This window comes from Danio aesculapii, chromosome 23 (assembly GCF_903798145.1).
Source record: "Danio aesculapii chromosome 23, fDanAes4.1, whole genome shotgun sequence".
In the NCBI taxonomy this organism is placed as follows: domain Eukaryota; kingdom Metazoa; phylum Chordata; class Actinopteri; order Cypriniformes; family Danionidae; genus Danio; species Danio aesculapii.
This window is the reverse complement of record NC_079457.1, coordinates 39,373,576-39,517,754: the sequence shown is the minus strand read 5'-3', so window position 1 is coordinate 39,517,754 and position 144,179 is coordinate 39,373,576. Positions and strand designations below refer to the sequence as shown.

The window sequence follows — 144,179 nt, the reverse complement described above, 5'->3', positions numbered from 1 at the left end:
CACTTCATTAATAGTAAAAGGAAAAGAGTGTGAAAGAAGCAATGAAAATAGTACAACAATTTTGTAAAGGATCGGGAAGTAAAGTAAATGAAGACAAAACGGTTTATATGAAGTTTGGAAAGGAAACAGATTTAGCAGATTGCACCAATTTTAAAGAAGTAGAATAAATTAAGATTTTAGGGGTTTATACCTGAATTTTATAGAGAAATTTTAAGTGCGTGGGGGAACTTTTTAACAAAAGTGCAATATAATCCACATGGAAGGGAAAACATTTTAAACCAACCTATTTTCTTGAACAACAACATTTTAAGTCAAGGGAAGGTTTTATTTTTTAAGAAATGGATAGAAGTTGGGATTTTAAAAGTAAGGGACATTTTATATGAATTTAAAGAAGGCTTTTTAACTGAACAATATGTTATAGACACAATGGAGGAGGCGAAAGAGGAATACAACAGAAGGGAAATTGAGAAAAATCTTGACATAATTAAACAGGCAATTCCGAAAGAATGGATACGAAGCATAGATCATTTGAAAAAGGAAAAGAAACAAATGAAGTGTATGTGAAAATAGGAGAAAAAATACACAATTTTAAAGAATGTACTGTGAAAAATATTTATATTTTTTTTTAGAAAGAAACTTTTTAAAGAACCAACAGCAAACAAATACTGGATGGAAAAATACAATGTAAAAGCAAATGAAATATGGGGAACCATGAAAGGAAGGTATGTAGAAACAAAAGTCGAATGTCTAGAATTTTTGATAAGGCACAAAGCAATATTTTCAGATGTCATTTTAAACAAGACAGGGATGTGAACAAAGTGGAATGTGTAAAGTATGTCAAAAAGAAGAAGAGGGTTTTTTTACACGTTTTTATATTGTCAAGAATTGTAAAGTTTTTTAAAAGATTGTAAAGTTTTAATTAAAGGACTACTTGGAGACTGGGATGAAAATGAAACAGAATGGAGCAGAGTATTGATGTTGGGATGGAATAAGAAAAATGAAAATAAGAAAATTGTCAACCTATGTATCATGCTGATGAAGAATGTAATGTGGGAAAGGAGAATTGTGGCAAAAAAAGAGAAAATTGTGATGGATGTATGGGCCATTTTAAAGAGGAAAACACAAGGATATGTGGAAAAACTGTATATATATTATAAAAACGAGAACAATTTAGGTGAACTGCACAAAATTTTGACGGACAAAGCATGTAAAGTTTTTCAAGAAATGAACTGGAATTTACCACAGTTTTAATGTTTTGATTCCAAATGATATTTTAATGTGTATTGCATTATGCTTTACCGTGTGAAATTGTAATTGAAATTATTTTAATGAAAAAAAAAAAAAAAAAAAGGCAATGCCAAATTAGACAAACTTGCAGTTTATTTACGAGCAAACCCGGAGCGAAACTATTTTCATTATAATTATAGTCAGGTGGTGCTTGAGATGTTTATTCTGAATCACAAACTGAATCACAAAATAACTCCTTACTTCAAATTAAACAATAAATCATACAAAACTTATTCCAATAGATCAAATATGACACATGAAGGCCTAATAACAATAACAATAATAATATTAATAATGTAATCGTATAATTTAAAAACTTGAAAAAGCTATAATAATAATAATAATAATAATAATAATAATAATAGTGATTTCTTTAATTTCTGTATAGAAGTTAAATAAAAAATGTGTTTTGTAAGGTTTGATTTGTTGAGATAAAAGCTGTAAAATGAGTGAGTCCGGCAGCGTTCACTGTGCTCTGTGTCTCCATAATCTGACAGCGGAATAATGTAACGTCAACTAGCAGTCACCGCTGTTTATAATAATCCAAGTCATATGGCACCCTCATCCCCCGAGAAATAAAGACACTGAGTGGTTGACTTTATATATATTTCCAATATTTAAATATATATTTTAAATATATACATCTAAAATATTCATTATAAATACATTTAAATATTTTAATTAATTTTCAATTAATACCAAATTGTTCATATTTATATACATAAAGAATTGTGTTTAACACACATAAAGAATAACAAACAAACTTGCGCGAATGACAAACTTTACCATTCTAAATTAATAAACTTGCATAAAGTAAATCTTATCTCAAAGCTTTTACTGATGCCCTTTTTCTCCCCATCGCCCACATTGCCCATGCCTAAATCCGCCACTGGCTAGCAGTCACCGCTGTTTGTAATAATCCAAGGCATTGCTGTGAAATATTAGTGCCGTTAGTAGGAGAAAGAGAAGCACGAAGAAGAGTTGTATAAATATTGCTGATCGTCCAACACAACAGATTGTAGAGGATATGAATGATCGAAAAATGAAAGTAAATGAAAGCTGGTGAAGTTGTAGGCAGAGATCGAATAAAAGCCTCCACCCGCACGCCAGGGAAACACGTCCATCTCCCATTGTGGTGTACGAGCTTCGGGGGATCGTATGGGAGCGCGGAGTATGCGCAGAGCGCCTGTCACCAACCAGATCATCCGTATTCACACAAGGAGATCTGGGGGACACCGGTGCCCCACCCGAGCCACTCTAAGCTCCTCCCAACTCATCCAATTAAGACTTGAAAATCAATAGAGTTACTTCTTCTGGACGGTGGCATTTTTTAAATTGCCACTAATTACTGCCTACACAGTAGAAACACAGGTTTAAGAACAACATGGGGTTGTTTTTATGGTTGAAATGGTTGTTAATTAGCATTTATACTCCTTAAATAGCTAATTGTACGCATTTCCCACAATGCATTGCGGCAATTAAAACACGATGTGTTATTCTGCGTTCAAAATCAGGATTTTCTCTACTTTCTTTATGGAAATAATGTGGAGGATACAGAACAATGCATTAGGGTCTGAAGTGTGACTCTTGGGTCGGAGGGGCAGCGTTTGACCAGCGTTTGACCCTCCGTTTGGCTAAGAGATACTTTTGCCCACCCGCGAGAACTGCACGAGTGGATTTCTGCAAAGCCGAGCCACTAATATACTTCGGTAAAATGTCAAAGTGACTGTTTTCAATTTAATTTTACTGCATTGATAATGTCATTTTATTAAAATATAATACTTTAGTTAAATATACTTAAGCATTCATTCAGTTGCTCAAACAGCGAGTTGAAGATGACATGACAGGTCAATGGAGGTTTACTGGAAATAAAGTGAACACAGAGGAACAGGTAGGCTCTATAAGTCCACATTAACTTAACAATTAAGACTGCGTTAAGTAGCACTTAACATGATTACATTGAAAAAAAATTAAAAAATGAAAGCCCTGTTTGGGTCACAACGCCACAACTCCTTCACGCGGTCTGAGGTAAAATCCTGAGATGTTTCTGTACTTTCAGCTTAACTTTATTTTTACATTTAACCGTCTAACTCGACAAACAGCACTATAACAATCACTTTATAATGATTTACTACTGCAGTACAGTCTTTCAGAAAGGAGGTTAAGTGAAAACAAACAGTCAACAGAGGAGGTTTACCATGAAATTTTACCATGGTAACTTACTCTATGAACCTAACCTGATCCGGAGTGTTTTCTTTAGTAAACCCAGAGTTCTTTCACCCTCCTCCTACTTTTTAAAGCGAAATATAATTAAATGATACATTAAAATGAATTTAAATCATTAAATCTGTGATGCACGCGGCAGAAATGCTTTTCTTACTGAGTATTTCATTGTATTTCAAGTACAAATATTTATAAATCCTTAAATTAAGGTGGAATTTCTTGATCAGAAAATGATATTAGATCATATTTTTGTGATTGGGGCATGGCAATAAAAATATTCTTAATGCATTCAAAAACGAGAATGTTTGCAATGTCTGCCCTCAAATGTCAAGTTTAATCACACATGACTGTAGGCTGCAGTGGTTTAAGAAGTAAGCTTGGTAATCTTGACTTTTAATACAATTGTTCGAGTCCTGTTCTTCTCACTTTTCCTGTCTCAGATCACAGTAGAATTTATTTTCAATATAAATGAAGTAAATGTTGCAAAAGGGGAATTGCCTAATGAGTGTTTGATAAAGATAAAAGTATTATTGTAATAAATATAGTCATTTACACTCTCTGCTGTTAATGTACTGTACTGAGATGCAAATATGTGTTCACCAGTTATAGTTATTATAATTGACACTTATTGCCAATATCTGCTACTTTTACATGCTGTAGAATATATCTATGTGATACCATAAAAATGAGTTTAATTAATCATAATACTCATCATGGCATTAGTCGTGGCAGATTCACTAAAAGTTAACCTAATCAGTGATGACTGAATTAACTCTATTCAGTAACTCAACTCAGAGTTCAATTTTAAACTCAAAGCTGGTTGATCATCCTTTTTCAACGGGACCCCTGGTACTCTTGTTTAGTACTGAAATATTGGTTTAAACAGTGGTGTTTTCTCTGTTCATATAACATTATTACAGTACCCTTTAGATACAACCGTAACATATTATTCAAGCCATCTCCAAGGATTCAGGATCGAGAGATCATCTATCATGAACTGTGTGTTTCCTGGCAAGCAGTATGAACCAAGTCTAAATATTTTAGTGTTACTAAAATGATTTAAATCTGATTTATATGTTTCAGGCCTCCCGGTTGTCCTGGATGTGAAGAAATGTTGGAAATCTCTTTGTCATTAGCTATGTTTCCCTCCACCTAAAATGATGCTTCTTTTGGATTAATCGTGTACAAAATGTTTAATGGAAACACCAAGATGAGCATGCACATTTTCAAAAGGCAGTCACATACGTGATATGATAAACTTTTATCCAATATAAAAAAGTGTCCATAAACTATGATTGAACCACATTTATCAAATGAATTCCTGCAAAAAGCCATGACATGTTTATTGCGTTTGGTCTTCTGAGGTGCAGGTCATTTATTCTAGAAGAAAAAAGGCCCACTGTGGCCTCTCCTACAGCACCAAACTACATTTTACTCTTTTTATATTTGGCACAAGTTCATGAGGAAGTGACGATTCTGTTCTCTTTGACTCATTGGATAAAAACGTTGCTTCATTTGCAACTGTTTTATGTGACATGCCAGTTTTGCGCATAGATCTAATTTGCATTTTTGGATGGAAACATAGCTATTGTTGAAAGATTTAAGGAACAGTATCCAGTCATACAAGCAGCCCTCCTCCAGAGAAGACACAGGTAATGTACAGAGTTGAACTGGGTTACTGATCGAACGCATTTAGAACAGTGGTCTTTCAGTTCTGGTCCTTAGATGCACAGCTGTGTTCATTCTGTCACCTTTATTCTAACTAAATTTAGTTAATAGAGCTCTTTTCTAATGAAAGTTTTGTAAGAGAGATGTGAAAATGTTGTGCTTTGTGTTTTCATCACTGATACACTCGATAGAATCATTAATGTTAAGTAAATGTAAATTGTACAGTACAGTGCTCAGCATAGACAAGTACACCCCTCATAGCTTATTTTTGTATAAATATTTTCTACTGGGTGCTTTACCATATATATATATATATATATATATATATATATATATATATATATATATATATATATATATATATATATATATATATATATATATTTATTTATTTATTTATTTATTTTATTTTTTATTTATTTATTTTTTTGTGTGTGCATATACATTAGATTAGAACTAAGCAGGCAGGCAACGGTAAAACTTGTACAAAGCATGATGGTAATCTAAAGAACCTAGATAGAAACCGGCGAATGGTCTGGACAGACAGCAAAACATCATCAACAAACAAAACACAAGTCAAAAACACTGTAAGGTAAAACTAGTCAAAACATAGGAAGATAATGCTTAGAATTGTTCACAGAAAAACAAGACTGCACTGGATGAGTGTGTGTAAGTTTTTTTTATATAGTCCCAGTAATTAGTTCAACGAGCTTCAGCTGTGTGTGTGCACAATCAGTGGTAATTTGAAACTGATATGTGTGAGATACATGATTGGAATTGTAGTTTGGCAGTATATGGAAATAATCTCCAGCGAAGGCAACACTCCAGGTGGGCGATCACAACAACAGTCCAAAAATTAGAGAAACAAAAAACTATATAAAATTGAGTTAATTTTGTAGTTTGTAATTTTATTTTGCATAACTTCTTTGAATTTAAACATATTATCTTTCTATTCCTAAAGATGTTCGGTGACCAAACTCTTATTTTAATGGATATACCTGTTTAATAAAACTCTTTTGTTTAAATGCACAAATAATGATTTTCTTTATTCACTGAGAAATGGATAAAAAATAAAAAATTTCAAAATGGTGTGTACTCATTTACGGTGAACACTGTATATGTTACTGTGGGAATTATGTTATTTATTTACTTATCAGAGGAAACTCGTTGAGATTTATTTGAAGGAAAACTGAGCTTGTTTGCTGGATGACTGCTGTTTCAGTGAAACACATTTACAAGAAAAATTCATCTTCCGTAACCCAAAATATGCAGTGGCTCACAGGCTTCCAAATGTACAAACTTGCACAGTTAATGTAAACATGACGAATGAAGGACAAGAATGAATTTTCTAACTTACTGTACATAATAATGTTGTATTAACTTTATATCAAACAGGCAATGTTTTGATGAAGCTTGAGGAGTTCATCAGCCTGATGGTCTTTCTGGATCTTGCTGTTTTTCTCAGATGAGCCTTTCTTCAGCTGGTTTGGTAAGACAGATCTTTCTGTACAGGCCCTACATTACTTGTGTCACATTTCTTTCTTTCCCCTTTCCATCGAGTGAGTCTAAGTATTTCTAACTCAGTCACACCAAACGTGTCTTTGCTTTTTAAAAAAACATGAGACGCAATGCTTCGTGATGGTTAAAAAAAACATCCAGACATCCAGGGTATCCAGACACAGACTCAGAGCGACCGTAAACAGAAACTAGAATGGTTGTCTCGCTTCCAAGCTCTTCTGATTGGTCCACTGCTCTTGAACTGACAGTAGCTACGTTTCCATCCAAATCGGTTGACGGAAATGCCAAGATGCGCATAAATGTTAAAAATGTGCATAAAAAAACATGTGCGCATAACTGAGTTTCTACTTTTTATTCGATAAGAAAAGATGCGCATAAACTACGATGGAAACACTTTTACCGAACAAATTCCAGCATGCGCATTAAAAAAGGTCATGTGACTGTTATAATAGATCATGTGATGCTAAAAATGTGTGTGAATGGACAAACCATCAGGCTGAGCATATTGTAAAACATCTGAAATGTTGTTTTGGTCATTCTAAAACGCTGTAACCATTTCAGTATTCGTGTTAATATATTATTAATTACCTCCAGAATCAAGAGCGTCTGTGCTCCGCGTTTGACACCTTCAAACGCCACCACGCTTCCTGTGTTTCAGCATTGCCTTCTGAGGTCATTTATTAAATGAAGAAAAGCTTCACGCAGCTTCTCTTACCGCAGTAATATCTGTTTTTACTGTTGATATTTAGCACCAGTTAACCAGGAAGTGACGATTTTGGTCGATTTGACTCGTTGGATGGAATCGCTGCTTTATTCGCACGTCTTTTATGCGATATTCCAGTTTTGCGCATAAAGTTAATTCACATTTTTGGATGGAAACATAGCTAGTGATGAGTTGCACTGCTTGTATAAGGTCAAGTTCTTTTAGTCTTGCGTAGTTCTCGGCCAGATTTCAGTCAGTTGATGAGATTGCGCATGCTGAAGTGACTTGTTTTTTGGTTGCTGTGGCCTTTTTGCTTGTGTTTGGAGCTCCATCACGTGGATTCGTAATTTCCATTTTTATCTAAAAATACATCCCCATTCCTTACTATTTTTTTTGTTTTACAGAGGGTGAACGCACCCTTCGCACCATTTAACAAATAAACAGGGACAGGTTTTATGATGGTTTAAGTTAAACATGCTGTATGGAAGTTTTTGACTCTTCTAAAGCTTAAAAATACCATAATATGCTTGCAGATATTTAAGAATCATGCTAAGTGAATGTTTTGGTTCTGAAAAACAATGCTGAAGTCAGATATTCTGCTTTGAAAATGTGAGTTACATGCCAGAACATCTGTCTTTGTTTATTTAACCCACCCAATGCCAGTTTAGCCAATTATATTTCAGCACCCAGGGTTGCTTTGTTGTGATTCTTTCAGTCATGAAGGCTCTCAAAGTATACATCCGTGACCGAAAATGCGACCGCCGGTGGACAGTAGCAGACTCTGAAATGAGATGCAGATTCAGAGTTCCACATTTATCGGATATCGGGTTTAATACTGCATATTTTTGCTGGATCGGGTATCGGCCAGCTTGGTACCGATCCAAATCCTATCTTGCGCGTTCGCTATATTTTGTGTAATTTATAAGCCAATAAAAGCCAGGAAGGTAGCCTATTAAAAGGCACTAGAAAGTTGTCATGTAGGCCTACTATATCCTAAATGTTTTGAAACCATTCTATAGTTTTATTTGAAGTACAGATGAATATTCAAGTGGTTAAATTCATGGTTAGTTCAGCACTTCCTGCCACTGCACCTGTCAATCATTTTCTGTTGATTCACAATTCAAGCTGCGGGTTGCGTTCAAGACAACTCGAAAAACTTTCTCCAAGACTAATTGTTCCTGTTAATATAAGTAATTGATGGAGAAATGCATTTAGATTTGCATTAAATGGGTTAATTTTGACCTGCAACATGGAGATCATTGCTGTTTTTAAATCATGTTGTGTCTGTTAGACCAGCAGATCGCATTTACAACACTGGAGTAGAGAGGGTCATTACACACAAAGTAGGCCTACCTGAAACTTTAAATGAGAAAAGGCTCAATAATACATTGGACAGATCTTCAACGCACTGATTTCTCCCCTTTGTGCTGCTGTTTTGGAAATGTCTGTATACCGGAGGGCTGCACGCTGTGTCAGTGATGCAAGTTTCTGTTCTCTCATCCTTCCGACTAAGTTTATTCTTCCGAGGGAAAAAAACTTTAAGAGGTGCGAATAGTTTGTAAAGCCTGGCTCATTGTGGTCAAAGTAGATTTGATTTTAGAGTTGATTAAATTAATAGGCAAAAAGTGAAAGTGACGGCCCAGCACATATGAATTGTCATTTACAGAAAATTATTTAGCCTAATATAGACTACTCTGAAACTGTGAATATTTCACTGTAATTTTATATATATTAATATTTTATTTAACAGACCTGTTTGTCAGTTTGTGCGCTGAAGCATAGGCCTATAAGCGGACCTTGTTTTGAACACCTCAAATATTCTTGTTTATTTTGTAGATAACTGACCAACAAAAATGCATTAAAAAGAAAATTTTTCAAACAAAACATTTTCAGTTTCTCAGTCTCACTCGTGGCGAGTTTAGTCGAGGGAATGTTTAATAAGTAAAACGCATCAGACGGTTAGTTTAGTCTGCGTCAAACCTGCAGGAAAATATCAGGCTTTCCTTAAAGGCTGGCTACTTTACCAATGATTAGGGTAGCCTATTACAGATATTAAAGAAAAATCTAAATATTAAAAAGGAAACATAAGCTTGACCACAACAGATCATATCAATGTCATATGAATGCTCAAATAATGTAGCCCATAGTTTAAAGCAAGCATCATGTTTAGTTAGATTGTGCCATCTGTCTTATACAGTAGGCCTATAGGTCTGTTAATTTTACCAAAGCAGATAAATTATTTGAGTTTTATCACCAGAACTATAGTAACTGTATTATGTTAATAAAAAAAAAATCTGTAAAGTATCGAGATCGGATCTGTATAGGTCGATACTCAGAATTTTGGTATCCAGATCGGATCAGTTCCAAAAAAAATGGTATCGGTGCATCCCTATTAATTAGCAAATAATATAAATATTATGAATGTAAACATTAGGAGAGCAGGTTCCAATGTAGCACCGTGTCCAAACAACACGCTATGTGATGAGATTGGCAGTTGTAAGCAATTTGACTGTTTACACCAGACGAAACATGACAGAAATTAAAAAACAGCCATTCAGAAGCACAAAATGGCGCACTTACTGCACTCCGACTGAATCACTGATATGTGTTGTTGATATGTGTTGGCTTGTAGTCACAGTTCTAAAGTTCAATTTCAAATGATTTATTTTATTTTGAAGATCTGAGGTGAACTCTCTGCTGCTGCTTTCAGTAATACGGCAATAAATGTTATGTAAAATGGCATTCAAACTAGGGATGTCCAGATCCGATCACATGATCGTAAATCAGACCCGATCACACGGTTTCAGACTCAATCGGAATCTTACGTTACCTCCCGATCAGGACTCGAACACATGTATGCAGATGATTCGGACAATTTGGTATCAGTTTAGTAATAGATCATAACCGGTTACTATGTATTGACGTCATTTATCTCATATGTGCTATGTTGCAGTAGAATACTTTGGCGAGGGAGACCGTGAGTAAATTAAACTCATAAACTCTGCACAATTCACTGTGAGTGTTTGCTGCCCATGGAAAAAATGAAAGTGAACTCCGTTTGTCTCTCTCTCTCTCACTGTGGCCCCTTTGACCTGCTGGCGTGCTGTTTCCTCTCCTCTCTGCTGTTACTGCGATACTTGTGGATTCAGACACAAGCGTGTCTGCATAGTGAGTTTTCTCCACCGCGTCTATCATGGATCAGCTGCAATCGCCGCATTCGTTTATCAGTGTTACTCAGCTGTGAACAATGCCAGAGCGTTAGAGCCAATCACAGCACTTCCTGTTGAGTGTGTGACCAATCATAGGCATTTAACTCGCTTGACAATGCACAAAAAGCAAGGGGATAATATTGACATTTTGTTTATTTGCTCATGTTTTTCTGTGAATGTTCTGTTTGCTATTGGTAAAATTCCAGCAAAGTAGAACACGGAAGCAGCTTGAAGCCGAAAGCTGCAGTTCTGCAGGTATTATAAAGTTGATGAGGATAACATTGCCATAGCAAACTGAGAGATACATAAACTTGTGATTGCCTGCCGGGTATTTTAAGTTGAGGTGCTATTTGTTTTTATATTAGATTTTTTTTTTTATTTACTGTTGCACTAAAGTCCAAAAGTGAAGGATTGATGTATTAGTTGATTGTTCAAGCTACCTCACAGAAGTGCTCTGTTTGTTATATCGCATAAGGTTTCGGTATCGGCAGACAATCAAAATCAAATGACTCATTATTATTATTATTACATTATTATTATTAATATGAATAAAGCACATGAGCTGTACCTGAGGTGATCATTGTCAGTTTTCTGTTGTTCAGCAGCAAGAAATGAAGCCGTTTCTAAAATATAAATTTCAGGTGTTGGTTAGAACAAGCTCTTTTTATTATAGCAAATATTGCTTCTATCGCATGCCGTTGCTTTTATTTAGAATATGATTTAAATCAGCCTTTGTTGGTGTCATCAATCTGGCAACCTGCACTATCTGCCTAGGTCAACCACTGGGCGTCAAACTTACATACTGTACCTTTAACTAGGCCCGGCGCCAAGATGGCATAAATGGGGGGCATTTAAATGCCATACGGGGGCGCTAGACCTGGTGAATGATTTGGCCCCTGTTGTTCCTTTCATTTTATTTATTCACTTATTATTAATTACTTTGCATTACTGACTTGATGATGTTATATTTATTATAGTAATATTCACAGTTTCGCTATTAGGCTACTGATTTTATCAATGAAAGTTATGCAATGCTGTTACATAATCACTTACAGATCATGGCTTCAATGCCAAATAAGTGGTTTAAGTTATATTATTTTCGCAGTTTATTTTAAATAAAAATATAATTCATTACTTTTTTTAGTTTTAGGTAAAGACGTATATCGAACTATGCAGAGCCATTGTTGACTCTTAATGAGATCCAAGACCTGTGAAGAGGTGATTTCAACTATCCGAGAACTTTGACGACAACACAAACAGTTAATACAGAAACACTTCATTAAACATGTAACATGGACATTACCTATATGCTATATAACTACAGGTTAACTATGCCTATATATAATAACTTTAACTGTTAAAAGTTATTAGTTACTTGTTAATTAATATTATTAGTAATTAAAAAAGTTATAGAAACTAATACCTTAACCATTCTGAATTTGATTAATGCAGCAATGTGCGCTTTTTGTAACTTCTTTGAAACTAAAACAATATATTGTGAAAAGCGTTATACAAATAAACCTGAATTGAATTGAACTTGCTTTTTCTCCACAGTGGAGCACAATTTAAACTGCTGCTAATTATTACCAACATAGAAGAAACAAGGCTCTAAAAACAACTTTAATTAGTTTAAACATTTGTTTATTTCTATTTACACTCGTTTTAAAAGCCAAAGTGGTCGCATTTCCCACAATGCATTGAGGTGATGAAAATACAAAGGGAAATGCAGCATTTCAGGCCTGTCTACACAAAGTATTTTCTTCACTGCATTTTTTTCCAAAGTTTAACTGTGTGTCCACACGAAAACGCAGTGTCAGGTGACTGAAACCAAAACTCCGGCATGAAGATTTTCTGAAACTCTGGGTACAGTTTGGTCGTGTGGACACTACAACAACCTAATGATGGCAGCGTGCATGCTATTCTCTCTTTTCTGATTTACAATAATTATTGTTTCAAAGTATTGTTGGTTGCATTATTGCATTATTGCAAATGAAGTTAAAGTTACAATCAGATATAAATTATTACATATCATCATAGTTAACCTGCAGTTATATTTATATATATATATATATATAATGAAGTGTATTTGTGTATTAAGTTTATATGTTGTCCATGAAGTCCTCGAATGTTGTGCAATTAGAATGTAGATGCTACAAATTCAGGTGACGCGGTGGCGCAGTGGGTAGCACGAATCACAGCACATTATCTTAGCTAACCAATCAGTGCCTAATGAGGGCGGGCTTTTGGAGGAACTAGGAAATATGGCATTCGTTTTCATGTAAGCCAAGTAGCAGTATATAATCAAAATATATGAAAAAAATTACGTGTTTTTTTACAAATTAAGCATGAGCACACATTGCTTTGCATCTTATAAACACAACCAAGCCTTAAAAATACACTCTTGACCACCCCTATTAAGTGCTTTTTTCTTAAAACTAAAATTATCAGATCAGATTATTTCACAACATTTAAACATAATAGGCTAATTAGGCTTAAACTGAGACAGATTTATTCATCATTCAGAAATAAATGAAAGGAACTCAAAATATGCATGAATTGACATAACCCCCAATACGACACCAAAAAAAAGCAATTAAATCCAATTTTAAGTACATGATCCTGATTGTTTGAACTTTTGACTGCATTTTCTGCAGTTATGCGCACATATTTCACACACATCTGCAAAAAATGTGACTGAATTCCACATTCAAACAAATGAAAGACTAAAACTAGGTCATTAACAGTTTTAGAAACTGAATAATAATAATTTGAAGGACACATTTTTATGAAGTTTTGAAAAAGCAAAAACCTTAACTCAAATGAATAAAGTAAGCTAATTAAAAGACAATAATATAAATATAAGTTGGACAGATCATTTTGAAAAAAAAATTATTTGAAATTTTTTTAACAAAAAAAAATTCACTTCACTATAGATAAAATATTTGTACCCATCATCAAAAGGCAATTTATGTGCTATAAAATTAAAATAATGAAAAATTTATTTACAAATTTTTGGTAAACCTTTGAGGTAAAATACATTTTTAAAAAGCTGTAATTTGTTACTTAAAATAAATTCAAAAGTGAATTAGTAATAGGAAATAAAAATACTCACTCACTCACCTTCCTTCAGCTTAATCTCTGCTATACCAGCGGAATGAACCGCAGATTTGTTATATGTATAACTGGTGCGTGCTATTCCTGCCACAACCCTCAGTGCTGGGAACAACCTGTACTGTACTTCTAATTCATTTGTTTGCCAAACAGTGTGAATACTGTTTATCCAGCCTGTAATTGTAAAAATTAATTAATACTATTATTTATAATCACACCTCATAAAAACAGCAGAAACACTTTGATTGACATTCTCTCTTTGTACATGTCATCCGTGGGGAAAGCCCCGCCCATTAATGACGATCTCTCCCTCATTACCATAAACAGCCCTGAGTGAGAAGCAGCTGTCTGTCATTAGAGTTTTGAATCTGCCGCTATGCCGACACTTAGGCGTTTATAGCTCCACCCTCTGAAAAAGGGCTGGGAGCACAATCTCATTTGAATTTAAAGTGAGTCATCAAAAAGGCACATTTAAAAAAGCGGTATAAAAGGGGCATAATACAAAAGGGGCATAATAGATCCCCTTTAAAGACGGTAATATAGGTATTAATAATATGTACACAGCACAGCTTGCATGCCAAATGCATTTCAGTCTAAGGAATATGTTTAAATGCATTTCACTCTGAAATAAAGCCTGTATTCCTGTTCATGTGTTAGAGACTAAAAATCTATTGACCATGATGGATCCCTTCAGTTCGCTGATGGTGCTTTGTGATGTAAGAAGTGTGTTGTGAATGTAGAGATACTAAACTAACCACTGATTAAAATCAGTATGTGTATTGTACTTGTGATGACAGATAAATGTTTTATTTCTTAGGACACATTAGTATATTCATTTGTTTTGGTGAATCTTAATGTGTTTTGTTATTGTTAAGTAAGATTAATCTAAAACTAATGAAAATAAACCTTTGGTAATTGAATTAATAAAACACAAATAATAAAACACAAATAAAACTTTTTTATGATTTAATATTAATATTATGGTTCTTCTGAGTGTGCCAGTTTAGGTTCAGTTTAAAACACAATACAGATTTTTTTATTATAATGTGTTAAAAAGTGTCATGTTGGGGGCGTGTCCACAGTTCGCTGATTTAGGGGTGTGTTGCTTCACATGTAAATTAGTTTCGGCTTCCCGCCAACGTAACAAGGGGGCGGGGCCATGAGCTCACCCGCTCTGCGTTTGCAACAGAGTCTGACTGGCAGACTGAGAGGAGCAGGAGTGAGAGGATCCGCATTCAGTCGTACATGTACGACTCGGACAAAGACCAAGCAGAGAGTACAAAATCATATGTGTCTTTGTACAGTTTTACAGCCAACTGTGTGCTAGTTTCAAGTGCCGAGCTTGTACACAGAAACTAATAACCACGCACACTGAATTAACTTTGACTGAGGCACCGGATGCGCCGCTCAAAGCCGCGACACGGCACACCAGACACTCTCTGTGGCGCGGCAGATACATGAAGTGTCCCGAATCGTCGTGCCACGCATTTTTGAATTCTAAACATAGGTTTCTATCAGGGTACACACAACGGCATCTAGCTGTCGACTTGAGTGTACCCTGGTAGAAACCTATGTTTAGAATTCTAAAACGCATGCTAGTTAAGATCACAGGGAGCTTCTGGGATTGCGAGAAATGCAAATGGCTGAAGTATAAGGTAGACTCAATGAGAAGTACACGTTTGCAAACCTACCTAAAGATACAACCAATAATTCCGATTAGAGCGATAATGTGGACAATATTGCTCTTGTGTTGAGCCCAATGAGCCTTGCATCTAAAAATAGAGCTAGGGTGTTCCTTTAGTGATATCTTCGACTCACGCTGAAAATGGCGGACGTGAATCAACAACACATGATGACGCGCCTGTTAATCAATATTGGTGGGCGGGGGCACCGCCGTCCTACGTAAAGTTGCGGTCGATCTGAAAACGGCTCTTATTGGTCCACCATTTTTTATGTTGTTAAATTGAAAAAAAGCACTGGGTGTGCTTATATCACCCCAATATGACGGTCTATACACTATACCTACACATATGTCTGTCCAAACAGCTTGAAAAGTAGATTTTTTACCATAGGAGCCCTTTAAAATAATTACTATAATTATGACTGAAGTAAAAGTTAATACTAATATTTCATTGAATGAACTGAAAAAAGTGCATTGTTAAAATAAAAACAACAGAATAAAACATTTCAATATAAAAATATCACTTGAATTATGTAACGTCACAAGCAAAACCTTATTAATATTTTTATTAAAGTAATACTGTACAATTGAAACTAATAAAAAATAAAGCAATAGATTATATAAACATATTTAAAAAAATAATAACAAGAATAAATGTCTTAATTGAAACTGATTGGTTAATGGTGCCGTTTAGTTTTAAAAATTTCCATCAAACTATAGACCTACACTCACTTATTTCATATAATTAAAGCACTGTGGTTATCATTATACTTTGTGCTCATTTATCAAGTGATAAAGATTTCCAGAGAGGGTGTCAGGATTAATATTATGTACCTAAGACCTTGATTAGCTTGTTCAGATGAGTTTGATTAAGGGGTCCGAGCTAAACTCTGCAGGACACCAGCTCTCCAGGAACAAGTTTGGTGACCCCTGTTCTAGATAGATGGAATTGATAGATGGAAGTTTCTAAAAGAAGAGGACAGATTCAATGCTCTTTGCAGCTCAAGTCTTCAAGCTTCCTCCTTAGTACTACGTTTGATCTCTTCTTCAATGGCGGGAAGTTCTTTGGCTGAGAACATCTGTAGCTCTCCTGCATTTCTCTGTTTCTCCTCCTTTTCCAACCATCTGTAGTTGTAATAGTTCATGATGAAGAGGAAGACACCTCCCGCCAGCATCATCATGCCACAAGCAAAGTACATGTATTTATAATCCATAAAGATGTCAACCAGTAAACCTAAGAAAGAGATCTGTGAATGAACTTTGAGCTTTTCACAATACTTCTTGTTATTGTTAATAAAAGTCCTGAACATTATAACAGAGAGAGGTGGACCAATTTTTGGACTCACCAGATATTGGTGGCCCCAGCAGGACGGGCCCACACTCAATAATCGTAGCAAGTCCAACTGCACTGGAGAACCTTTGAGCTCCAACCAAATCCATGAGTACCTCAAACAAAAGAGCGCAAACCATGCCAAAAGCTAGGCCAAATAACACAGCGTAAACCACCAGGCCTATGTAACCTGGTAAAAGTGGGCACATTAAATGGCACAAACCATTATATGTCACAGCAAAACTGAAGAAATACTGGATCTTGGGCCTGATCCATCTGGTGTTGGCGACCAAACCAGTTCCTGGGCGTGCAAACATGTCTACAAGAGCAAATATAGAGAGCAGGAATGCTGCAGAGTACTCGTCTACTCCCTGATGCTTGGCATATGGTGCCAAGAAGACCACAGGGGCAAAAAATCCAAAAAACATGAGCACATTCCCTACAAGATAGATGAGGAAGCCTCTGTGCTTGAAGAGGGAGATGTCTATGAATTGGCTGAGCTTTGAGAAGCAGCCCGAGGGTTTGGACTCGTCTTGTCTAGTTCTGATGTTGTTGTCTTCAGTGGTATTGCTCGCTGGGGTTTTGATGGGTCTCATTAGAGATCCAGCTATGCAGCAGTTGAGCAGCACTCCTCCGAGTATGAAGAAGCTTCCTCGCCATCCAAACTGGTCAAAGAGAAACTGGTTGACTGGAGCCAGGGTGGACAGGAAGACTGGGCTGCCCGCCATTGCTATGCCATTTGCCATTGGCCTTTTTACAAGGAAGTACTTGCCAATTATTGTAAGAGCTGGCTGCAGGTTAAAAGCCAAGCCAAAGCCTGTAAAACAAAAGCAGTTTTATGTGCAGTAGTTAACATTTGACAAGAATAGATATCTTGATGGCATATTGCTCTAGTAAAAGTTCATTACTTGAGTAAAGGTTTAAAAAGGTATTTTCAAAAACTGCACAAAATATCCAGTCTCACTTTATATTAGGTAGCTTTAACTTCTGGGCAAAGCGAGGCTTCATAAAACACTGAAAGAGTCGAAGCAAATGTATCGAAGCTTCGAAATCCCACTCTACAGTGACACCTACAGTAGTGGTCATTCATGTATTGCTCTGGAACAGCTTCAGCAAAGAAACAGTTAGGCAAATTGAGGTTGAGGTTTCAAATCATTTAGGCTCAATCCCCTTCCTCTTGGCCCTTAAAACCGAGTGTTAAGGGCAAGGGCTTCAAAATTTACCCGTAAGAATTGGGACACCACTAAAACACCTGCACATGTCATCATATGTCATCGCGATCTCTTGCTTCAGAGAGATCAGAGATCAGACTGTCTGAGATCAGACGACCGCGATTGCTGTAGTTATTACAGTTGTGTTATTTTTTGGTATTTATCTTCAAGAAATCACTGAAGGCATATATGATGTTATTAAAACGATCCAATGTGGCAATAAGATCGTAACTGTACTGTGCATGTACACAGTCGCCATATTCATCTATGTAAACACACCAAAACAACATTAACTAAGGCTTAAATCTGAAAGTGTACAGTGTTTAAAACTATTGATTCATCTATAAAAGAGTCGACTCATAGTGCTTCAAACGAGTCGTCTTGATAACGAGTCATTAGATGTTTCGTGATGACGCGGCTACGAAACACAAGTAGTTGCACGCACAAACCCGGGAGATTTGAAACCTGCGGCCCCGCCCACTAACACAGAAAAAAGGCCCCACACACACACAGAGACGCACACAGACACCGGTCGAATGAAGTCACGCTGTGCAGATGGATATTATTGACAGTCTAATTAAAGATGAAACCTCAGCAATATAGCCCAGCCTTGAGCAGATCGAGTGCTTCTGGAAATTACATGCTTCAAGACAAGACAAGACTTCATCGGTTTGTAAAAGGAAGGATCAGCAAAGACTGTCAGAACATGGATCAGTGCATCATGAATCAGTTTCTTCCCCGTGTAAGTACGTGCGATTGTTGCCTCGTTTACTCTAGCTTGCAAATTATGTATTTAGTTGTGTTTTGTTACTTGTAACCGTGTGTACTGTATCAGGTTAACTCTTTATTTTCTCATATCGCGTGTAAAACCACGTTGAAAACACGACACGTGCTGCTTTGTTTACGGATCGCCAGCTCTTCCAACACACATGCAACGGTCAAGTTTCAAAATATTTCAGCTCAGATTCAAGGGAGCTGTCTAAATTGCACTCAGCAAGCTGAACTGGTGCTCTAGTCTAGGCGAACGGTGAGTGTGTGTGTGTGTGTGTGTGTGTGTGTGTGTGTGTGTTGCGCAGGGCCGGTTCAGCAAGCTGAACTGCCGCTCTAGGTTAAGGACGATCACGCCGCCCTCAACCCGAAAGTGAAAACGAAAGTGACCCGTTAGACCCGTTTTTTTAAGTCCATCGTCTGTATTTACATTCACCAACTGGCAGCCAAAATCCACACCTTACACTATGAAGCATGTATGCACTGTGACTACTTTTATATTGTTGATTAGCTGCTGGGCATTTCACTCTGTCTCGCGCTGAAGGCTGTCAGTTTCGACCAATCACAACAGGCTGTCATCGGTCCAATCAGCGCAGATTAGCTTCGCGCTGAGGACGGGTTTGGGTACAAATGAATCGCTGAACGAATCATATGGGAGTCGCTGGGATAATTAGGTAAAAATAAATGCAGATTATAAGACCATGAAAGTGTTTTTTGACCTTGCATGCATATTAGACTGTTGTTGGAGACCCTTAAAACCTAAATATGACCCTATTTCATGTATAATATGGGCTCTTTAACATTATAGCAGACACTGTAAACAGCTCATTCCCAGTCACTAGTCTATTCTGACAGGGTATTCGAGAGTCATCGAGTGTCAGAATGTTGTTGGACTGCTATTCCAGAGTTATTATTAGGGATTATAGATAACAAAATTTTGCATTTTTTTATTTTTTATTTTAAGGATGACAGTAGAACACGAACGCGGTTATGAATGTGTTAAAACGTGTTTGTTTGTTGTAAAAATTCGTAATAATGACAAAAAAATACTCATTTGTGGATCTTCTTCCGTGTGTAGTTGTGGCTGGTGTATTCTGGGAAATTTTCTTACCCCTTGGTTTCAAGTGTGGTCCTGAAAAATCTTTGTTCGAAGGGGTATCTACCTCTTGCCCTTAGCCCTACGCCTTCAAGCTAAAGAGAATTGGGACACCCCTACCCCTTCACGGGCACGCGCAAAACGAGGGGTAAGGGGAAGGGCTAAGGGGTAGAATTGGGATTGGGCCTTAGTGAAGCGGTGAGAGCTCATGACTAGCATACAGAGATAATGGGTTAGAATCCAGGGTTGTGCAGCTGTACATGTTAGTTTTAAACGCTCTTTTCTTGCAACATGTTTTGTTTTAACATTGGTCTGTCATCCGAATGAACACTTTGTAAATAAATGTGTCTTGTTTTGGTTTTAAAACAGTAACATTATTAAAATACATCAATTCACAATTTCAGACTAATTGTCCAAGTCAAGATTTGAACTCGGGCCATTTGCCACACAATAACTTTGATCCACTAGGCTACATGAGACAGAGTTTTTCTGGCACTGTCAGTCAAGCGTAGTTTCGCCAAGTCTCGAAACACTTCTAAAATTGACCGATGCTTTGAATCTCTTTAGTCACATAACCTGGTGTTTCGAAACACCTTAGTCACGTGACCTTTGTGTTTTAAATCACCTTAGTCACATGACCTGGGTGTTTCAGATCATGCTTCAGTGGAGAGTTTCTAAACACTTGCGCTTCTGGATCTCGACACTGTGTCGAAGCGTCAGTTTAATGTCAGCCATCCCTACCCTTCAGAGGGCGATATATCCTGTTTGGAATGCACTGTGTGATTTCTAAATAGACAATTATGTGCAGATGTATGCAGGCTAAGTTTTATAAAATCTCTGTTTATTTGCATTACACTCTTCAATTTCTAGAGAATGTTCATTTTCAGTAGGCATGTACTTGCATATGTGTGATGTGGCCATGTCAGTATGGACCAAAATGGCTGCGGAGTGAATCAATGCCTCCCTTTTTATGCCTATAGTTTAAAGTTATGTGTCTAAGTAAAATGTTAATTTTATTTTTTTAAATAACAGAAACTGTGGCATGCTTTCAGACATATCTATATTCAAATTAGACATCACAATACATGCATTTTAACTTCAAAAGGATTAAGCAATCAACATTTGTTGGATTAATGTAAAATATTAAGGCAGCTTTGAAGGCAAAAATAGGGTTCAAACCTGATACTAATAAAGTAGCCAGAGAGTGTATTTAAGAAAATGCAGTTCTGTCTTGGCTTACAAAATATCATGGTTTACTTGTTACTAAACAAAAAATATATATTTTAGTGATTTAATTCAAAAAATAGTTCCGTAGAACAATTTCTTCATGAATTGAACAGTTTTGTATCTTGGATTGGATCCCATGAATGGCATGTTTTTCTGAACTGTAGAACAAAAAGACCAGAGATTCAACACCGCTTGAATTATCACTGAATATTCTTTGACCAAACAGACGGCTTTGACCTTCAGTTTGTAATAATCAAACACGCACACAGGGGAGGAACCACAGCACACTGAGATAGACCAATGAGAATCTAGCATGTTTTTAGGAGAACCTTGTGACATGGGAATAGATTGTGATCAATCTGAATAATGAAATATTGAATTGAGTACCTCCAATGACTCCAACGCATAAATACAAATGCAAAATGCTGGAGCCAAAAGAAGCCGTTACCATAGCAACCCCAACCATAAGCCCACCAACAATCACCACAGGGCGGCTCCCATAGCGGTTAACCAAAATACTGCTCACAGGTCCTATAAGGAGAGAGAGCAAGAGAGAGAAAATGCATAGCCCTTATTATGTGTCATGAACTCATTAAACGTTGACCTGTAAATAAAACCTTGGAATGAGATCATGCAAAATACCAAACTACACTACAATAACCCGTCAGAGGTCATTGTGAAACCATGAGGACAAAGTAATCTTTGATTTTGGTTCCTCTTGTTATTTGGTTACTCTAGCAAACTTTGATCTCTACTTGAACGTGGGAGTACCTGGAAAGCAAAGCAGTGGCAACACTTTCCAAAGATTATGTGCACTCACACTCAAAAATGAAATAATCCAATTTGAAAATAATGTTTCAGTAAAATGTTAATATTTGTTGTATTTTTTTTAAAGGCATGGTTAAATCCCTTTCTGAATTTTAACTTAATTTGTAATCTAGAGCTTTTTCCCCCAGGAAATTACAATTGGTAATAATTACAGTTTATTAATAGTAATTTAGTTTACATAATAATTTTCTTTGTGATTGAAAAAGTAGGAGTAGTAAAATTGTTCTGAAGTTAAAACTATTGTGTTGTCTAAAATTTAAATAATCATTTTTGGGGAAAATGGCAGTTTTTTTGTTATTCTGGGCTGGATAATTATGAATTCATGCTTTAAACCAGTGTTTCCCAAAATGGTGAAAATCATATATGTTATTAAACTATTAGAATTACCATACTTTATTCAGAACCTACAGAAGGTAAAAATAGTATTTAATCGTAACATAAAAAAACAACATGCAAAAAAAGCTATTAGCCTTTCGGTTCTTTTTTTGTATTGGATTGCGACCCCTAGGGTTATTACGCTGGATAACTTACACAGCAATAGTGTTCGTTTCAGTAAATTGATTATACGGCACAATGTTATACTTTGACACCTTTACGGCACTTATGTACATTAAAAAAAAAACATGACTGAACATGGAGTCCAATCTCCAAGTGGCAGTCTCCAAAATAAACCAAGAATAATCTTGTGCTGTAAACATTGTGCCCACCATTCTCATTAAGTGAGGTTACTATTAAATGAAACAAATGAATAATGACCTACAGTTGAAGTCAGAATTATTTGCCCCCCCCCCCCTTTGATTTTTATTTAATTTTATTTTTTTAATATTTCTCAAATGATGTTTAACAGAGCAAGGAAATTCTTCTGGAGAAAGTCTTATTTGTTTTATTTCACCTAGAATAAAAACAGTTTCTAAGTTTAAAAAAAACATTTAAGGTCAATATTATTAGCCCCTTTAAGCTATATATTTTCTCAATAGTCAACAGAACAAACCATCATTATACAATAACTTGCCTAATTATCCTAACCTGCCTAGTTAACCTAATTAATCTAGTTAAGCCATAAATGTCACTTTAAGCTGTATAGAAGTGTCGGTACACAATGTTATGTACTGTCATCATGCAAAGATAAAATAAATCAGTTATTAGTTATTATTGCATCACATACCACCCCACTTTTCCAGTTGTACGCATTTGTTTACAGGGAGGAAAATAACTGTATATAAACAGTTGAAGTCAGTATTATTAGCCCTGCTGAATTATTAGTGATTCTTTATATTTTTCCCCAATTTCTGTTTAACGGGAAGATTTTTTTCAACACGTTTCTAAACATAATAGTTTTATTAACTAATTTCTAATAACTGATTTACTTTACATAAGTAAATTAATTAATTAATTAATTAAAGTATTCAATCCATTGTAGCTGTTAGCCTGTCACAGTTTAAGATAATTTACTGACGTCACTCAAAAATTTGTGAGACCTAAAAAAAAAATGGCCTTTTTTTCAACTGTCAACACACCTTATATAATATTCATACGTTTTTTTTTTCATTGTGTCAACTGAAGATTAAACTTCTCCACGCTTTCATTCACAAACACTGGCACTGTTAATATGGAACGTGATTGAATGGTAATTATGTACTTTTTTTTTCTTATTTTAATAAATACTACGACATGATTTGCTACAATTAATTAGTCTATTTTGGCAGCATATTAAGCGACTAGCTCAGCCAGTTTTTGGTAAAATTAAATAGCCTATTCCACACAAAAATAGAGCTGAAATGTGCCGCTCTCTCAGGGAAAAGAGAGAGAGGCGTTTGGTCACATCAGTAAAGTCATCATGCCAAATTGAGTACTCTAAACCCATTTCTAACCTCCTGCATACATGGTCGCCAGCATGATGGAGGAGACCCAGGCGATTTGGCTGTAGGAGATAGAGAAGTAGTCCTGGATTTCTTTGAAGTAGATGGTGAGGGATTTGGGGAAGGCGTAGGAGAAGCCGATGGAGATAAATGATCCAAACACCACAGCCCAACCCCAGCCTCCATCTGGAGGGGTGTAGCCCAGGTTTGTGCTGGCTGAAGGGGGCATGCTTCGTGGTGTGCTCCCCTATAAGAGGAAAAAAGAAATAAATAAAATCTGCTGTAAGCTGCATTTCATTAGCTAACCAAATATCTGTCTGCCTTCGCTTTAGTATAAAGTTCCTTAACTCTTTGTACATAATATAATTCCCTATTAAGTCAATATGCATTTGTTTTGATTGATATCTTGGTAAATGATACAAATTATGAAAGTAATGCGACACAAAATGAGTGACCTTACCTTTCTACACGAGCTGGCAGAGCTTTCAGATGGCTACATGTTCATTTCGCAAACTTTTGTTCTTATCAGGTGCTTTTCTTGTAATTCTCAGTATGACGTGGAGTGACATGCTCGTTTTAGAGAGAGGGAGAGAGAGAGAGAGAGACTGAAAGTACATTTAAAGTTCTACCAGCTCTGAACATGTTAGTACACAGTTTAAAATAAACCAAAATAAAGAAAATTTGTACATTTATAATTAAATTTAGGACTTGCAAGTCAGTGTTTTTTGTATCTACTATTATAGTATTACTAAATTAGTCTCTTTTTTTAACAAATACTTTATGCATATATAATCTTGTGACATATGTACTGTCGTTTTATTATTGTCAGGAAACAAAGAGGGGAAAACAAGACAGGAGGCAATGTAAATCAAAGAATATTTGATAAACTTGGGTGCTACTGGTTAAATTAGTATTGTATATAACAAAGTGGAGGATACACTTAAAGGGTTAGTTCACCCAAAAGTGAAAATTCAGTCATTAATTACTCACCCTCATGTCGTTCCAATCCTTTGACAAATTCGTTCACCTTAAAGATATTTTATTTGAAATCTGAGAGCTCCCTTATCCTCTCTATACTGCTAGGTTCTCAACTAGTTTAAAGTCCAGAAAGAAACATCCTAAAAACAGACCATGGTCTGTTTCATAAGGAGGTTCAACCAACTTGGAGTTTAAACTTGAACTCTGAGTTGATTTACCGAGAGATTAAAGAGTTTTCGGTTTCAGAATAGCGGATCTGAGTTAGGTCAATCAACTTTGAGTAGACCAACTCAGAGTTAAGCACGCACACCCTAACTATAAAAAGACATTATCAATGGAGCGCAGATATTACGAGTGACTATGGCAACATCTTTAAAAAGAGATCACCATGTCCTTCTTCATCTGAACTTGATGTGCTCATGCAGAGTTATAGCAAATATGAGCATATATTTTAAAAAGCAACACCACTGCATCAGGGAAATGGAGACAGTTAGCGTGGGAAAACAGCTGCTCAAATTAATGCGTAATTTTACATTTAAAGTATCTAAATATTTAAGTATAATAAAATAAGTAATGTTATGCGTGATGTTTATCATTTTTTTTTACACACGTTCCCACTTTTATACACGTTTTAATAGATTTAAAAGTGCACTTGTGTCTGCCTTTTTTATTGATCAAGTGAAAGAGGTTGATATGACATTTAGAATGTAAGCAGAACTAAACTATAGTTTTTAAAAGGAATAATAATCCCATTAATCTAGTTAGTACATGTCCCTGTCGAAGGTCAGTGAATTTAAGATAATTATTTATTAAAAAGGACAAGCCATTTTCGTACGTGACTTTGTTCTTTGTGTGACTGAAATGTAGGCAATAGCTATTTTTCCATCCAAATGTGTTAATTAAATTTATGTGCAAAACTGGAATATCGCATAAAAGATGTGCGAATAAAGCAGCGTTTCCATCTAGCGAGTCCAAGAGAACAAAATCATCACTTCCTGATTAAACGGGTGCCAAATATCAACAGTAAAAACAGAATTTACTGCGGTAGAAGAAGCTGCGTCAATCTTATCTTTATTTAATAAATGTACTTGCGCCTCAGAAGACAATGCTGACACACAATGAACACTTGGGGGCGTTTGAAGCCATGAGATGCAGAGAACAGATGCTCTTGACACGTTACAGACGCTCTGAAGGTCATTAAAAATATAATAACATTAATACTGAAATGGTTAAGGCGTTTTAGAATGACCAAAACAACATTTCAGATGTGGTACAGTGTGCTCGGCCTGCTGATTTGTCTTTTCACACATATTTTCATCATCATTTGATCTCATAAAACAAACCTTTTTTTAATGCACAAACTGTAAATTGTTCAGTAAAAGTGTTTCCATCGTAGTTTATGCGGATCTTTTATATCGAATAAAGTTTATCCAACTCAGTTATGCACGTTTTTTATGCGTATTTTTAAAAGTTATGTGCATCATGACATTTCCATCAAACGTTTTCTAATGCGCATCTCCAAAATGAGCATTAAAATAGGTGGGTGGAAAGGAGGGGAGACCGACAGAAACTCAGAGTTTAGAGAATAAAACCTGCTCCTGACCAGATTAGGTTCACAGAGTAAGTTACCACGGTATAACTGACTCTGAGTTAAAGTTACCTCTTTTTCAGAAACAGGCTAGACTTAACCTGCTTTCTTGAGTTTAACAAACCTGCCATTTTGAAACGCAAAACCCAGAGTTTCTCTCATTTCAGGGTTAAAATACTCTGAGTTTTCACTCTGAAACGGGCCCCATATTCTGCGGTTCGATGTAAATATTATAAAGCAACAGTTTTTCAGTATAGGGTGCATGTTAATGAGAGCGCTGCTGCTACCTTGCATGTACCTGTGCTTTGATTCAGATTATATTCTACTCAGACATACGCAGATAAAGTCATTAAAGGGCTGTGCAATATAACAAATAATGTATGGACAAAATAAAAAAATCTATTGTTTCATACTAAGCTCTGCCTGTCCTTTATTAATGTGTAAAATAACTTAGACAAGAGAAATATTTGACACTAATATTGAAATGCAAACAGAAATATAAATAACGGAATCGTGAGAAAATTGCAATCTTGTTCACATTTTACATCTCACACAGCAATGTTTTATTTTAATTTCATGTTGGTCCTGTAATCATTAGTTATTAAACAGTGGTTTATATTTGATTAATATGTATTTTATATTTCTACACTTTTAATCAAACGTTTGCCCTAAGGTTCAACGTAAATGAGAAATATGATCACATTTGAACAAGTATATTTCTAAGTATACAGTAGCCTATATGTGGTCAATATAATATACCCCGGTAGATTACTACAATATTTTGGTAAATTCAATCAATTAATAGTGTGTATATATATATATATATATATATATATATATATATATATATATATATATATATATATATATATATAATTGATTAAATTTGCAGAAATAGTAATATACCGTGATATGAGATGACTTTTATTGTGACATAAGATTTTTGTGATCTCGCCCAGCTGTAGTAATTTTTGTTATACGTCTTCACAAATCACCGAAGACATATGGTCTGTTTTGAGGACCTTTCCTGTCTATGGAGGACGAGGGAGCTCTCGGAGTTCATCAAAAATATCTCTGTGTTCTGGGCCCGTTTTTTTTTTTTTTTTTTGGGGTCACAGTTTGAATCAAATCTTGGAAATAGGTTTTTCAAAATTAATCAAGAGTGATTTTAAATTTAAGATCAGACCATGTAATCCAATTTTACATTTGGTTAGGATCAAACCTCCCCCTTTAAGTTATTTAAACTTTGAACTGTTTGATCCACACACACAAAACAGGATTATCTTGATCCCATCAGAAGAGTGGATTCAGTTGTGACTAATGAACTAAAAATAAAAAGTGTTTTTTTTTTTTTTTTTTTTTTTAATTGAATGATCACAGACTTAGTTACTGATGATGATATATAAATTATATATTTTAAGCAAGTTAGATCTGAGGAGATATGATAAACAACAACAAAACAATATCAAAGTAGTATTGTATTAGAACAAACTAAAACGCGTGAAATGTTTGTTGATAGCAGTGTTTCAGTTTCTTACCATTAAAACAAACAATAGCTGTTTGTGGCCATTGGTATTTTGCCTACCAGTTATTCTTTGCTATGCCAGTAGGCTACACTGACTCTGGTAAACAGGATTTGCTAATCCTGAAATTTGGACCACAGTGATCCAACCCAATGTTTCTTTAAAAAAAACAACGCAAAAAAAAAAAACACACACACAACTGTCATAAGAAAGATAGATCAGTTAATCCTGGATGGCAAAACAGAGGATTTCCAAATCTGGACCAATTTGATCCAGATAAAAAATTTTTGAAAAACTGGGCCCTGATGAAGAGTTCTCAGGGATTGTAATCACATCAAGTTAAATAATTAAAGATCAACTTTGGGTGAACAAACCCTTTAACTCAGGAAGGATAATGTTTTTTCTCCCTCTCTTCAATGTAGATGGGATCAGGAACGGACAGACTGGCGACAAGTAGAAGGGAAGTGAAGTACACAGGCATCCAAGACCAATGAGTTAGGCATGTATTCGAGGTAGGTTCAGACATGTAATATAGATAAAGTGAATCCCTAGTAAAGCTTACAGCCTGATTATGCAAACAAATCTGAAAAGCTAGGTGTAAGGGTTAAGAACTAAAGTAATTATACACAAGAGAAGGGTGCTGGGAAAGGTGCTCTTATGGTGAGGGGAATGAAGTGATTGATGGCAGGTGTGCTGATTGGAAAAATGGGAGCAGGTGTAGATTCAGGGGAATGCTGGGTAATGGAGTTCCTCATGAGGGTTGTTGCCTGTGCTGATGACCGGGTGGTGACTGAATATGGGAAAATTATGTGCTATTGGTAGTTTTATTTGATTAATCTGCATTTCATTTGACAGTTTTAGTCATTTTAGCACTTCAACCAGAGCTTGTTTAATTTAGTTCCCAAAGAAAACATTTATTTATTTACTTTTTATTGATTTGATTATGTTTTGAAATAGGTGACGCAGTGGCGCAGTAGGTAGTGCCTCACAGTAAGAAGGTCGCTGGTTCGAGCCTCGGCTTGGTCAGTTGGCGTTTCTGTGTGGAGTTTGCATGTTCTCCCTGCGTTCGTGTGGGTTTCCTCCGGGTGCTCCGGTTTCCCCCACAGTCCAAAGACATGCAGTACAGGTGAATTGGGTAGGCTAAATTGTCCATTGTGAATGAGTGTGTATGGATGTTTCCCATTTTGCATGTAATTTTAAATTAATGTTCAATGCAACGCAACGCAAAATAATGTTTTTTTTATTTTTTTCATTTCCTGGTTATTTTTGTTGTGTGCTTATTTTTACATCTTAAGTTTTTATTTTAGTTTTATTGGATTTCATGTGCTTAAATTTAATTATAGGTTTTACCATAGTAAATTTAATACTTATAGTGCTTCAGCTTAAATGTATTTATTTAGCTGCCAATGCAACATATCTAAATATTTATTTATGATTAGTTTTTTAATTTTTGAAACATTTATGCTTTATCTTATTTGCTATGTGCTTGTCATTTGTTTCATATTTATATACAGTTTTGTTTCACTTAAAATTATAACTCCAATGTTTTATTTTCTCTTGTTCTTGTGGTATTTTAGTTTTAATAGTTAATTATTTCGATTAATTGCCAAAGGAACATTTATACTATTTAATTTTCAAGTATTCCCTCTACTGTTGATTTTTCAGTATTATTTTGATTACGATTTCAGTTTCAGTAGTACCACTGTTTCAGACAGATTTTCATTCGCCTAGCAGTTATGACATTAGATCTTGCCATGTTAGTTCTAATGACTGTTTCTCATATTTGAGTCAGTGCTCGGTGTCTCCAGTAGATGTCAGTGTAAGTGTAAATGAGCATTCGGCGTTGTTTTGCGGCGTAGCAGAAGCTCTGGCTGTGAAGGCCTAAACATGTTCCTGTTGAATACAAGTCACTCATAATGCGTCATGGTGGCACAGTGGGTAGCACGATCGCCTCACAGCAAGAAGATTGCTCATTCGAGCCTCGGTTGGGTCATTGGGTGTTTCTGTGTGGAGTTTGCATGTTTTCCCCGTGTTCGCGTGGGTTTCCTCTGGTTGCTCTGGTTTCCCCTACAGTCCAAGACATGTGGTATAAGTGAAGTGGGTAAGCTAAATTGTCCGTAGTGTATGAGTGTGAATGAGAGTGTATGGGTGTTTCCCAGTGATGGGTTGCAGCTGGAAGGGCATCTGCTGCATAAAAACATATACTGGATAAGTTGGCGATTCATTTCGCTGTGGTGATTTTATAAATAAGATTAGTTTTTAATCTAATGTTCATGCTTTATCTTATTTATTATGTGCTTGTCATTTGTTTTATAACTTATAACTCCAGTGTTTTTATTTTCTCTTGTTCTTGTGGCATTTTAGTTATTTTTAGTAGTTCATCGTTTTGTCTTTTTAGATGTGATAGTTATTAGTTGTTCATTTTAAATGTAATAATTATGGTATGCAAACATTAGCTTATTTCATTTAATTGCCAAAGCAAAATTTTTTTCATTTAATTTTCAAGCACGTATTCCATCCACTGTTCATATTTCACTACTATTTCGCTTACCAAAATCCAATTTTGAAGAGTTTTAGTTTCAGTAGTACCACTGTTACAGACGGATTTTCATTTGTCTAGCACAGGTCCTGGAGGGACGGTATCCTGCAGATTTTAGCTCCAACTTGCGTCAACACACCTGCATGGATGTTTCTAGAATGCCTAGTAAGAGCTTGATTAGCTAACCCAGGTGTGACTGATTGGGGTTGGAACTAAACTTTGCAGGACACCTGCCCTCCAGGATCGAGATTGGGCATCCCTGGTCTAGCACTTATGACAGATTGCCCTGTAAATCAGTGCTCAGTGTCTCCAGTAGATGTCAGTGTTGTGTAAGTATAACTAAGCAGGCGGCGTTGTTTTGAGGCCTAGTAGAAGCTTTGGCTGTGAAGGCCTAAACATGTTATTAATAATAAATACTAGTCACTCTTAATGTGCCAAAGCCTTAATACAAATGGCATTTGAGAGTCAAAGGGTTACCTCATCCAAAAAGAAAAGTTACCTCGAAATTTACTCTCTCTCATGTTGTTTTAAAGCTTTATGAGTTTCTTTCTTCTGTTGAACACAAAAGAATGCTGGTTGCTGGGACTATGGTAGTCAGTGTGTCAGAATCAGAATCAGAAAGAGCTTTATTGCCAGGTATGTTCACACATACGAGGAATTTGTTTTCGTGACAGAGCTTCTACAGTGCAACAGAATTACAGAGACAGGACAAAAAACAGATAATAAATATATATTTTTTAAAAATACAAGTAAGTAGAGAATGCAAATATACAAATTGACAAGTGTATGTAGAACTATATTTCTATATACAGCGTTATATGTGCAGCTGTTATGTGCAAATTGGCATGTACAGTGTGTTGTTAATAAGTGTATATGTGTATAAAAGTGTATGGCAAGTAGTGATGTTGGTTCCACAATTATTATCATCAAGTGTTCATGAGATGGATTGCCTGAGGGAAGAAACTGTCCCAGCAATAACCATCATTTTTCTAAATATCTTCTTTTACATGAAGGAAACTCAAGCAGATTTTGAACAAGTGAAGGGTGAGTAAATGATGACCAAATGTTTATTTTTGGGTGAGCTACCACTTTAACCCTTTAACTGCCTGCTCTACCAAATGGCTGACCCTATTTTGATAGTTTTAAATAATGTTGGTTTACAAAAAAATCCAATAAACATGATCCTGCTGCACCACTACACTTGATTTTGGTCTTGTTGTGGAAAAAAGAAAGCATGTTAAATGAAAATTTGAAATATTTTATGGCATACATAAAAAAATAAAGATGATTTAGTATTCAAAACTGTTTTATTTCATTTTTTTTTTTTTAATTGGTCTTACACTGCATGTTTTCAGATTTTTCATAGTATATGTATTAATTCCGGTACTTGTATTAAAACCGACATATCAACCATTTGGTAGAGGTTGATATTTTAGAAATTATGTTTCAATGTGTTGAAAAGAAATGCATTGAGTGTGTTAACTAGTGACATTAGGAGTTAAGAAATGCAATCCAATATTTTTTTCTTGGTGGGGCAGGTAAAGGGTTAAGAGTATAAGGAAATCACCTAGCACCTACATTGTGTTTAATTCATTGTTTTGTTGAATCGTTTTTGAATGAATGCTTGCTTTAAATGATAGCTAATCAAATTAGTTTGCTCCATTACTCATTATATACAATCCAAATGTAGTTAATTTTGCTAACTGACACAAAAACAGCATGGCGGTTCTCGTTTTTAGTGTGAGTATTTGGCCTGCTTCACATGTCACTCATAAATGGGCTGCAGTTCAAGCACAGGAAGTCACAATGACTTCACTATTTTTTGCTCAGGGCTGGTTGGGTTTTCACTAAAGGAGTGTCTCCTGTTTCTCAAGCAGCTCCGGTGGGGGGAGGGATTAAACAAAGGCCTATGGCTCCACACTGACTCAACACACATGCACAAACACACAAACTAAAGCACTCCAACACACAAACCTAACCCCAGAACACACAGCTAAGAGACGTTTAGTCGCCTTTCCACGCCGGCTCTGCATAAACAAGCATGTGTTTTGAGTAAACGAGGCCTAGATTTCTCTCTCTCCCTCTCCTCTGTGCTCTTTCCAGCAGTCACTGCTGATCCTGCCAGTGCCGAACAAAGATAATTACTCAGGAAGCGCTTCGGCCAATCAGACGCGGCCTTACATCCTGCTAGTGGGAGGGCAGCCAGTCACGGCCCTGCTCTGATCAGACAGGCCTGAGCTCTGAGTGTGGAGAGGAGAGCCCTCCCTTGTCTAAAGGCTTGTCCTCCATGTTTTATAAGTATTGACATTACACTGTTTCAGCCATGCATCCACAGAGGTAAGCTTGATGTTTTATTACGTCTGTCCTTTCTCGTCATCGTACTGTTTTCATCCACTGCTAACACTCTGAATTGCAGATTTGCTTCTCCAGTGACTGGGGAGGCCTAGCAAAAAAAGAGAGAGGCCTGTGTCTGTGAAAAACAGGGCAGAGAGGAGGAGGAGGGAGGAGGGGGAGAGAGGGGGGTCAGTTCACCCTCTCCTGAGCTTTGGCCTGTGTGCTGCTGCTCGGTCACATGATTTCGTGGCAAACATAGGCAGCTATCAGTCATTGCTGAAGTGGCAAACATTCTCAGTCATTTCTGGATGTGTGTGTGTGTGTGTGTGTGTGTGTGTGTGTGTGTGTGTGTGTGTGTGTGTGTGTGTGTGTGTGTGTGTGTGTGTGTGTGTGTGTGTGTGCGCGCGTGTGTGTGCCCTCTGTTGATCTGCCCCATGTGGGGGTGGGGGTGGTGGTAAAGGATCAGGGGAGTGTGCTTTGGGTGATGTACTTTGGTAAGCTGATTGCCAGTCCCATTGTCTGTGTTTGTGTCACAAGCCACGCCACAGAAAATGGAGGCATCTGTTAGGGCCCTATTAGAGAGCTAGGAGTCCCAGCTGTGGTCATTTTACAGGGGGGCAGGATGGGTAATTCAGGACAAGAGTGACCAATGAGAGCTGAATTTAAAATGTTTTTTTTCTTATATGATATATTTTTAGTCAGTTTATATGAAGGGATTATATCAGAATCAGAAAGAGCTTTATTGCTAGGTATGTTTATGCATGAGGAATTTTATATATTTATATATATATATATATATATATATATATATATATATATATATATATATATATATATATATATATATATATATATATATATATATATATATATATTAATTGGTCAGTCGGGATGGTATCTCATGTAGTTTTAGCATGTTTTTAGCATAGTTTTTTTTTTCTGTGTTGGAACAAATTAGAGTCTGAAAACATTAACCGTTTCGCCATAAGTCTCCACAGCTTTTTTTAAGCATGGATTATTTTTTCATAGATGATTTTTAAATCGCACAAAACAACATAAAAAAATTTATGTATATATATATATATATATATATATATATATATATATATATATATATGTATATGTATATGTATATTTGTTTTCCAAAGGCCAGTAGTTTGCTTAAATGCAAACACTTAATGCAGACAGCCACAATGGCAAAAGCCATATTACAGGTTTTAGAGTTGATTAGATTAATAATTCACTTTCATTTTCTTAGTGAGCAGTGTTTTTTTTTTTTTTTTTCACTGGCTGTTTTTGAAAGCACTATGATTTATGTGAAGTGAGCATTAGCACTGCTGGGATATTTGAAAATTAATAAGTACATCATGAGATCTCAAGGACCAGATGTAGGCATGGGACGATAAACCATTTTTTAAGCTACACCGCGGTTTGGAGAAGTCAAGAATTTAAAAAAACTGACAATTTTGTGCTATACCGTGCCTACGATGTATGTAAGATTTTTTAAAATGTTTTTTAGGACAACAGTATCTCTAGCTGAAAAGATATCCAAAGATGCCGTTTTAAATTGTACAGAAATCAGTTTGTTTGAAACAAATGAAGACAGCAGAAGTCAATGATTCATTTTAATTATTCAGCCTGACATGTTTACTGTTGCAAAATATTATAAATGTTTCTCAAAATAAAATATATTGTGTTCAAAGAGAGGGGAAAGACATTTAAAACAAACATGTTTTAGAGCAGTAATCACAATACAGTGAAACTGTGATGTTTTTATCTAAAGTTATCATACCGTCAGAAACTTATAAATGCCCATGCCTAACCAGATGATTGATTCAGGGTGTTAGTTGAATTTTAAGAATTATTTAGAAAATATAAAGGCATTTGTGTTTTGTTTTATTTTCAGCATTTAATTTAATGAAATAAGTTGACATTATTTATTTATTTATTTATTTTGCTTTTAAATTGCATACTTTTTTTATGCAATGTGTTTTTATGCAATGTTTTTTATTAGTGTTTTTTTAAAATACATCTTAAGTAATTGGTCCATTTTGACATTTAGTGACACTCCCCCCACGACAGTCACATATAGTGTGAGCAAGTATGCCTTGATGACTTTGTAGTGTAAGATTCAACTATTATTGATGTGTGGGTTATATTGTAGAAAGAGTTCATCAGCTTCACAGAAATTATGCATAAATGTATGTACTTTTCTCATTGCATGCGCACAGACATATGGTAGGTTTTAAAGGTCATCAGAACTATGATCCGGTTTCATTTTCGTTTACGAGCAGATGTTTAGTTTTTTTGCTGCGCTTTTTAGCAGAGCTGAAATACATCAAATTTGAATTCAGTTTCATTTTCAAATGAATTTGTCTAAAAGAAAAACAAAACCGAGCAGGAGCAGGCTGTGACAACTCACTTTTCATTCAGATGAAATTTGCATATTATTCATCTCGGTTGAAGATTTATGATGAAGTTAACAATAAAATAGCACCGCAACATACATATACACACACACACACAGAGCTGATCCCAAAGACAAAACAAGCGAGCACAAACCACATGGGACCAAAAGCCTCCTGCCACATTCCCAACGGATCCTTGGCCCGTCTAATGATATTTATGGCAGCGTTTCAAAAACCCCATCCAATACGTATCATATTTCGCCTGTTTATCAAACAGCAAATGGTTTGTGAATTGGCTCTTGTAATTATGGACAATTAATGTAATTGCAATCACAATATAGTCACCTACTCTCAAAGAAATGACTTTTGTCCGCTTGTTCAAACTACTTATTTAAAATGAGTTGAAACAACACAATCCTTACGTTTTTTTTGGGGGGGGAGACAACTTAATAATTCTATGTTCAATCCACTTAAATTTGTAAAAATGATTTGTATTGGGACTAGATGTAGGAATTTTGTGGAACACAGCATTATTTTACTGTGTAGATTTGTATATATTGTTAACCTAGCTTGTCTTAATATGGTGCAGTTCAGGTTTTGTGTGTTTTCAGGGAGATTACACCACTGCGACTGGAATTCTTGTCAAGGAAAAGACGTTGTAAAGAATTGACTAGGAGTAAATGACCAACAGTGGTTTGACGAGGCTATTTTGCCTGAGTAAAGAGCAAAAGAAGCAGTCAAATCATATCGACGTCAGCATCTGTGACAGGAAGCAACTGTGTTGCCCTTGAAGTGATTCGCGAAGCGGCCACACTACTTTTTTTTTTTAACAGCTCAAGAGGAAGGTTTTGCCTCGCCTGAATGGCATGAGGTTAGTTTGCATGTTGATACTCAAGTGCATTACCACTTGGCCTGTTTTTTTTCTCAGCTGTGGCTCTTGAGACTGGCCTAAATGCAAGGTTTTCTCTCGTTCTCCCTGTTTACTGTAAGCTCCTGTGCCATGGACGTGCCAGAGCCCGCGTCTGTGGCCTAGAGGGAGGGGGGAAGGGGAGCTCGAGCCGAACGGAGCGGTGGGGGAAGGGAAGCACTCTCATTTCCTGCGAAGAGAGAAAAAAAAGAGAGACCTCGGCTCACTCTCTGACCAGTTATCTCCACATTCACAGCTGCCTTTCTCTTTATTTGGTCTGTTTGTGAGGACCTCTGCTTGTCTCAGATCGTTCTAGAAGATCTGGTTTCGGAGGCCGGTTTGCTTGCAGATTGGTGCTTTTCTTCCTCTTTACCGGATCAGCCTCAGGACTTCCTGTTTCTTTGATTTCTGTGTAGGGATCTGGATTTTTCAGCCACACAGTTGGCTTGACCTTTCTGAAGCCAGCAGGAAAAGAGAGGCCTAGTGGATGGGAGTTTCTGACGCGACTTGGCCCTAATGTGAAACTACATCCATGTGGCTTCTTTCGGCCTCGCATTAAAGTCCAAAATGGAGAGCCCTCAGGCCCTTGGGTGCACGCTTAGATGTGTGTTTCCCTCCTCAGACATCTTATGTCTAATTCAGATTTGCTGAAGCGGATATTCTTTCTCCTAATGTCATTACTGTCATTTCTGACACACTCTGCTGAATACTTATGACTTTACAGATTTTTATTTTTTTTGCTGGAATATTTTCTTGTGAAAAAGGTGAGTTTTGTTCATTGCTGTGGAAGATTATGTGGCATTTTGGATTTATCTGATGAATTTTTGGTTTTCTTGTCCTAGTGAATCAAGAGAACGTTGACTTTTTTTCCTGCAGTGTTAAACTGTGTCCCTGTCAATGAAAATTAGTGAAAGACTAAGGCCTCGTAGTGGCCTGATGATCAATCCTGTCAGTCTAATCCTGATGTAATAGAGATCCGTTACCGGCTTTTAAGCTTCTCTAGTCCTTCCTTTCTTCTACACAAAGGCCAGGATCAAGGCCTCGTCGTTGTAGGATTTTGTTTGTGCCATTGGCCTTGGTCCGCCTCTTTTTCTTTCACCTGTCATTTATGCATTTCTTTTTGGTACCCATCATTTCCGTCCTACTCTTGCGGTTGAGGAGGGTTTTTGTTGATTGATTGACTGACTACAGTGGGGTTTTTAGTTTTAGTGGTGAATAAGGCCTCATTGTGGTCAAGGTTTAGTAGAGTGTTAAGTAGTCAGTTCTTTTTGCTGTTGTTAAATCTTTCCATCTTGTCATTTTTATTACTACTGTTCTGATTTGATTACATTATTGCTGAATATGTACTTTTTATTTTGTTAAGGTTCTTCAATGTAAAGTTTTGGTCATAACATTAGGTTTTAAGCCTATAAGATCAGAAGTTCTTTTGCCCAAGTACTTGGCATGAGCCAAACAAAATACAAAAATCTTTCTCAAAGTCATTGCATATGTTGCATAAAATGCTTAAATTATTTGCGCGAATTACTTTTTAGTAGTCTTCTCATCTAAATCTTTAATATTTCAAAATTCACCTTGTTTTTCAAAGCATAGATAAACTAACATGCAAAACTTATGTTTCATTAGCTGCATAAAGGTAATAATGCGAAATAAATAAAATAAATAGTAATATAAAGATGCATTAAATGTTTGCGATACAAATTGGTGTTTATAATTAGGACTATGGGCTCTATTTTAACGATCTAGGCGCAGAGTCTAAAGCGCATGGTGCAAAAGCATTAAGGGTGTGTCCGAGTCCACTTTTGCTATTTTAAAGATGGAAATATATGCTCTGCGGCGCATGGTCTAACAGGGTGGGGCTTATTCTCTTAATATGTTATGGGTGTGTTTTGAGCATAACATGCATTAAACCAATCAGAGTCTCATTTCTCGTTTTCTTTAAGAGTCAGTTGCGTTGTACCATGGCACATTTGCTATTTACATGGTGGACTTTGTAATTGGAAAAACGGAACGCTTTACTAGCGAGAAACTGCAGCACAAGGATAAAGAATCTGGTCTATTGCTCAGTTTAATTTGGTTCCTCAAAATAGCAGCACGCCAACAATGTGCCTTAACACACCTCTTTTTTAGACGAACACCCATGAGTCCACAAAGGGGAGCAAATGGATTTGCTATTTAAACAACGTGGAGGAAAATGGGAAAATTAAGGTTGCGCTGGTCTGAAAATAGCAACACGTCTTGCGCCTTATTGCGCAGGGTGTATGATAGGGCCCAATAAAATAATATAGCATGGTAAGAAATACCAATTTGCAATTTACAGCAATAACTGAAATCAGAACTCATTTGTAAATGGCCTCACCTGTGAAAAATAAGGTAAATATTGAACCATCAAATAGTTTTATGCAAATATTGTCAGAAATTTGCTGCAAAATGTCTGCTCATATAAGGCCTTCAAATGGTAGAAGAAAAGCAACAATACAATTTGAAAATTCACACTGAGAATGTCCAAAGTGTCCATCTGTCCAATGTGGGTGGGACTACCCAGCTAATGCCACCAATACAGAACCAAAGAGATCAATCGGTATTATAATTTTTTTTTTTTTTTTGTGAATTTTTGAGACATAACAATAACAAAGTGCAGTAAAACTAAAAAAATATTTTTTGTAATTATGGCAATATGTTTTTTTTTAACAAAACGTTAAATGAATTTGGTAAATAATAGCAGTTTGCAGTATTAAATCTGTTTTGTACAGCAAGAAATACTTGGAATTAGACTCATTAATTTACAAATGGCCGTGCTCGCTTGACTAGCGAACTAATACCCCAAGTCAGTGACCACTAAAGTATGCTTATTTCTCCTTGCTGTCAAGGTTCACTAAACTTAACCCTCATGTACTGTTGGGGATGTTTATCCACTCTGGGGTGATTTTTGTGTCTTAATTTGGCCATAACTTTTTCTGTTAGCTAGCTAATTCTTTTGGTCATATTTTTAGTAAATGCTTTCAATTAAAATAAGAAACCTCGATACACTCTGACCAAATTTACTACAGATAATGTAAAATAATATAATAGAAGTCAAAGGAGCAAAAACAGCCACCCACGGTAAATTAGAGTGAAAAAATGAAAATCTAACAATGCATCAAAGCCAATGTTGTTACTAATCGTTCACATGTCCAAGACTGTGATAAAAGGTTAAAAGGTTCACAATTACTTTTTATATTGAAAATACGTAATTTTGTGGGGGTTTTTCAACAAATCAGTGACCTCATTTGTGAACTTAGCAATTAAAGAGTTTAAAATTTGGTAATTTTCTGAACAATTTAGTAGTTTTGATCAGGACTGAGGTGGATTAACAGATTTATGAAAAAATAAAATAAAAACAGCTGTTTAATTCAGTGGATGTTTTTAATCTCGAACATAACAAAAGGGTAGTAAATTTGAACAGTGCACAAGGGTTAAGAGATCTTTTAGTATCTGAGCTCTTGGTATCTAGTTCTCATTGTTAGTTTGAAATGTATCATGTGGTGAAGAAGCACTTTCTGTCCTCTTGTTGGTAGGTGTAGTTGGTACTTTTGCGTCAATTTTGTTTTTGTTTCAAGGTTAACAAGGTTAAGGTTATCCTTATGATAAAGAAACAAAGAAAACAATAACAATATACATTGTCACATTATAGTGTTTTATATATATATATATATTTTTTTTTTTTTATTTAAGCACACATAGTGCCCAGTTTTTGGCCCATCAAATTCACCATTTTCAATATATTTTGTCTGTTTGTTTGTTGGTTGTTGTAATAAAATTAATGATTAAATATAACATCTATTAGTTAATAGTCTTATATGTTATATAATATAATATGTTATATTTTAAGTCTCCTTTTGTGGTATTTTAATCGATTTAAAATATTGATTAACTGGTTTAGAATTTTTGTTTAAATGCTGAATTTAAACAGGCTTTGTTTGGTTTACGACAAAATCTTGTCTGTTTCTGTATTGCCTTTCTTGCATGTTTCTTTTCAGACTGCAAGGCAGAAGAAATCTATGATTCAAAGTTTACTACTTAGGGCCAGACTTGTTTAGCTATTTCTAAACATAATATTGCAAAAAATGTATGAATGATTTAGAGAGTATTGTAACTAAAAACTTGAGACATGAAATTAAAAAACATCTATTTTTTTTTTTAAGATTTACAATGCACATTTAATTAGAACCACTTGTTTGTCAACAAAGCTCTCCTATATCTACTAAAACATTAGTTTATTAACTGAATTGTTCATAAATCATCTAAACATTTTACATATTATCCAATAATAGTACTGAAATGAATGTAAAAACTCAAGAAATACATATATTTACACACATTTACACAAGTAAATCAATTGATTCAGTGATCTGCGTGGGCCTACTCATAGCTAATGAACCTAATGTAAATACCATCATGTATAAGCTACATTTTCATGCATCACTGTCAGAAGCTGATGGTATTTTAGTACTGATTATGCCTGAACTTTGGTAAGGCCAAATCCTATCAGAGCAGAACTAGACTAATGAGTCTGACTTAAAGACAATGTTCAGTATACGTCGTCTCCGTCGTAATCCCCCTGTGAGTAGACCTATTCAATGCAATGTATTCCCCATGAACATGTTTGCTTCAACGGAAAGAGGTGTTGCTCTATAACTAGACACAGAGAAAGAGTTTATGCCTCGCACCGGCTCAGTCAAATGACCCAAGGTTAAAACGCTTTAATATTCTCTTGTAAATTTCCTCTACAGGCCCTCAGTCTGTTTCAGCCCAGAAAAAGCATGTCATTCTCAATGTCCTTTTTACCAAAGCAAAAGTGGTTGAGATGTGGAATGGAGGAAGATTGCTATGAACAACAACAACATAACTCTAGAGATTAGATTACATCACCCAAGTCTTTTATCTCAGGGGTAGACCTCATGAGATTTCAGTGTCTTATTCCAGCATTTTCCTTTGCTCTCCCTCTCTCTGCTTCATTTAGTTCGGCTGTGGAGGAAGTAAAGACGGAGTCCGATGCTGTTGACGGGATGGAGGTGTCCGAGCCACCCAAAGGTATTTTTTTCCCACTTTATTCGACGATGTTGACTCCTTTTGATGTACGGATTTGATTTGGCTTTCTTAATTTGTGCTTTAATCTTGCATAAAACACTACAAATTTAGATTGTGAGAGTTCAATACTCAAGATGAAATGAATGAGCCACATCAAACGTGGCATGCAATTTCCTCTTTCATCATGGCAGTTGGTTGTTAGTATCTGGCGCTTTGTGTTAGTGGGTTAGTCAGGCATTTGATTTGATGTCTTTTTGGTGTTGTCTTTGAAAGGTCACAATCACAGGCCAGGCTGGGTGAGGTGTTCAGGGTTCTCACAGGTCATGGAAATTCTGGAATATCAATTTTAAAGAGTCTATTTCAGACATAGAAAGTCAGGGAATTTTTTATTTATTCTTTTGTCCAAGTATTAGGGGAAAATATCAGGGAATTTGCTTGTCATTTAATATTGTGCCTCTTATTTATCAAAATTTCAGAATATTTTGATCAGTGCTTAAATTGTAAATGAATAATTTCTGGAAAAAATGAGCACGTAAAAGCTGCTGTGATCGACGGCATCCATAAACTTTCCGTTTTTCCAAAACATTCATTCGTTCATTAATTTTCCTTCGGTTTAGTGCCTTATTTATCAGGGGTCACAACAGCGGAATAAACCGCCAACTATTCCAGCATCTATTTTATACAGTGGATGCCCTTCCAGCTGCACCTAGTACTGGGAAACACCCATACACACTCGCATTCACACACGCACTCATACTCTGCGGCCAATTTAGCTTATAGTGCATGTCTTCGGACTGTGGGGGAAACTGGAAGACACCCATGACAACACGGGGAGAACATGCAAACTCCACAAAGAAATGCCAACTAGCCCAGCCGGGACTTGAACCCGCAACTTTCTTGCTGTGAGAAAACAGTGCTTACCACTGAGCCACTGTGCCCCCCCTCCCTTTTCCCAAAACATTACGTCACTAACAAACAGTGAGTACGTTTACATGGACCCCAATGCTCCAATTTGTTAATGTGATTAAGACAATACTCTGATTAAGAGTCTCCCATGTAAACAGAGATTTTGGATGACATTAATCTGACTCAAAGTCGTGTTAAACACAAATTGAATTAAGTCATGTGGAGTATTTCTGTTTTAGTTGCATTATTGAAGTGCATTACAGACATGTAAACACCTGAATAAAACTATCACCATCATGTAGGATTTTACGACAGGATATTCCATATACACTACTGTTTGACACTATGCTCTACACCTACCGAATCAGTAAGGAACCACAGACACTCACATCTCCAACTGCACACAAACACAGTGAACTCCTGGAGAACACCTGCCATCATCATCAACCAAACACACTTATCCTGTTTGTGAAATATGGAAGTTTTCTTTCAATTCGGCATGCAGTATCAAATTCCATTAAAACAACACTCTCCCACCAGTCCTTACTTCATACTCGCATCCAGTACCTCAGAGTTTGTCTCGTGGGAATAATCGAAATGTTCCTGAATGAAAGTGAAACTGCAGTTAAAGTTGAAAACACCCGAAATTATATGAAACTCCAGAGAAAACGTTGGATAGCGTGGTGACGCAATGACGTTAATTGATCTATGTGCGATAACATTTAAGGAAACGTGAAAGGAACCCCCCAGTGACAGGCATCTACAAAGTCGCTGCTAGTGTGAATGAGGCATAAATATCTGCATGACCCCATACAGTCTTGCTGGCTGTTTTTCACTCAAACTCATTCTCATTCTCACAGACACACATGCAGGTAGTCACCAGGTGCAATTTAATGACAGATTGATTAAAATAAGTACTGGAATGTAAAACCCAGAATCTGATATTTTCCGGAACAAGATCTAGCTTCAATCAAGCACTGATTGCTGTTTAAAAAAAACTGATTTGCTGCCAAAATTTCTCAGTTCATGGCAATATTTGCAGAATTTCTTGTGCCGTTTTGCTGTAAAAATATACACAAATCTTGTTTAATTTATGAATTTAGTTGTAATTTCTTAATTCTTCATTACTTTTAACCTCAAAGATCATTGATCACCCTGCAGCCCAAGACCGTTGCTCTCTGAAGCTAAGCAGGTCTGAGCCTGGTCAGTACCTGGATGGAAGCCCACGTGGGAAAACAAAGTTTCTGTTGGAAGTGGTGTTAGTGAGGCCAGCAGGGGGCGCTCAACCTGCGGTCTGTGTGAGTCCTAATGCCCCAGTAAATTGCCATTGAGGTCCTGGTTTCTGTGGTCATAAACCCAATGGCATTTCTCATAAAGTGTAGGGGTGTAACCCCTGGTATCCTGGCCACATTCCCTCCATCAACCCCTACCGATCATGACCTCCCAATCATCCTCATCCACCGAATTTGCTCTTTTCACTGTCTCTCCACCAATAGCTGGTGTGTGTGGTGAGCGCACTAGCACCATTGTCCTGTTGCTACCGTTGCATAATCCAAGTGGATGCTGCACACTGATGGTGGTGTGGAGAGACCCCCCTCATGACTGTGAAGCGCTTTGGGTGTATGGCCATACATTTACATTTAGTCATTTAGCAGACGCTTTTATCCAAAGCGACTATTTTATTTTATCTATTTTATCTATACACAATAAATATCTATTTTATCTACACACAATAAATGTGCTATATAAATACACATTGCTAACGCTGAGAGAAACAAAGAGTGAAAGGCCCAATCCCAATTCTATTTTTGTACCCCTTCCCCGTCCCATCCTCTTGGAACTTGAAACAGAGTGTGAAGGGGAAGGACTTCAAAATTTACCCCTAAGATATGGGACCGCAGTACAACACCTGCACACATTATTATGTCATCACCATCTCGTACTTCATATGAGATCGACAATGGCAACTGCTGTAGTTATTCCAGTTACTAGGAAATCACTGAAGGCAACGATATCATGTTATCATAACGATATGATGTGGCAATAAGATCGGAATACTATGCATTTACACAATGGCAATATTCATCAATGTAAACACAAGAAAACAACATTAACATTATAGCAGACACTTCAAAAAGCTCATTCCTAGCCAATAGACTATTCTGGCAGGGTATTTGAGTGTCATCGAGTGACAGAATGTTGTGGGACTGCTATACAGGAGCTATTATTAGGGATTATAGATATAGAGAACTGTAGCGGTTTTTATTTTAGCGTTTTTTTTAAAGCATGACGGTAAAACATGAACGCAGTTATAAATGTATTAAAACATGTGCTTGTTTGTTGTAAAAGTTTGAAATAACGACAAAAAATACTAATTTGTGCATCTCTTTAGTTCCGTGTGCAGCCATCTTGCCGTTGTAGATGGCGTATTCTGGGAAATTTTCTTACCCCTTGGTTTCAAGTGTGGTCCTGAAAAATCTCTGTTTCAAGAGGTATCTAGCCCTTCCGCCTTCAAGCTAAAGAGAATTGGGACACCCCTACCCTCCCTTCACAAAAACGTGCAAAGCAAGGGGTAGGGGTAAGAGGACGGGCTAAGGGTTAGAATTGGGATTGGGCCAAGTGTTTACTTCTTAATCATATAAAGCCTACTCCATCATATTTGACACAGAACTCAAAATGATGACAATAAACAACTGTTAAAATCGATAAAATGAATGTAGCCTTGTTCAAATAGGCTTTGACTCAATGTGCTTTTCAAGAATGTCCCATGACACATCTAAAGTGGTTCACTTTATGACAACTCGAGGTATCGCACACTGGATGAGCACTTTATATACTCTAGTATAATGTTTTTGAATATAAAACAATGCCGATGGCGCAGAAGGAATTTTAACAGTGTAGTTGCTGCCCAAAGGTTTTCTGCGGCAATTAAAACTTCCCTAAATTTTTTGTAGTTTGTTCGCAGATCACAGAATTCTATAGGGACGCTTAAGCTGATTGTTTTTTTTTTATTATTATTCATTACAAGTCTTAGAAATTCAGCTTTTAGACATTGAAACTCAGGGAAAAGTCAACAAATTTAACATTTGGTTTAGAAAGTGAACCCTGGGTGTTGTATTATCAAGGTAGGCTTTGCATAATAAAGCAGTTTTTGGTTTTCTCGGCAGCCGTCTCTGATGTAGAATCAACAGAGAAGAAGAGAAAAGCACCCAGTCCTCCACATTCCTCAAATGGACACTCTCCCTCCGACACGTCACCCAGTCCCACAAAGAAGAAGAAGAAACCAGGATTAGTCAACAGCAATAAAGATCAAGTATGTTTTCTTACAGGCTCCACTGCTCTCATCTTCATCTTTTTGTTCTGGTTTGAGCAAAGACTTCATTCAAATAATGAATGTAAAAAACAAACATTATTAGACTTTATTAGACTGTTTATACATCATGCTTTTGTCTTTTCTTGTATACTTCTGCGTTTTCTTGCATTATTCTATTCAAATGACCAAATCAGGGTTGATTGTAAATATGTGGGTCAAAGATATTTTGGGTTTCTGAATCAAATTAAATTTATAAAATATTTTTTACACACAAAGAACTTCTTAAAGTCCACATGGAATCAAATTCTAAAATGGTTATTTTGGTTACAGTAGCTACATTTCGATCCACATATTTTTATTCGCATTTTGGATATGCACAAAAAAAAACAGTTGATGGAAATACCACGATGCGCATACATTTTGAAAATGCTGAGTAGGATAAACTTTTTATTCGATAAGACTTTTACCCAACAAATTCCAGTTTGCACATTAAAGAGATCGTGTGATGATGATAAATGTGTGTGAATGGACAAACCAGCAGGCAGAGCACACTGTAAAACATCTGAAATGTTGTTTTGGTCATTCTAAAACACTTTAACTGTTTCAGTATAAGTGTTATTATATTGATAAAAACCTCCAGAACTGTCAAGAGCATCTGTGCTCCGCGTCTCACGCCTTCAAATGCCACTACACATTCATTGCGTGTCAGGATTGACTTCTGAGTCATTTATAAAATAAGGGAAAGCTTCACGCAGCTTCTCATACCACAGCAAATTCCATTTTTACTTTTGATATTTGGCGCCAGTTAATCAGGAAGTGACGATTTTGTTCTCTTTGAAACGCTGCTTTATTCACACAATATTACAGTTGTGCACAGAAAGTTAAATCACAATTTTGGATGCAAACAAATCTAGTGTTGTTCTTTATGTGAACAATTAATACATGCAAGTTAATCTACAGAAAAACTAAATGTTTGTTTTGGGAATCTTCAATCAAAGTCTGAAATTTGTTTCCGTTTTTGAAGTGGCAGTCTTTCTTTGATGTAATTTTTTTTTTTGACGGATTCAGCCACAATCTTGTAAACCAAGCCCCTCTTACCGTTAGTTTGCTAACAGCGAATGATATGCGAAAAAGAAAGCACTGCCCCTAGTCAATATTCCATTTCAGTTGGAAGTACATCAACATACTAAATAAAAAAAACTTCACATGGATTGTAAACGCAAGTGAAGTGTCTGTTGTTTCAAATAAATTGAATATTTATTCATTTTGGGGTGAAATGATCCATTGCCATTCATCGGGTAATGTAAATTATGAAGCAACATGCTTATACTTATTCAAATATATAAAAGAATAAGCAATTATACTAAATTTCTTCTTTATGTTATTATTATTATTATTATTATCATTATTATCGTTATTAAGTATATTTTGAATTATTAAAACTTCTTGCTAAAAGGATAAATTAATTAGTCTTTGAAATTATTCTTGTTCTAAATACTTTTGGTATAAAATCTATTGTTACACACAGAATAACATTTTAGTGGGTGTTTATGCATGTCATGGTAAAAAAAAAGTATGATAGCCTTTATTTTTTCCTGAAAACTAAAATTAAAAAGGCCACATTCTAATTTACATAAAGAGACAATTTAGGTTGTCGTACAATTTTGTTTTGATACTTGAAAACCCCTTTGTGTCTTTGACCCACATGTTTGATGTTGGTTTATAGTTTTCAATGATAAAACACTGGTCACAATGAGGGACCAAGTGCTTTTACTGATTTGCATGAACAAAGTCGACCCCTTGTGGGGATTTCTCTCCTATGAGCTATGGTGGTCTCAAAAAGCATTTGGACACAGCTTGCATAATTAAAGTGATAGCACGAATATAGAGAGTTCACTCGCCCTCTCACTATTCTAAGTATGATACACAAAAGAAGAAATTTATATGTCTGCTTTGGTGCATCAAACAAAATCTGGACAAAATCATTTGTAAAACTAACGAACATGCAGTTACAAGTAAAATAAATCATCTTTTGTGTTTCTCAGAGTATAAAACAGTGAATAAATTATTATTTTGGGGGTGAAATATAATTTTTTGCGTGTTTATGGAATTTGATTGGATAAAATATAAAATGAAGTGAGGTTTTATTAAAGAATTTCACATGTTAAATTAGTACAGTTATTATGAAAACAAAATGTAATGTCAAATGTTTGTGTGCTATTTTGGTGTCAGTTTTTTTTATGCTTCTAAAATATAATTCTAATGTTTTTAAGTAATGTGACCATTTTGATATCTATTTTGATTTATTTAAAGTCTTTTCCCTGCTAAGCTGAATTTTTAGCATCCAGACTTTAATGTCACGTGATCATTCTTATCAATTGGCGCATAGAAAAACATTATTTATTTATTTATTTATTTATTTATTTATTTATTTATTTATTTATTTATTTATTTATTAGACAGTTAAAGAAGTGCAGGGTAAATATTTTAGTGACATAAACAGAACCTTTAAAAAAAAAAGATGACTATTTGTAATTGTATTAACTTGCATTGATTTAATTCATCATTACTAGAACAAAAAGAGTCATTTCTTTACATAAGTCTTAAGCTGACTCAATGTCAGAACGAGTGTGTAGTTTAATTGAACATCAAAAACATCTCAGGGGAAGTTAATTCTGAGGAAACCTCTTGCTTTCACTACTAATAATTTGGTTTCATATGACGCTTAAATTAAATGTCAAATGTCTGAATGCTTTTTTTGGGGTGTCCCACTCATTATTCCCTTCATAATAACAGCTAAAGATCAAGTGTTGTGCTGTCTTTGTGGTGGTGTGTTGCAATGAATATGAACAAAGTTTCATGAAAGATGCCAAATGTAGATTTGCTTATTGGTTTTATCTAGAAATAGCATGCAAATTTATATGACCAAATTCATTCATTTGTTTTTCCTTCGGCTTAGTCCCTTATTTATTTGTGGTCATCACAGCGCAATGAACCGCCAACTATTTCAACATATGTTTTACGCAGCAGATGACCTTCCTGCCGCAACCCAGAACTGGGAAATTACTATACTCAACACTAATAATTAGTAATAATAAGTAATGCGTAATATACTTCAACTGTATAAAATCTTGTCTAATGTGTGATCCTGCTCATCTGTATATGGCATCTTATATGGTAATTCAGGATTTCATTCCAATCTTTGTGAAACACACTTGATCTCAGACACCACTTGGTTCTCAGATCACACATCAGTCATGAAGTGTGTTTATGGCAATGAAATCCTACACAGTGAGTGTGTTTACATGCACGTTCTTAACTTGATCATGCCTTATAATCAAAAGCTGACAGTGCACGTGGTCGTGTAAACGTGCTAACCGTTGTGTGTTTTTCCTTTATCGGAGTCAGGTCATAAATGGCTTAAAGGGATAGTACACCCCAGTACACACAAATTCTTTCATTATTTACTCGCCCTTCAATTGCTACAAACCTGTTTGACGTTCATTCTTCTGTTTAACACAAGAGAAGTTATTTCCAAAAAAAAAATTTTTGACCTCCATAGTAATCCATACCTGTCTACATTGGGATGTGAAAACTCAAGATTACTTCAAGATCTGGAGCTGTTCCACTGTAAATAAACAGTTGAAATGGTCAGTAATTTATTATTATTGTTATTATTATTATTATTATTATTATTATTATTATTACTATTTACAAAGGATAGAATAAATAGTTTACATTAGAAAAAGCTGCAAATAAATTGGCAAACGGTTTAGCCTGTTCAAATTATTAGCTATTATAAAGAAATTGAATCTAGTTATCAAATATCATATTTTTAAAAATATATTATAGTATACTATTATTATAATTATAATATAATTTTAGTATAATTAATTAAAGAGCAGCAAATTAATCTCTCAAGTGGATTTTTCGTTTGATAACATTAAATAACAGAGGTGTCACTTCAAAAATGCACAGATCTATAATGAAAGCATTCGATTGGCTTTCCTAAGCTATTTTAAGACAAAATTAGTTGTGTTTAAAAGAAAAACCACCAAGATCAACATGTTTAGATGTTGTTGTTGTTGTTGTTATTATTGTTATTATTTATGTTTATTATTATTATTATTATTATTATTATTATTATTATTATTATTATTATTATTATTATGTCTGTTCAAACATGCACCCAAAACCCAGAGTGTTTACTTTCCCTCCACTGTTTTCAAAATCAGTGTTTTTCCTACTGTGTGAATTTCAGTGGTTACTGGTTTCCAGTGGTGTTCAAAATATCGTGTTTTGTGTTAAACAGTAAGAAAGAAACATGTAAATGTTTTGAACCACTTGTGGTTGAGTAAATGATGAGGTAATCTGCGTTTTTGGGTGATTTTATTAACATTTTTAGTGCAAAACAATTTTTGCCCTCTTACAGAAATTTCTCCCAGCATTAAAATGCATTAATCTTCACAGTAAAGTTCACTTACTATGGCACTTGTGGTCAAATTAGAACAAACATCTCAAGTGAAAAAAGAAGTCTATGAAATGTGGGAGCATTTTCATTAAAACATTGGTTTACAAGCATTTTATTAGAGCATAAAATAAAAATGTTGACATAATAAGTAAAATGCAATATTATTCCTCAATGTCAAGTAGAATTAAATGCCTGACATGATAAATGAGAACAAGATTTTAAATTAAATGTAGTTGGAACTGCTTTTACATACAGGGGGTAAGATAAACTTACACATGCACCTAGACTAAAATCATTTTTAGAGCATAAAATATATTCAAAGTTTTAAAAGTTTTAAAATTTTACATTTTAAAGTAAAATTCAATATCATCCCTTAATACCAAGTAGAATTAAATGCCTGAGATAATAAATGTGTTTTTAACCAAGATTTTAAATTAAATATAGTTAGAGCTGCTCTTACATGAGATTCCACAGTCTAGGTGCAACTACTGAAAAAGGCTGTGTCAGGAATGCAACCTTTCTGCACGCTGAGTGTCCAGACTGAGCAAGTGTTTGGAATATGTGAGGAGGCAATATAACACAAACTTAGATGCTTTCTTTATACACAAACTTAAATAAATGTGTTCTCATAACATGCAGCAAAAATGAAAATGTAGTCAAAATACTGCTTGAGAGGATATTGGACACTTTTCACATTTCTGAGTTTCTCATCAGCGAAAGTCATCGTAGTTGGGCAAACTTAAAGTGCAGTGAATGGGAGACTACAACAAATTTCTTTTTTTGCATTCTTATTTGCTCAAATAATAAAATAAAAACTCAATCATGGTGTTATCAAGACTTTGATAATGGTAGCCAGAAGAGGTAAGAGAACAACGTCAAATTTACAGTACAGTCCCGCCCAGTGGTGTAGTGGTGTACTATTACCCACCCAGTCCAAATTGTAAAAGTAATAAAAATATATTAATAAATATATTAATAAAATATTAAAAAAAATATATAAATAATGTATATATATATATATATATATATATATATATATATATATATATATATATATATATATATATATATATATATATATATATATATATATATATATATATATAATATTATTATTATTATTATTAGTATTATTATTCTTTATTCTAGAAAACAAAAGTAAAGCACACTTCTTCAAAAACTCAAATACTAGCCTATACTCAAGTACATTTGTTTTCTATGTATTAAATAAAACTGCCACTTTTTAAATTCATAATGGTATAAATATAAACATATTAAAAACTTACAGGCTAATTTACATATTTCACTATCGTAATATGTCGTAATACGATAACACATTGTTTCACTCTGATGTCACTCAGACATGCAGTTAAAATGAGTACATTCGAGGACTTCCGGTTATGGCGGCGAGGTGAGCAGACACGTTTTTCTCGTGCTTAATTGCTTTTCAATAAAATGAGTACATTCATTAAGTGGTTCTGTCACTGCGTTTAATCCTGTGCATGAATGTATGATTTAGTTAATGCCACATGAACTGTGTTTTATTTTCATGGTTAATTGTGAAATAAACAGCAACATGTCTGTTAAGAGTTATATTTTCGCTGGAGGAAACAGCTGTGCTGATGAGAGGAGCGTCGAGGAAACAAGTGTTTCTATAGCAAATAACTGCAAATATGCAGATATTCTAACAATATATACCTTGTGCTCACAGTCTGCACCGTTGTGATTTGCTGACTAAATGAAAAACGAGTTGAAAACGCAGGAGAAGAATTTTGCTGCCGTTTTTATATCAAATTTAAAGGACACTGCAGCGATCATTTAGTAGTGTACAGTTTGCAAAAGTTTTAGGCGGCTGAATGAAATATAGGAGGGCTAAAGCGATGCCCATGCTGTTTTATAATTTTACTTGAACGTTTCAGTGGGACATCATTCAGCTGATTTGTTGTGATCTTCGAAAAAAACTCATGAAATGTGCTGCGCAAATTAAACAAAAATGCACCAATTTCCACAAATTAGGATGCGAGTTAAAAAACAAATGGTGGACAGTTAAAGGAGACGCGAATACACATAAATTAGGGAAGTCTAATCACCTAAACAAGTGAGTATACCGAAGGTATGAACGTCAGAAGTCGTAATACCCAAACAGCTCGAGGAAAAAAAGTAGGCATACTGAGTATACGTGCGTATAGCAAGGACTACACCACTGGTCCCGCCCATAGACGTTGCATTAGAATAAGCTCACAAGCCGTAATTAGTCTTTTTTTTATTTTATTATTATTTTTTTTGTAATTTGATGCAAAGATGATATAATACAAAGTATAGCTTTATAAATGTACAAACATTTTATTAAAATAAAAATTTAAGATGCTGATGACTGTTAAACGCATCATAAAAAGGGTCCATATATGAGCAAAAAATTAACCGCTAACATGTAGCAAAACTCTTCTTTGGTTTTTAATGATTTATTGAATATGACAACTGATTTTACAATTGAAAACCTTGCAGGTAGAATTATGCAAATGATTACATTTTCACATCACTGCTGGGAGATGAACTTTTTTACTAATAAACACAGTTTACTTGCATTGAGGGGTTAATAATTTGCATGTAAACAAGGACGACTGGTTACTTCAGTATTGGCGTACTGGTGTGCATGTAAACGTGCTCATTGTCTTTTCAGTGTGCTGCTTTTGACCCAGTGGTCATGTGACTGCTTACCTGTCCATGCTTGATTTTATTGCAGTGCCTTGCTATGTTTCCCCTGCGAGTGTTGTGGCTTGTGATTTGACCCCTTGCCCTGTCTCTCTTGCCTGCATTTCAGTGTGAGCTCAGACATGGTCCCTTTTACTATGTCAAGCAGCCCGCACTCACCACAGACCCTGTTGATGTTGTACCGCAGGACGGGCGGAATGACTTCTACTGCTGGGTATGCCACCGCGAGGGCCAGGTGCTCTGCTGTGAGCTCTGCCCGCGCGTCTACCACGCCAAGTGCCTCAAACTGGCCGCTGAGCCGGAGGGCGACTGGTTCTGTCCAGAGTGCGAGGTACTGTTGCGTCTGGATTGTGCCTAAATTGTTTTTTGAAAAGTTTTACGTTATAAGGTGTTCAAGAGTGTCTAGAGCTGCTTTATGTAAAGGATAAAGTACATTCAGGTGGTTGTCATTGCAGAATGTTGTATAAGACCAAAGTCTCTTTAAGGCAAGTCATTTCATTCGGCGACCATCTTTGAAACACCACTTGGGCAATCTGTTTGAATGGGGAAACATCAAAATCTCTAAAATAGCTTGACCAAACAGATATTTAAATTTCATTTTGGGAATCACCAATAAAATTGAACAACAGCTGTCTCTTTAGTTTCATTTCTAAATGTTCGAATCACACAAAATCTGCAGAAAGTTATGTTTGCTCAGAGCCCCTCCTCAAGAAAATTGTCAGTCTGTATTGATTGATGATTGGTACATAATTTGGACTCTGTTACACTGTTCCCTATTCAAAACTACACGGGTGACATGTCTTGTGAATTCTTAGTTTTTGATAAGACTGAAGGGCTTTATTAAAAAAAAAAAAAAACCTGCCTAAATGTACTTTATCCTGCTTATTACACAGCTACTTCCCAGAAAGTGTAATAATTTGACTCAAAACATTGTTTCTGAGCCGCAATACTTTATTAAATTCTTTCAGTAAAGCAAAGCTAACTAAAAATGGCTGAATGGAGCATACACTAACCTACATATTATTTAGTCACAAGATGGCACCAAACAATCAAAAATGATAGCGTGACAGACACGCATAAGAATGTGAATGTATTCAGTACCCGGATGAGCCTGTGCTAGTAGTCCAAGTAGTTGTTGTCTGGGAATAACATACTTTGGAATGTTGTGATTGAATCAAGTACTCCAGATTAGCGATAAATACTGTTCAGATGGAAATTTAGGCGCATAGGGATAGGGACATTTCTAATGGGAAAGTTGATTCAAAAGGTATATGTTTATATAACAATGATGTATTAAAGATGCAAAAAAAGTCTTTTTTTTTCAGTTACGCGAAACCACTATCATGTTTCACAAAATCACATTTCTGAACCAAGATAAAGAATATATTATTTTATTTAATTTTTTCATCATTTGTTTTTTTACTTCAAAAGTTAGCATTTTTAGACCTGCAAAACACTGTTGTAATGTAAATAAAAGCCTAAATATGAAAACATTTTTTAAAATTTGTATAGTTTTAATGCCCCTTTCACCAAAAATAAAAAAAATCTTAGTTATTTACTCATCTTAATGTTATTCCAAATTAGTGTTCTTGTTAGCTGATTAAAACGGTTTTTGTAAATTAAAATAAATAAAATAAAATGTGAATACTAATACTAATGTACTAAATACTAATGTAAATGAAACAAGTGGAAAGTACTAGCATTGCTAAAACTCAAATAAAGATAAATAGAAGTAAAAGATAAAACTTTGACATAAAATAATTAAAATTAAAATAAGAACAGCCAGTTCAAACCGTTAATAAATATAATAATAGATCTTAAAAATAAGAAATTTTATTTCTTAATTTTTAGAAAATGTCTATATTTATGGACAAAACCCTCAAAATATCCTCTTAGCTGTTAATACTTGGTTCATCAGATTGCCTTCTTTTGTGTTCTGAAGGACAAACTATTCCTTTAAAGATAAATAATACATAAAGGTATGCAAAACCTACATTTTCTTTACGTGTTCTTTAGAGTCACTATATGTTTTGTTTTATTCAAAATAACAAACTATTTTCAAAGAATGGTGATTTATAAATGCACATTGTATTAAATACAGAAAAGGGGAACATTAAAATAGTTCAACTGTATGACTAAATGACAGTTTCGCCCAAAGCAGACCTGTCGAGTTTATTAGCTTAGCAACATGCTAACCGCAGACTGAAATCAGTCAATCTACTTTCCTTGAACGCTTTTTTTTTTTTTAAATGACTTTCTTCCTCTGAAGTGCATGTGATATCAGACTGTATCAGTAAGTGTGCTGTTTATGAAGGGAGCCGCTTACATAGGCAACTACAGCACAATCTCACTGAGTTTTGGAAAGCTAATTGTGATAAGCTTCTTATCACATTTAGCTACTTTGCTAAGATGCTTTTGCTTATAAATGATACTATTCAGAAACGTGTTAGGTTACAGATATTTGCTCTGACAACATTCATTTAATTTTTACAATCCTCTCATATATCTTGAAGTCTGAACTTTGAGCACAAGTCAGTTTGTTCTGGTACAGATCCTAGTTTTTACAGCTGGCATCAATGTATTACAATGTACAATGCATACATTTAATTAAAGCAAATGAAATTTAGTTTTTCTTCTTACACCACCAGTACAAATAATTGATTTATTTCTATTAATTTATAAATAATTGCATTTTAATTCACTTTATTAATATAGTTACTTTGAAATTAACATATATTGGTACACTTTCTTATATATCAACATATTAGTGCAATGCACTTTTCAAGAATGCCTGTTTACACACGAATGATTAAGACCTGTGTGTGTTTTGTAATTTACATAAACAGTACAGTAATTTCACTTTCTGCTTCAGAAAATAACAGTGGCTGAATGCATTGAGACTCAGAGTAAAGCAATGACCATGCTGAATCTGGAGCAGCTGTCCTACCTGCTGAAGTTTGCACTGCAAAAGATGAAACAGCCAGGGGTGAGTCAAATTATTTAATCATGCCATGCTTTCATTTTGACAGTATGTGTTTAAATGTAACAGTGTTTCATTGATTTTGCTGCTGCTGTGTTTCTTTATGAATAATTTGTTTCGTCAGACTGAACCATTTCAGAAGCCAGTGTCACTGGATCAGCACCCAGATTATGCCGAATACATATTTCACCCCATGGATCTGAGCACTCTTGAGAAGGTAAATTGCAGGTTTTCTGTATTGCAAGAAGCTTTTTGCATTTAAATGTGGACAAAATCTAATAAGATATTTTTAGAAATCTTCAGTTTAACCATCTATTGGGTGAGGAACTATACACTCACTGGCTACTTTATTAGGTACACCTGTCCAACTGCTCATTAACACATATTTCTAATCAGCTTATCACTTGGCAGCAACTCAGTGCATTTAGACATGTAGACATGGTCAAGACGATCTGCTGCAGTTTAAACCACGAGCATCAGAATGGGGAAAAAAGAGGATTTAAGTGACTTTGAACGTGGCATGGTTGTTGGTATTTCAGAAACTGCTGATCTACCGGGATTTTTATGCACAACCATCTCAAGGGGTTTACAGAGAATGGTCGGAAAAAGAGAAAATACCCAGAGAGTGGCAGATTTGTGGGCGCAAATACCTTGTTGATGCCAGAGGTCGGAGTAGAATGACCAGACTGGTTCCAGCAGATAGAAAGGCAACAGTAACTCAAATAACCACTCGTTACAACCGAGGTATGCAGAAGAGCATCTCTGAACACACAACATGTCGAACCTTGAGGCAGATGGGCTACAGCAGCAGACGACCACACCGGGTGCCACTCCGGTCAGTTAAGAACAGGAAACTGAGGCTACAATTCACACAGGCTCACCAAAATTGGACAATAGAAGATTGGAAAAACATTGTCTGGTCTGATAAGTCTCGATTTCTGCTGCGACATTCGAATGCTAGGGTCAGAATTTGGAATCAACAACATGAAAGCATGGATCCGACGTCACGTGATGCAAGCTACTAGCCCGACAGCGGAAATGCGACATGATTTCGACCTCACTACTCAACCTCCCGGGTGTTTGGCCCGGCCTGATAAAAGCCCTGGCTCGCAAACCTCGCCCCCAGAGCATCCCCCGAATCAAACGTCACACAACCCACCCACTTCAGCAGGAATCAGGCAGATAAGCACACCATCGCATCATCACAAAACGATTAAAATGAAGACAACCGAAACAAACAAATGGCACGTTACTGTACGCTACAGCATTATATGTCTATACTCACAGGCCTATGTATTTCCATTCATTATATTTGTTTACTTGCCGACCGAATGTTGGCATCGTGCATTGAGTGGTCTCGCCACTAACGGAGGAACCCAGCGCAGTGAGCGCACTCATCCATAATATAAAACCACAGAAATTCTCTGGTAATAACTCTGCATGAAATGTAACATCCTCGTTTTGATAGACGTAGTCAAACATTCAGCACAAATGCTCCGGAGAGACCTAAAACATATAAATTTTTCCCTAGACTATATGACACTTAATAGGTAATTCCCCTTTATTTAAAAGAATAATTTAAGGATGCTGCATATTATTCGGTAATCTTAAGTAAAGGAAAGTGTTAAGTGTTTCAGCACATAAAAGCAAGTAATAAAATATAGCCTATATTTCGTTGCGCTCAACATCTATTCACTAATAAAGCTCTACATTTAAAATTTCATTTTTACATTTTACCACATCATATAAAAACAAACACTTGTTTAAGGACAAAGAACACAGTTTGTATTTGCAGTTTTCCCCAATGCATTTGTGAAGCGGCGCTGTGCAGGACTGGATGACAGAAGAGATGGTTTCTGCTTTCACTTACCCAAAAAATGCTCTGTTTGTACGATTTAACTAATATCATCTTATCCAAATACTTTATAAATAATATTTTAAACCTCCTCCGTTCTTTATTGTTTTAGAAAATATCTAAAATCTTTTTTTCAGATAGGCCTTTGTAAAATGATAGTTATATATGGCTTAAAACGGTTTAATTTAGGAATTGTATAAACATACATTGTTATAGCTAGCTTTTGTTTGTTTTATATCGGTTTATTTATTTAATGTGATTTTATTATATCCGATATTTGTAATTCTTTAAATTATTTCAATATAGCTTATGCTATTTTACAAGATATGACCCTATTGTTTTGAGCCTACAAAAGTGGACACGAAATTTGTAAAGTTCTATGTCCTTCTGTTGTATTTATATTTTGTATTATCTCAGAAAGAAAGAAAGAAAAAAAGAAAAAAGCAGCTCGCAGCATCAACGGAGCTCGCGGCATCTTTTACCCGGTCTCACACTCTCATACAGGCATCCAAACGTGTGTATCATGCACAAACACACCTTTTAAACTTGACAAAAACTCTCGACAACCTTTACTGGCTGCTGTGTCTTTAATATGGTGTAAAGATTATTATGCGTTATTGAGACATCAAGGAGGACGCAGCAACTAAGGAAATGTCACTTGTAAATTAAAACTTTATGCAACAGCCTTACATTTAGAAGGGAAACATAATGGTGATCATAAGCAAAAAGACCCCTAGCCTATAAGGTGTATTATGGAATCGCCTTATTCTATAAACATCTTAAACTGACCAGCTATATGTTTATCTTTCCCTTATTTATTTATTTGTTTGGCGCATGTACTCATGTGTGATTGGAAAACTAGTGTAATGGCGGCATGCCATCTTTACCAGACTCGGGCAAAGTCCGCCTCTCCTTTCACTCCGCCCTGAAGCCCCAGCTGGCCCTCTTTGGCCCAAGGTATTTGGCAGGCTGAAAAAGGGCGGCCGCTGGCTCAGAGGAAGCCCTGCTTTGGCCCGATTAGGCCCCGGAAGTGACAGTGGAAACGCGACTGGCCTTGGCTTGCCCTGGCTCACAGTCACCATAACTCAATCCAATAGAGCACCTTTGGGATGTGGTGGAACGGGAGATTGGCATCATGGATGTGCAGCCGGATGTCCAACCCGGTACTAGTGAGGTGTACCTAATAAAGTGGCCGGTGAATGTATATGGTAAATTCATTTTCATTTATTACAAATTTTTTTTTTTTTTTTATGTTTAGCTTTTAATAATACTCAGTAAAACTCTAGGGTTCAATGAGTTCCATGTGAAGGGTTAAACAGAATTTCTCTTCTGCTGAAATGTGTTTTTGAATATGTATGTAAAATAAAAGATAACTGAGAAATCTGTGTGTAGAATATCAAGAAGAAAATGTATGGTTGCACAGAAGCATTTCTGGCTGACGTGAAGTGGATTCTACACAACTGTATCATTTATAATGGAGGTTAGTCCTGGATTATAAAATCATTGTTAATGTGGCTCAAAATCTAGATGTATGCGTTCGGACTTTGGGTCAAAATAAATGTACAAAAGTAAATTTTATACACACAAAAAATATTAAATAAAAAGTAAAAAACTCAAAAATATGGGTGAAGTAATGTTTTATTGTCATCATTTTTTTCCTAATATGCTTATACATATCCTCTGACCTGTATTTGTTAAAACATTCAAATATTAAGTGTGCATACATTTTATTGTATGCTGCTCAAAAAAAAAACAGGGAACTCTTAGATATGTATTGTATTGTTTAAGTGTTCCCTTTATTTGTTTGAGCAGTACATTATAATTATAATGACATAATTTAATGTGTTTATAATAACATATATGAAAATTCCTGGTGATAAAGGGATAAAATCTTGAGCTTTAAAGGGTAGTATCAGATCATAACGATTATAAAGATGCTTAAATAGTGTCTTTTAACATGTCATCAAATGATTCTTGATCTAATGTTCCTGAACAAATTGTTTGAAATACAAACTCTATTGTTACACTGAATTATTGGTGTTATTTTCTGTAAATCATGGTGGTAATGTATGATAGACTTCACTTATTGTTCAGAATTTTTTTTTAATTAAATTAAATTAACAGGATACATTTGTATTGTCCAAAAGCCCATTTTAATCTCTGACACATTTATTTCTCCTCGCATCAATTATTAAGTCTCAGTTTGTCTATTTCAGGGAACCACAAGCTGACAGCAACTGCTAAAGTTATTGTCAAGATCTGTGAACACGAAGTGAGTTTTCTGATCTCCTTACAAAATGTATAACAGTTTAAATATAGAAATTAATTACAATTCAAACATTTCCACAGATGAACGAAATCGAGGTTTGTCCGGAGTGTTACTTGTCCGCCTGTCAGAAGAGGGACAACTGGTTCTGTGAACCTTGTGTAAGAGGATCAACTTTTAAAAGTTGTACTGTTTATATAGAGCATCGGTCTCAAACTCGATTCCTGGAGAGCTGCAGCTCTGCACAGTTTTGCTCTAATCCTAATGAAACACACCTGATCCAATCTAATCAAGATGTTTAAGATTACTAGAGAATATTAAGCAGGTGAAGATGGAGGAGGTTGGAGCTATGGCCCTCCAGGAATTAAGTTTGAGACCTCTGATATACAGTATGCGAGTTCAGTGCTGGTTTCTGGTTAAGCTTATTCAGATTGATCCAGTTGAACATCTGGACTGTTTTTCAGGTGTAGCTGATGGTCATATCTTTTATGTTTTCATGCAGTCTCAGCCTCATCCTCTGGTGTGGGCCAAACTGAAAGGTTTTCCCTTTTGGCCTGCTAAAGCCCTGAGGGACAAGGATGGACAGGTGGACGCACGGTTCTTTGGGCAGCATGATAGGTGAATTTGCTATTCTTATTTTTGTTTCCATACTGATTTTCAGGAATTATGGATTCACTTAAAGGTGCAGTAGGTGAGTGTCTTCAGAAACATTTTTTGTTGTGCTGGTTGAAAGTTTCTTCACATTCCGATAGAAATGATTCATGTAAATGATCTAAATGTATTTTTGTATTCTGGATAAGGCATAGGACTAAAAAATATTCGTCCAAATAAGAATTTCAGATATGTAACCCAAACTGTCAGCAGAGCCAGCCACACTGTCACCATGGATATCCTTGCATGCATGAAATATTGCACGTAAAGACAAGTATTGCTTGCTGCACAACTGAAAACTAGCTAGACTTAATACAATTCTTTAAAGGTTTTTACGTTTGGAATTGCCGTATTATAAAGTACTATAAAGTTTTCTCACTGGTGAATGACATCATCTAGTGTTATAAGGTTGTCTATGGTCATTTATTCAGTGTGTGCATTTACAAGTTCAGGAGATATGGCTTTGGACAGCAGGGAGGGATTTGTTCTCAATGCTAATATGATATTATATGTTAGCATTTTCACAGATTGTCTACTGCACCTTTTAATAATAGTGATTTTGTTTGGAATGTAAAAAAGTGATTGAGTGATTCAGAGCTTTACATTCACAATGCCCATTTTGACCTGAAGAATGATTCTTTTATGAATGAAACAGTCATAACACAATATTTTTGAATAAAATATTTTACCATGAATAAATTATAAATAAATAAATAAAGTAAAATTGTGAAATTCTAACGTGTGTACTACACAGAAAAAACAAACCACTAACTTCATAGGTCATTTTAAAATGAATAACTTGTTAAAATAGTACTTTAAAAATGTATTTTATTGTCAAAAATAAATATTGATCTGATATTTTATATTTTACAATATTACTGTATTGTTTTGTAGTTTTGAGAAATATTTGAATATTTATTTTAGAAAATAATTTTTCGTCAGCTGTATCATCCAGACCAGGGGTTTCTAAACTTGGTCTTGGAGGGCCGATGTCCTGTATAGTTTAGCTTCAACTTTTTTCAACACACCTGCCTGGAAGTTTCTAGTGGCTGTTTCTCAATATGTGTTTCTCAATAACGTCATCATAAACCGCCAAATTTTAGTTCCAAAACTCAAGAACGTAGGACGTGTGAAAGTTCCCGGATGTGTTCTTGATATCGAGGATGCATTGACGAAATCATTGTGGCTGAATAAATGAGGTGGGAAGCCAGCCTTCTATACCTGTTTATTATGAAAGTTCAGAGATATAACTTATTTATCTCAGGAGTTCCCCTAAATGAGAAGGTGAAAGTAAACATTAACATGAAAATCTTTTTAAAAGCACAAATATATTAGAGGTGTTTATTTGCTGAAATTCGTATTAAAATTTGTGTTATTTGTATTGTGCAACATATATTTGTAAGGTCTTCATGCACAGTATATATTTATTAAAAAGGGGAAAAACAATAAATCGCCATCATGTTTAAATAATTTTTCATTTAAAATGCGTGAAGGTCATGTGACCATTAGGAAGAATGCTGCATCTCATTTCTCACATGAGGCATTCTTTGCTTTCACGGTCTCCCGAGTTTGTTCTTCCGAGGTAACTTGGCAAGTACGATCTCCACAAGAACATGAGTCTGCTCTTAGCGTTCTTGGAATTGAGAAACAGCCAGTGTACCCGGGAGAACTTGATTAGCTGGTTCAGGCGTGTTTAATTGGAGTTGGAACTAAACTCTGCAGGACACTGGCTCTCCAGGACCAACTTTGGGCAACCCTGATCCAGACCTTCTCCACAATAAATCCTAATGTTTCATGTATTAGGATTTGTTATATTTCTAATAAAAAAACTACATTTGTTTACATTTATTTAGATTAAAATACACAATTTCCTTTCTTTCATTCACCTTTTAGAGCCTGGGTGCCAATCAACAATTGTTACCTCATGTCTAAGGAGATCCCCTTCTCCGTGAAGAAGACCAAAAGCATTTTCAACAGCGCCATGCAAGAAATGGAGGTCTACGTGGAAAATGTGCGCAAGAAGTACGGTGTGTTCAACTATGCCCCATTCCGAACGGCTTACACACCCAACAACCTGTTCCAGATGCTGCAGGACCCTAATAACCCTAAAAAAGGCACAGTGAAGTCTGAAAAACAGGACAAAGTCAAATTCAACTTTGACATGACGGCATCCCCCAAGATGCTCCTCGGTAAGTCTGTGATGTCGGGAGGAGGGGGATGTCGGATCTCTGTGACGGACATGCCCAGGTCACCAATGAGCACCAATTCTTCAGTTCACACCGGGTCAGACCTGGAGCAGGACGAACGGGGGGCGAAAATGTCGTCGAGTCACTGCAGCGCTGGTGAAGACTCAATGGATTGTACAGGTGATTGGCTAGATTTAAAGGCATATTTGACATGAAACTAGAAATAATTTACTCAACCTTTGCTTTTCACAAACCTGTTTGCGTTTTTCGTTGAACACAAAAAAAGATATTTTGAAAAATGTTGGAAACCTGTAACCATTGACTTTCATAGTATGTCCTACTATAGAAGTTAGTGGTTACAGGTTGCATTTAAAAAAAAATCTTTTTATCTTTTTGGCTTTAGACAGTTTGTTTCTTACAAGATTTTCTTAGTTCAATAGAAAAGAAAACTTATAAAGGTATGGAACCACTTGATGGTGAGTAAAATTTCATTTTTGGGTGAACTATCCCTTTTTAAGGGTGCCTATTATGCTGCGTTTTACAAGATTATATTGTATTATTAATATTGTACAAGTAATATTGTATTGTCTTTGGTGTACTCAGAATCTGTCTGACGTTTCACCTCAAGATACCCCACAGATCACTTGTTCTAACATGTCTAAAAAAAGCTGTTTTAGTGTGTATCTTTTTAAATGCAAAAGAGCTGCATGTTCATGTGTCATCAAGGCATAGCGTACTGTAGAAATATCTATACATTGCAGCTATAGCAATAAACAGTCTGTAGAAGGAACATGACTGAGAGCGAGAGAATAAATGTTACATTTAAAAAAAAAAAGACACATACACGTAGCCTAGTGGCGCTTGTTCACAAAGCAATCTGTAGTGAAGCGATTTAGCCAATTTTGGTACATTTTAACACACATTAAAGGTGCTGTTATGTACGTTTTTGACTCCTCCCATAATATATTTGCAAATATTTAAGAACATTCTTGTTTATCTGAAAAACAATGTTGAAGTCAGATATTCTGCTTTGAAAATGAGCGTTCTGTGCCGCAATGTCTGTCTTTGTTTTGCTGCTTTAACCCAGACAATGCCAGTTTAGACAATTATATTTCAGCACCCGGGGTTGCCTTTATGGAAAACAGCATATTTCATTTGTTCATTCAGAAAGGTTCTCAAAGCATGCGCTCATGACTGAAATGCGACCTCTGGTGGACAGTAGCAGACTCCAAAATGAGACGCAGATTTAGAGTTCCAAATGAAGTTATTAATTAACAAATAATATAAATATTACAAACGTAAACATTAGGTGAGCAGGTCACATTGTAACCCCGTGTCCTAACAACATGCTACATTTGCAGTGATAAGCAATTTGGCTGTTTGCACCAGACGAAACACGACAGAATTTTAAATAAAGCGATTCAAAAGCACAGAATAGTACACTTTCTCACAAAATGGTACGGTTTACCTAATTGATACATATTAAACCTCTTTAACATTATTAAATGTACAAGCTGAATCACTGATATTTGTTGGCTTTAAGTAACAGATCTTAAGTTTTCCAAATTTTCAAATGGTTTATTTTCAAGCTCTGAGGGGAACCATCTGCTGCTGCTTTCATTATATGGCAAAAATATCATGTAAAGTGGCATTCAAACTCACATTGTTAGCATTTTCTGTTGTTTAGCTGCAAGAAAACCTCAATATGGCAACCTGCGCTTGCGTTTGTTTTGATCCAGGAATGCAATACCTAGTTCAACCACTGGGTGTCAAACTTACATACTTTTTTTTGTTTTTAATCATAATTTTTTCGGGGTTTTCACCTTTATTGTAAAGGACAGTAGAGAGTATTGACAGGAAAGCATGGGGAGCAGAGAGAGGGGAAGGATCGGCATAGTACCACGAGGCAAAATCGAACTTGGGTCACTACTCGGGTCGACGCACTAACCACTACACCATTGGCGCCGACAAACTTACACTCATTTAACTTCAAAACTAAGAGTAATCCACCAAACCTCCATGGGGTCAGACTTGTATTTTCAGTCTCACAGCCAAACATCAGCATGGTTGTGTGAATACACTGACAACACATATTTATGTCCAGTAACCATGTATTTGGCATAAAAAAGTTTTAAGTTTTTAGCAAACAATAGTGGGTGCTAAATTTTTACTGTTTTGTCCACAGCGTCCCCTGCATCTCTGAAGACAAGTGGCAGCCCTAAGCCTCTGCTAACTACACCGGTCAAACAGGAGAGGAGCTCAGGCACAGGAGGAATCCTTAACCTCAATTTGGGTGAGTCTTAAATCACCGCACTGACCGCTAAGTGAGAAACTTGAAAAACACTAAACCAGTAAACTAATCAAAGGTTTTAGATTTAGCAAGCACAGTCTCAGGCCTCATTCACACAGAAATGTTTTTTCCATTAAAATTAAGACAGAATAAGCCCCGCCTTCCACCTGTAATAGAGTATGTAATTTTCATGCTAAAATGTATCGTGAAAGGGTACTTATATGCTGTTATGCTCTTATATGCAATTTACCCTGCCGACAACAACACTTCATTTGCATGCTTTGTTTTAGACTGTCCCCACCTACAGGTATCAATATCTGTAAAAATGTATTTAAACTGAGTGTCTGCTATACCAGTTGAGAGTTTCTTTCGATGATGCCACAGCGATGCTGAGTTCTTTTTATTAAAGGATTCTGCTTTGAAGATACCCGAAAGTTCTCCCTGGTTTTTGGCTCGTCTTAAAATTTCACAACAGTTTTGGTGCCGTGAGCCAGACAGAGAAATTCACAATAGTAGCATTTTTAGAAATGTATGATTTAAATTAATAGAATTGTATTAATCAAAAATGTGTACATTGGTAGATCAAATTATTATGCAAATTATGTATTACTGCATTAACACACATTACTCTTTGTAAACTGTGTCTCTCTGATTGGTGGAATTTTTGCACAGCACCATGGATAATGTAATTTTGCTGCACAAATTTGGTTATAAACAGGATTGTTTTAAACATAAGTTTATTAATAAGAAAATATAGGTTCTACAAAAGCATATACAATCAATTTACAGCCTGAGAACTCTCAAGAGGTCTGTTTTTAAAGGTTTGTCACATATTGTTAAAAAAGAATTCCTAATAATAGAAAATTAATAGTATTTTTACTTCCGAAAGCTCTTCATTACACTTTATTGGTTGTTAGAAATTCTTATGATATTATGTTTATGTTATTTGACCATAAGAAACAACATTTATATGACATTTGATGTAAAACATTGTTTCGATTTGCAGTATTCTGCTTAAATGTGAGTTTGGCAGTTTTTGAGATTGTAGTATTCGGTCTTGAATATCTGAAATATCTGTTTGGAAGCGATGTCAATTTGGCCACTGAATTAATTAATAGACTTCGAAAGATTAAGGGACTTTGAAAGGATTTCTGTTTATTTATTTATTGAATGTTCCTGCTGGATGTGTTTCTTCAGATCGTGTTAAAGCTGAAATGGACTTAAAGGAGCTGAGTGAGGCTGTACAACAACAGCAGCAGCAACAACAAGGGGCAACAGTTCTCCTCACCTCCCCCAAAAAACCTACCAGAAGTTTGGATAAAACTATAGAGAGCTGCAAGGCCCAGCTGGGTAATGAACGCACGAACACAGAAAAAAGGTTTAAATGTAGAGCTCAATAATGACCTTTTATTTTCCCTGAAACCTTGGTTTTGGAAATATTTCCACATTAGTTTCCTTTATATTGTTATAAATACATTCTTTTTAAAAAATCAAACTGACCTACATTGTCATAAATCATTATTATGATATTACGATCTTTGAATTTAAAAGCAAAATAAAAAGTTTAAAATTGTGATCATTGAACAAAACCAGTCAGATGGGTAAATTGTCTAACATTGAGATTGATATCTCTTCTGACAGCTGAATAAATAAGCATCCCTTTGATTTGTTAGGATAAGACAATATTTGGCCTAGATAACGGTTTGAAAATCTGGATTCTGATGGTTAAAACCAATCGAAATATTGAGATAATATAATAAATATTGAGAGTACAATGCATAGTACTTATCATATTACTTAGAAATTAAGTTTTGATATATTTACAGTAAGAAATTGACCAAATGTTTTCATTGCACATGATTTTTACTAATATTGTTTTAATATAAAAGAGAAATCTTTTTGCCTATTCTTACAAAATGTACCTTTTCAACTAAAGGCTGGTCATGTGGTGTGTGGGTCAAATAGTTTACTGTGGTATTTCTATTATTCACAGCTAAATTGCTAATGTGTTGTTAATCCCATTCTTTTCCTTTGATTTGAATTAAGTACCAAAAAGAAACTAGGATTTGAATATAAATCAGAAATTCAGACTGGAGGAATTGAGTGGGGAAATTCAGTGTAATAAGGGCATTTTAGCAAGATAAATAAGAGATTGCCAAACCATTTTTTGTCATTTTTAATGTTGGATTGACATGAAATTACAGGGTTTTTTTTTGGACCTTAAAAACAAACAGATTTATAATTATAATCAATTAGCAACCCAACATAGCTATCTTTTGACAGCATTGCCATCTATAGGAAAAACATTTCTGATTTGAGATAATTTACTGTTATTTTAATAAATTTATTAATGATTCGTAATTAGTTGTTCTATTAAGTCAACATTATAAATAAGTTAAATATGTCTACTTAGAGTTTACTTACAGCTGCATTTACAGATTCTCCGGTCAAGTTTGTTTTTTAACAACAGCTATATTGACATAAAAAAACAGTTGATGGAAACACCAAGATGCACATACATTTTTAAAATGCTCATAAAAAACAAATGCACATAACTGAGTAGGATAAACTTTTTATTTGATAAGAAAAGATGTGCATAAACTACTATAGAAACACTTTACCAAAGAAATTCCAGTATGCGCATTAAAGTCATGTGATTTTGTTATAAGAGATCATGTGATGAGGAAAATGTGTATGAATGGACAAACCAGCTGGGTGAGCACACTGTAAAACATCTGAAATGTTGTTTTGGTCATTCTAAAATGCCTTAAGCGTTTCAATATTAGTGTTATTATATTATTAATTATCTCCAGAACTGTCAGGATCATCTGTGCTCTGTGCCTCATGTCTTTAAACGCCACCACGCATTCATTGCATGTTTGCATACTGCCTTCTGAGGCCCAAGTCATTCATTAAATGATGAAAACATTCACACAGCTTCTCCTATCACAGAAAATTCCGTTTTTACTGTTGATATTTGTCGCCAGTTTATCAGGAAATTACGATTTTGTCCTCTTTGACTCATTGGATGGAAACGATGTTTTATTCGCATGTCTTTTATGTGTTATTCCAGTTTTGCACATGAAGTTAATTCACATCTTTAAAAGTGTACTCCAATGATGATGATGATAGTAGAAGATCTGGGGTAAAAACCTTCCTAAAAGTGAATGTAATTTAAATTGATTTATTAATGATAAGTGCTTCAAGTCAGTATTTAAGATACAATTTCTACTGAGAGCTTACTTAAAGCTGCACAGATTCTCCTGTCAAGTTTTTTTTCAGGATTTTATTGCAAGGTACGCACAAATCCAGCACCGCCCCGCCCCCTTCCCCAATCATGTCAAGAAACACTGATGGTTACCGTCAAAGTCTACATTATTTAAGGGCATTTGTTACGTCATAATTCGTTTCCTTTTTAATTTTAATATTTCATTGAAATCTAAATGTAATAAAAGCACATCAGAACCAAGGAAAAATCAGACGCTCAAGCCGTAATCTTTAAAATTATGACATATAAAAAAATTGCAAATATATGACAGATGATTGGGATACAATACAATTAGTGAAGCATTAATTAAATCCTTACTTTCCACTGACCGAAAATCATCCACCCGCAGTTAAGTAGTGGCAGGGCTCAAACAAAAATATAATTTGTATATTTTTCTTGGAAAAAAATATCTTTTTAAAACTAATTCTGTATATAGTTTGTCTCTTTGTTTAAATATTTTTCTTGGTCAGTTATCTTCTAGACAAAATAGCCTTGAATGGTAGTCATTCTTTTTGGCTTTTTGGCAAATGTCTCAATTAAGTTGATCTGTTTTAAAGACACTTACTCATTTTGAACCTTGTTTTAAACAATAGCTATCTGAATTATAATTTATAGTGTGCGAAAAACCGCAAGCAAAACTAAAGCCAATAGATTTCTTTACCCATCTCCCACCATACAAATATATACACGCTTTAAAACACACAAACGCACACCTTTATTTGTTATCATTCTTTCTTGATTTGTCAATATGTCATAGTCTATACTGTTTAATAATCAATTTAAATTATGTAATAAATAAATTTAAAAAGTGGCATTAATTCCTGCCCTCTCATGCTAGGTACGCACAGTGCGTACAGCCTTGCAGCTGCAAGCACCACTGAGTGCGTTCGCATGTTTGCACCCCCATTTTGTGCATACACCATGTTTATAAGCGAGACCCCTGGACTTCATTTGCAATTCTTGATCAAGAACCATCCAAATAATTATCTGACTGCCATTTAAAGCATCTGTGTATTGTTTACTGGTGTTAAATGTCAAGTCAGTGTTACTTTTTTTCTAATTTGGTCAAATTTAGAAAAGTAAAGAATGTCTCTTTCTGTTTCTACAGGAATCAATGAGATCTCAGATGAAATGTGCGGCGGCGTTGAGCACTCTGACTCGGACGACTCTGATAAATGTGACTCCAGCGACAGTGAAGATATGTCTGACGACGAGCAGAAACCCAAGAACACTAACCACAACAACACTGTCCACAAAGACTCCAAAAAGAGAGCCAGAACCCTGTCCACTCAAGAACAAGACCAAGACTCATCAACTGCTGGAGGAGCATCAGGCGGGGAGAAGAAAACCTCGGATCCCCAGACCAAAGACAAGTCAAGCGGTGGCGCAGAGAAAGACTCTAAGGACAAGAGCAAACCTCAGCCACAGAACCAGAAGGAGAAGACCAAGTCTGCGCAGGACGTCCGGCCGGCCGGTTCGGAGCCGGATGTGGACTCAGACTCTGAGCGCGAGCTGGTGATCGACCTCGGGGAAGAACAAGGCAGGAGGGAAAAGAAGAAAGCCAAGCGAGACACTCCAGCGGCCCCCGTTTCTACACTGAAAGATCAGACAGGTGTTAAAACCGATGGTAGATATCTCACATTTTTGATTCTGTCTCTATTTGGGATATCAAATTCCATAAATTACCATAAACAATCAGTGTTTTAATTAACAATCAATTAGTTGTTAACCTTAATAATGCACAGAAATTGTCACCAGCATGACAGAACATGTAAATTATGCCTTACACACTGGAATCCTCATTTCTTAGCTCAAAGGGAAACATTTTACTGTAGGATCAATGAATATTCATTTAATAGAAATATTTAAAGGGATAGTTCACTCCCCAAAAATTGAATTTTGTCATTATTTACTTACTCTTGATTAGTTCCAAACTGGTTTAGGTTGCTTTGTTTGTTTGTTTGTTTGTTTGTTTTGTTCAACTCAAATGAAGATACTTTGAAGAATGTTGGAAACGGTAACCATTGACTTCCATAGGAGGTCAATCAAATGCTATGGAGGTCAATGGTTACAGGTTTCCAACAATCCTTGGTGTATCTTTCTTTGTATTCAACAGAAAAAAACAGAACTGCTTTGGAACAAGTCAAGAGTGAGTAAGTGATGACATTAGATTCATTTTTAGGATTTTGAAAGGATTAAATGTAATGACTAACATGCGTCCATTTCATGTGAGCAAATAGTAAATGTTTGTAAGTTTGTATTTTCTTCTGAAATATGTATAGGACATTGTGCATTTTAGGGGAAATCTGGAGTGTGTGAAATGTAATTTAAAGATCATTATATGTTAAAGGCTTATGCTATTTATTTATTTAGTAGTCTGCTTCATCTGTTTTTACATACCTCTCATGGATAAATTAATTCTAAAATTCCGAGGTGAGTTAGATGGTATGCTAATCCATTTCAGATGATTATTTACTCCTTTTTTATGCTTACTCGCTTTAATCATCAGGGATCACCACAGCGGAATGAACCGCCAACTTATCCAGCATAGTGGAGAGTTTTATGTCTTGCGTATTTCTAAAATCTCTGATTTATCACAATTCTCAGTTTGCATCTTGTAGTTTTGACATTTAAAACTCCCAAAATACAACATATATATATACATGCATTGTTATTGCAACATATGACACATACAGTTGAAGTCAGAATTATTAGCCCCCCCTGAATTATTAACCGCCCTTGTTTATTTTTTTCAACACATTTCTAAACATAATAGTTTTAATAACTCATTTCTAATAACTGAATTATTTTATCTTTGCCAGGATGACAGTAATTAATATTTGACTAGATATTTTTCAAGACACTTCTATTCACCTTATTCTGCATGTAAGAGTGGGCGCAGCCATTTGAATCATTTTGTCTCGAGACTTCCGGTTTCATTCACTTCTATTTATTTTTAGACGTTAAAAACAGCTCGTTTTGCTGCTTGGTGTTGCAAACTGATATTTTCTTATTATATTATTCTACTTTGTCTGTTTTGTCATGCAAACACTTGTTTGTAGAGTAAGTAGTTTGACCGTTTTCTGCCGTTTATTATTCCTAGTCATTTCTCCTATAGGCAGCTGAATCGGAAATTCTAAAACAATCGCAAAAACGCGCACACTTCTGCATTGAAGAATAAGGTCAATACAGCTTAAAGTGACATTTAAAGGCTTAACTAGGTTAATTAGGTTAACTAGCCAGGTTCGAGTAATTAGGCAAGTTATTGTATAACGATGGTTTGTTCTGTAGACTATCGAAAAAATATATAGCTTAAAGAGGCTAATAATTTTTACCTTAAAATGGATTTTAAAATATTTAAAATTGCTTTTATTCTAGCTGAAATTAAACAAATAAGATTTTCTCCAGAAGAAAAAATATTATCAGACATACTGTGAAAAATTCCTTGCTCTGTCAAACATCATTTAGGAAATATTTAAAAACGAAAAAAAAAAATTCAAAGAGGAGCTAATAATTCTGACTTCAACTGTATATTGAATATTGCATGGGTGTTTTTTCTCTTCACTTCATTTTCTGTCACAATCTGTTTTCACAAATAGGCTGCATAAATGTCGAAACTATACACATTAATTGAAATCCATTCTTAACTCATTTGAGTGATTTTATTTTTCTTGCCATTTGAGAACGTCTTTTACTCAGACCTTCGTAACACACAAACCTCACACCTTCTGTGATTATTAGGTTTGATACTACGTCACAAAAGTAACATAGTCAGATTTGCATTGGAGTTCAATGGGCACACGGACTTAAAATTTCAGCCAGTCAGCCTCAGTTCTTCCGGTGAACTGTCTTTCTATTATAAAATTGCCACGTCAAAGGTCTGATTTATTTAAAAATCTGTGATTTTTATTTTTATTTTTTATTTTTTTTTTTTTTTTTTTTTTTTTTTTTTTTTACTGCCTGTTAGATATACGATATGAAGTGGGTCTCAGACCAGACAAGCACTGTATTAATTTTCATTTCCCCTGTTATGTCTTTAAAATATGCCAGTTTATTTTACCCCAGTATTTTCTATGGAGATTATGTGTTAGCCTGCTGATCCTGAGTATACTAGTGGTTACACTGCCTTTCATGTAGTTTTATGCTTAAACAACTAAATGAATGCTTAAGTCTATATAACTGAATGTATTGTAATTACATTACAACATCGATGATGTAAAAGGAACCTTGTGAAATTGAAAATAGTCACATCACATCCACAGATTTTACTGGAAGTTCATCATTGACTGAAAAACACTAGCTGTGCATTTACCCCATTGTTAAAAATTGGGATCGTAAAAAACAGAAACAGTTTTCTCCCTAGTATGTAAACTCATCTAGTCATGTGACATTCCTCATTCCTCATGTGAAACATTAATTCATTCATTCATTTTCTTTTCGGCTTAGTCCCTTTATTAATCCGGGGTTGCCACAGCGGAATGAACCGCCAACTTATCCAGCATATGTTTTACGCAGCGGATGCCTTTCCAGCTGCAATCCATCTCTAGGAAACATCCATACACACTTACTCACACTCATACAATACGGACAATTTAGCCTTTCCAATTCACCTGTACCACATGTCTTTGGACTGTGGGGGAAACCGGAGCACCCGGAGGAAACCCACGTGCATGCAGGGAGAACATGCAAACTCCACACAGAAACGCCAACTGACCCAACCGAGGCCGAGCGTCCTTCTTGCTGTGAGGCGACAGCACTACCTACTGCGCCACTGCGTCGCCCTGACATTGAAACAATTTAATAAAAGCTATCTTTTTTTTATTCTTTTTATTTACAAGTTGAATTTCTGGCTCAATGTCAACAACATGGTTTGGAGTATACATAAATAAGAAAAAAGACTATGGTCATAATTCCCATAGGTGGGATTACTAAGGTGTATTGATTTAAAGGGATAATTCACCTAAAAATGAATAGTCTGTCATCATTTACGCACCCATCGACTTCCTTTTACTACGGAAGTCAATGTGTCCCAGAGACAGCATTTATCAAAATATCTTAGATAGTGTTCAACAGAAGAAAAAAACTTCTTTTAAAATATTAAAAGAATATTAAGAGAGAGTTAAAATATTCCATTTTGGTGAATTATGCCTTTTAAAAGTATATTGATTCGGTCAATCAATCATAAATTATTTATTAACATCCCTAGTATCTAAGAAAGCATTTTTAAAATAGCAAATCTCAACACTGAATCTAAATCTTCCTCTGTTTTAGGTAAATCTTCTGCATCTACTAGCATTTTAGCTACTCCGTCCACAGATACCACTTCATCATCTTCCTCCAATCCTGCTCCAAAAGATGCAGCATCATCAGCCATCAAGCCTCCGGCCGCCGTCACAGCTCCATCTACCACTCAAAGCAGCTCCACCTCTGCTGCTCAACCCGTGTCCACCGTCCCATCCGCTGCTAATGTGGTGAAGAAACAGCGTCCTCTGCTGCCCAAGGAGAGCACTCAACCTGCCCAGCGGCCTGCCACCTGGAGCCCTGCTGCTGGGAAATGGCACGTGCAGAAGGTGCAGAAACAGCAGCAGCAGCAGCAGCAAAGTGAGACTGTTCCTCAGACAGCAACGCAGAGCCAAACACAGTCCCAGAGCTCAGCCAACAGCAGCAGCAGCAGCAGCACACGATACCAGACCAGACAATCTGTCAAAGGTAATCACATCAGCGGCAGCTCTGAAGATTTGTTTTAGACTAACTTTTAGATATCCAATTAAAAATATTAATAATGTTAAAATGTTACATAATCTAAATAAATATTTCAATATTTACAAATGAATGATTTGTATAAGAATTTTAAAGAGCCCCTATTTTGCATTAAAAAAGGTCCTATTTTGGTTTTAGGGGTCTCCAACAACAGGCTGATATGCGTGCAGGGTCAAAAAAGCACTTTCATTGTCTTATAATATATGTTTATTTTTACCTAATTATCTCAGCGACTCCCATATGAATCGTTCAGCGATTAATTTTTTCCCAAAACCCTCCTTAGCGCAAAGCTAATCGGTTGTGATTGGTTCGATGACCCAGTCTATTGCAATTGGTCGACTGCGTTCAGCATGAGACAGAGAGAAAAGCCCACCACAGCTATGAAATAGCAGCCAGAGTATTTGAGAGCCCAATGCAGTAATGCAATAAATCAATGTAGCTAAAAACCAGCATATTACTCTACTCTTAAACCTAACTCCAAGTAATAATAACGACACACATTCAGTATTGATCCACACAGTGGCAAAAGTTGAACTATTTAGACAGTTGACCGCGCCGCATGTGTGTAGGAATATCTGATGGTGGTCATAGCAAAGGCAAACAGCAGAGGATCACCAGTTCAGAAGCGCACTTAAAATCGGTAAAGGAAGAAAGCACGCGTCACGTTTTTAACGTGGTTTTGGACGTGATATGTGAACAGCCCCATACAGATTTAACCTGAGAGATACAGTACAAGCACTGATCTATAATAGATACGTGATTACAAGCCGCGCGGGGTGATTACTACTTATAACACACAATTAGACAAATATTTTGCAAACTACACAAAACGAGGCAACAATTTTAATGAGACTTACATGTTATGATCTGGAGGAAGAAGACACTGGTCCATCTGAACTGTAAAAGTTACTGACAAAGTTCCTATCAAAGTCTGACAAAGTCCCGTAGTCTCTGCTGCTCTTTTAATAGCAAACGGCCGGCAAATCCCGCGCTGCAGCATAGGTTATTGTATCAAAAATCTGAAAAATGACAGGAACAAACACAGCACTGGGTTGGCTATACTGTGGTATTGTTGTGAAAATTAACTTTAACCCTTTATTCCCTGCAGCCGAATCTCCATCTGTCAGTGATTGTCATCTTCATGTCATGATCCATCACGTGATCCCCTGTGCCTCCGCTAGTGTGTGGAGGGAAAGCGCGTGCACATTTTAACGGACCTTAAAGTACATATTTGGTACTGTGTCGATGTCAATTCGATCAAATAAAAGATCCAAACCCAACTCGATTAGTTTATTAGACTCTGAGTCAAATATTTTGCCAAAGAATCAATAGTTTTAAACATGCTGCATCTTTAGATTTAAACCTCAGCTGGATGTTTTCATTCACTTAGAGCTGTGTTACACATTGCATGGAAGGTCATTTTCAAAAACCCCATAATAGGGGCTCTTTAATACCCATAAAACCCGGAGCTGAACTTATTTTAAAATAGTTCTTAGATCTAAAATATGTAAAAAAAAAAAAAAAAAAAAAAATCTAGTATTGTGTTAAATTTTTATTTTAAAATCATCTTTTTTATTAAACGACTACAATGTGTATAAGCACTTATTGTTTTTAGATACAAAATGTTACAAATATTTACATATTAAATTATGTTTGTTGGAAATATAAACATTTCATATTAATTTTACATTATTTTATTTAATGACTATAATGTTTATGAGAAGTTTAAATAAAATTTAATCCCTTTCTTATCTTATTTTAGATTTACAATAATATATTAAAACATCTAAATATAAACACAATAGTTTGAAAAAGAACATATATAATTAAATCTTCCTTATTTTTAATATGATGTTTATTTATCTTGATGAATTTAATTACATTTTAAATTCTTTAATGTAAAATACTCACATGCTAAGTAAACTCAACTTTTATTTTGATAAAAAAATTGTGATAGTTCGTCGGATGTCTACCTTTTGCGGCTAAAAAAAGACTTTTAGAGTTCCCGCTATGTTTAAAGAAAAACACTTTCACAATTCAGTCTTGTTCTATTAATTTCAGCCATCAATTAATTAAATTTAAAGTAATGCATAGACTGCACTACTCAAAATCTAAATTACACAGAATTTTTCCTACCATTTCCCCTGCATGTGACCGGTGTAAGTCTGCTGAAGGCTCCCTGGCCCACCTCTTTTGGACATGTCCAAAACTTTATGATTTCTGGTGTGACATATTTAAATGGTTTTCTGATATGTATGGTTTTATCTTTAGACGTGACCCAGGAATTGCTATATTTGGGTACCCTCGTTCTCTGCTGGATTATAATGTGTCCATACAAAACACCATCATTTATGGAATGATTATTGCTAAGACTGTCATTCTAAAACTGTGGAAATCAGATTCTGTTCCTCAATTTAAGACATGGTTAACTTATCTCACTCAAATATTGCACATGGAAAGAATCCGTTATGGAGTTATTGATAATCTTGCTAAGTTTTACAATAAATGGCAACCATTTCTTGATCACCTGTACCGGTATAATGCAAATTCTGAGCAGCAGTGTAGTACTTAATATGCTCACTACCCGTATTAACTGCCTCTTTGTATTTTTATTGAAACCTTGTATATGCCCTAATTGTTTTTTAATTATATTTTTTATATTTTTTTTAATTATTTATCTTTTATTTTAATTATTATTATCATTACTTCTCTGTATTATCATGTTTATTTCTTGTATTTTGTTAATGCTGTTGTGTTGTTTGGTAATTATTGAAAAATTTTAAACTAATAAAAACACTTGTCAATTTTTTTTAAATCTAGTATCAAGTGTTTAATTTTTATTTTAAAATCATCTTTTTTTATTAAACAACTAGACTGTGTATAAGCACTTATAGTTTTTAGATACAAAATGTTACAAATATTGCCATATTAAATTATGTTTGTTGGAAATATAAACATTTTATATTCATTTAACAATATTTTATTTAATGACTATAATGTTTATGAGAAGTTCAAATAAAGTTTAATCCCTTTCTTGTCTTATTTTAGATTTGCAATAATATATTAAAACACATCTAAATATAAACACAATAAAAATATATATTATTGCTAATTTAAATAAATATTCCATACTTTTTAATATAATGTTCATTTATTTATCTAACAAAATGAAACTCTTAAATAATTTAATCAAGTTTAAAATGTTTCAGTGTAAAATACTCACATGCTAAGTAAACACAACTTTTATTTTGATATAGTTTGTCGGATATAGTCTAATAGGACTTTTTGAGTTCCAGATATGTTTAAAGAAAAATTCAGAAAAACACTTTTACCAAAAAATATAATGATAAATTATTTATCCAAATGTGATTTTTGCTTTTTAAAAGACTTACAACAACATTATTTTCTCCGCTGATAAGTCCTATGCAATTTGCATTGAATCCATAACATTGGTTCACATTGCCATCAATTCTTCATTTTGTTTCTGTGCAGTTCATCAGAAGGACAGCTCACCTGCTAACACGGGGTCTGGATCATCCATTTCCAGTCTAGCTGGAGATTTCCTCACCCCTCCGGCCTCTGCTGATGTCGCCGCCGACATCGCCAAGTACACCACTAAAGTGAGTCTCATCTTCACTTCAGTAACTGTTCTGCTGTTCAACGAAATAGGCCATAAATAGAGTAAATGCATCAATAAACAATGCAGCATTTCTTATGTGGCCTTTTAGAAGAATGCATCGATTGTAGGCCACAGCTCATGTCTGTGCTTAACTGAATGTAAATAACAAATGTCAAAACTTGAATGAAAATGGCCTATACTCTGTAAAAATATCTGTTAATTAACAGGATACGTATTTGTGATTCACATGTGTTTTCTGTTTATTTATGATTGTGAATTGCAATATGGGACCTTGATGTCTGCAGTCGAATTTTAAATGTTGAAAATTGAACTCTACAGTTTAACAAAGTGACTTTTATTGTCATTTTAATACTTTAAAAAATATTTTATAAGAAATAATATATATATAAAATATGTTAATTAAATGTTTCCACATTTTGTGATTCACAAGTGTTTTCTGTTTATTTACGATTGTGAAGTGCATTATGGGATATTGATCTCTGCTCTGTCAACTTTTGATGTTGAAAATTCAACTCACAGTTTATAAAATTAAGGTGTAAAGACATGGAAGTTTATTACCAGGTTTATTATTTTAAATGTGTCGTAATTTAAAACAACATTTCAGACTATATATCAATTTAAACAATTAAAAATGTCTGTAAAAGTCACCTTTTCATCATCAAAAGTCATTGAAGGAAAGATTGAGGTTCCATAATGAAATAAAAAATCATATATAAATGTAAAAAACAGGTAAATCACAAAATATGTAAAACTCTTAATTTATAGATATATTTTTACAGTGTAGAGAAAATAATAAAATAATTAATATAAAGCCAAGATTCCATAATGTGCTTTCGTTATATGAAATCAGTTCTGAGGTTTAACTAGATCAGATAACATATTTGAACATATATTGATTATATATACAGTTGAAGTCAGAATTATTAACCCCCCCTGAAATATTAGATTCCCCCCGTTTATTTTTTCCCCAATTTCTGTTTGAAGGAGAGAAGGTTTTTTCAACACATTTCTAAACATAATAGTTTTAATAACTCATTTCTAATCACTGATTTATTTATCTTTGCCATGATGACAGTAAATAATATTTGACTAGATATTTTTCATGACACTTCTATACAGCTTAAAGTGACATTTAAAGGCTTAACTAGGTTAATAAGGTTAACTAGGCAAGTTAGGGCAATTAGCCAAGTTATTGTATAATAATGGTTTGTTCTGTAGACTATCCAAAAAATTGAGCTTAAAAGGGCTAATAATTTTGACCTTAAAATGGTTTTTAAAAAATTAAGAACTGCTTTTATTCTAGCCGAAATAAAACAAATAAGACTTTCTCCAGAAGAAAAAATATTATCAGACAATCTGTGAAAATTTCATTGCTCTGTTAAACAGTATTTAGGAAATATTTAAAAACGATAAAGAAATTCAAAGGGGGGCTAATAATTCTGACTTCAACTGTATATATTGTTGACAATCAACAGCATAAAGTACTATTACTCAAATCGTGTCTAAATCATTTTAAAACTGAGGATAACTCTCTTGTTAACATTGATAATGGCAGATGATGGACGTGATCAAGGGAACAATGACAGAGATCTACAACGATCTTTCTAAGAGCACGACGGGAAACACCATTGCAGAGGTTTGTGCGTTGTCATTTCATTTTAAAATCTACACTCATTAATTAAAATGAAATAAACATTTGACTGGATGAAAACTGAAAAAGGTAATTGTAAAGTTATCTCTCTTATTCCTGTAATTACAATCTCATAATTGTGGGTTTTTTTATCTAAAATTGTTATTTGTGTAGTTAAAATTTTGAGTTTATAAAAGACTGACTTGCAAGATATAAACTGCGGGAATTGTTAAAAAGTAAAAAAAAAGCGATAAAGCTTATAAACTGTAAGAAATGAAGTCATGATTCTGAGATAAAAGTCAGGATTGTGGTTTACAAACTCAGAATTCTAGGGAAATCTAAGGAGTTTTTTTTTCTCTGACATTGTATGTTGCATTTTACAGTTTTAAAAGCGAGAGCTGCTAGATAAAAACTGAGAATTCTAATTGATTACTTGTTACTTGCAATTTTAAGTTTATTCCTCACAGCTTATTTATATATATTAATTTTGACTTTATATCTCACAACTAACTAAATACTTTATTTTCTAAATGACAAAACTTCATACTTTCTCAGTGTGTAAATAATAAATTCATATTAAAAGCATTAAACGTCTTCCAAGGCACTTTAATTTGACAGACTGAATTGATACTATGGCAGTTCTTCATTATGGTTCTCTGTGTGTTTTGGTTCAGATCCGGCGGTTGCGGATCGAGATTGAGAAACTGCAGTGGCTTCATCAGCAGGAGCTGTCAGAGATGAAGCACAACCTGGGTAACACCTCTTCATCACTTACAGTAGCAACTTTTTTTTAATATTTTCCAAATTATGTTAACAGAGAAAGAAAATTTTCACTATATTTCCTATATTATTTTTTCTTCTGGAGAAAGTCTCATTTGTTTCATTTTAGCTAGAATTAAAGCAGTTTTAAAACATTTTCTAAATATTTTAAGGTCAATATTATTCGCCTTCTTATACAATAAATTGCCTAATTACCCAAATGCAGAGTTCAGACTGCATGATTTTAGCCCTGATTTTGACTCGCCAACAGGTTTTGTGAAATCGCTGACAAATGCCTGAAATCACAGACAAATCGGTGCTCGTTCACGTGAGTGACAATCATACAGTATGAACTATCAAGGACGCGATATGAGAGAATCGCCGATGAGTCACGGACACCCGTGAGATATTTGGCATTCGGCAAATCATGCCATGTTAAATGTGTTTTGATTGAAAATAACATCGGCGATCACCCACAGCCAATGAACAGCATCTACTAGTACGGGTACCTGTAGGCCAGCGGGAGGTTGGGGGAGAAGTTAAAAGCGCTAATTTTCAGTTTATTTGGTCCCAAGAAATGGAGGAAAAACTAGTGGAAATTTGGCAGGAGCCCTGTGTCTGTTTGATGTGTCATCTGAGCAATACCACAACCAGGTCGAAAAGTAAAAAAAGTTGAGGAGAGATAGTTAATTCTCTTTAAAAGCCAGTTGAGCAACACTAGTTTCTACAGCTAAAGCCTTTTTTTCCATTATGTGGTCAATAACGAAAGATATATTACTTGACCTCACCTTGTTTCCATGTCACTTCTCACGTTTGTTTGGTTGTGAGATGTAGTTTGGACAAAGTTGCCTGTGATTCTTCCTATTTTAAAGTCATGCAGTGTAAACTCTTCTGTCGCCGATGCATCCTACAGTGTAGACACAGGACTGACAGAACACTAGTCCAGTGTGAAAACATCTGTCACATGAATACTTTGAAAATCATGCAGTCTGAACTCGGCATAAGTTGCCTAGTTAACCTAATTAAGCCTTTAAAATGCACTTTAAGCTGAATACTAGTATCTTGAAAAATATCTAGTCAAATATTATTTACTGTCATCATGGCAAAGATAAAATAAATGAGTCGTTAAAAATATTATGTTTAGAAATATGTTGAAAAATATCTCCGTTAAACAGAAATTGGGGAAAAAATAAATAGGGGGGCTAATAATTCAGGAGGGCTAATTATTCCGACTTCAACTGAATATGTGTGTGTGTGTAGAGCTGACCATGGCTGAAATGAGGCAGAGTCTGGAGCAGGAGAGAGAGCGTCTGGTGTCAGAGGTGAAGAAACAGATGGAGCTGGAGAAACAGCAAGCTGTGGATGAGACCAAGAAAAAGCAGTGGTGTGCAAACTGCAAGAAAGAGGCCATTTTCTACTGTTGCTGGAACACAAGTTACTGCGATTACCCCTGCCAGCAGGCACACTGGCCTGAACACATGAAGTCCTGCACACAGTCAGGTAATCATTCTTCTGCTTTACATCATGTCCTAGCAACACGCCACAAGACAAGCACTTTGTCTGTCTGCACCAAACGTACCACGGCATGACAGAAACATTTACATACCAGCCACTGCACTTGCACTACTGGTGAAGGCTTTTAATCTAATTAATACACATTAAACCTCATTAACACTATTATTATTAGGCTAGGCGAAATGGTGGCACAGTGAGGCACGTTCGCCTCCCAGCAAGAAGGTCGCTGGTTCGAGCCTCGGCTGGGTCAGTTGGCATTTCTATGTGGAGTTTGCATGTTCTCCGCGTTCTCCAGTTTCCCCCACAAGTCCAAAGATATGTGGTATAGGTTAAGTGTGTGTGAATGAGTGTGCATGGGTGTTTCCCAGTGATGGGTTGCGGCTGGAAGAGCATGCGCTGCGTAAAACATTTGCTGGATAGGTTGGCGGTTCATTGCACTGTGGCGACCCAGGATAAATAAAGGGACTAAGCTGAAAAGAAAACAAATGAATTATTAGGCTACTGAGTGACTGATGTTATTTGCATGCACTGTGGAGTCTCAGTTCTGACCTTCATTTCCATACTGTCTCCTAGTTATTTTAGTTTCAAGATCTGAGGTGAACTATCTGCTGCTGCTTTCAGTAGTATGGACATAAATGTATGTAAAATGGTATTTAAACCCACATTAGTATCAATTAATACTGAATAAAGCACATAATCTGTACCTGAGGTGATCATTGTCCATAGTAGTTTATGCCGTTGTTCAGCAGCAACGTCACGGAAGTAGAAAGTATGTCATAAAATAGTAATTTCACACATTGCTGTTGCAAAACTCCTTTTAACATAGAAAAGATAAATTTTATTGTATCACACAAATAAAGGCTTATTATGAGCATCTCTGATTTTTTAGCATCCATGGAAACGTTTTATATACATGAGGAAGAGATGCTCTTCAGTGGGTTGTTCGTCAACCGTGATGATAATAATAAACTCAACTCAAGTCAGTTTTAAAGGTGCAGTATGTAAGTTTGACACCCAGTGGTTGAGCTAGGTATTGCATTCCTGGATCAAAACAGGCAGGTTGCCAGATTGACAACCAACAGGAGTGTGCCTGACTACGGAGCCTAAAGGCTGCTCTAAGTTGTCTGTTAAATAAAAGCAATGGCACGCGATTAATGGAATATTTTCCATATTAAAAGGAGTTTTGTTCTAACCAACACCTCAAATTTTTATCCTCCTATAGGGCTTGAGTGTCACATTTTAACTCTTAAGTGGCTATTTAAAATACTTCGTATGTCTGAAACAAAATATAAAACATTCAGTGTCATCCTGCAACTGTTTTGCAATGTATGAAATGTCCCAAACCCTATTTTTAACTGTCCAAAATGGGAAAAAGTTGTTTTTACTCTCTGACAGTCAAAGCAAGCTAAAAAAAAAGATGTTAAATATGCATTAAAAAATTCAGGAAAAAGTGTTTTATGTAAATTCGGACCATGAGTCCACATATATGGACATGCTTTTTCTCTAAAAGTACATAATATCAAAAGATGATACTTAGGTTTTTGTTCTAATTAGGTTCTAATAAGCCCAAATAGCAATGAGAAAAAAAATGCATGTAAAAAAACACCTTGGGCCTTAGAAAGGCAAAACCTAGGATACTTTAGAAATGGCTATTATTTCTTGCAACTGAACAACAGAAAACTGTCAATGATCCCCTCAGGTACAGCTCATGTGCTTTATTCAGTGTTAAATGCTAATAATGTGAGTTTGAGTGCCATTTTACATGACATTTATTGCCATACTGCTATGAATCAAATATGCTGCTTTCCACCAAGGTGACCCAGGGCGCTGAAATATAATTGGCCAAAACAAAGACAGACGTTCTGGCACCGAATGCCCATTTTCAAAACAGAATATGTTTTTCAGATAAATAAGAATGTTTACTTGGCATGTTTCTTAAATATCTGCAAACATATTATGGTATTTTTATGCTTTATAGGAGTACAAAAACTTAAATACAACACCCTTAATTTAACTAGAACTACACCAGCATTATACTTACATTCTGCTGTTTGTCCGATATGCTGAACATTTTCCATAATCTGAAACAGAATGGCGTTTTATTTTTTATTTTTTTTTTAATCTATCTAAAGCTGTTTCATGACTTATGGAGGAAAACTTTTTTTCAGCTTGTTGTAATCTAAGAAAAAAGCTAAATTGTTTAAAAAACATATTTTTTATGTTATTTCTAAATGTGCACCACGTTTACCATAGGAATGAGTGCAAAAAGAGTTCAAAAAGACATCAAGAAATGTCATCCTAAAAATGCATGGAAGCTTATGGTGTCAATAAATTTAGCCCTAAAGCAGAATGATGAAATCTGTGATCACGTTTCTGTGACTTTCTAAAGGGGATGTTGATGTTGATCTTGCCATCGCTCCCTCAATCATTGTGTTCAAAATACTACAGTATTCTGAGGACCTCTTATGAAATTAATAAGATCAAAAATGATACTCATCATTGAAAGTCTTCTTATGTGGGAGAAAAGTAGACTTCCTTCATTTCTGTAGAGCAAATAATATGTACAAATTAGTTTTTATTATATGTAATATATCTTGCTTCGTGCTACAAATCAGAGCTTAGTTCAATTTGTGAGAGGTGAGCAGATGAATTTGTGTGAGAATTTTATATACCAGCATTTCTCAGCTAGTCACAGAAGTGTTTTGATTGGGTTTTGAAAGATGTGTGAAAGCTGTTGACGTTTCTGTCAGGCATGGTTTATGTGCGTGAGAAAAACATTATGTTCAGGTGTAAAATACAGTGTCTGAAATGAAAATCCAGCTAGTCATATTCCTTTTAATTGATTTTAAATCTTTAAGGAACTGCAGTGTCTCATACCACTTTACTAAATGAATATGTTGTATTTAAAAAAATAATTTGGGACTGCTATTTATTGTTTATTCAGCAGTATAAGTTTTATTCGTTCAATTTATTCTGTATGTTAAAGGGATAGTTCACTCAAAACCTTTTACCTTATCATTTTTTGTCCCTCATTTGGTTTTAAACCTATTCCATAGTAGGAAAACAAAAATAAGAAGAAAGAAATTCAAATTCAAATTGATTTTTGAACAAGTGGAGGGTGAGTAAATGATAACAGAATATATACAATTTTTATATATATACCTTTTTGGAATGCATGCATAAAACCATACATGCATACACTCACACATTATGTACTTAATGTCCTTCATTTGGTATTTATATATTTATTGTTCTTGTTTTAGTTAATGAACGAGTGGTTAGGGGATAGGATTAACAATTACAAAATATAATACCGTTTACCTTCCTCAATATTTAACTTGTTTTGTCATTCAAAAGACCAATAAAAAGATTGAAATACATGGATGCACACACACATAGATGGTCGCCACAGTGGAATGAACCGCCAACTTACCCAGCATATGATTTACGTAGCGGATTTCCTTGCAGCTGCAGCCCATCACTGGGAAACACCCATACACTCTCATTCACACACATACACTAGGGCCAATTTAGCCTACCCAATTCACCTATACCACATGTTTTTGGACTTGTGGAGGAAACCGGAGCACCCGGAGAAAACCCACACAATCACAGGGAGAAAATGCAAACTCCACACAGAAATGCCAACTGACCCAGTTGAGGCTCGAACTAGTGACCTTCCTGCTGTTTGTGCTACCCACTGTGTCACCGTGACGCTCTATATAATTTATTTATTTATATGTTTGTTTATTTTCATGAATTTATTTATTTGCTCCATTCTTTTATACACAGCATATCATCTGTATAGGCACATATTGAATTATTAATAGCTGAATGTGACATTTTCAGATATATGATATCTGACATGCATCTGATTAAAGTGTTTTGTTATTTCAGAAGTAACTAAATGGGTTACAAAAAGTTTTAATCAGTCTAAATGAATGCTTTTCTCTGTTATCTCCTCAGCCACAGCATCTCAGCAGGAAACTGAAGCAGAAGCAAGTTCAGATGCAGCCGGAAAACCTGTAGGACAGTCCCCTAAAACCCAACCACCACCATCTGCTGAAAAAACATCGCCTGCAAACCGAGGGCCTTCCCCTTCCACAGACAACACTAAAAGCAGCTCCTCGGTTGCGGTCTCATAACCCGAGTTCAAGATGTTGTTTTTTTTATCTTCAGAACGGTGCCATTCAAAGAGAGTCAGATGTGAACACCAAAGGACCTTGACTCATTTCAGACAGACTTCATCATGTTCACTTTCTGTTCACTACATCAAACTCCACATTAGGATAACGCCTATAAAAGTTTGATTCATTTCTACGTGCATTTCGTATTTGAATTTGTGACTTGTTTAGTACAAAAAAACACCCTTTGATATACAATATGCAACTGTAAAACTGTTGTCCTTTTTTTTATACATATCAGCTTTTGTAAACGTCGACAAATGTGTTTGATATCATTTTTTTTTCTTTTTATGTGAAAGATGCACTTAGAAGTGCCTCTGGAAGAGCGAGTTTATTTCATACAAAGGTAAATGTAAAAAAAAGTGCGTGTTTGTACAAGGTCAAAAACGTTGGGAGTATGATTGTGAGTACTAATAGATTGTCACTACGTTTCTTGGAAAGATTCAAGGATTTCTATCTTTAATGTCTTTCACCCGTGAAAGGTTTCTTCATAAAGAAACAAAAGGAGCAAAAATCTAGAGGAGTAAAGGAAAAGATTTTACTTATTGTGGGCATGTTTCTTTCTTCCTCTTGTCTTGTGAACTCTCTTGTTTACATACTGTAAATACAAAAGAATAAGCAGAGATGATATCTGTATGAAAAAATAAAGTCTTCATGAGGCAAACTTTTGGCATTTCATGCATTATCCATTCTCTGCATTTTTGAATTAAACAGTTTAATACACTTTTAAAGTAGAATTTTTAAAAATCAATGTTGAATAATTCATCAGGCCTTTGTGGCTTTTAGGTTGTATAATAAAATATAGTCAATTTTATTTAGTAAAGATTGAAATATTTATTATTTGAAATACGTAGTATTTAAATAATCTCTATATTCTTTTTTTATTAAAAGGCTCAAACATGAGACAAAAATACTGATATTAATGTGAACTGATCAAGAGACAAATTCTAATAAGGTTTACTTCCAAACAAGATTTAATTCTGTGCAAAGAATAGGTCCGACAGTCATACAGGAACACCTGTTGCTGCAGAGTGCGACACACAGGCTAGCCATATATCAGGTTTTACAGTTGAAATCAGAATTATTAAACCTTTGAATATTTTTTTTTCTTTTTTTAAATATTCCCAGATGATGTTGAACAGAGCAAGGACATTTTCACAGTATTCATTCGTTCATTTTCTTTTCAGCGTAGTCCCTTCATTAATCCAGGGTCGCCACAGCAGAATGACCTGCCAAATTACCCAGTATACGTTTCACGCAGAGGATGCCCTTCCGGCTTCAACCTATCACTGGGAAACATCCATACACATCATTCACACTATGGACAATTTAGCCTTCCCAATTCACCTATACCAAGTTTTTGGACTTGTGGGGGAAACCGGAGCACCCGGAGGAAACCCACATGAACACGGGGAGAACATTCAAACTCCACACAGAAACGGCAATTGACCCAGCCAAGGCTCGAACCAGCGACCTTCTTGCTGTGAGGTGAACATGCTACCTACTGTGCCACCGTGCCGCCCCATTTTCACAGTATGTCTGATAATATTTTTTCTTCTGGAGAAAGTCTTATTTGTTTTATTTCAGCTAGAATAAAAGCAGTTTTAAATTTTTTACAAACGATTTTAAGGTCAAAATTATTAGCCCCTTTCAGCTATATTTTTCCGATAGTCTACAGAACAAACCATTGTTATACAATAACTTGCCTAATTACCCTAACCTGCCTAGTTAACCTAGTTAACCTAGTTAAGCCTTTAAATGTCACTTAAGGCTGTATAGAAGTAAAATATTACTAGATCTTAAAATATATCTAGTCAAATATTATTTACTGTCATCATGGCAAAGATAAAATAAATCAGTTATTAGAAATGAGTTATTAAAACTGTTATGTTTAGAAATGTGTTAAACAAATCTCACCGTTAAAAAGAAATTCAGGAAAAAATAAACAGGGGATTTAATAATTCATGGGGTTGAATAATTCTGACTTCAACTATATCTTCTTTCCCCTGCTTCAAGGCCCACTTTGTCACAGTTGACACCCAGTTCTCTTTAGAGGATTCGATTTTAGAATTTACACTTATTGACTGCATGATCACTTTCTTAATGACCCTTCTTGTAGTATTTGTTGTTGTATCATCTTTAGGAAGGCATATGTTTCTTAATATGTGATGTTTCTCGTAAGAAAGAGAAGTTTTATAGAAATAAATGTTTTAATAATAATTTAAATAAATTTTTCCACCACAACATGAGGTAGGAACAAATATCATGTCTTGTAAATCAAACTGTATTTTGTTATTGATTATATTTTAAAGAGGGATAAACATGTCTATTATATTCAGATTTTTCTGAATATTCATTCATTCATTCACTTTCTTTTCGGCTTAGTCCCTTTATTAATCCAGGGTCGCCACAGCGGAATGAACCGCCAACTTATCCAGCACGTTTTTACGTAGCAGATGCCCTTCCAGCCGCAACCCATCCCTGGGAAACATCCACACACACTCATTCACACATACACTCATACACTGTGGACAATTTAGCCTTCCCAATTCACCTGTACCGCATGTTTTTGGACAGTGGGAGAAACCAGAGCACTCGGAGGAAACCCACGCGAACACGGAGAACTTGCCACACTCCACACTGAAACGCCAACTGAGCCGAGGCTCGACCCAGCGATCTTCTTGCTGTGAGGCGACAGCACTACCTACTGCGCCACTGCGTCGCCTTTCTGGATATATTATATATATATTCAAAGTGGGATACATATATCCATTATTTTTCACTCTAAAACTACTATATTAAATAAGTTTACTAATGATTTGTTTGCTGCGGCTGATAAGGGTAAACTCAAAGGTGCTATTTTTCTTGATTTGTCCAAAGCTTTTGATTTAGTTGATCGATATTTACTTTTAGATAGGTTTCGTGATATTGGTCTGTCTGAAAATGCAATTATGTGGTTTAACACAAATTTGCATAATAGAAAACAATATGTAGTATTAAATGGGTTTAACTATGATTTTTGGGTTCAAGAAAGAGGTGTTCCTCCGGGTTCAATACTAGGACCACTTCTTTTCTCTATTTATGGTATTAATTTACCATTCATTTTCAAAATAAGTGAAATAAGTGTAGTTTTCATCTTTCTGCTGATGATACCATCATTTTTGTGTCAGATTCTGATATCTTACATATTCAGTTGTCCCTTCAGTATGATTTTAATTTCTTAAAAAATTGGCTTTTAGATAAAAATTAGTACTTAAATAAATTAGTGATTAATAAAACTTGGTCTTGCATTATGGTTTTTGCTTCCAGACGAAACCTTAAATCAAAACGTTACCCCTATTCTATATTATGTAATGATGGTACTTCTTTGGATGAAGTTGATACGATTAAATACCTTGGAGTGTGGCTTGATTCTGACCTTTAAATCACATATTAATCATATTGTAATTAAAGTCAACTTTAGAATTAGTACCTTATATCGGTCTAGGCATTGTTCTTCATTTAGTGTTCACAAAAAACTTGCTCTTTAACTTAATTTTCTAATTTTTTATTATTGTGAAATTGCTTATCAGAGTGCATCAATATTAGATCTTGCTCCTCTTGATACAGCATATAATAGACTTTGCAAACTTGTTCTGGGTTGTTCTTTTTACACACATCATTGTATAATGTATCTGCTGCAGTGTGCTGTCTTTGCACACAAGACGACATATTCACTGGCTTTAGTTTATATTTAAATGTATTCATTTTGAGTATCCTTATTATTTACAACAATATTTTGTATTTTTTCCCTTAAATTATCAAGTTAGACATTCTGTTCAGACTTATTTTTTGGTCCTCGTTTTAAAAAATCTATTGGTGAAAGAGCTTTTATGTTTAAGGGTCCATTAGACTGGAATAATTTACCTGCTAACATTCGATCCATTACATCATTTAAGGTGCTTAAGCAAACGTTGTTATCATGTTTTACTTTGGATTGTACTTGTTTTTCCTAAGGTTGTTGTTATTTATGTGGTGATTTCACTGATCTGTATAGTATATATATTTTTTACTATGTCTATATACGTATTTATGTATGTAAACCACTCCCCCCCTCCCCTGTTTTTTTTGATGTTGTGTAAGTTATGTTTTGTTTTTTCCTTCTGGTGTTATTATGTGATTGATTAATTGTGGGACCCACTTGAAAATGAGATGGTACATCTCAAGGGGTTTATCCCAATGAATAAATCAAATTATATTCAGATATTTCAGAATATATGATTGATTGATTGATTGATTGATTGATTGATTGATTTGATTGATTTGATTAATTGAATCCATGATATCTTTAGAGCTATCAGTTGTCAAAAAATTATATATTTCAAAATTCAAAACACAGAATAAATGCCTAAATTGCTAGAAACTAATTTACATAAACGGATTTCCTACAAATATATATTTTTAGATATTTAAAAAATAAATAAATAAAAATAAATAAATATAAATAATAATAATAATAATAATAATAATAATAATAATAATAATAATAATATATATATATATATATATATATATATATATATAGAGAGAGAGAGAGAGAGAGAGAGAGAGAGAGAGAGAGAGAGAGAGAGAGAGATTTAATTCTTTATAAACCATTTTTAATTCCAAATAATATATCCTTAGATCTCCTTCCTCATTTTTTGCAAGGTTTTTACAGGGTTTTTGACATATTTTGGTATAACGTTTTGAAGGATAAGCATAAGCAACGAATAGGAAAGACTCTTAATTTGCTCTGTATTTTGCACAATACGTTCCCTGCGTAGCTCTACGTGATGACGTTAAGCGGCCAAAGAACAAACCGACGCATGATCTGAGAGAAAGAGGCGCCGGCGAACAAGAGGTAAAACTCGTCTGAGACGTTTTCAAATACCGTTACACATTTACCACTTCTTAGTTTATGTCCTATGTAGACGACATAGAGACGCGGGTTATGTTATGACATTGTTGTTAAAGCGTAATAAACACATCGAAGACGGTCTGTTTTAAACGAGTGCGCTGAAATGAACGGTTAGCCCCGGCCGCTAACGGAAGCTGATGCTGCTGCTGATGTTTTATGGGACAAAAGAATTTGCTGGGCTTGTCTTATATTTCGTCGGTCCTGAGGTAGACGAGGCCTGCCTTTGTTGCTCGAATAAATGCGTACATCTATTTTAGCCTCGTTGTCGTAGTAATTATCAGCAAATACGCATGTTTAAGGGCTCTAGAGAGGAAGGCGAGGCCTGAATGAGGAGCAGCTGAGGCGCTGTATGACTCAGGGCTGTGTCTCAAATCCTAGCGAGCTGCCTACCAAGAAAGCGTTTAGAGCGTCGTATGCGCTTTCAAATTAAACGTGCGTAGTTTTAACAAAATAAAAATGTCTAAATAGGGTAACCTGTCATGTTTTAAAACAGCTAGAAGGACTGTCATGAACGTACTATTAAACGTCGTCTTCAGCATCTTCTCAGCTGTCTTTAGACTCTGCCATTAGGACGCATTACGCTACCCAGTATGTTAGGTTGAACTAGAAGAACAGTGGTTTCTACATAGTGGTAATTGTCTTAGATAACAGTATGTTTGTTGAATGAAGAGTTTTTTAAAGCAAGAATTTATGTGTTTGGTTTATGGAGGGAATACAGAAATCTTGAGGTCAAATCTGAGGTTAAACATTCATGGTACACACCCTTATGAGACACCCATGTGATCAAATACATAATACTGCATTGATTCATTGCTGTGCTTATGTTTCTTTATACACTGTCAAAGTTAATGCATGCTTATTAAAAACCTTTTGTAGTAAAATTGAGATTTTGACTGAATATTTATTTTAGAATATTATAATATATGACACTGGATCACAAAAACACGAATTAGTTTCAAATTTGATCATGAAACCGAGAGATAAAGTTGGTTTTATATCCGCACATTTAGACATTCTCCTTCATAATGTAATTTCAGAAAAGCATTATTTGCTAATTCTTAATAGGAAAATCTTATTAGTAGCCAATGACTATCAAGCACAATATTGTTCACAGTGAATTAAAAAGTGCTAATGTTGTTTTGAAGTAGTACTTGCATGCTAATTCAGACCGAATATTTAAAGTAGCATAGGGGCTAAACAATATAGGGGCTGTTAAATGAATGAATGTGCGAATATAAATCTTAACTTTACCTCAATAACCGAGAGTTAGACTTGAATAAAGGAGCTTTCCATCGATGTTTGGTTGGTTGAGATGAGACAGTATTTGGGAAACATAAAAATATTAGACAATCTGAAATCAGAAGGTTAAAAATAATTGGAAAAGTCTATAAATAATTATACAGTATGATGTTTGACATATATTTGAAAATAAAACTGGGGGGGGAAAAGAATAAAAAATATTGAGAAAATTACCAAAATATGTCCACAATAAAGTTCTCAGAAATGCACATTACTAACCAATTTTTTTAATATATATTTATGTTAGGGAATTTACAAAATATCTTCATAGAACATGTTTTTTTTACTTAATACTCTAATGATTTTGTCTTAAAATAGAAAAACTTTCATTTTAACCCATACAATGCTTTTTTTGTCTGTAGCCGGACATATACTAGTGCAACTTAAGACTGGTTTTGTGGTCCAGGGTCACATGTTACATTGATCTGTATTAAATTACACCCCAGCACTATGAGTCTGCTTCGGCCTATGGTTACTCATGATGTCTCAATTTCATTTCAGGACATGGCTGTGAACGTATATTCCACCTCAGTGACTAGCGACAATCTGAGTCGTCATGACATGCTTGCGTGGATCAATGAGTCTCTACAGATGAACTTTACCAAGATTGAGCTTTTATGTTCAGGTGAGTTGTCTGGAGGAGTTAAATTCATTTAGGTTTACTTCATAAGGAAATTTATTTTTAACGATAATAACTAATAAGCCTAAAAATAAACCATTGAAGTTCAGAGGTCTTTAGTAGTATTGTGTTTGTTGAAACCTACTTTAATTTTCTTTCATGTTCTAAAAGAATTGTTTTAATTGTAAAAACTACATTACTTATACATTACAGTAGTGATGTTCAGAGGATGCCAGAAGAGCTGTGGAGGCAACAGACACTCCCATAATGCACTGTAAATGAAGTTATCGAGTCTGTAACGATATACTCTCAAATGATTTAAGTGTTTGTGTATATTTTTGAAAGGAACTTTTGGTTTATAGTTTATTATTTTGTTCAAATTTTTTAATGATTGATTGTGATTTGCAGTGCGTCAAGGGATTGTCTTTCTTTGACTAAAGTAAGGGCCTTAAATGAGTTAAGAATTGTGAAATCCATTAATAAAAACAGAACTAGTTGTATAAACTAGAATGTTGCTTAAAATAGTGCTGTACTGTGAATGAACATTTGTGCCACTCTGTTTGTTCAAATCAAAGTTTGCTACTGTTTAGCTGGTTAATTTTGTTTATTTCTCATGATGCTTTAAGACTTATGGAAAAAGGAGAACCTCATATGTAACAACCTGTAACAACAACAATGGTGGATTACAGATTTGTAATATTTGATTTGTGTTCAAGGCGCTGCCAGGTTCATTAGCCCATTTACAACAAAATCTGCTAATGCTGTATCAATAAGATGACCAACGGCGATGCATTAACAGTTCAGATTTGAGCCTGAAATGTTTGCATGTAAAAAAAATTTAACCTCCCGTTTTTGTCAATCATGTTTACACACGGTCTCTGAAACCTTTGTCAGTCATAAAAAAGTTCAGGTTATGGTACAAGCGAAAACCAAAATCCAGAATGCTGTCACTTAGGCTTGGGTGATATCCAAATTTTGATACCGTCCATCCTCCTCCCTATTTTACCTCGGTATCCGGTATTACCGTGCATAATAACAAAATTATGATGTAAGGCGCAGACAGCATCACCAAACTGTTGGCTTGTGCCTAAACCATTCAGAAACTGAATACCGTATATGCGACCTTAGGTCTGCGGTCACCTGTTTGTCTTGTTCGTATTAGAGATCTGCGCGGGACGCTCTCTCTCATTCACACACACACACACACATAGACAGAACCAAACAAACGACGCACAGCATCATGCTCTCTCTCATTCACACACATACACATATAGACGCACCAAACAAGCGACACACAGCATCAAGCTCTCTCTCATTCACACACACACTGACACACATATAAACAGCATCCACGCGATGCGAGCATGCTCGGGAGCGATATTGTTAGACCGCCCACTCCCATTCAAATTACACCAGAGTTACCGACTGCTCCCACGATTTATTTGGAAATTTATTCCCGCACCGCAAGAAATCTGGTCAGGTCCCACGGCTCCCATGGCACAGCAGCGGGAATGCAGACCTCTAGTTCGTATTTACCATGTCTTCCTTCTCATTCGGTCGAAACCTGAAATACTGCCAAACTGCAGAGGTTGTGTTCTTTTTTGAGACCAGGTCACTTGATGCACGACTCGCCAACTTACCTTAACTCTCTCTCTCACTCCTCCACACTGTCCTGTGATGACAATCACGCATGCGTATTTTTAGGCATTAAATAAATAATATTTAATACTTGTCTCCTATATAAGTGCATTGTTTTTTTATGACGTTATAACGGTATTGAAATTGACACCGTTGCTATTTTTAGATCCCGCGGTATACCATATTACCGCCTAAGCCTAATGTCACTTGGAGCACAAAGCACTTTTTGACAAACAAAGTGCGTGTTATAAAGACAGAATGTGGCGTTGACAGTAATCTGTTATGTGGCTGCAGCATCACAAACAAGGTATCCAAATGCCACGGATTTTCTTAAACTTTGAATTTTCGGGATAATCCCGGCTCTGCTCTTTATTGATGTGAACTCTTTTTCCTCTTTGTGCAGTGGATTGGATGAACACAATATTTCTTCTCTTTTGTTTTTTGAAGAAGAGAAAGAACAAAGCATTACTGCTTGATTTGACTCCTAATTTTTTTGTGATGTATACATAAATTTTTTTATTCATTTTCATTAGTTTAGTCCTTAATTTATCAGGAGTTTGCACAGTGGAATGAACTGCCAACTGCACGAAACACGAAACGATTTTTCTCAAAAAATATATTTCTAAAGGGGCCGTTTACTTGAAATTTTCCCCGGATGTTGGTAACATCCCAAAAAAATCCATATATGCAAAGAAAACAATTCTAATTAATTTACAAATTAAGCTATGCATAATAAAATGAAATGACACAGGGAAAAAGTATTGAACACATGATGAAAGGGAGCTGTAGAAAGGCAGTGAAAGCCCAGACAGCAGCTGAAATCTCTCAGTAGTTCTTCAGCAACCCTCTGCTCTTCCTTGGTGTAAATAAACATTAGCTGCTTTAATCCAACATCTACATTAGCAGGATGATGAAGATGAAATCAGCACATTTCAGCAAGACAATGATCAAAACACAGCAAAAGAAACTCTCAAATGCTTTCAGAGAAAGTAAATCAAGCTGTAGAAAAAATCACAACCTTTTATATAAAGTAATAAATGTGTTCCAGTAGTTTGGTACTTTCTACTTGTGTCATTTCATTGTTATTACACATAACTATTTTTTCAAAAAATAAATTTTGTGTTTTATTTTTTTGTTTTTGTATTGTTTGGGTTCCCAGGAAAAAACATAACGTGTTCAATACTTATTTTCCCCGCTGTACATATAATCCCCCCCCCCCCCGACATATTCATCAGACTTTGTGCAAGGTTACTTTGTGTGATGTATTTTTTGGTTTTGAAGATGAAAAACCATTATGAAAATTTTGCACTTTAGTGTCCAAAGACCTTTACACATATCAGACATTTTTAATCCATCACAGTGTCCTGTTAATAAAAACAAATGATGAAAAAATAATTTTCAGTTCCTGTTAATAGAAAAATTATGATGTCTTTTAATTGATCAGCTGTTTGTAATCTATAATCTTTCCCTATAGGTGCAGCCTACTGCCAGTTCATGGACATGCTGTTCCCAGGCTGCATACCTTTGAAGAAAGTTAAATTTGGTGCAAAGTTAGAGCATGAATACATTCACAATTTTAAGATATTGCAAGCTGCCTTTAAGAAGATGGGAGTTGATAAAGTGAGTTGCATAACTTTTTTTGTCCTTGTGTTTGTCTATACATGCAGTGTCTGGCTAGGTTGAGTATAACAGAAGTTTATCCATACAATTGTGTTTCTTTAAAATAAAATATTATTTTTGAACATAAGAGAGAATAAATCTTGCACTTTACAACAGTGTTGTCAAAAAAAGAGAAGATTTTGATATTTGTCTAACTGGGCAAGTAACCCAATTCTTCATATACGGTTGTATTCTTCTGTTTATGCTTTTTTAAATATCTATGGTAAACCCATGTTATTTATATTTGGATGTTTTCTCCATCAGATTATCCCAGTTGACAAATTGGTGAAGGGCAAATTTCAAGACAATTTTGAGTATGTTCAGTGGTTTAAGAAGTTCTTTGACGCCAACTATGATGGAAAAGAGTATGACCCAGTGGAGGCGCGACAGGGCCAGGACACCATGCCAGTCCCAAACCCCTCCATGTCTGCCCTCAGTAAGCCCAAGAAGATCATGAATGCAGGTTGGTCACTTTGAACTCATTTTATACACCTCAGTTTTATTCCTAGCATATTGTCTACATCAGCCAATAAAATGCACATGCACAATATAAACATTTTGCTTCCTTGTTTTGTTGATTTCCATTAGGCATTGTGTTATTTTCATTTTCAGTTTAATTCCTTTATTAGGCATATTTAGAGACTTGATCATTCTGTTTTTGCTCTTGTTTTGAATTGTCAAAAATGTCTGTTCATTGGTGTACTGCAGTCCATCAGTCTCCCCCTGTTAAGACAAGCAAACCAGCAGTTGAAATCGGTATGAAGCTGTGTGATGGGCTTTAGGGCTTTAATATGTCTTGAGTGTCTGTAGGGGATTCGGATGTTGGAACACTTTGAATCTCTTGTCTGCTTTTTAGTTAATGGAACAGTTTCAGTCAGAACAGTCTGGCCATGTTTCTTCAGTGTTCATGTTGCTTCAGTGTGATGGCTGAGTGTGAGTTTTTGTGGGAACAACATGCTAATCCGTGGTTGGATTTCTGACACGACTAACTGTAAATCATCTTCCACTGTCAATAAACGTGAACCATAGCCTTCTTGCTTTTGATATTCATACATACAGAAAATGCTGCTTTGCAAAGTCAAGTTTGCAGAGCCCTGACAGTGTGGTTGAGTTGAGCAGTGAGTATGTTTACATGGGCAACAATACTTTAATACGATTTTTAATTGAGGTAGTTGAAGTAGGTTTTATATTCACACAATCTTACTTAATTTATTTAATATAATTAAACAAAAACATTTTTTGCAAATTCTAAAAAGCGAAATCACAATAGCAGCCAGTGACTATCAAAGTACAACATTGTTCACAGTCAAATAAATAGTGCTAATGTTGTTTTAGAGTCATATTTACATGTGATGTTAGACTGAATATTCAAAGTATCGTGGTAATGAATGTGTGAATATAAAACCAACTTTACCTCAATCGATTTTAATATGATTTAGACAATACTCTGATTAAGAACAGCAATTAAAAAAAATTAGTTAACTTAATCCGACTAAAGTCACAGAAATCAAACTAGACAGAAATGGAATTAAGACATGTGGAGTATGCATATATTAGAAGCATTATTGGAGTAATTCCTGCAATCAAACTATTACTGTCATGTAGGTCTTATTGCCGCATTTTGCGACAAGATCCACACACACGGCTGTCAGTAAAGGACCGCAAACACACATCGTGAAATGCAGAAGTTTTGCGGTATTAAATTCTATTAAAACAACACTCTTCCACCAGTCCTTACACTATTACTCACGTCCAATACCCCAGTTTGTCACGGGGCATGAATAAAATGTTCATTAAAACTGCCAAACTGCAGTTAAAGTCAAAAAATTAAAGATGAAACATCCAAAATTACACGAGACTGCAGGAAGCGTGGATAACCTGGTGACGCAACATTCAAAAAGCACTTCACATAAACACTTTTAATTATATTGCTGTCTTATTCAGATTAAGGTAAATAACTAGATTACTGATGTCCATGTAAACATAGTCAGTAGTGTCTTCAAATAAAGTGAAAGATCTAGAAGAGCATTCTGCTGATTTGATCCAGAAGGGCACTTTTTTTTGTCAGACTGCTCACCGGTTGTACTTTCATTCATGGTCATTAATTTAAAAAAGCACCCGCTCCGTTTTATTTGTATATATTTTAGTCAAACGCATTAACTTTACAGGTGTCTGATACTTAGCTGTGGAATTAATGTTAATCAGATTCACTTTAGTTAACGAATAAAAATCATTATCATAATTTACTCAAGTGCACGCCTCAAATTCCCCACAGAAGACAATGAGAGGTGTCGGCTAAGAAATACACCAACATGCAACATGATTACTGTAGTTTGTTGATTTTGTTGGATCAGACTAAATTGACAGTTCAAATAATTTTTAATTATGACATTAAATGACTAGACTGAAACTGTTCAATGAAGGGTAAACGTGATGAGGCTGGTGTGATTGTAGACTGTTGGTTGTAATAAAATGCTAGTAGACAGGTGTAAAGTCAGCAAGAAATCATGTTTAAAACCTAATTTACTTCCAAAATCAGATTTATACTAAATAGCATGATGCTTGACATCACCATGACAGAAAGGATGATTTCTTGCTGATTTTATTGCCGGCTTTCTACCTTACAGTTTAAAAATAATAATTTTAACACTCATTTTTTAAGATCAGATCCTGTAAAGTTCTGCTATATGGTTAGAACTTTATTAACAACTGAAGTTCCCTATATATTTCACACTCAGTTGTCAGTCTCTTACTAGTGATTGCTTGTTCCCAACAGCACCACAGAGGGCAGCCGTTGCCAAGGTAACACCCAAGATGGTGCCTGGCTCTGCACGGAGACCTGGTGCTGGTGGCGATGAGGAAAGAGCAGAGCTAATTCAAGAGGTTTGTTACACCGTATACACTCTCACATCATTCTTTTTCTGTGTTAGGTCATATTTCACAACTAAAATGCATGTGTGGTGACTTTCAGTTAAACATCTTGAAATCTACGATCCAAGATATGGAGAAGGAGCGGGACTTTTACTTTGGAAAACTGAGGAACATTGAGCTGATCTGTCAAGAGAAGGAGGGTGAGGGAGACCCCACCCTGCAGAGGATTGTGGATATTCTCTATGCCACAGATGTAAGTATAACATGTCACAGTCATAGTAATGAATCTTACATGAAACTGATTCCCTTGTATAAGCATGCCTTAAACATACCAAAGCCATGATTTATTTCATGAGTGAGCATCTTATCAGGACAAACTCTGAGATGCTGTTTTACAATATCATCTCACACAGAATCTCATTCAAAATCTGACCATTTGTGAGTCTGATTGTTATCTGACAAATGATTCAGTGCCAACACACTAAATAAAGATGTAAAAAATCTGTACCTGTTCAAAAGGACACAGTCATATAATTCTGTAGCCCACGACCGGTTGCCCATTTAATCCGTGCAGTGTTTAGCCTGGTCAGTACCTAGAGAGGAGACTACCTGGGAAAACTTGACCAGCAGTGGGAGTTGTATGGACCACTATCAACAATAAGAATAAGAAAAGAATAAGAATCCCTGTCGTTCGTCTGAAATATTAAACCAAGGTACTGACTATCTGTGGCTGTTAAAAATCCTAGTAAAAAAATTTCTTGTAAAGAGTTGGGATGTGACCCTGGCGTCCTTGCCAAAAGCCCTCCATTGGCCTTTACTTATGGCTGTTGTAGTGTGAGGGCAGTAGCTTGTGTGCCCTGTGGTACTATTTTATTTCACAGAATTTCTGCATTATATTCTGTGACAATGGTGATATCTACACTCCTGAAGAGTGATGTGAATTGTATTTTTTACCATGTGTTAATTTGCCTGAGTTTTGCCATGCTAAATATTAAATTCCAATCAGAAATGCATGAAACTGAATTTGATCTGACAGTGGGAGCAAGGCTTTAGTCAGTAGGTGAGCTTCCATCACCCTGTGTTAATGTGCATTTTGAAGTATCACATGAGAAACCGGTGATAAAAGTGCCATCACTTGTTTTGTTTATTGTTGGTTACTAGGTTACCAATACTACAATCAGCTGCTTTAACAACTTGATGGAAACGCACCTAATTTGCATTTGTCTTTTTTGGGTTTTTGCTTCACGTTTAGATGGGAACCCAGCAATTGATATGACATTTTTGTAGATATTTGGCATCTCATATGACAGTTTGTCTGCAATATGACTTGATTAGTTAAGGGGCCTGTCATCAGTATAACACTCTTCAAATATAATACACTTATTCTACACATTTTTACTGGTTTCCTAGTCTGCCAAAAAGTTAATTCCTTAAAAAGTGCAAATCCACATTTGGCTGTAAAGCTGACTCTGTAATCATCTGTAAATTTCAAGCACCTGATTTTACATACCAGCGTTTACTAAACAGCCATAATTCACTGTACTGTCGCTATACAAAAAAAATCACTGGCATTTTTATTGTTGTGAGCCTAAAATTGAAGATATTCATTCTGCGATTTGACAGCTGTTTGCCACATTTAAGAACATGTTTTTACTTGTAAAACCTGTATAAAGTACTCGTATAAAGATGAATAGAACTCATTTTGTAGTTGTGGGTTTATTAGTCATGCTGAATCATTAAAAGCAGTTACATCCTCTGCTCTGATTGATTTCCTATGTCTCTTTGTGGGATATTTTCAGTGCCTTCGCAGGAAATTTACTATTGATCACAGAACCGTGCTTCTCTTACAAGATATGCATTAGGGCTGAGCAATTTGGCCTGAAATCAAAGTCTTGATTAACTGAACATTTTAACTCTTATTACAATTAATAAGCGATTATTTTATTTATTTATTTATTTTTTTTGCCCTAATAGTTCACTGACAAGTTTTGTACAGTAAATATGCTCACATATTACAAGTGAGAGATTTTTCAATGAAGGCATTACTTGATTTTAAAATAATTGAAGAAAGCACACTATTTACTGTTTATGATTATTTCTTGAACAACAATGTTGAACATTTGGAATTAAAACACATTGTCTGAAACCAACAGTCACTTTTGGAAACAAAATAATTATTTTCAATGTTTTTCATATTAAAAGTAGAAAATAAGCAGTGTGTCTTCTAAATAAAATAACTCTTGGATATCCTGTAAATAATATTTTAATCAGTGCATTTCTTGCATCTTCTGTAAACAAATATTTGAATAATGTAAATAATCATTTTAATGTAATGAAAAATATGCCCTCTCAAGGCAACTCTAGTGCAGCTTTCATTCATCATCAATGTAGTGCAAACGTGCGACGTGTAGTTACATTTTTTGAGAGGTGCACGGATATGTGACCGTGCAAAGCCTGTGCCAGACCACACCAAATGCAGTAGGGAAAGTAATTGAAAAAAACTGACCTTAAAAAATTTGATTGATTAGGGTTTCTGAGTGAAGATTTCAATTAATTGCCCAGCCCTAATATGCATGACAGTTGTAGCTTTTGCTGACTGATGTTGCAGATACACATCATATTCTTATTCAGTTACTGAATTAGTAAACATTGAGAATTTAGACACTGTTCAGCTTTGAGGGATGTTAATAACATATTCACATAATCATTTTACGCCAAAATACAGTCTAGAAGAAAATATTCATGAAACAAGTTTTAAATGACAAGGCTTGTGTTATCAGATGACTCACTCTCTCTATCTGTCTCTGTTTGTCTTATTCGCTCTCTCTCAGGAGGGGTTTGTCATACCAGACGCTGAGTCAGAGGACCAGGAGGAGTTCTAATGGTCGTGTTTCGCTGCAGTTTTACCCTCCTCTCACACCCTCCATTCCTGCCCTGTCCACACAGTCACTTACCTCCCCTATCCACACATTGCGTTACGCGTTTGGACTTTTCCGAACAAACTCCATATCGAGTTTCATCGCATCTGCTAAAGCATGCATAGACACACATCATGCTGTTTTTAAAGCCCTCAGACCTCTGGCTGCCACGATACTTCTGTTCCGCTCCCAAGGAAAGGGAGCGTTTCATCTCTTGTAATATATAACTTTGCTTTCCTCTTTCAGCAACTTCAGACACCTGCAAATGTATTTATCTAATTTTTAAATGTCTCCGAACACATCGTCTGTAGTGATTTCTAGTGCCGTCTCTCCCCTCACTGCTGTGGTACATATCTGTGATCACGTCTTATTTGTACGTTACTGACACAAAAACTGAGGGACGGAATGACAAAACGTGTGTTAAGTTCATCGCCAAACCCCTCTCACCTCCTAGTTTCCACTCATGGTTTTGGTGGTTGCTTTGGCGTAAGGCAGGTAGCAGTCACCACCACTCCAGTCTATCCTCAGTGACTGTGCCTTATACAGACTGTCTGGAGGGAGTGGACCCAGTCTGATGTTTGTCTTTTCTTTGTTTTATGGATGTAGTTGAGCGTCGTTTTTCAAGTCGACGCATGTACTAACACTCAGTCGTGCTCTTTGGTCTGCAGAATGCATAGTTTTGTAGAACCACAGCAAGGTTGCGCAGGTAAAAAATATTTTATTATAATTTTATTTTCGTTTTAAAGAATTATCTGTATGAACTACGTTGGTGGACTCGAGGCCAAAATTTGAGTTGACAAGACAAACACTGCCCGTTTTCTACCTGTTTTTACTGCCTTATATTTAATGCGTTTTTCTATCCCTTCATCCGCATTGTCTCTACTGGCAAATGTTTGTAATTCAAGTTAACGTTGAGAGTTTTTTCTTTAGTTTCTTTTGTAATTAAGTTCAGAAGTAGTAGCAGCAGCAGCAGAATATTGTCAGACCCAAATCAACACAAGTACACAAGATAAAAATGTGAGTTATTTAAAAGAAAATATTGCACTCTTTGAAATCCATTCCCCAAATAGCCATGTCAAGCTGACGTTATTAAAGCAAAACACTAAAAATATCAACTAAAGGATGACTTTTAGATGAAATCTTTACTTGTTGAGTTTTGAATTTGATGCCCTGTGTTTGATCGCTCACTTCATTTGTCGATTTTAGGAGATTGGTGAAAAGATTTTGATTCGGGATCACTGTGCCAACTTTCTCTGATGTGTAGCTTCATTGTTTTCATCTGCACTGGTCATTCTCTATTGCTATGAATTTTTCTGTGTAGTTCTCAATGTTGCGTTTGATGTACGTCAATAGCACATGCAAAACCGGCAATCAGAGTTTCATTGGTGCTATTAAATACCTTGACCCTTAAGAACCTGCCTGTTTGTGCTAGAAAGCCTCTTTTGTTGGTTGTTTTGGGTTCATTGGATTAGAAACACTGCTGCACTCGAGTGGATATAACAGTGCTGGATCTGTTCTAAATAGGAGACAATAAGAAAACAAGTGACACTCGCATCTCTGAGTTTGCATTATTATTATTTTGTTTTTTTGGACAAAAAGTTCATTGTGATTTCACATAAGCCGGACTGCTAAATATTGGCATGAGGTGGATACAAATAAAAATGTGGAAGGAAGTAGTTTGGAAGCAGGTAATGTCTGTGAAATGCAGTGATTCACCCTTCCTTCCTGTCTTTCAATGCTCTGTGGCCTTTTAGAACAATCTGTAGCGAAGGTACTCAGTACATTGTGGGCCCCCGCGCCACGACCAAACTGTCTCTCTCCCTGTTTTTATGTACTTGCAGGCTGTTAAAGAGTTCCACATTTTTAACTGAAGTCCATTTCTTACAATAAAACTATTTACATGTCTTTCTGTTGGTGTCTTTTCTAGTGATGAGGAATGGCGCACTGATTACGTAAAGTCTTGTTTTTAGAATTGTTTTGAACTGTGCCCGTTTGTTTTCATTATGTTGGCTTGAGAAAGCCAACATACTGTAATAATACATAAACTTATTCTTCTGTCTTCTTAGACTATTTTAAGAACGCATCTCCTCCTAGACCGTTCATACTACAACCACCAAACTAACCACAAATCTCCAAACTATACTGAATTAAGTTGCTATATCTTTTCCATCCCATCCGATTTACAGTTTTCCGAAAACTGACCCGAAAAATTTGGAAAAGTCCCATTGACTTAACATTGGACCAAACTTTATGACCTCATAACTTTGCACCAGACTGTCATACAGACTTAAGGTTGGGCTCATTTAACTTAGACTACCAATCTGTCAATCACTGATGACCTTTCAACTTACAAGCCACACCCTAGAAACTTTCCCATAGACTTCCATTGTAAAAAAACGGCCATTGACTTTACATTGGACATACTAACAACATACTAATTCATTCTGACAACATACTAATCCATACTAAAAACATACTAATCATACTAGAAACATACTAACAATATAGCACTCCATACTAACAATATAATAATTCATACTAGAAACATACTAATCACACTAGAAACATACTAACAATATATTAATTCATACTAGAAACATACTAACAATATACCACTCCATACTAACAATATAAATTCATACTAGAAACATACTAACAATATACCACTCCATACTAGCAATATATTAATTCATACTAGAAACATACTAATCATATTAGCAACATGTTAATTCATAGTGTAAACATACTAGCAAGATGCTAATTCATACTAAATTCATGCTAACAACATGCTAGTTTATACTAGAAACATGCTAGCAACATGCTAATTCAGACTAGAACAGTACTAATTTATGTTAGCAACTGCTTAGCGACAACTCAGAACACCCTAGCAAGGCCTTAGCAACTATTCAGAACACCCTGTCAACCACCTCGCAAGAAACATGCCAGTCCATGTTCTGTGATATGCTGTAATAAATTTGAACGTCATTGTTTTTCTTAATGCTTACCATGTATATGTAGACATTACATGAAACATTACGTCATGAAAATGTACTTGAAAGTTCTGCAAAAGTCTTGGAATTTTAGTAGTAAAAATGTGTAGGAACCCTGTAAAACAGTTAAACCTTTGCAAACATTAACAAGTCTCAAAGGAGACCTAATGTGCAAAAATCACTTTTATAAGGGGTTTAAACCATTGTGTAGGAAAAGTGTGTGAATATAGCCATCCTATTTATATAATAAATTCTATTTTTATATTCACACTTGATAAAACAGTATGGAGAAATAATTTGATTGACAAACTCATATTGTACATGCCATCGGAGGGGTAAAGACCCGCCCATTAATGACGCTCTCTTTCTCATTAGCATGAACAATCCTGAGTGAGAAGCATTAGATCTGCTAAAGATGATGTCTGCGACTAACTCTGAGTTCAGACTGCATGATTTTAGCCCTGATTTTGACTCGCCTACAGGTTTTGTGAAATGCCTGAAATCACAGGCAAATCGGTGCTCATTCACATGATTAACAATCACACAGTGTGAAACTTCACATACACACTCTAGAAACATCGAGGACTTTATTTTACATTTTGTAAAAAGGGTCATAATAGGTCCCCTTTACATAAGCTTATAAGATAGATAAGCCTAATGCATTTGTCCTGCGGGTGCTCCGGTTTCCCCCACAGTCCACAGACATGCGCTATAGATAAATTGACTGAACTAAATTGGCCGTAGTGTGTGGGTGTGTGTATGGATGAGAGAGTATATGGTGTTTCCCAGTATTGAGTTTCGGCTGAAAGGACATCCACTACGTAAAACATATGCCGGAATAATTGGTGGTTCATTCTGCTGTGGCAACCCCTGATAAATAAAGGACTAAGACGAAGGAAAATGAATGATTTGGAAAGACTTTTGAAAAGTTCTGGAAGCAGGTTTGATGGATTCACTAGTTTTGTGGACTCATGGATCAGCAGTTTACTTTGACTTGTTAGACTTGTTACATGGATGCTTGATTTACTGAAGCAAGATGTCTTTGAACTTTCTAGACGGAAAATAAGCCCCTTAAAAATCTAAATACACTAAAGCTTGGTTGAGGATCATTCCGGAAGGATTTTGTTCTGTTTACAGGTTTAAATCTCATTAAAATAATTTCCAATGTGAAAACAAATATGTTGGGTTAAATCACCACTTGGTGGCGGTAGGAATCAACTCAATGCTAAATAGAAAGTCTGGGACTGAAAATTGTAAATGAAGATGCTTGAACAGGGTTGTTTCCATTCTCTCTAGGTTAGCTGGTTTGGGTAAAACAGCTGTTTTAGAGCGGTCATCACTTGAGGAGGCTCAGCTGAAGCATGGGGATGGTGTTGCTCCATTATTAGAGTCTTGGAGATTACAGCTCTTTATGTCTCTGTGTGGAAGAGTAATAACTGTGTAGGACCAAATGTGAGTTTCACACACCTCTGAAACAGATGTGCCTCTGAGAACCCATGTTTGAGTCTGTGAAATGTTAAAATACTATAATGCTGTTTGTATGAGAATCAGGCTGCCATGTCCTGTTCTTACAGGTATTTTCAAAAACCGTCATTTTTCTTTATTTTATGTTTCAGTCATTGTTACCTCTCAGCTAACAAGTTTTAGTTTCCAGTATGTTGGTTAGTTATTTTCCCATATAGAATGTTCCCTTGGGTTAGTTGGGTTAGTAGAACATAGGGTTGGGCCAATAAACGATATTATATCGAATCGTGATGAAATTTATGTCAATAACAACGATAAGCTCTGTATTTTTTACTCTATATTGATCTAATGGGAATATGAAAGTGTGTTCATATTAGAGATGCACCGAATTTTCGGCCACTGAGAATTGATTGGTCAAAAATATGTTATGCTATTTATTCATTTTCTTTTCAGCTTAGTCCCTTTATTAATCTGGGGTCGCCACAGCAGAATCGACCGCCAACTTATCCAGCACATGTTTTACGCAGCGGATGCCATTCCAGCTGCAGCCCATCTCTGGGAAACATCCATAAACTCATTCACACTCATACACTACGGACATTTTAGCCATTGTATTTACCTTTGGACTGTGGAGAAAACAGAGCACTCGGAGGAAACCTACACGAACACGGGGAGAACATTCAAACTCCACACAGAAACGCCAACTGACCCAGCTGAGACTCGAACCAGCGACCTTCTTGCTGTGAGGCGACAGCACTACCTACTGCGCCACTGCGTCGCCATAATGCCATTTAATGGCCCCTTAAATTTTTGTGGCTTCAGTCATTGTTGGGGTACTCTTTTAAAATCTGGAAGCATTAACAACTTACATCGAAATATTTATCGTTATCATTCAATATGGAAATAATTATCGAGACTGCATTTTTGCATATTGGCCACCTTTAGTACAACATTCTCTTTTAGGTTCTCTTTAGGTATTACAAAAAAATGAATAAATAAAAAATCTGGAAAGGTTACCAAAAAACCTACAGTGACTGTTTCCAGAACATTCCTAAATTACCACATGAGAACCAAACGGGAACCATATTGGAATGCTCTTTGTTTGGTGGGATGTTTTGAGTTTCATTTTTCTAGATGAAACTGTAGATTACAAATCGAATTTAAACTAATATTAATATGTCTGTTTATATTATTTGGGGGGAAGGCATGCCAAAACACCATTGTAATGATATGCATTTACTGAGGTAAAAAATAACGTTTTAATCAGACGATAAAATTAATTTTGGTGCGTCACAATTATTTTGTCTATAATCAACTGTGCTTAAATGGAAAATGTCGATAAATTAATCACTTAAAAATTTTTATTAGGGATTGCAAGTTTTAGATAAACTATTTACAGTTCAGTTCCTTTAATAATTAAAAATCCCCTGTTTATTGATGTTGGAAATTTTAATGACATTTCTATAATAAACTTCCTTCATTTTTAATAAAAAAAAAAATTTTCTTTGACCCAGCCGAGAATTTTTTTTTAATACCCGCAAATCTCAATACAGTCTTATAATAATTTATTTTTATAGCATTTATTAATATTTAGAATCTTAATATTTATTTTATCCTATATCTATCTAGTTTTGTGTGCTTTAATAATTTATTAATATTATTTAGACTTTTAGGTTTAATGGATATGTTTAGTATTTTTTGTTTTAAATGTTTTTATTAATATAATATTTACATTTTATTTAAGCTATTTAAGTTTCATTCAGTGTTTTTGGCAGGATAGTGTGTCTATCACCTGAGCAATGGTGACAGTGCATTTTTTTTATGCTGTGTATATATTGGTCCTGTGTTTGTGATAGCGGTTGTGTGTGATTTCACCTGCCGCAGCCGCCTTCCACTTCAGCTAAGTCACCATCTCACTTCTTTCACAGCTGCCGACAGTCTGTTGTTCATCCGAAAGACATGCTGTTATTTTCAGACACGTCTGTTCGCAGCACAGCTTGTCTTATTTATCTCCATTCGATTGCAGAGGTCACAAAACACCTGTGGCTTTTCCTCAGATTCAATCATATAATAACTGGATTCGTTTCTATATATGGAGAGACCCAGTCTTCTGATAACATTTCTTCCATATTTCTGTTAAAAATTGCCTTTTCACAGAATTTGTTAGTTGTTCAAAACGACGATTGTTTTCATCAGGACTAGTCCAACAAATATAGTTTTAAGATAACAAGCAAACTGTGTATTGTGTTGTTTAAAAATGAATACAACATGGCAATGTGATGTATTTGGATTATTTCTTATACATTATTCTCACAAAAAAAAAACTGCTTCATTGGATTTACTAATTTTCTTTAAGGTAAGTGGTTGCAAACAATTTATATGGGCTGAATTTAAACAAACAAATTAAATTTGGTAAGGTTTGGCTTAATTTGTTTGTTTAAATTCAGCCCATAGAAATAGTTTGCAACCACTTACCTTAAAGAAAATTAGTAAATCCAATGAAGCAGTTTTTTCAGTGTTGCTGAAAAAGAATTTGTTGAGCCTAAAATTTAAAGGGCATATATTTTGCCCCTTTTTCAAGATTTATTATTATTTATTTTTTTATTTTTTTTATTTATTAGTCTTTATTATTTATTTATTATTAGCCTTTTGTGTCTCCAGAATGTGTCTGTAAAGTTTCAGCCCAAAATACCCACTAGATTATTTATCATACCTTTTTAAATCTGTAAAATTTGAGCTGTTTAGACATTGTAGCTGTTTTGTTACCTGTGCCTTTAATGCAAATGAGTTGGTTCCCCGCCAACTCTTCCCACATGCGTGTAGCCTTCATGTAGATAAACAGCAAAGTAACAAACAAGAATAAAGCAGATCTCCCTTACTACAATAAGAACTTTCCCAACTGTTATTTGATGAATTTGTTAAGTCAAGCCTTTCTGCAATGATGAGTCACACAAAATGTCATTACATAGTTGGCGCGCGCAGGCAAACACACACACGTTTAGCTTTGCACAGTTTTTGCACTGTATGTTTTTGCATGTGATAGGATACACGTTAATATACACTGCGATATGGATATCCGTTATGTTAATGTACAAAATAAACTTGATTTAACTCCACAAACCCGAATTGAAGCATCTTTTAAAACAGAGACTATGCGGCTGTGGTGATGAATTACAGCAATTTTACAGTCTTTATTACAAACATGCACTGTTTTTCAAAACGTTTTAAACTTGTAAAACTCATTTTTGAGGTGTTGATGATCACAGAGAGCTGGCCAGTTGATTTGTTGATATGTTTATGAGACTGATTCCTGTGACGCTCCAGAGACAGACGAGTCTTCGCTGAGGCCAGCTTCCAGCCTCCGCCACTGAGACTGCAGCTCTGCACAAAACGTTTGGCCAGCGGAGAAATTAAAATGGTCGTGCCCAACTGAGCCTGGTTTCTCTCAAGGTTTTTTTTCTTCACTTCCGCCTTTAGTGAAGTTTTTTTTCCCTCTCCGCTGTCGCCACTGGCTTGCATGGTTCGGTATCTGTAGAGCTGCGCATCGTTGGATTTGCTCTTCAGTATTTGGACTCTCAGTAGTGGTTATTAAACCACACTGAACTGAGCTAAACTGAACTGAACTTAAACACTACAAACTGAACTACACTGTTCCTATTTACTGTGACCTTTTATGTGAAGCTGCTTTGACACAATCTACATTGTAAAAGCGCTGTACAAATAAAGGTGAATTGAAGTTTATACACTTACTATGTATATGTTAATATGCGTCTGTCAATCAAAATGGGAGGGATTTCGTTCCTGTTTTAACATCAGGAAATTTTAAAAAAAGAGACTTACTGTGTTTATATCACCCCAATATGTATGTGACACACTATACCTACACTCAGTTCTGTCCAAACAGCTTACAAAAGCTGATTTTCATCATAGGTTCCCTTTAAATCATAATGAAATTTAGCTATATGTTAACACTAGCATGCAAATGCTAACAGTGTCTGGGGTACTATCAAGTAACTTTTTTAATATCGTACTATGGAAGCCTGTTTTGCATCATAGTTTAAACTAAATTAATAAATAAAAAAACCCAATTATAGTATATTTTTAGCACTTTTTCTTGTAGTTATCACTTAATATTGCTGCATTTCACTCAAATGTATGCTAACAACCTTATATGCGGATGCTAATTCCATTATTTGCTACAAAGTCCCTCAGTGATTTCACCACTGAATGTATGCAAAGTTAGAGATTTAGCATGTTGTTTTTGTTTTGTGTTTTCAGACAAGGACAAAACACTCTTCTTCCTTCCTCTCAGACTCCTAAAAGCCTCAAATATTGTAAACATCATCCTCTCATGTCTGAATTCCTAATCACTTGCTAATCAGTGTGCGCTTGCTAGAGAGACTCCACGTACCATTGACCACACATAGCTACTATCTCATCATAAAGCCTATATTGAGTGTTGCCTGTCTGTCTGTAATGCTTCAACGCTCTCTTAGCGAGACCTCCGGCCTTTTGTTCCTCAACGGCGGTTAGCGCTCTCTGATTTTCTCCTTTCAAGCAGACTGAACTTCAAAGCATGTGAGCTTAACAAAACTGAGGGGCGAGCGAGAGGAAGCACCGCTTTGTTAAATCAGTAGTTTTGCGATGCTACAAACCTGTTCGAACACGCCATCCAGCCAGAAGTGCTGCTAGCATGCTAACACAATAACCTCTCTGGGACTTAAGCCAACTCAATAAAAGTAGATCTGAATATAGGCCTGTAGGCTATATATACTCTATATATGTATACCTGTTGTGATATTTGTTTGGATTATGACCATCATTTGCTGCCAGCTATTCGCTCTTTGCTAAAAATACATATTTGTGGAAAGGCTTAGGCTGCTGGAAAGACTTATCAGTAGCCATAATGCTATTGTGAATCAGGGATTAGGACTTAAACGCTATGTTTCAACTGGAACCGAGTTTGTTGTTGAAACTGAAACGGCTCGCTGCTGGCTCGCGTCTTTGCTAGGGGTGAAATAATCTGAGGTCCAGGCTTGTGCTGTTTCCTTTAATATGAGCTTGAGTTCAGGAGGATTTTCCGCTCTTTATTGGTTGAGTGCTGGTGGATGTCGGGTCTGTTTTTTTTTGTATTAATAAGGAATTAGAGGTGTTGAGGTCATGCTGTAATTATTAATGTGTGGATGGAGGAGTCTGACACATTCAGCAGGTGTGTGTGTGTGTGGGGAGGGGGGTGGGGGGGGGGAGGACAAACACTGAGTGCTTTTGTCTTTTTAACATCAGCAGACTCCTCTCTGTCTCACTGTCATTTATGATGGTATGCTTAAATCTCATAGAGATGAATTGAGAATTTTAGAAATAGGCTTTTTATTGAAACCCATTTCCATTTTAGAGTCAAAAGAGTAAAATGTAAGTTATAAATGTATAAAACCATATTTAAATTAACTTACAAGTGACAAAAAATAATAAATAATATCTAAACTGGTCACACTTTATAATAATGTTTCAATATTAACATGAACAATGCATAATTTACAACACTGTAAAAAAAATTGTAATTTGATGTTTTTTTTTCCAGCAGCTGGGGTGCCAGAAAACCCCCCGCAAAATAACGGCCGTTAAATTACAGAAATTTACAGTAAAAAACATTAACATTAAAATAACATATTAAAATAATTAAATTACAGAATGTGCAAAGAACTAAACAATATAGACACTGTGTCATTGTTCAGAAATGAACGAATGTACGAATAAAAAACCAACTTACCCCAATCACACAATCAGATGGATAACATGAGTAATGCATATATGTGTCGACTAATTTTGATTGTAAATAATAATGAATGTCATAAAATGGCACAGTAGATAGTTTTGTCGCCTCACAGCAAGAAGGTCGCTGGTTCGAGCCTCGGCTGGGTCAGTTGGCGTTTCTGTGTGGAGTTTGCATGTTCTCCCTGTGTGTATATATATATATGTATATATATATATATATATATATATATATATATATATATATATATATATATATATATATATATATATATAGGAACATGTGTAGACCCAGTGCGTTCGTGTGGGTTTCCTCCGGGTGCTCCGGTTTGCCCCACAGTTCAAAGACATGCAGTACAGGTGAATTGGGAAGGCTAAATTGTCCGTAATGTATGAGTGTGAGTAAGTGTGTATGGATGTTTCCCAGAGATAGGTTGCGGCTGGAATTGTATGTGCTGCGTAAAACATGTGCTGAATAAGTTGGCGGTTCATTCCGCTGTAGCGATCCCGGTTTAATAAAGGGACTAAGCCGAAAAGAAATGAATGAATGAATGAATGAATGAATGAATGAAAATAATGAATGGCATAGAAATAATTACAATTGCTGCTATATGCGTGTGATAAAATAAATGCATAGGTTGTCAGAAATAATAATAACACTACACAATAAGTTATCTTAAATATTCCATGCATTAACTTACTACACTTTAAAAATGAGAAGGGTTTACTTGAAAAAAAGCTTGGAAACAATTTTCACTCAGAAAAAGCTAGTAAATCTTTAAAACTTTGCCAAAGACTAACCATAATTATTAGTACATTTAATCACAAATGTTAAGTTAAGTTTACTTGAGAATTCCAAGTAAATTTTATATAAATATAATTTTTTTATATATATATTGAAGATTACTACACTGTAAAAAAAATAAAAAGTATTGATTGTTAAGTTACAAAAATTTACCGTAAAATAACGGCCGTTAAGTAACAGAAATTTACCGTAAAATAACAGAAGTTAAATTACAGACATTTACCAGAAATTTAAATTTAAGGTAATTTCTGTAATTTAACGTCTGTTGTTCTATGGTAAATTTATGTAATTTAATAGTCGTTATTTTACGTTTTTTTCCAGCACCCCAGCAGCCATTAAAAAAAAAGTAACATAAAGAATTTTTTTAACAGTGTAGTTTAACATTTATGCCTTATTAAAATCCAAATTTATGGTTTTTAACAGTAGTTAATGGACTGTGAGTTAACATGAACTAACAATGAACAACTGTATTTTCATTAACGCGAACAAATACTGTAATAAATGTATTGTTCGTTGTTTGTTCATGTAAGTAAATGCATTAAATAATTCAACCTTATTGTAAAGCGTTACCACTAATTTAATTATTAATTATCAATATAATAATGTGATCATTTCTTTTTAAAGAATGACACAACTGTGCCTTTCTGAGAAATAGTTTGATATCAACATTCAACTCCATATTTTGCACATAATTTGCAAGTATTTTTATAATTGCGTCTCAGAATGTGTTATAAGTTTACTAATTTATTTTGCTATTCTGAGGAAGAAATAAACTTTCATTCTTTTTTACATGACTGTGAGAAACCACTAACAATATAAAGCATTGACAAGCATCACTCCCATTTTCAACCCAGGCTCATTCTGAGGAGGTAAGTTTTTTTGCTGTTTTTGTTTCCGCGAATCCACCAGAGGCCGCTGTGTACACTTTGTGAGATCTCAAATTCCTCTTGCAAGTGTCAATCATGCCTGCTGTTTCCTCGTAAATCCACCGGAGGCTGCTGTCGACTGACTGAATGACTGACTGACCCACCCTTCCTCTTCCCCAATCCAACCAAGAGTATTTTCAAAAGCACAGATTGACCCGCTCACCCACTTCCCTAAACCCAACTGACAGTTTTAATAGGGAATTCAGAAAAAGAAAAACCCTCGCCTGAATTTTTTCCCCGTTGTTACTTGTTTATTTTATTTTTTGGTTTTTGTCTCACCTGCTTTCTGGAACCCATCTTCACCAGACTCAAACCCCTTCATCATGGTCGTCATCTCTCTGCATCTCAAGTCCATTGACAGCAGTGTTGGGAGTAATGCGTTACAAAAGTAATGTATTACAGTAATGTATTACATTTTCCTGTAACGCAGTAGTGTAAGGCATTACTTATACATTTTCAGTAATATTTTACTCGGTACATGTTCAGTAACGCGTGCGTTACAACAAACTTTTCGCCCGCAAGACATTACCAAATAAAAAATACCGCAAGTAAGTTCTATTTTCTGTTCGTGGTTAGTGAATATATGTGCGTGTTGTCATTTATATCCCTCTGGCTGTTGGAACTTTTTTACTTTGAACGCGGAATGATTTCAGCCTCTGAGCTCGAGGTCTGAGGCTATTGGCTCAGCCCGGTTCACAGTAAGGTCAAGCCCTGACGTGCAGCGGAAGAGCGGCAAAATAGATGAGCAGAAGACAGTACATTCGCGAGATGGACGTATGTGCATATGGCGTTATTTCACTGACAACAGTAGTAAGCGCAGTTTTACAGGAGCGCATTCATGTAATTCTCTGTTCGTGGACAACTCGACCGCAATTTTTTTTTCGCAGTCGCATGCACTCAAAACACGGCTGCTCACGTGCGAATTATCTGCTCTGGCTCCGTCAGATGATGCAGACTCACAATTCGTGCCTCATGTTTCCTCTTCTTTTCGTGCTTTTGCTCTCCAGAGATCCTCCTGTTCAATTGGTTATCCCAAGAATGTTGATATGGTTTATATATTGCTACAGTATTTATTAGCAATACACGAAACACTAAAAGGTTATGATAATTTCTATAATAAATACTTGTGTTTTTGAGTGTTAGATATACTGCCCATGTTTTAGGCTAGTATTATTTACAATTTGTTAATGAATGCTTCAGCATACTGTAGTATTAAGAATAGTGAACTGATAAAATGAAATACAAAGTGTAGTTTTACTACAGTAAAGTGTGGTGAATTGTAGTATAGTATACCCTATATTGTAAAAAAAAAACTACAGCACTGGGTAATTTGTTTATATTACGCTTGTGTTACCATAGAACTGTTCAAAACACTGTACATGACAGGGAAAATGTCCTCCACAATCTCATCAGCAATGTGGAAGACAACAAAGACGTGTTCAATTTATTTTAGTTGCCATGAAAAAATGGGATTGATAGTGAGATTTATTTGAGGAGTGAATAGTTCAGTAGGCTATAATACCTCATCAAGTTTTCCCCTATTTTTATCGGTTACATTTCTGCTTGCATTCGTTATATTTTTGTATATTTTGTTATATGTTTTTTAAAAATGTATTCTTTGCATTCAACTTCTTTTCTCTGTGTCTTAAGTGTTTGAAATTGGAAATATTTCATCATATAACAAACAACAAAAAAGGTTATAGTGGATTAGATTAAAAATTTTATATGCAAGTCTATTTTAGTATTTTGGTTATTGTTAATAAATAGTGTACAAATATAAATTATATCAAAAAGCATGAAAGGAAGAGGGAACACAAGACACAAATTGTGAGTCTGCATATAATCTCACTGAGCGAGTAGTGTACTGTGAGCGCACAAGAAATTTTGTGCGTGAGCAGTGCATATTTGAGAGAGCATGAGAAAATTTGCACGCGAGCAGCGTATATTTGAGAGCTCACAAGCAGTTTTGTCCACAAAGGAAATCGGTGCACGAGCATTATATTGAGAAAGCTATGTTCATCATGCTCACTTTGTGCATGACAGTTTTGTGTTGTGAACCTGAATTTAAAGTGAATAGAATAATGGCAAGATTAAGAAAAAAATGCATCTCGTCATGGCATTGGAGTTTACATATAGGCCTGTTGTGTCTAATATGAAAATAGCCAAGCTATTCACAGATATTGCCAGATAATCACTTTACCTTTACCATACTTTCAACAGACTTTGATCATTTGTGATTCTGGCTCTTATCCTTTCTTGCATTGTCTTGAGCCTTCACGTTGCCAAATATATACTATATTGTTAGTAGCCTGGATAGGTCACCGTCATTCTGCTACATCATATCGCTTTCTACTGGATGTAAAATGCTGTGCAGTACATTTAGTTATTTTAGAATGTTAAGTTCTAATTCTGTAGTTGTTTTGGTGAAAGTAACTAAAAAGTAATATAAGAGTAATGTAACATATTACAATTTTGAGACAGTAATATTGTAAGGTAAGGGATTAATTTTAAATCACAGTAATAAGTCATCTGTAATGTATTACAGTTTGGAAGTAACTTGCACAACACTGATTGACAGACATGGAGAGCTAACTGGACAAACTGGTATCAGCCGGAAAACCACCCATACAGAGGTTAAGTGGTCAGCTGGTAAGCGCGAAAATGAATGGCGTCATGCCACCCCCGGTTATACGGTAAATGCAGCCATATGTACTGTTGAAGTCAGAATTATTCGCCCCTCTTTGATTTAAAAAAAATATATATTTCTCAAATTATGTTTAACAGATTCAGGAAATTTTCACAGTATGTCTGATAATATTTTTTCTTCTGGAGAAAGTCTTATTTGTTTTATTTCAACTTAAATAAAAGCAGTTTTTAATTATTATTTTTTTTTTTACCATTTTAAGGTCAAAAGTATTAGCCCCTTTAAGCTATTTTTTTAATAGTCTACAGAACAAAACATCACTATACAATAACTTGCCTAATTACCATAACCTGCCTAATTAACCTTATTAACCTAGGTAAGCCTTTAAATGTCACTTTAAGCTGTATAGAAGTGTCTTGAAAAATATCTAGTCAAATATTATTTACTGTCATCATGGTGAAGATAAAATAAATCAGTTATTAGAAATGAGTTATTAAAACTGTTATGTTTAGAAATGTGTTGAAGAAATCTTAACAGAAATTGGGGGAAAAAATAAACAGGGGGCTAATAATTCAGGGGGGCTAATAATTCTGACTTCAACTGTAAATCTGACTACATAATTCGCAATCTCCAGGAATGTATATAGGGCTGCGTTTTTAGAATGAGCCTGTGTTGCCCGCTTTCTTTGTAAAATGTTAAAAATGTAGTTTTCAGCCTTTTTCTTGTGTACGCAGTCAATTGTTCCCAAACTGTCCCATATGGACAGGTGAAAAAATGCCAGGAACCACATCAGAGTTAGATCAGGCCTGTCTGGCCATGTCTGCGTTTGAAGTATGAAGATGCCACATCAGAGCTATGTTTAAGACACAACAACCCTCTCTCTGAACTTCATCACACAATCTCACAGACGCTCGGCACTGAAAGAACAAATGTGTGACATTCATTTTGAAAATGAAAAAAAAAAAAAAAAAAAACACATAATAGATCCTTTTCACAAGAAGAAGATGACATGTTTAATGGTCTTCAGCATCTTAAATCTTAAAACGTTTTTCATATTTGGATTTTGTTTTAAATGTGTGTACATTTATGATGCTATACTTTGGGTGAATCAATACATTCGAAATTGTTCTCTCCTCTGGCTGCCTTTATCAGTCTTGGTTTTCTGTAAGCTGAGAAAACATTATCGCGGAGTTTTTATTTTGTTTTTTGAGCAAGTTATAATGTCAAGAAATATAAATATATTTATATATTTATGGTACTCTCACCACTCTCTAAATTTACCCAACTATAGCTATATTTCCAACTATTATTATTAACAGATCATGTGATAACAAAAATCGGTGCAATAGGACGACATTAATGGACAAACCAGTGGATCGACCGCATTGTAAAACATTTGATAGGTTGTTTTGGTCATTCTTAAATCCCTCAGCCAATATCCTTCATCAAAGTGAACATATCTGTCAACCCTCCCATTTTTGCCAGAATTCTCCCATATTTTACCATTCTATGACACTATTATCTCGTTTAAGTATTTTCCTGTATTTCTCCCATATTTTTAAACTTTCTATAATAAAGCGCAAGTAACGCTAACACTAAGCCAATCTCAAATGTGATATAATTGCAAGAGCTGTTCAAGAGAATTATGCTTTCGCTTAATTTAAGCTTGAAAGCACTTTGTAATTAATATAAAAATGGCTGCATTCCCTTCCTTTCCATTAAAGCCATATGTCGTCGCCCTTCCTATGCAACCTCTTAATCAGTCAGTGGGTAAATGTCTGTCTTTGCGTGTTTTATCTTAAATAAACATAAACTGTTATGGAAGTAATTGAATACTTTCATTAAAGATCTGTGCATTCTTAAAGTGACACCTCTGTAATTAAATAAAAAAGTGGATCAAAATGAGAGATTCGTTTACTACTCTTTACCAAATAACTAGTGTAACTTTGATCAATCTTTAAATTAAACAGTGAATAAAAAGTGAATCAGATATGAAAGAGGTATGCAGTGGTGGAAAGAGTATTGAAAAATCATACTCAAGTAAAAGTACCATTCCTTGCTTAAAAAAATAGTGCAAGTAGAGTAAAAGTATTTGTTGTAAATATTACTCGGAGTATGAGTTAAAAGTAGCCCTTTAAAAAAAAAAAAAAAAGCTGATGCATTTGCATTAGTTGTGGATGTGTGCAAACGTAACATTCTGTAGTGCATTTAGTTATTTCCCAGCAGGCACACAACATTATAAGATGTTAATATTTGGTTAGATTTAGGTTGTGATGTCAGTTGACCAAAATTCAATTTATAGCTAGTGTCTAAGGATGTCGTTTTTGTTAAAAAGTGACCAAAATCCAACGTCGAGCCAACATCTTAAAGCAACTTTATATTACAAATACTGACATTTATTCTTCAGGTATGGCAACCAAAGTCCAAGATCTGATAGGCGTCATAGTGGTAACGTCCACACAACGTCAAGCTGTTACATCATTAGATGTTAATATTTGGTTGATTTTAGGTTGGACGTTGGGTTCTGATGTCAATCCGATTTTCATTTCCAAACAAAATGCAATGCCCCCACAACATTGGGGTACAACATCCATCTGATGTCATGTTGAAGTCCTGTGCCTGCTGGGTGTTTAAGGCCATTTTAGTCATCATACAGTAAACATCCGTCATCTTCCCATCAATAACATGCATCTAAACCAGTGGTGCTCAACCCTGTTCCTGGAGATCGACCTTGATGCAAAGTTCAGCTCGAACACTGATTAAACACACCTGAACCAATTAATTAGGACCTGAACAGCACTTGATAATTACAGGCAGGTGTGTTTGATATGGGTTGCATCTGAAATCTGCAGGAAGGTCGATCTCCAGGAACAGGGTTGGTCACGCCTGATCTAAACAGTCTCTAGGTCAATGCTTGTAAAGATTTTGAACATCTTTTTAAACACTTTTAATGCTTTCAAACAGTTTGCTGCAATTATAAAGCACCCATGTCTTGAGGTCATTCATTATCATGCGATTTACCTTTTATGTGCAATTCGATTGGACAGGAATCACAAGACTACTCGGTCAATCCCCATAGACAAGAAAAAATAAAGTAGTGACTGCAGGTTAAAGGAAAGTAGTGGAGTAAAAGTACCGATACTGCACTAAAAATGTACTCAAGGGTAAGTACATTTTTAAAACTTTTAAAACTACAATTTCTGAGTAAAACTACTTGATTACAGTAGTTTGAGTGTTTGTAATTTGTCACTTTACACCACTGTCGGTATCCCATATATTTACATCCCAATGTTGACAGGTATGTTTAGTATTATTTCCTCCAGAACTTGACTGAATGTGTCTGCCAACATTGACTTCTCCTACTCCAGAATCTTTTTCTTTTTAACATTTGCTGCCAGTTTATCTGAAAGTTATGGTTTTATTTTCTTTGACTTGTTGGTTAGAAATGGTGCTTTATTCAGAAACGTTTTATGTGATATTTAAGTTTTGCGCATAAATTTATTTGGCATCTTTGGATGGAAACATGATGACTTCTGTTGCTGAGAATCCCGGACATGTGAAAAGCATCTATAATGGCCTTAGTCTAGTGGCTGACCTGCGCCAAATAGGGTGCAATCAGGCGTTTCCACCTCATCCTCAGTCTTTAAAAAAGAGATCTCAGCCAACCAGAACATCACTAAAGCCCTGGTCAAGAGGACTAGAAACTAATACACTGACATGGCCACTTCAGACAAAAAGAAGCAACCCCCCCTCCATCATCTCTTGAGATGTCCTGTGAGTTGACTCTAGTCACAATAATCGAAGTATGTGACAGCTGGATGGCATTTCCTTCATCCTTTAGTTGTGAGATTGGTCTTCCCTCTTCATGCGGTTCGGTCTGCCGTGTGGAATGCGTTGATGTTTGGGAGTGAATGAGAGTCGGCTTGCATTAGCAGGAGGTCTAAAGACTCCCGAAGTCAAACACTGATCTGACCCCTGGCAGTTTGCTGTGATACTCCTCTGAGAGCAAAGTTCAGAGGTCAACATGTGTAGGACAGATGAAAATATCAGTGTCAGTCTTGAGCTTCAGCCGTTGAAGGTGACAGGGGAGTTAAAGTGAAATACTCGCCATAATTCACTCACCCTCGCGTCCTTCCATTCCTGTAAGACTTATCTTTAAGGGATAGTTCAGCCAAAGATGAAAATTTCCTCATCATTTAATCACACTCAAGCAGTTTTTAATGTTTATTCATTTCTTTCTTCTGTTGAACACAAACAAAAACATTCTGACATACATAATAAGAACAAAAATACTATGGATGTGTCAATGGCTGCTTTTTCCAACATTCTTCAGAATATATTTTGTGTTCAACAGAAGAAAGACACTCAGGTTGGGTACTGTAAAGTTCCAGTGAAATTAAAATCAAGTTTTATTTATATATTAGTTTCAGTCGGTTAGTTTTAAGGAAATCTATTAGCCTAGCTTGTGTGCTCCAAAACAGGGTTGTTGCTAGATTGGATATGGTTGCGGCTGGAAGTTAACGAGAATTATTTATTAAATTTCCCATTAATTGTATTTTATTAACGTCCACCCCCAACGCTAAACCCAACCGTCACAGTAAAGTAAAAACAGTAGTTGTACCGAGTATTATGTATGCTATCTATTAAATTACCCAATACATTTTATTTTTTAACGCCTACGCCCACCCCAACCCTTAACCCAACCGTCACAGTACTGTAAAATGATTAATTATTGTTATGCAGTGTCTTAAAAAATGCTGCTATATTGATGTGCATGTCACACTTACGGCCGGCCGCTTATCCTATCTAGACTTTACCCCAAAACAGTGACAAAATTCAAGTTTAGAAAATATCAAACTCATTTAAAATTCAAGGCTTGTGGTTTGTCACTTCTGCCTAAATGTCAATGAACTTTTTCATCACCTCATACTTAATAGCCTAGTGGTTTGCGCACCAACATATGGTGCGGTAGCACTTCAGGGTGTCCTGAGTTCAAATCCTGGATTTTCTGACCCAACCCCACTTCATTTCCTGTCTCATTGGTGTCCTATCTAATAAAGAATAAATAAAAAATAGAACACAGAAAGCTTCCTGTGAGGAATGAGATGCTATGTTCTTCCTGATGGTCACATGACCTTCACGCGTTTTTAACCGAAAATTATTTAAACATTACTGGGACTTCTAGAGCAAGTTCGGTGCTCAAGTCTGCATCGGTTTGTTGTTGCTAGATCGGATATGATTAACGAAAATTATTTATATTCTTTATTGAATTTCCCATTTATTGTATTTTATTAACATCTTCCCCCACCCCAACCCTAAACTTATTTTTGGGCTATCAATTAAATTACCCAATAAATTGTATTTTTAATGCCTACCCCTACCCCAACTCTAAACCTAAATCTAAACTTAACTTTCACAGTACTGTAAAATGTTTAATTACTGTTATACAGTGTCATAAAAATGCTGCTATATTGATGGGCATATCTTATGCATATCAGCACTTCCGGCTGGCTGCGTATCTAATCTAGACTTTACCGCATAAGCGCATCCTTGACACCAAGAACACATACGGGAACTTACACGCATCCTTCATTCCTGTGGTCTTGAGTTTTGTAACTGAACTTTGGCAGTTGATGATGACGTTACACGAGAACACGAGGATGCAAGATCACTGAAGAACGCATATTGAGGAACAGCCATTTTCTTTTCATTTAATGTGCTTGAGCTCAATCCCTCTCACTGGCAGAGCTGTGATAAAAAGGAATCACTATTGGCTGTTTTTAAGGGGAGGAGCTACTCTACATCTTTTCTTTTTTTTCAATTGGGATGTTTCAAACATTGAACAAAAAATCGCGGGACCTTTAAGAACCCAGTGGCAAAAAATCTCAATACATCTGATACAATTTGTATCAAACAGATTAAAATAAATCTGTATTTGTGTTCCAAACATTGATGTCTCATGGGTTTGAAAGGAAATGAGAGTAAGTTAATAATGACAAATTTGTCATTTTTGAGTGATTTAGCTATTTGAAGTGATGGCTCACTCGTAAATAGAATTTTTTGTTACTTTGTAGTCAACCTCCAAACCCATAAGACATTTGTTCATGTTCAAAACACATCAGATGCAGATTAGTCAGATACCAAATATTTCTGTCCTTTCTTTAAAAGTCTGAACTGAAGAAAACACCTGCTCCTCTTTTTCCTCTGCCCCACTCTCTCTAGCTTTGTTCTCTGGTATGCTGCCATTTAATTAAAGCTCAGGTCTTTTAGACTGGAAAAATGAAAATTATATGACAATGTTGATACCAGAGTGTAGTTATGGTATCTACCAGCAGGGGCCAACAGGTCATGCTAATAATCACGTCTTTGGCTACGTTCACAATGAGGGCAAATGTGGCCCGAATCAGATTTTTTCGCACGCGTCATTCAGGTCTTGACAGTGTGAGCTGCCCAAACTGCATGGAATCTGATCTTTTCACTTCAGATTTGTGCCACTTTCATATGTAGCCCTAAATCAGACACAGATCTGGGGTCTCATGTATCAACGCTGCGTATGCACAAAAACTTTGCGTACACCAGATTTCACGCCCACGTTTGGATTTACTAATGATGAAATTAACGTGAGAATGTGCGTTGGTCCACACCACCTTCATGTTTGTCGTACGTGTATTTCTTGTGTGGGTTTGTTTTATTTCCATTGGCGTATCTTAGAGGCATTCATTCATTTCCTGCCGCTTTTCTGGGGCCGGGTCGCGGGGGCAGTAGTCTTAGGAGAGAACCCTAGACTTCCCTCTCCCCAGACACTTCCTCCAGCTTCTCCGGGGGGATCCCAAGGCGTTCCCAGGCCAGCCGGGAGACATAGTCCCTCCAGCGTGTTCTGGGTCTTCCCCGAGGCCTCCTCCCGGTGGGACATGCCTGGAACACCTCCCTAGGTAGGCGTCCAGGAGGCATCCAAAACAGATGCCCGAGCCACCTCAACTGAAAGACTTCCTCCATGGTCTCCCCGAACTCTTCCCAGGCCCAAGTTTTTGCTTCCACAACCGCCCGGGCTGCAGCACGCTTGGCCTGTCGATACCCATCAGCTGTCTTGGGAGTCATGCAAGCCAACCAAGCCCCGTAGGACTCCTTCTTCTGCTTGACGGCATCCCTTACTTCTGGTGTCCACCACCGGGTTCGTGGATTGCCACCCCGACAGGCATCACAGACCTTACAGCCACAGCTCCTCACGGCCGCGTTAACAATGGAGTCGGAGAACATGGACCACTCAGTCTCTATGTCTCCAGCCTCCCTCGGGAACTGGTCAAAGCTCTTCTGGAGGTGAGAGTTTAAAATCCCTCTGACTTGATGTTCAGCAAGATGTTCCCAGAGGACCCTCACAATACGCTTGGGCCTACCAGGTCTGTCCAGCTTTCCCCCCTGCCAGCGGATTCAACTCACTACCAGGTGGTGATCAGTTGACAGCTCTGCCCCTCTCTTTACCCGAGTGTCCAAGACATACGGTCAGAGATCAGATGATACAACCACAAAGTCGATCATTGACCTCCGCCCTAGGATGTCCTGGTGCCATGTACACTGATGGACACCCTTATGCTGGAACATGGTGTTCGTTATGGACAAACTGTGATTAGCACCTGTGATTTGTCCAATAACAAAACACCACTCGGGTTCAGATCAGGGAGGCCGTTCCTCCCAATCCCGCCTCTCCAGGTATCACTGTCATTACCCTCGTGGGCATTGAAGTCCCCCAGTAGAACAATGGAGTCCTCAGTCTGGGCACCTTCCAGCACCCCTCCCAAGGACTCCAAGAAGTTCGGGTACTCTACACTGGTGTTTGGCCCGTAAGCGCAGGGAGGCGACCCTCACGATCACCGGGGAAAACTCCTACACATGGCAGCTAAGTTGGGGAACTATAAGCAAGCCCACATCAGCCCGCCGCCTCTCACCGTGAGCAACTCCAGAGTAGAAGATAGTCCAGCCTTTCTCAAAAAGTTAAGTTCCAGAACCCCAGCCATGCATGGAGGTGAGCCCAACTATCTCTAGTCGGTACTGTTCCACCTCCCGCACAAGCTCGGGCTCCTTCCCTTCCAGTGAGGTGACATTCCATGTCCCAAGAGCCAGTTTCTGTGCCTGACGATCAGGTTTTCGTGGTCCTAACCTTCGACCACCACCCATTCCACAATGCACCGGCCCCTTATGGCTCCCCCTGCTGTCCCTTAGTTGGTCAAAGCGTCTAAACAGGAGATCCTGGGTTCATATCCCAGCAGTGCCTAATGTTCAGGTCCCAGAAGGGCTTCTTATTAAGAATTATGAGTGTTTATGCCGCAAACTGTTTAGCAGTCAGTTTCTTAACAAAACTCAAATCCTTAAAAAAGCTGCTTGTTCAAGAGTGCTTTGGACAATGACTTTATATACCATGTGTATATTATAGGCTAGGGGTCTTTTTGCTTATGATCACCCTTATGTTTCCCTTCTAAATGTAAGGCTGTTGCATAAAATAAAGTTTTAATTTACAAGTGACATTTCTTCGCTGTGTCCTCCTTGATGATGTTTCAATTACGTATAATAATCTTTACACCATATTAAAGACACAGCAGCCAGTAAAGGTTGTCGAGAGTTTTTGTCAAGTTTAAAAGGTGTGTTTGTGCATGAAACATGCGCGTTTAGATGCATGTGTAAGAGAGACCGGGCAAAAAAAACGCACGCTTCACAGCTCTGTCGATGCAGCGAACGGCTTCTTTCTTTCTTTCTTTATTTTGGAGATAATACAAAATATAAATACAACAGAAGGACATAAAACTTTACGAATTTCGTGTCCACTTTGGTAGGCTCAAAACAATAGGGTCATATCTTGTAAAATAGCCTAAGCTATATTGAAATAATTTAAAGAATTACAAATATCGGATATAATAAAATCACATTAAATAAATAAACCGATATAAAACAAACAAAAGCTAGCTATAACAATGTAGGTTTATACAATACCTAAATTAAACCGTTTAAGCCATATATAACTTTCATTTTACAAAGGCCTATCTGAAAAAAAGATTTTAGATATTTTCTAAAAACAATAAAGAACAGGGAAGGTTTAAAATATTATTTATAAAGTATTTGGATACGATGATATTAATTAAATTGTACAAACAGAGCATTTTTTGGGTGAGTGAAAGCAGAAACCTTTTCTTCTGTCATCCAGTCCTGCGCAGCGCCGCTTCACAAATACATTGGGGAAAACTGCAAATACAAACTGTGTTCTTTGTCCTTAAACAAGTGTTTGTTTGTTTTTTACGTGGTAAAATGTAAAAATGAAATTTTAAATGTAGAGCTTTATTGGTGAATAGATGTTGAGCGCAATGAAATATAGGCTATATTTTATTACTTGCTCTTATGTGCTGAAACACTTAACACTTTCCTTTACTTAAGATTACCGAATAATATGCAGCATCCTTAAATTATTCTTTTAAATAAAGGTGAATCACCTATTAAGTGTCATATAGTCTAGGGAAAAAATAATATGTTTTAGGTCTCTCCGGAGCATTTGGGCTGAATGTTTGATAACGTCTATCAAAACGAGGTTGTTATAAAATACATTTCATACCGAGTTATTACCGGAGAATTTCTGTGGTTTTATATTATGGATGGTGTGCTGGGTCATCCCTCCGTTAGTGGCAAGACCACTCGATGCACGATGTCAACAGTCGGTCAGTGAGTAAACAAATATGATGAATAGAAATACATAGGCCTGTGCGTTTATACATATAATGTAATGCTGTACAATATCGTGATTCCCGCTGAAGTGGGCGGGTTGTGTGACGTTTGATTCGGAGGCCGTTCTGGGGAGGGGTTTGGGTGACGCACTGCGAGCTATTAGCCCGACAGTGGAAACACGACATGTTTTCGACCTCACTACTCAACCTCCTGGGCGATTGGCCCAGCCTGGTCTAATAAAAGCCCTGGCTCACACTGGGAGTGGAAATGCGGCTATTGTATGTCTAGGTCAGTGTTTCCCAACCCTGTTCCTGAAGGCACACCAACAGTACACATTTTCAATGTCTCCCTAATCAAACACACCTGAATCACCTAATTAGAACATAAAAAGAGACTCCAAAACCTTAAGGTAATTAGTCAGGTAAGGGAGACATCCAAAATATGTACTGTTGGTGTGCCTCCAGGAAAAGGGTTGGGAAACACTGGTCTAGGTGGCTACTAGAGCTTTTCAGAGGGGATAGTCAGCCTCTTTTTAGACTTTTTATGCTAACCATCGGAACACCTTCGAATATGACGCTAATACCATAAGTATATAAATGTTTATAGAGAGGCCACATATAAACTCACTGCGTGTTTACAAGTTTATAAATAAATTATATATATACAGTTGAAGTCAGAATTATTAGCCCCTGCTTTGAATTTTTTTCTTTTTGAACAGAGCAAGGAATTTTTCACAGTATGTCTGATAATATTTTTTCTTTTGGAGTATGTCTTATTTGTTTTATTTCGGCTAGAATTGTCACGGATTGGCCAGGCTCTTCCACCAGCATCACGCAACGATCACCGTAACCTGAGTATTAACCACGCACAGCTGCACCCAATCACTTCCATTCACTATATAAGCACACACCTCACTTCAGTCAGTGTCCGGTCTCGTTCCCACGAAGCGGACTCATAGCGAGTACCTCCTGGTAGTCACTATCACATTTATCCAATTGCATGAACTTACTTGATCTCTGTCTCGTTCCAGTCTGTCCAGTGTTCCCGCTGTCCTGTCTGTATTGAGTGTGTCTTCAGTCTGTCTTCCCCGCAAGCCCTCTGGTGTGTGCATTCGGTCTCCCTCAGTGTCTGTCATCCATCCTGCTCCGAAGAAGGAACATCAGCTCATCCATACTACAGTCACATCCCCTTTGTTATCCTTATTTGCTCCGCTGCTGTAATAAACATCTTTCATAATATACTCACCTAACTTGTCCGTCTGCTTCCCTAACAGAAGACTGGACCATACAACAATACAGCATGAGCACTCCCGATCCCATTCAGGAGTTGGTGGACTCCCTGAAGAGAGTTTTAATGCCAGCTACTCCACTTCCCGAAGCACCACCAGCACCGAGCACTTCTTCACCGTCCACCCACTCATCCAGTCCCATGGCTCGACCAGCGCCCTACTCTGGCGGGGCGGAGGAGTGCAATGGCTTTCTATTACAATGTTCTCTGATATTCACAATGCAACCAGATTTATACCCCACAGATCGGTCCAAAATTGCCTTCATCATCTCCCTTCTCTCTGGGTCGGCTCTCCGGTGGGCTGAGACCATCTGGCAGCAAGCTGGGCCGGTAACCAATTCCATTCATAACTTTACCACATATTTCAAGGAGGTCTTTGGTCGTACAGATGGAGAAGTAGCAGCCGGAGAACAACTATATCATCTTAAGCAGGGAGCCATGTCCACCCAGGACTATGCGCTCCGGTTTCGGACTCTGGCTGCTGCTAGTGGATGGAATGAGCGATCTCTCCTAACAACTTACCGGCTCGGATTGGAGCCCAACCTGAGGTTACAGCTGGCAGTCCTCGACGATACTATGGGGTTGGAAAAATTCATCCAACAATCACTTCGATGTTCTGATCGTCTGAAGGTCTACCAGCATGATCTCCCATCAATCTCACAAGCACTCCTTCGTCCGCCAGAGCCAGTCGTCCCTCCAGAACCAGAACCTATGATTGTCGATTCTGGTAGACTTACGATTACTGAGCGACAGAGGAGGCTGACCCGGGGTCTGTGTATGTACTGTGGTGCCGAAGGACATGTCAGGCTGGACTGTCCCATTCGTCCAGTACGTTCATTGGTGAGTGTGTTCAGTTCTCCCGTTGAAAAAATGCACCCTCTCACCACCAATGTTCAGTTAACTGCCCATTCTGTCTCTATTTCAGTCACGGCCCTCATCGACTCCGGGTCAGCCGGAAATTTCATCTCGCACGCCCTCTGTCGCCGCCTCCAGCTCCACACCGAAGCCTCGACGCACGTCTACCAGATTCAACCTATAACCACCGATATCCATTCCCAGGCACGTATCCATCGTAAATGTGAACCCGTCACCCTCAGAGTAGGGTTACTTCATAAGGAAGAAATTCAATTTCTGGTTCTGGAGGGAGCATCAATGGACATCATCTTAGGGCGCCCGTGGCTGGTGAAGCATGATCCCATCCTCTCTTGGGGCACCGGAGAAATCAAAAGATGGGGTAAAGAATGCGTCTCCAGCTGTTTTCCTGACCTACCCTTGCAGATCCAGAGACCCATAAATGTCTACGTCACGTCTGTCGAAAGTCCAGTTGAGAAACAATCCATCCAGATCCCGAAGATCTACTCCTCATACGAGGACGTATTTTGCCCCAAGAGAGCTTCCCAGCTACCTCCACATCGGCCATGGGACTGCGCCATTGACCTGCTTCCTGATGCTCCTATGCCCAGAGGTAGGATCTACCCGTTGTCCCTTCCAGAAACTAAGGCCATGGAGGAGTACATTCAGGAGGCTCTGAGTCAGGGGTATATTCGCTAGTCCACGTCACCCGCTGCTTCAAGCTTCTTCTTCGTGGCCAAGAAGGATGGAGGGCTGCGGCCATGTATAGATTACCGAGTTCTGAACCAAGGCACCATTAAGTTCAGGTACCCACTTCCTCTCGTCCCTGCGGCCCTGGAACAACTCCGATCTGCCCGGATATTCACCAAGTTGGACCTCCGCAGCGCATACAACCTGGTACGAATACGCGAGGGGGACGAATGGAAGACGGCGTTTGTGACCCCTACTGGGCACTACGAATACCTGGTCATGCCCTATGGTCTGGTCAATGCCCCCTCCGTATTCCAGAATTTCATCCATGAAGTCCTCCGGGAGTTCCTCCATGTCTCCGTCATTGTATATATTGATGATATCCTGATTTACTCCCGGAGTGAGGCCGAACATCGCCACCACGTTGCGGAGGTCCTACAAACCCTACGGAACCATAAATTGTACCTCAAGGCTGAGAAGTGTTCATTTCACTTACCATCTGTTCAGTTCCTCGGATACATCATCGACCGAAAAGGGGTTCGCATGGACGAGGGGAAGGTCACTTCCGTCATCTCCTGGCCTGAACCTAAAACAATTAAAGAACTCCAACGATTCCTAGGGTTTGCCAATTTTTATCGACGTTTTATCCTCAACTACAGTCTTATCACCGCTCCGCTCACCAACCTCGTAAAAAATCAACCCAAAACGCTATCCTGGTCACCCGAAGCTGCCGCAGCCTTCCAAAGACTCAAGAAGTCCTTCACGCAGGCTCCACTCCTGACTCACCCCAATCCCGACTTACCTTTCGTGGTCGAGGTGGATGCATCGACCACCGGAGTAGGAGCCATCTTGTCACAGCTCCATGGTAATCCCTCACTACTCCATCCATGCGCCTACTTCTCCCGAAAGCTCAGCCCGGCGGAAAGGAACTATGACATCGGAAACCGTGAACTTCTAGCCATTAAGCTTGCCCTGGAGGAGTGGCGACACTGGTTGGAAGGAGCTAAACACCCATTCCAGGTGATCACCGATCACAAAAACTTGCAGTACCTTAAAGAGGCAAAAAGACTCTGTCCTCGTCAAGCCCGATGGTCCTTATTCTTCTCCAGATTTCAGTTCTCCATATCATATCGACCAGGATCCAAAAACATCCGGGCGGATGCACTCTCCAGAATCCATGACCAACAGGAAATAAGTGAGACCCCGGCCAACATCCTCCCAGATCACATCACTGTCTGTCCCATCACCTGGTCCGCTCCAACAGTTGTCGCCACCCCAGAATCCAGAAATCCGCCGGGCTGTCCCCCCAATCGACGATTCATCCCTGAAAATCAACGGGTAGATCTTATTCACTCCAGTCATACCTCTCTGGGCACAGGGCATCCCGGGGCCAACAACACCCTCTCGCTGCTATCCCAACGCTTCTGGTGGCCGAACATGGCGAGGGATGTGAGGAGATACATCCAAGGCTGTAGGGAATGTGCCATGTCAAAGAGTCCTCGTCATCTACCTGCAGGAAAACTCCATCCCTTGCCCATCCCAAACCGCCCCTGGTCACACCTAGGAGTTGACTTCATGACAGACCTCCCATCGTCTGAAGGTAATACTTGCATATTAGTCATTGTAGATCGATTTTCCAAATTCTGTCGTCTGATTCCTCTGAAGGGTCTACCCACAGCCCTAGAAACCGCTGAGAACCTATTTAACCATGTCTTTCGATGTTTTGGGCTACCTGAAGACATAGTCTCGGACCGAGGACCCCAATTCATCTCCAGACTATGGAAAGCCTTTTTTAGACTCCTAGGTGTGACCGTCAGCCTCTCGTCTGGCTATCACCCACAGACCAACGGCCAGACTGAGAGGAAAATCCAAGAAGTGGGGCGGTTCCTCAGGACCTTCTGTCACGGTCATCAGAACTCCTGGAGCCAGTTTCTGGGCTGGGCGGAATATGCCCAGAATTCCCTGCGGCAACCTACCACCGGACTTACGCCATTCCAGTGTATTCTGGGCTTCCAACCTCCACTCTTTCCCTGGGATGGCGAACCTTCTGACGTCCCCGCAGTGGATTACTGGTTCCGGGAGAGCGAGAGGGTCTGGGACGATGCTCATCACCATCTCCAGAGGGCAGTTCGCCGAGCCAAGGAGGTGTCAGACAAGAAGAGGATTCCTGGACCTGCCTATGCTCCGGGGCAGAAAGTTTGGCTCTCCACCAGAGACATCCGCTTGCGACTGCCCTCCCGAAAACTTAGTCCCAGATTTGTTGGTCCCTTCACCATCCTGGAACAGGTCAACCCAGTCACCTATAAGTTACAGCTACCACCACAATATAGAATCCACCCCACATTCCACGTATCACTCCTTAAACCCTTTCACGACCCTCTGATTCCCTCCACAGAGCCTGGCCATGAAGAGGAACCCCCTCTCCCACTGATGTCAGAAGAAGGGTCTATATACAAAGTCAAGGACATTCTACGGTCCCGACGTCGTGGTGGTCATCTGGAATACCTCGTAGACTGGGAGGGATATGGTCCAGAAGAGAGGTCTTGGGTCCCCAGATCCGACATATTAGATCCCGCACTTATGGAGGAGTTCCACTCCAATCACCCCGAGTTCCCAGCACCTCGTGGACGAGGTAGAACACCACGGCGTCGGCGGTCTAGGCCCTCAGGAGCGGGCCCTGGGGAGGGGGGTAATGTCACGGATTGGCCAGGCTCTTCCACCAGCATCACGCAACGATCACCGTCACCTGAGTATTAACCACGCACAGCTGCACCCAATCACTTCCATTCACTATATAAGCACACACCTCACTTCAGTCAGTGTCCGGTCTCGTTCCCACGAAGCGGACTCATAGCGAGTACCTCCTGGTAGTCACTATCACATTTATCCAATTGCTTGAACTTACTTGATCTCTGTCTCATTCCAGTCTGTCCAGTGTTCCCGGTGTCCTGTCTGTATTGAGTGTGTCTTCAGTCTGTCTTCCCCGCAAGCCCTCTGGTGTGTGCATTCGGTCTCCCTCAGTGTCTGTCATCCATCCTGCTCCGAAGAAGGAACATCAGCTCATCCATACTACAGTCACATCCCCTTTGTTATCCTTATTTGCTCCGCTGCTGTAATAAACATCTTTCATAATATACTCACCTAACTTGTCCGTCTGCTTCCCTAACAAGAATAAAAGCAGTTTTTAATTTTTTAAATACCATTTTAAGGTCAAATTATTAGCCTCTTTAAGCTATATTTTTTGTCAATAGTCTACAGAACAAACCATTGTTATACAATATAGAAATGATTTGTTAAAACTATTATGTTCAGAAATGTGTTGAAAAAAATATTTTCCTTAAAAAGAAATTGGGGAAAAAAATAAACAGGGGGGCTAATACTGTATATACCTATATAGGACTTTAACAGTATATATATATGTATATGTGTGTGTGTGTAAATATATATACAGCAGAATGAACTCTTCTATCCAGCACGTTTTTACGCAGCAGATGCCCTTCCATCCACAACCCATCTCTGGGAAACATCCACACACTCATTCACACATACACTACGGACAATTTAGTCTACCCAATTCACCTGTACCGCATGTCTTTGGACTGTGGGGAAACCGGAGCACCCAGAGATAACCCACACGAATGCAGCGAGAACATGTAAACTCCACACAGAAACGCCAACGGAGCCGAGGCTCGAACCAGCAAACCAGCGACCTTCTTGCTGTGAAGTGACAGCACTACCTACTGCGCTACTGAGTCACCTATATATATATATATATATATATATATATATATATATATATATATATATATATATATATATATATATATATATATATATATATATATATATATATATATATATATATATATATATATATATATATATATATATATATATATATATATATATATATATATATATATATATAGCACTCTCTGCTGCGCCACTGCTTCGCCTATATATATATAAATTATATAGAAAAATTATATATATATATATATATATATATATATATATATATATATATATAAGTTCCACATATGTAGTAAACTTTCGTGCACAGACCAATTATTTTGCTTCATAAGATCTCACTAATACACTATTGTCAGGAACCATTGGCAATAACTTTGCTTGACAGTGTTTTTATTTGTTTATTAATTAAATGTTTTTAACTCAACACTCCAAAATTGCTAGGAAGTTTCAGTCCAAATGTGGTTAAAATATGGACAAAACCAACTGTTGGGTTGAATTTTAACCCAAAGTTAGTTTGTCTTTTATCCAAATTTGGGATGAAACAGCTGAGCATTTTTAGTGTGAAATTATAACTGTTGACATCAGTGTTGGGGTAATGCATTACAGGCAAGGCGAGTTACGTAATAATATTACTTTTCTAATAAACGAGTAAACGAGTTTTATTTTTCTAATAAAAAAGTATTTCATTACTTTAAAATATTAAGCAATAATAGTTGAGTTACTTTTTAAAAATGTAACTCAAGTTTTTAGATTAATTAATTCGGTTTTAAAAAATTATTTGCTGAATTCAAATTAGTGTTATTACATGGAATCACACTCAATGCGAAAATGAGCTCCCCACGGAAAGAGACAGAAACCAAGATAGAGCCTTACATTTCTGTGATGAGCGTATTGTCAATATTTGGAACACATGGGAGAAAAGGAGATTGTCTCAATGGACAGTGATTTTACTGAACTAATAAGACAAAATTACAAAAGTAGCAATTTATCAAACACATTGCTTTCAACTTTCATTAATCTGTATATACAGCATGTATAGACTATTTTGATGAATGTAAACAATAACAATGGTCCTAACCTATTTCCTGTTTTAAATGTTTTTAAATTTCAATTGCTTCAGAGAATCCAAAAAGATCCACACATTGATAAATAATGTTTCGGCAGCTGTTTTAACATAAGATATGACTGAATTGCCTCGTGTTACAGTTATGATTTTTTTTTTGACAACAAGCAGGAAATGTTCATGGGCCAATGACATCACCACATTGAATTGGTCTATAGCAGGTAGTGGGAAGTGCTCAGAAGGTAACATTATAATTTTTTTTTTTTTGTAAGTGTGTCGTTGATTGCAGAGCTCCTCTAATTAAAAAAAAGAAAGAAACAAAAAACCCTGCAAGTTCTGAAAGAGATCAAGCCTCAGGCAGGTATGAAAAAGTAATAAAAAATTAAAGTATTGCATTGCTTTCTATATAAATTAACTAAGTATCGCAACTAGTTTTTTTGGGGGGAGTAACTCGATTGTGTAATGTAATCGATAATGTAACTCGATAGTGTAATCCTCCTTTTTTGGGAGTAACTTGATAGTGTATTGCATTACTTTAAAACGTAACTTTCTCCAACACTGGTCGATTTGCATGTTACAAATCCCCAATCTAAAAATATCTTGTTATCTAAAAATCTTTTGTTCTACAAATAACAAAGTCACTGACATCTTGGCCCGAGGGCATTACAGTGGCCTGCATATTACAGTTACTTACAAACTGGAAAATTTTGTGTTGATTTTAAAAAACCTAGTCAAAAGTAATTTTAAGTAGTTGTGCTTGCTGTGAATTTAGGTTGGTAAATAAACTATATTTTCTCTCATGACAAATGTCTTAAGGCAGAAAAAGTATAAGGTAATTTCCCCACATAAAGTAGTGCACATTTTGTTAGACTAAGTCATTGAGTAGCACTTTAACATTGTATCTTTTCTGTGGGAAAGACATTACTAAAGCCAAAGTCTTTGTCCTACAGAATAACTGAAGACAATAAGCCACAAAAGGTGGGTAAATCAAATAATTTTCACCTCGGGTATTTTAACGACAAACCGATGCAGTGTAAAGGCGATGAAATGAGGGTCCCTATTCATGACATATCACCTAGCTCGCTATTCGTTAGTACTGAGTATGAGAGACAGGACTGCACAAGCCACTGCACTGCCCTCACTTAACAAAAAAAAAACACACACACACACGCACACACACACACACACACACACACACTTAGTCAGTCAGTGCACTGCCCTCTCTGAACTGAGCTCAGCAGAGGCAGAGAGCGAAAGAGAAGGTGCCCACCGAGCCGCATTTCTGCTTATTATTGTGTACTGCACACTGAAAAGAAACTGGAACAACTTTCCTTATATTTAATTTTTCCAGATGTCCGTAAATTACAGTCCAGTGAACTCTGAGTGGACATTTTGAGCGTTTTTAAGAGTGTTGAGTGTGCGGCACAGGTGAAGATGGCGAGGCGACCGTCAGGACGAGCGTCGCGCGCACCGGTGCTCGTGTTTCTGCCGCTTCTGCTGCTTACCGGAACTTTAACGGCTCAAGAGTTGCCCATCAACGGCGTGAACGGATTCAGCTTGCACCCACCGTACTTTAATCTAGCTGAGGGGACGAAAATCACAGCCACAGCAACCTGTGGAGTGGACGAGAACGAGCAGCCGATCCAGGACCTGTACTGCAAACTGGTCGGGGGGCCTGTGTCAGGGGACCCGAGTCAGACTATTCAGGTAAAGAAGAGGAAAATACTGCGCTTTATAATTATTGACAGGTGCTAGTTAAATGCTTATTTCAACTTTAGTTCATTGAATGTTGGATAATGTTTGACTTTGTTAAATGCACTTTGTATCGTTTGTCCGCAGTATAAAACTGCTGGCACCATTATAGCATACATTTTGCTTTCTATAAAGGAGCTCCCATGGCGCATCAAAATACTTTTATAATAATTTTATTTACCATATTAGATTTGTTTTCATGGTAAAGACTAAAAATATGGTTAGATTTAATTTTATTATTATTAATATTTGCTTTTATTTTGCAATTGCTTTATGCTTGAGGAACTGTGCAAAATGTGGATCTCTTCCAAAGAGCACCTGCTCGAGATGAAAATGCCAAAGTTCCCTATAAAGCACTATAATGCCTCATAGGAGACCCCTACTAAGACTTCATTAACATTGGGGCTCAGGAGGCACGACTCAACTTGTTGGCGAGTGTGTGAAATGTTTAACATTGTAAAGAGAAAAACGCAACCCCCGTGTTGCACTGCTACTGGGATTTTCCCTGAGGAATGTGTGGCATTTCGTAGAAGACCTTGAGGGAGACACACACACCCACACACAGATTTGCACCACACTTCAAAGAATAATTGATGAAAATGTTGCTAGCTCATTGATTTTCACAGACACGTCCTGAAGTTGTGTTTTCAAGACAGGACATCAGCTCATCATTATTTATACTCATCAAATAAGTTGCATAATAAGCGTCCTGCAATAAACTATATGGAAAAAACCTGTTAAACAGCTGTTATTTAATATTTTAATGTAATTTTTATGTTCTCAGGTTGATTCAGCCATATAAAATATACATTTAATCAATGTACTGCACTAAAACTGTGGTTGAATTATTAAAAAACAATTCATTTACTGCAAAATTGTTTTTGATGCACTGAATCCACATTAAAATATTTATGATAACATTATAATAATAAACTATTATTGATAATGTTATTTGTATTTGGTATTTTGGCAGAAACGGATAGCCATGGTAAGTGAATTGAATGTTATTTTGAAGGACTAGATGAATTGCCAGTCAATAGAAATCTTATCAGCTGGGGAAACCTTCATATAAGGGTGGTCTCAACATCATATTCTGGAGTCTGCTTTGTTAGTTTATTTAGGACATTAGTCCATTTCCTAGCCAAGTGCAAATAGCTTGAAACTTTACAAATTAAAAAAGTGTATGGGTTGATAAGGAATGGAGAGAATTACTTGTTTTTCCAATGTTTTCAGTAAAATTCCTGCACTGTAAACCCCTACAAATCCTCAGTGTTCACTAACAACAGGGGTCTGTTTTTATTTTTGCTGATCACAATTTCAAAGGATTAATGCTTTATTCAGCATAATCGAGTTTTACTTTGTTTACTGTGCAGCTTTTTCAGACATAGCCTACTTTATATAAACCGACCAGCTTATCGTGAAAAAATGGGTTTTCTTGTACTTCAGTCTGTATAATCAGAAATAAGTGGACAAAAGTAAAACAAAACAGAATATCTCCAAGAAAGAATCACATTTGGAATTTGAGAAGTTTTATTAAATGAATTATGCTGAGGTTATGGCGCAAACATGCCCAAAACATTTGGTGTTGAATTTCAGTTTGCACATCTCAATTTTTTAACTTGGCTGGTGACTTTGCACTTGAATCAACTTGCAAATATGCTTAATGTGTGCCTGACTACACAGCTTGCTTGGACACATGCCCAATTATAACTCTTTTCATCATCATGTCATCATCCTTTGATAAACAAGTGCTCCTGTGATTGATATAAAATCACAAATCATAAAAAAACACAAATCACAGCACGCTTGGACGACATTATGACATCTGATTCAAATTAATTCTGTGCTGAAATACATCTCACAACTGTTTACAGTGATCTTTTGACCTTAGAGTGGTTCTTTTCTATTGGAACATTTCACTTAGTCTGAAAAGAAAAGTAGATCCCCGCGTAAGACTTCCGTTAGCAGAGTTTTATCTAGTAGTCAAGGCGTCTCAAGGCCGGGATTAAAGGAGAAAGTATACAGGTCAGCTTGGATGTTTTAAAGATAAGTTTTTACCCAAGCCTGATCATGTGACTTATTAAAGTGTTCTGCATTTAAAGGGTCTGATTTATTAAACCAGCTAAATTAGTGTAAGAGCATAATCTCATGAAAAGCGCTGATATGTGTGGACATTTCTGCAAAAATATTTATGTCAGTATGCAAATTCAGCAGCTCATTTTTATAATATCTAAACATAGAGTAAACAAGTAAAGCTGATGAACAGGGATCTCATGGCTCATTGCATTTCTGGATTATCATGGAATTTTTGTTCCAGGCATTGAATATCAGGGATCTTTGCTTAAGTAATGGAATAGTGTTTATTGTTTTACTTTCCATATGTCAAAATGTAACTTTTTTTAAAATGTGTTTTGCCTATTGTTATGGCAGGACTATATTTCAGTGTGATTTACTCTTTTATTTAACACTTACCAGCCAGTTAACCAGGGCAAACATACCAGGATAATGAACATTTCGAGATTTTGGCTTACAAAATGACCAGCAGTTGACAGAAAAGTTTATGTCTTGTGAAGTCTGAAGCTTAATAAAGGTACAAAACCTGTCACTGGGGTCGTACGTTTTTAAAATTTTCATTTTTGCTAACAGGCCTATAAAGGTACATATTAATATCTAAAAAGTACAAATGTGTACCTCACAGTACCTTACAAGTATAAAAGTAAACCTTAAAGGTACAAAAGTCTACCTGTATGGTACAAAACTGTACCTTCTGAAAAAGTACCACCCCGGTGATACATTTTGCCTTTATTTTTGTGAGTGTGGTCAAACAGCTCAAAAAGTGCTATAAAGTTAGCTAGCTAGTAACACTTAAAATGTTTTTATTAAAGTTTAGCCTGTATATCGGTAGCAAAAGTGGTCACTGACAGAATCAAAAATGTAGCCAATAAGGTTTTATCGATTACTGTTAAGTCTGGACAATTTGTTAGAATTCAGTTCATCATATGTCATGAAAATTCAGCTTTTTAGATAACAGATTAATAGCACATGAGATAAAATGGGTACACATATATTTTGGGGTGTTAAATTATTGCACATTGCCAGTAAGTTGTCTCAGCATAAATTTGTAAGGCACCTTACTGCACAGCTTTTTTCTCGTTGTCTCAACTTTTAACCCACTGCACTTGATACTGCACTTGACTCGATTTAAGTCAGCTATTGACTTAAATCGGATGGAAACAACATTGGGGGGAATCTCCTCATCCACGACCAGATAATGTGATGGCAGCCATATTGCGCCAGACTCCACACGCACACCAGCTGATTGGTGGAGAGGAGATGAGAGATAAAGCCAATTATGATATAGGGATGGTTAGGAGGCCATGATGGACAAAGGCCAGAGGGCAAATTTGGCCAGGATGCCGGGGTTAAACCCCTACTCTTTTGTGATTGAAGGACATCCTGGGATTTTAACAACCACAGAGAATCAGGAACTTGGTTTAACATCTCATCCAAATGACGGCGCCCACTGAGCAGTATAGAGTCCCCATCAATATAGTGGGGCGTTAGGACCCACACAGATCGCAAGTTTAGCGCCCCCTGCTGGCCTCGCTAACTCCACTTCAAAATTTGACCTCTTCACAACAGGGAAACCACCAACAATCAAGAACGCATGTTAACATGGTGTCATGTTAATCAAAAAATATCATTATTATGGAAATCAATGAGGCAAAAACAGCCACAAAAATAACAAAAGGGTAGGAGGTTAGACAAGAGTTTATTGTTGAGTTTTTGAAAAATTGCAAATAATGTTCTCAAAATATGTTTCAAAATAAGATTTGTCACCAAAACTCATTACATTTGCTGAAACGCCAAGAAAGTTTTGACCAAATTATGGCTCAAAATCATGAAAACATCCCCAACAGCACATAAGGGTTAATGTAACATTCTTTTTATAAAACAAATTATACTAATGCAGCAAGGTCTTCCTAACTTTACACTCTTTAGTAAATCCTGAAAAAAAATTATGTTACACATGATAACCACCTAATCTGTTTCACACATGAAACTACTTAATCGGTTCTTAAAAAGTAATAAATCTTAAAACTGTGTCTTTCTGTGTCATCAGGGTCAGTACTGTGACATCTGCTCTTCGCAAGACACAAACAGAGCACATCCCATCAGCAACGCCATCGATGGCACCGAACGCTGGTGGCAAAGCCCTCCTCTCTCCCGCAGTGCCAAACACAACCAGGTCAACGTCACCCTGGACCTGGGACAGGTAAGTTACCGGCACATTCCTTACATTTGTTTTACTCCAATCACACCCACATGTACATATCATGTTCAGATTATTCAGCATACAGTAGAGTCATCTGATCCTCGGCTTCAGCAGGCGCTTTTGTGGATTGCACATGAGTGTAGAATTTCAAGGGTGGACCCTAAGTTGAATCTCATCCATTCATACTTGAGTTTACAGTATCTGGAGGTCATTTTTTTATTTCTCTGAACACTTCTTGTCTTGGTCTTGTGTATTGATGAATGTTATTACAGCAGAGAAGCCTGGGGGCATTTACTTTCTATAGACTGCAATGGCAAATAAACATTACTCAGACTCTCCTACACTTAATCTCCTCCTGAAGTCCTCCAGGAATCCCAGTGGCTTCTACATAAGCAGTGAGCGGTACTTCGTATTGCTTCATGCTGCACAAATAGGAGTGGGAGGAAGAGAAGTAGCTTACCATCAACAAAAGTTTCTCATTGACGTCCATTCACTGTCAGTCGCTTCAGACAGAATGGAGATTAGTTTCTCAAAAAGTGATCAGTCTACACTGTAAAAAAATGATGGATTACACACACAATCAGTCTGTGTTGGGCCAACATAAAGGAATTAAGTTATCTTGTATATCAGATTTAGTTGTCACAAAAAAACTCCAGAATTGTTCAACAGCTCATTTTAAATAAGTAGTTTAAACAAACAGCAGAGACTTGTTATGTAATGCTTGGTTCAATGTTTTATTTAATTAATGTTTTAAAATCTGCACACAAATACTCATTTTATTCTCTATTTGATGTTTGTTTATTACATATTATAGTTCTTTCAGCTATCAATGAATATTTTCCCTCAGCTGTATTTGATATTTATTAAATCCATTTTACACACCCAAATTATGAAAAAACATGTATAGAACTTGGGGAAACATCTGTAAGCTTCTATAATATTATATCAAAGTGACCCTGGACCACAAATAAGTGATAAGTGTCAGATGAAATCATCTGAAATGTGAATAAATGAGCTTTGCGTTGATGTAGGGTTTATTCACATAGGACAATATTTGGCTGAGATAAAATCAATTGAAAATCTGGAATTGGAGGGTTAAAAAAAGTCTAAATATGAACGAAAATTACCTTTAAAGGCACAAAATTAAGAGCTTGATTAAGTTTTAGTATATTTACAGTAGAGAGTGTACACCATATCTTCATGAAACATGAGCTTAAGTTAATATTCTAATAATATTTGGCATAAAAAAATAGATAATTTTGACCCATACAATGTATTTTTGACTATTGCCAAAAATATAGTTGTAATTTTGTAGTCCAGAGTCACAAATATGTAAATTTATGTAAATATTAATTTTAATAGTAATTTAATAGTTTATTAATTTTGGTATTTTTTTATTTATGTGAGCAGAAAACGTCAACAAAGTGAAAAGAAAGAGCTGAAATTAGTACAGAAATCAGTAGCCAACAGTAAACAACAGGTTTGTTATAGTGTTTTTATAGTGTTACTGTATATAGTCAGGTGACATGGTGGCTCAGTGGTTAGCACTGTCACCTCACAGCAAGAAGGTTGCTGGTTTGAGTCCCGACTGGACCAGTTGCTGTTTATGTGTGGAATTTGCATGTTCTCCCCGTTCTGGCTTGGGTTTTTCTCCGGGTTCTCCGGTTTCCCCCACAGTCCAAAGACATGCGCTATAGGTGAATTGAATAAGCTAAATTGGTCGTAGTGTATGTGCGTGAATGAGTATGTATGGATATGCAGCTGTAAGGGCATCCGCAGTGTAAAACATATGCTGGATAAGTTGGCTGTTCATTTCACTGTGGCGACCCCTGATGAATAAAGGGACTAGGCCGAAGGTAAATCAATGAATAAATTAATAGTCATTACATAATTATTATTTTTTTTTAATCACAGAGCCCATTGACCAGTCATAATGAAGAATTCTAGAGTGTAATTTATTTTTTATTCATTATCATTTAAAAGGTTTGGTTTGGCAAGATGTGTTACATTTTATTAAACACTTAAATGCAAAGCTTTATTGTATCTAAAATGTATATAAAACTGCAATATTGTAAAAAATTTACATGTAAAGTCCTTTTTTAATACATTATAAGATGCAATTTAACCCTGTGATGGAAGTAGAAGTAACCCTGTTGAAGTTTCAGCATCATCTCCCCAGTCTAGAATGTCACCTAAAATCTTTCCAGTATGTTGATTTGCTGAAGAAAGATTAAAAAGTTTTTTAATAAAATCTGTAGCATGATTGATATGTTAGTGCAGCTCATTTGAACAAGTGTGATTGGTGTCACCTTGAACCTTGATGCACACCAAACAAGTGGGCCAAAAAGATCATGTTTAATTTTAAATTAGATTTTTTATTATTTTTTTAATTTAGATTTTTCCTTTTTTCTTAATATTAGATCTTTTAAATGACACTGTGAATTAGGGCTGGGTCAATAAACGATATATCAAATCACAATAAAATTTATGTCAATACAATGATAAGCTCTGGACATGAAACTAGAAGTGTGTTGATATTAGAGATGTGCCCAATTTTCAGCCACTGAAAATTTATAAGCTGAAAATGTTATGCCATTTAATGGACCCTCTATTTTTTTGTGCCTTCAGTCATTGTTTGGGTAATCTTTTAAATCTGGAAGCATCAACAACTCGAAATATATATCGTTATCATTCAATATGAAAAATAATTATCAAGCTTACATTTTTGCCATATCACCGAGCACTACTGTGAATTCTGGGAAATCATTTTATTTTCTGCTCCAGACCAAATGACCTTAAAGAATTTATATGACTTTTGAAAAGAAGCATACAATAAACATCTGAAGTGGATCATCACATTTCAATAAAGCTGTCCTGAAACTACTGAGCAACACCCATTGTTGTCTTTGGAAAATTTTGAAAAACTTTTTCTAATCCACTTCAGATGTGGACAACTGTGTATATATTATATAATTAGCTTGGTTTTATAACTGTATATGTGTAATGCACTGTCTAGTACTGGTCTCATTCAGCTCAACATGGCTGTAGTATGTGACAGACTAAGCCCTGTACAACCTACTTTGCTTTCTCTGGTTCTCCCTCCCCCTCTCTCAGTCTGAATGGAAACAGAGCAGTGACTGGCTTTGTATTGTACTCAGTTCTTTTATGTGGCTGGTATTTTTGTCAGGACCACTTAAACCAGCTTGTAAAAACGCAATACCTAAAACTAATACAAGCAATACTAGAAAATGAAGGCAATGTTTGTTTTTCTAGGACACATTGTTATTCTTTAGATGAAGATGTTTTGTCAGTCGTTTTGTTAATCATTTTGTTTTAATTGCTTTGTTAATCTTTTTGTTTTGTTAATCATTTTGTTTTGTTAATTGTTTTTTTTTGTTAATCGTTCAGTTTTGTTTTGTTCATCATTTTGTTTTGTTAATCTTTTTTTTGTTAATCGTTTTGTTTTGTTTTGTTAATCATTTTGTTTTGATTTGTTTTGTAAATCATTTTGTTTTGTTTTGTTTTGTGAATCGTTTAGTTTTGTTTTGTTAATCATTTTGTTTTGTTAATTGTTTTGTTTTGTTAATCGTTCAGTTTTGTTTTGTTTATCATTTTGTTTTGTTTTGTTTTGTTAATCATTTTGTTTTGATTTGTTTTGTAAATCATTTTGTTTTGTTTTGTTTTGTTTTGTTAATCATTTTGTTTTGATTTGTTTTGTAAATCATTTTGTTTTGTTTTGTTTTGTTAATCATTTTGTTTTGATTTGTTTTGTAAATCATTTTGTTTTGTTTTGTTTTGTTAATCATTTTGTTTTGATTTGTTAATCGTTTTGTTTTGTTTGTTAATCATTTTGTTTTGTTAATTGTTTTATTGTTAATTGTTTTGTTTAGGTTTGTTAATTGTTTTGTTTTGTTAATCTTTTAGTTTTGTTTTGTTAATAGTTTTTTTTGTTAATCGTTTTGTTTAGATTTGTTAATTGTTTTTTTATTGTTTTGTTAATTATTTTGTTTTGTTTTGCTAATCATTTTGCTTTGTAAATCATTTTGTTTTGTTTTGTTTTGTTAATCATTTTGTTTTGATTTGTTAATCGTTTTGTTTTGTTAATCATTTTGTTTTGTTAATTGTTTTTTTGTTAATTGTTTTGTTTAGGTTTGTTAATTGTTTTGTTTTGTTAATCTTTTAGTTTTGTTTTGTTAATAGTTTTTTTTGTTAATCGTTTTGTTTCGATTTGTTAATTGTTTTTTTTATTGTTTTGTTAATTATTTTGTTTTGTTTTGCTAATCATTTTGCTTTGTAAATCATTTTGTTTTGTTTTGTAATCGTTTTGTTAAATATTTTTATTTTGTTAAATGTTTTGTTTTGTTTTGTTTTGTTAATCGTTTTGTTTTGTAAATAATTTTTTTTGTTTTGTTAATCGTTTTGTTTTGTTAATCGTTTTGTTTTGTTAGTCGTTTTGTTTTGTTATTCATTATTTTGTTTTGTTATTGGTTTGGTTAATCATTTTGTTTTTAACATATTCAGAGACAATTTTCTTAACCACACCCCTCTTACCATGAGTTTGCTGTCAGGGAATGATGTGCAAAAAGAAAGCCCTGCCCCTGTTAATAAAAGTCTCTGCAACTTCCGGTTCATGCAGACTTTAATCAACTTTAATCACAAGTGTTAAGTTAAATCAGACGTTATGTTAATATCATATCTTTCACATCACATCAGTCCATATGCATTAAGGTGAATTATGCATGTCAATAACAAAAGCAGTGCAGGATGAGCATTGATGATACTCCAAAAACTTGAAGATGGTTTGTTTAAAGACT

General features: G+C 36.0%; 4 protein-coding genes across 9 annotated transcripts in view; 3 read left to right on the top strand and 1 right to left on the bottom strand.

Annotated features, from left to right (window-relative positions):
• Positions 1–16,062: 16,062 nt before the first annotated feature.
• slc16a7 (solute carrier family 16 member 7) lies at positions 16,063–24,264 on the bottom strand. Its single transcript, XM_056450022.1, has 5 exons — positions 24,180–24,264; positions 23,732–23,966; positions 21,420–21,563; positions 16,747–17,547; positions 16,063–16,634 (listed from the first exon to the last, which is right to left on the bottom strand). Exons 2-5 carry the CDS (start codon positions 23,946–23,948, stop codon positions 16,411–16,413), a joined length of 1,386 nt encoding a protein of 461 aa, XP_056305997.1. The 5' UTR covers positions 23,949–23,966; positions 24,180–24,264; the 3' UTR covers positions 16,063–16,410.
• An 8,315-nt stretch (positions 24,265–32,579) lies between these two features.
• On the top strand, positions 32,580–86,113 carry prkcbp1l (protein kinase C binding protein 1, like). Of its 5 annotated transcripts, none has more exons than XM_056448880.1 (20): positions 32,580–32,684; positions 40,996–41,066; positions 45,137–45,282; positions 52,653–52,796; positions 55,338–55,451; positions 55,570–55,662; positions 58,693–58,780; positions 59,517–59,572; positions 59,650–59,727; positions 60,069–60,184; positions 62,111–62,583; positions 64,589–64,696; positions 65,891–66,043; positions 69,070–69,588; positions 73,233–73,670; positions 77,214–77,341; positions 78,917–78,997; positions 79,666–79,744; positions 81,011–81,250; positions 85,232–86,113. In XM_056448880.1, the coding sequence occupies exons 1-20, from the start codon at positions 32,671–32,673 to the stop codon at positions 85,408–85,410; spliced, it is 3,318 nt and encodes a 1,105-aa protein (XP_056304855.1). In that variant the 5' UTR covers positions 32,580–32,670; the 3' UTR covers positions 85,411–86,113. The 5 variants fall into 5 exon arrangements, with proteins under 5 accessions (XP_056304855.1, XP_056304853.1, XP_056304851.1 ...); XM_056448878.1 differs by having other exon boundaries at positions 52,575–52,796; positions 69,070–69,573; XM_056448876.1 differs by having other exon boundaries at positions 52,575–52,796.
• A 4,148-nt stretch (positions 86,114–90,261) lies between these two features.
• On the top strand, positions 90,262–102,226 carry mapre1b (microtubule-associated protein, RP/EB family, member 1b). 2 transcript variants are annotated; one of them, XM_056449161.1, is made up of 8 exons: positions 90,262–90,328; positions 92,186–92,309; positions 95,416–95,561; positions 95,865–96,063; positions 96,309–96,356; positions 98,377–98,483; positions 98,572–98,724; positions 101,303–102,226. In XM_056449161.1, the coding sequence occupies exons 2-8, from the start codon at positions 92,189–92,191 to the stop codon at positions 101,351–101,353; spliced, it is 825 nt and encodes a 274-aa protein (XP_056305136.1). In that variant the 5' UTR covers positions 90,262–90,328; positions 92,186–92,188; the 3' UTR covers positions 101,354–102,226. The 2 variants fall into 2 exon arrangements, with proteins under 2 accessions (XP_056305136.1, XP_056305137.1); XM_056449162.1 differs by lacking the exon at positions 96,309–96,356.
• A 32,315-nt stretch (positions 102,227–134,541) lies between these two features.
• The window catches only part of lama5 (laminin, alpha 5), a 176,182-nt gene continuing 166,544 nt past the window's right edge, over positions 134,542–144,179 (top strand). The window contains 2 exon segments of the mRNA XM_056448715.1: positions 134,542–135,044; positions 139,213–139,365. Coding sequence (XP_056304690.1) covers positions 134,772–135,044; positions 139,213–139,365 — 426 coding nt within the window. The 5' untranslated portion in view covers positions 134,542–134,771.

Coding starts and splice junctions, on each gene's coding strand:
- slc16a7 (XM_056450022.1), bottom strand. CDS start 23,948: ATGCCCCCTTCAGCCAGCACAAACCTGGGCTACACCCCTCCAGATGGA. Junction 17,548..21,419: donor ATGCGTTGGAGTCATTGGAG/GTACTCAATTCA, acceptor TTTGTTTTACAG/GCTTTGGCTTGGCTTTTAAC. Junction 16,635..16,746: donor GCTGGGGCCACCAATATCTG/GTGAGTCCAAAA, acceptor TCTCTTTCTTAG/GTTTACTGGTTGACATCTTT.
- prkcbp1l (XM_056448876.1), top strand. Junction 52,797..55,337: donor GGTTCTGTCCAGAGTGCGAG/GTACTGTTGCGT, acceptor TTTCTGCTTCAG/AAAATAACAGTGGCTGAATG. Junction 55,663..58,692: donor ATCTGAGCACTCTTGAGAAG/GTAAATTGCAGG, acceptor ATCTGTGTGTAG/AATATCAAGAAGAAAATGTA.
- mapre1b (XM_056449161.1), top strand. CDS start 92,189: ATGGCTGTGAACGTATATTCCACCTCAGTGACTAGCGACAATCTGAGT. Junction 92,310..95,415: donor GATTGAGCTTTTATGTTCAG/GTGAGTTGTCTG, acceptor CTTTCCCTATAG/GTGCAGCCTACTGCCAGTTC. Junction 98,725..101,302: donor ATATTCTCTATGCCACAGAT/GTAAGTATAACA, acceptor GCTCTCTCTCAG/GAGGGGTTTGTCATACCAGA.